Genomic DNA, 103706 nt, shown 5'->3' with positions numbered 1-103706 from the left:
AAGGAAGGCTCCTGGAGGAGGATGGCTTGACCGCACTGCTTAGCCCCTTCCTGCTGAGATGGGCAGAACTCAAGGCAAAGCTGCCCTTCGGGGAGTTTGAATCAGGGACAGGTGGGGCAGCAGGCTGCCTTCATGCAGCGGTCTGTGATGTGCATACGCATGCTGGCTCACACGCATGGAACTCTGAGAGGTCACTAGGATCATCCCCATTTTACAGATGAGGAAACCAAGGCTCAGGCCTCATCGTCCAAGCCAAGGAGCTGGGAAGGTGGAACTATGTGTCCAGCTGCTGATTTGCAGGAGCCTCCTGGGGTCCCCATCTCCAGCGGCTGCCCCCTGTCATCCTTCCCCACACACAGGTAGGCTCATCCCCGAGCCCTCTGTGCTCTGTAGGTAACAAAGTCAGTCCCTTTGAATAGCAGGATTCAGAGTCATTATGGACAAAATTACAGCCCAGGGCCCTGTGGGAGCTGGAGCCCCCAGTGTCTCCATCAGGGTCGGTCCCCGTGGAGTCCCTCCATCGCACGGTGATGCCCCCCTCATGGGCTGGCTGCGAGCAGTGAGCCCATCTACTTTCAGAAGAGGGCAGTTGGGGCTGTCTCAGCCTCTTGGACGGCCATGTACTCAGCAGGACAGTGGAGGGCGCATAGGGGTGATGGCCAGTAGGACGCCAGCATCTGTTCACATGCATGGGTCTCCAACTTCTTTCACAGCTGCCTGCAGTGGGGGGACCCCCTCCTTACACAGCTACAAGGAGACGCTAACTGCTGGAATCAGACTCGGGGTCACCCCCTAGCTGCCCCTTGTCCCAGAGCTCTGTCTCCACTCAGAGCCATCTCAGCTGTAATGTGGGGACAAGGAATTCATCGGCATCACGGCTTTGCCTGTCTCGCTTACTCTGGCATCGCTTATGTCTGGAATCGAGTAAGTGCTCAATAAACATCAGTTGAACGTATGACCCATGGAGCTGTTGGAAGGTTTAATTAAGACAAAACATGTAAAGGCCCTGTGGCACAATAGGTGCTTATTAAATGATTACTGCTTGGAACAGTCCAGAAAATGTTAATAATACAATTAATAGTAATATGGGGTATTATTATTAGTTATTTAGACTATGATTAAAGTTGTGCAGTCATAGTCATCAGTCTGGGTGTCTGTCATATGCCAGGTGTCATGCCAAGTACTTTATAAGCCTTATTCTCATTAATGCTTCCTCCGCAGCCTGGGAGAGGGACAAGAAATTTTATCACCTCCGTTTCACCAGAGGGCAAACTGAGGCTCAGAGATGCCATAGCTTGCCTCCAATTCCAAAGCCAGGAAAGAGAGAAACCGGGATCCGGGTTCTTCCGAACTGAGCTGCCCAGAGGAACACCCAGGGACTGTTTTCCCAGCCTTGGTCTTCCCTGGGTTATCTTGGTGAGGTCTTCCCCATTACCTGCCCAACGTCATTCTACAAACCAACTTCACGTTGAAGCACTTAAGAAAGATCTAGACTCAGCCTTAGCAACAATATTCATGATTTCCCAGATTAGAAGTGGTAATATTTTTAAAACGTATTAAAATGAATACTGGAGAATTACTAAAACACTTTTTTAATTTTGCCTCTGTGCCACCTACCACCATCTCTGGGCCACTGGGGTTTTTAAAACTCAGTTGACAGCTACCGATCCAGTCAACCATCTAATTTTAGGGAAGGGCACAGAGGAGTTTGGCGATTTGACGGAGGCCACACAGCAAGCACAGCTCAGGCATCCTGCCTCCCATGTCTGAGGTGCTCCCTCATCTTCAAACAACTGTGCTCAGGAGGACGGGTAAAGCTGCCCCAGGAGTGGGCTCTGCCTGACTCTGGAATAAGAGCAGGCCAGCCTTCACAGATGCCATCTCTGTGAATCCTCAGGCAAGCGTCTTTGTTTCCACTTTAAAGTTGAGTGAGCTGAGGCTCAGAGAGGTAAAGCAATTCTCCAGAGGACACCCAGCAAGTAAGAGGTGGAGCTGCGATTAGAATCCCAAAGGTGTCGTGCTGCAGAGAATATGGCCAAGGACATGTGGACCTAGTAGAAGGGAACCTACTGCCTGGGGTGATAACCATGTGGACTCGGGCCAGCTGGGGGCCTTCTGTTTTGGGGCTGACTAACCTCATTGGCTTCCCAGCCTGAAACATAGATGCTGTGAACCTCTCTGCTTTCTGGATTAGATTTAGGTTGCTGAGGCCTTTGACGGAGCCGAAGTGTTGCTTATCGTTAACTCAGAGAACAATGTCCTGGCCCTGGTGAGCCTCCCACCAGCCGTACCTCCTCGGGACCAGGAATGCAGCTTGCTTCCTGCCTTCAGTAGACTCTCATTTTCTCTGCAGCCCCAGCAGCCCCATCTTCTCAAGTCGAGATGGCAAAAGGTCTTGGGAATTTTTGTAAAACTCTTAAATCTGGCTGCAAGCCAAAGCGAAACAGCCCTGAAAGGGGCTGACGCTGTCTGGGAGATGATAGAAATATGGCATTCCTGCGGCAGGCAGCTCCTGAATTTACAGGGACAGCAGGCAGGCCCGTGAGCAGCCAGGATGGCCCAGATGGCCGGATCATCACACACTCAGGCAGAGTGGGCAGGAGAATAAGAGGAATACACGTGGCCAGTCACGCAGCTTTTGCTGCGGTTGCTGTGAATCAGTCTTCATGTGTTACCTTAGCAAAGCCTTGAAGGATGAAGTCTGTTGTTATTGTCAGCTGTGCCCATCACCTCAGATGAAGAAATGAGACTCAGAGAGGTGTAGCAGCTGGCCTAAGGTTACACAGAAGTGGTGCAGGTGGAATTTGAGCCCAGCCTTTATGCCTACATCACTATTATACACACTTAGACGCACACACACCCATGTGCATACACAGAGGCGCAGCACAGGAGCACACACAAGGCACAACAGACTCACAATGGTCTCACACACACACACATGCACACAGATGTTCATGCACATGTGCACACAGGCACTAACTCATACACACAGCCAAGGACCTGAAGCCTCAGAGCTCACCTGGATCCCTGGAGCAGGGCCAGGACTCTGTCCTTCAGACTCCGGGAGCATCAGCTTCCTTCCGCTCTTCCCTCCTTCCCTCCCCCAGATGTTTGCTGGGTCTCCTGCCCGCTGGCCAGATGTGCTCAGTGACCCAGGATGTCTCAGAGATCCAGAGACTGAGGTGGTTGCCAGACTGCCCTCAGATGTCTCCATGACACCACATCCACCCCAGGCTGGGGGCAGCCAGGCACTCGAAAGGGACCCAGTTGTCTCTCATCGTGCAGGGGCAGCCCTCCAGGAGGTGAGGTTTTGAGCTCCAAGTAGGAGCCCAGTGGCTGAGCCCAGCTTGAAGCCACTATGGGATGCGGGGCTGACCCTCTGCCTTCTCTGAGCCTCAGTTTCCACATCTGTGCAATGGGGACAGCATGGCCAGGAGTGTCTCACAGGCAACTGATGACACTTAGAATTGGAAGGAATCACAAAGGTCTCTTCGTTCCTGATTTGCAGATGGGAACACTGAGGCCCACAATCACCCTGTGAACCAGATGCCAATCTGGGCTCGGAAACCAGGTCCTACACTTCCTGACAGGATAACTTATTATGTTTGACCTGACCAGCTCCCTGGGCAGTGCCATGTGACGAAACACAGGAATGGAAGGATGGTTCTGTCATTCTGCTAGCAGGCCTGTTCTGATATTTCCTTTTTTTCCCAAGACACTTTTCTCAGGGATTGACGGGCAGTGAGATGAAATTTCTCTAAGAAACACCCAACTGGCCTCCAAACAGATGCCCTTGATGTGACAGTCACCTCTCCCCAGACCCTGGACTTGGTTCCCGTTCTCCCCAGTCTCCTGATCCAGTTTAGGGTATTTAGAGGCTTGGGATCAAGAGCGAGTACAGAAATGCCACAGCTTCTACGCCTCATCTTCCAGCTGATTACGCTGTGTGTGGGGTAGGCCCTTTCCTCTCAAGGAGGCAACGAGAAGGAGGAACATCACAGTATCAGGAGGAGGGGCTCCCAAGTGAGGCAGAGGTGAGTTCGAATCCCAGTTCCAGCCTCTCACCAGCTGAGTGACCTGAGGCATATGGCTGGATTTCTCTGAGCCTCAATTTTCTCATCTGTAAAATGGGTATCAGCACGTTTTGTGAGGTGGAAACAAAGAGCAGATGGGCAGTGCTCAATGGAGCTGGTGCGGGAAGCTCTTGGCTGGTGTTCCAGGTCTTGGGCATTAAGCCCGTGTTCTGGAGAGACAGAGGGACATACCTAAGGTAGCCCAGCTTCAGAAGGTGAGCAGCCAGGTCCGAGCTGAGGCCCGCCGCATGCTATGTTATGTCACTTTTCCAGGCTTGCCTTGGGGACAGACCTTGGGCTCCCTGCAGATGCTGTGCAGACAGAAATTCCCCATACTCTCTGTGCCGCTTGCTCAGGCTCAGATCTATGAACAGCCGGCCAGAGCTGTTATCTCCAGGGCTATCACTGTGTTTCTCTCTGAGGGTCTCTGCTGGAGCTGGCTTCTGGTTCCCCTGACTGGTGGCAGAGCTCCGAGCCAGCTTTCAAGGGCAAGGGACAGAGTGTGGCAGCCACTGCCTAGGATGGGGCTAACTTTACACTTTAAGGAGGCATGGCCTTCTGGCCACCACCCTTGGCCCTTCCTTTCCTCTTGGCCTTTTTCTTCAGCAGCCTGCACACCTACTGTGTGCTGCCTGGGCTTCTCCAGCAATCCTTTTACAGATGATGAAGCCACAGCTCAGAGAGTGACAGTGCTTTTCACAACAGCACACAGCACAAGATGCACTGTCTTCCCTGGTTCCCACCTCCGAACTCCCCGCACGGGTGCATTGCCTCTTCCCCCACCAGCCTCTTCCTTCTCTCCCTGCGTTCTCACTTTCCCGTTTCCTTCTCTCTTCCAGTTCTTTCTCCAGAAGTCTCTGACCCCACCTGCTTTTCCTGTGTTGATCATCATCCCAGCACTGAAAAAACGTCAGAAGAGAGTGATGACGTGTTTTCGAGCATTTCCTATTTCCCAAGCTGTGAGCTAAGTCCCTTCTGTGCATCGCATCCTCCACCGTCGCTAAGAGGTGGGCATGTTACTATCCCATTTCACAGGGGCGCCCAGGGGAGGAGGCCACCAGCCAGGCTCACCTGAAGCCGCGCTAGCTCTGGGGTCTGAGTTGAGGTCTAGTGGACACCAGAGACCCCACTTTCATCCTTGGTCGTGTTAGACGTGCACACACACACACACAAACACATTTTGGAAATGAAGGCTGGACTTACAAAAAATAAAGGACACAAAGTTTAAGTGTGTATTCCATGCATTTTTACACAGGTACACAGCCCATCACAAAACACAGCCCACTCCCAACACCTGGAAAGTTCCTTTGCGGCCCCTCCCAGTTGACACCTTAACCCCAAACTAGCTATACCTGGGATGGAATTCTTATTGTGTCACCTCCAAAACGTTGCTTTACCTCTCTGAGCCTCAGTTTCCCAATCTGTAAAACGGAGCTACTATCCCTTCCTCCCACAGGGCAGGAACAGAGAACCCCTACCCTAGGCTACACCCACCCACCGAAAAGTGGGGATTATTGTCAATATCATTATTATGCCAGTGCCTCCCCACCCCCACCTTCCAGCAGTCCTGGAGGTTGATGTCACCCACTGGGACCCCAGACCCAGTTTGAGCCCCAAGGTTCCAGCCAGGGAAGACCTCTGGAGCCAGGCCTCCTTCCCCAGGGATATGAGGCAGGGCAGCTTGTGACCGCGGCCGTTTGCCCGACATCCAGACCGCAGCCTGCAAAAGACTAACCCCCGCCCCACCGCCCTGCGGCCCCTCCTTGGTTGGCGAAGCTGCGCCCACCCGCTCCCATTCATGTATTTTGTATTATAAAATGACTGCCATCACCATGGCAACATAAAAGGAGCCGATCTCATTACTGGGGCCCGGACACATTATTTTCTCCAAGGAATTTCTTCTTTTCATTATTTCCCTCCAAAGGTCAGTTATCCTCTCAGGCGGGGCGGGGGGCGGCGGGGGGGGTCCTCGAAAGGTGAGCCGGATCCACGGCGGAATTCCCCAGGCGGAATTTACAATCATTTTGCCTTTTTCCCCTGCTCTAACACCGTCGGAGAGATTTTCCTGCAGCCAAGCAGTTCTCCTTAACCCCTGCAGTCCTGGCAGGCAGGTGGCACCCGCTGCGACAGGGCTGGCCCCTCTGCGCGCTCCCGAGAATTCCTGCCTGCCTCTGTGCTGCTCCGAATGGTCCCTTGCAGCCACCTGACGTTACGTCCTCAGAGCAGCAGGTCCGGGGCTTGTCGCGTTCACCGTGGAAGGCTGGGAACGCAAAGACAGCTTGTTTTTCTTCTCAGTCCTCCCACTGGCAAAAACATCCCTGCAAAAGTCAATACTAGTGATAATAGCGGTAATTCACATTTCTATCTGGAATGCAGTGTGCTGTAGTGATTGCGAATTTGGTTCTAGAGTTAGTGAGACCTGGATTCAAATCCTGCCTCTGCCACTTTCAGGCTATGTGACCTTGGACAAGTTGCTCCGTCTCTCAGAGCCTCGCCTGTAAAACATTCCTTGTGCTGGTAAGTACCTCACAGGTGCAGGGGGAGGATGGAGCGCCCTATGCATGTACATCACGTAGTACCTGCCACACAGGAAACAGTAAATATTGGTGACTATTTATCTTTAGGCATATATGTACATACATATATATGTATATGCTAGTTACTGTGTGTAACAGTTATCTATTGCTGTGTAGCAAATCGTCCCTACTTAGTAGCTTAAAACAATAGTCATCATTTATTATCTTTCACGTTTTCTGTGGATCAGGAATTTGGGAGCGGCTGATCTGGGCAGCGCTGGCTCAGGATTTCTCTTGCTGCTGCAGTCGATGTCTGGGGCTGTAGTCATCTGAGATCCTGACCAGGGCTGGGCAGTCTGATTCCAGGGTGGCTCACTCCTGGCTGGCATTGGTCAGGGGCCGCAGCTCCTCGGAGGCTCCACATGGGTCTATCCTCAGGGCTGCTTGAGCCTCCTCTTGACATGGTGGCGGCTTCTCCTAGAACGAATTATCCAAGAGAGCGTGGTAGGACTGTGATGGCTTTTAGGACCTGGCCTCGAAAGTCACACACCATCGTGTCCACCCCCTTCTTTTGGCCACCCAGGCTAGCTCTGCGTCAGCGTGGGAAGAGACTAGACAAAGGCAGGGAAGGCAGAAGCTAAGGATTCCTGGGACCCTCCTGGACATTGGCTACCACAAGGCACTACCTCCTTTATACATATGATCTCGTATGACCTCACAACAAAGGTTTGAGGCTGGCTCTCATTTTACAGAGGAGGAAATGGAGGCTCAGAGGAGGAAAATGACTTGCCCAAGGCTTAGAGACGATCCAGTCTGATTCTAGGTCCAGATTCCTTCTCCCCCATCTGCTTGTCATGGACTCGGTACCTCTACTGGCTGGATTCTGCTGGTGTGAAGGGGTGGAGGTCCTCCGGGAAGAGAAAACCTCAGGCATCTGGCAGCTGGTCGGGGCAGAAGCAGTGCACAGACACTCAATAAGTGAAGCCAGTCAAAACACTCCCCCCGACGAAGCCAGTAGAGTAAGTGTGTTTGTAAAACTGACGGCATTTTTGTTGACAGGCAAATGTCTGTATTACATGGCAACAAATGGCTGGAAGATGCAAAAACACAGTCAATCATCAGGAATTTTTTTTCCTCTTTAGAAAGGAAAAGCTCTTCACCACCAAACAGGATGAGCAATGTTTGTATCATGTTTGCAGATCTTTTCCCCGATCTAGCAAGTTCTCTGGGCACGGCACGGAGACCCAGGGCCAGCCCGAGTCCACTTGAACCAGACTGGGGAGCGGTGTCAGGGTCTTTTCGGGAAGCTGGGAAGTCACTGACCTGAGGGAGGAAGGGCTGTCCTGAGATGCAAGGACATCCCTGAGGGTGAGGGGCGCCAGAGCCCCAGACTGGTTGTCAAAGACTTGCTTCTTGTCTCGGTTTGGCTCCATTTTTCTGACTGACTTTGAGAAATGTAGCATTCCTCAAACTCTGATGTGCTCAGAACCTCCTGTAATCGCTAGTGGGAATGCAGATACCCAGGCCCCAGCCCTGGAGATTCGCCAGCAGGTTGGGGAGGGTGGCCCGGCTATCTCTATCTTTAATACCTGTTTACTACTTCCAGTGACATACTGAGGGTAGAGATGCTGATGCAACTGTGTCTGGGGCCACTCTGAAAAACATGTGGTGCAGAGCGAAGCCTCCAAGCGTGCCGCCTCCTTGGCCCAGCACTCGCTGAGTCATGCTTTGAGCCCAGCGGAGCTGTGCCTCCAGGAAGTCCTCTCTGACTCCCTCTCTCATAGGACAGTTCCCATGTGTAGCCATCCTGGGTCTACCCCTCCCATTTTCTCTGGCTCAGTCTCTCAGAGCCACACAAGGAATGTCTGAGTTTGATTCCTCTGCTTGATATCATGAACTTTCAAATTTGGAAGCCATTGGTTCACTCGTTCATTTGTTTGACATGTCTTACTGAGCACCTTTTACATGATGGGGTGGGGGATGGCAGTGACAGAGATGGGATCCCGGCCCCCATGGGACCCACAGTGCGGTGGGGGAGGTGGGGAAAACAATGGAGCAGCTACTTTATTTACACTCAGGGGCTAATCAGGTAAGACCTCTCTGAGGATAGGAGACTTGGTTTGAGATCCAAAGATGAGCGGAGGCTGATTACCTGAAAAGCAAAGGAATGCCATTCCAGGCAAAGAGAACAGCACGTACAAAGGTCCTGGAACAGGCAAGAGCTAAGAGTGTTTAAGGCATGGGCAGAAGGCTTGTGTGGCTGGAGGGGAGCGGGTAGAGGGCAGAGAGCATGTGATGGTCCTGGACCTGACCACATGCAGGCTACAGCAGAGTTTCGATTGTGTTCTGAGTCTGATAGAAGCTTTTGGAGGGTATTATAAGCTAGAGGTTGAAGAACTGTGAGGAGACCATTCTTTGGACCAGATCTCTGTGCTTGGACAGGTACAGTCTGATTATTTTACCCATTTCCTGGGAAACTTCCAGTAAATGTGGCCATTACTACTGATATGACTTAGATTTTAGATGCCACCTCCTCCAGGAAACCCTCCTTGCTTCTGCTCTGGCAGCTTCATATGTATGATGGTTACATGAATAGACCATAATATACCATCACCTTCTCAGAATTGTGCCCACTGCCCATTTTGCTGGAGGGCAGACTCCTAAGGGCGCTGCCTTGTCTTACATCTGCACCTCCTCAGCTCCTTAACCCCCAGTGCCTGAGATTCCCTTTTATGGGAAGTGAGCAAGTAAGTGGATGCTTACAAATCGCTCACCATAATGCTTGGTACCCACAGCGATGCTAATAGATGTTGGCTGGCTTCTTTTATACTCAGAGGATGTTTGTTGAATAAAGGTTTAGGAGCAGTCATCTCTTGCCCCCGCTGCCCCCCACCCTCCCTTGATGGAGCTTGGCTCACCAGACCCTTCAGCACTGGCTAGGGATGTGTTTAGGTTTGCCCTCTGGCTGGTCTTGCAATTATTTGGATTTAATGTTGGCAGGATACACACATACGTGCACTTACACACTTTGGAGAGCCACGTGGGGATTTATGGTGTCCCAGCTCCTTTATGGTAAAACAGCTGGACAGATCTGGGTCTGGGACTGGGAAGCAAGTGATTCGTCAGGCTTTATTTCCTGTTGAAAGTACAGAATGTTTCCCCTGGGAGGGAATGGGGGGGCTGCAGAACATTTAGCTCCCAATGGATGTGATGTCTGGAACTCTGGTCACCCAGCTGTCTGTTCATGAGACAAATATTCACTGAGCACTGATTTTGTCTGGCACTGGGGACCCCGCACTGAATAAGATAGATGCCATCCCTGAGCTCACAGGCTGACATTCCCTACAGGATAGGAAAGGAGACGGTGTTTCATGAGCAGCTACTATGGGCTGGGAATTTGTCCTACGTGATTTTTGTGCTAGCAACACCCCAAGGTTGGTTTTATTGTGCCACTTCCCACATACCAACATGTGAAGTTCAGACAGGTGAAGCCAACTGCCCAAGGTCATAGGCGTGAGGATTGTCGCACTGGAAGTTGGACCCAGCCTGTCTGATTCTCCTGCCCTCACCCCCCACCTTTCTGTAGAAGGGACAATCCTAGTTGGAGGTTACCTTTGTTCACCCTCCATGGTGGCATGATTTCTGAACTCATCTGGTTGAAGACAGGACCTGTCTTTATCCTGGTTTCCCACAGACCGACCTAAATTGCGATTGTGAATTATAGTGCCCCTTAATCCCTAACCCCTCCCTCCCCACCCACCCTCTGCAACCCCCTCCCCTTTGGTAACTGGTAGTCCCTTCTTGGAGTCTGTGAGTCTGCTGCTGTTTTGTTCCTTCAGTTTTGCTTTGGTTTTATACTTCACAAATGAGTAAAATCATTTGGTGTTTATCTTTCTCTGCCTGGCTTATTTCACTGAGAAATAAATACCTGCTAGCTCCACCCATATTGTTGCAAATGGTAGGATTTGTTTTCTTTTTATGGTTGAGTAATATTCCATTGTGTATATGTACCACATCTTTATCCATTCATCTACTGATGGACACTTAGGTTGCTTCCGTATCTTGGCTATTGTAAATCGTGCTGCGATAAACATAGGGGTGCATATGTCTTTTTCAAACTGGGCTGTTGCATTCTTAGGGAAAATCCCTAGGAGGGGAATTCCTGGGTCAAATGGTATTTCTATTTTTAGTTTTTTTGAGGAGCCTCCATGTTGCTTTCCACAGCAGCTGTACTCATTTACATTCCCACCAGCAGTGTAGGAGGGTTCCCCTTTCTCCGCATCCTTGCCAGCATTGTTGTTTCTTGTCTTTTGGATGGTGGCCATCCTAGCTGGTGTGAGGTGATATCTCACTGTGGTTTTAATTTGCATTTCCCCAATGATCAGTGATGTGGAGCATCTTTCCATGCGCCTGTTGGCCATCAGAATTTCTTCCTGGGAGAAATGTCTGTTCAGGTTCTTTGCCCAATTTTTAATCAGGTTATTCAATTTTTAGGTGTTGTAGCATGTGAGTTCTTTACATATTTGGGATGTTAACCCCTTATCAAATAAATCATTTATGAATATATTCTCCCACACTATAGGATGCCTTTTTGTTCTGCTGATGGTGTCCTTTGCTGTACAGAAGCTTTTTAGTTTGATGTAGTCCCACTTCCTCATTTTTTATTTTGTTTCCCTCACCCAAGCAGATGTGTGCAGGAAAATGTTGCTCATGTTTATATTCAAGAGACTCAAATTGACAAATATTAATCGAGAACTTAATGGGGGAAAATGTGCAGTGGTTAAGGGTATTCATTTCCTCTGGGTTAGGAGAGTCCGGGCTTGAACCCCAGCTCTGTCCTTAGGTGGGTGCCCCTGAAAAGTCCTTTTACTGCTCTGAGCTTCAGTTTCTTTATCACTTACATCAGAGGGTCATTCTGAGGATTCAGTGAGATAGAATTTAGAAATTTCTTGCGCTATAACTACTATGGGGTGAACCGTGAACCTGAGAGACTTTAGAATCCAAGGAGAAAACTTCTCTGTGGTAGAGGTCCTGATGACTTGCTAAGAGCCGATGAAGACCTCTCAACAGTGAGTGACCTCCTCGTATTTTATTTGGTCATCAGAGGGCCTTCTGATGAATGCCTACCACATATTTACCACTGAGAAGGGATCAGGGCACATGAGACAATTTCATGAGCTATGTGTCTGAGCCTTCTCTCCTGAGCTCAAGCTCCTTCCCCTGGAATTCATGACTCTCACCTCACATTCCTAAGAACTTTGTTGGGTGGATCTTGCTAACCTTTCTCAGTTCCCTAGTATTCCTGTGAAGCCTGTCTTTCTGAGAAGCCCCATTCATTAGGCAGATGTATCAATAATCCAGATACATCTTTTAGGTAATTTTCCCATTATTAATGGATGTTGAGCATTTGTTCTCATTCAGGCCCTGGAAACGTGAGCCTCGGTGCTGGAGAATCCAGCTTACGCAAAACACCGCGAGCGCTAAAATTTGCTTTTTTTTGATTTAGTCTCTTGCTAGCTTGAAGGACTGGATTTTATAACAGGTCAATTTCAGACCATTTGATATTGATATATGAAGATCCTTAGGGATTATTGAATGCATTTTTCATCCAGCTGAGATAGTATCATATAAGGAAAATGGGATTGACTGTTAAGTACAAATTGAAAAAGACATGGTCATTTAAGATAACTCCTTATCTGTATACAAGGAAATAGTATCAGGGAAATAGACCACCAGTTGACAGAAATGAATTTCACCTTGTGTTTCTCCTCCACAAGCCTCCTAGACTGCTGCTCACACTCATCTGGGATTATTCAATTATTCTGAGAGCCCTTTTCTGGGGCCCCTTTAGAGGATGCATCTGAGGGGGAAGAAGAAAATTCTCTGCTGCTTTCTTCTGGAAGGAAGGTTTGGATGGCAGGAGCTGGGGCCATTCATGGAGCCGCCTTTGGGGAATTTGGAATGGGGCAGCTTCAGCCTGGCAGAGGGCAGGTGTCCCTAACGGAGCTCCTTACAGCTTGCTAAGAGCAGGCGAAGAGCTGAGAACAATGATTCCATGCCTTTCTTTTCATCTACCCGGCCCAATCCCATGACCTCAGCTGTCACACTCTAACCGCTGGAGTGGTCTTGGCCAGGCAGGGCCCCGCTCCAGGTAATACCCAACCCTGGAGAACCATGTGGCTGCTGAGGGGCCTTTGGCCTAGGTGAAGGTTGAGAATTCCCATTCTTGGGCAGTAGACTGCTTTTCATGGCTCACATCTCTCGATACTGTTCAGTTTATAAGACCTATTGAAGTAGCATATTTGCCTAGTGAGATTGATGTCGCTTTCCGCCCTCTACCCATCTCCCATTCGAGGACACGTCCAGCCTAGGTCAAGCCGGTGTGGGTTCCGCTGGACTCCAAAGCCCGGCACATTTCCTGAGTTCTACACAAGCAGTGTGGGTTTGAGGGCCACTCGGAAAACTCCCCAGGTTCCCAAATCTCCCTTTCTCTGTCTGGCGGGGTAGCTGAGGACTTGGGTCCGGTCCCCTGGACAGGTACAGTGCAGGACCTGCCTCTGCTTTTGTGATCCCCCTTCTCCAATTCCTGGGCTGGAGGGTGGGGAAAAGGGCTGCTCCTTCCACTTGCCCCTCTGATCCCCCCTGGGGGGAGGTCGGCTGGGAGCTGTGCGCTGTGGATGCGTTGGGCCCGGGCACTCCTGAGAAGTCTCGGGGGCGGGTGTCTGCCTGGCCCTTGGATGAGCAGGGCTCATGCCCCAGCCAGGTTCCTCTCACCCCCTGGGGGGAGTCACAACAGAAACTCCCTTGGGTGCCACAGCAGAAAAGGCTTTCAGAGCCCCAGAGGGAGCCAGATGATTTGGGGACTAAAAGTGAGGCCCTCGGAGGCTTCCTGCGGCCCAGCACTGTGCTGCCTGAACCCCTGCCAAGGAGACCCTGAGAAGAGGGTGGTGACAATCAGGCCAGTTCTTCACAGGCACGATCTTGTTAGAACTGGACGCAAGGCAAGCATGATCATCCCCATTTTACAGCTGAGGAAACGGAGGCTCAGAGACAGGAAGTAACTCGAACAAATCACAGAGATGAGTTAGTGGAGGAATAAGAATTTGAATCTGGGTTTGTTCATCTCTAAAATAATTTATCCATCCATTCATCCATCCATTTTCACATCATCCATCCCTTCGTCCACTGGCCTGTTGATCCACCCATCTGCCCTTCCTTCCTTCCTTCATCTGTCTCCTCTTCTCTCCTTCCCTCCTGTCCATCCCTCCATCCTTCTATCCATCCAGTGTCTGCCAAGCATGTGCCAGACAACAGACATCCTTAATCAAGGGTCATGTTCTAGGGATCAGAGGGCACCCCCGGGCTGTTCCCAAGCCCCCCACATCAGTCATCACGACTGGATGCTTGGGTCAGGGTGGAGCCCTCTGTCTGAGCGCAGCAGGAGAAGGCAGGAGGCATGGGGGCTCCCACCCAGCATGGGGGCTGGGGCATCAGAGGCTCCATGTGGAGGAGGGTGTGGGTGGCAGGTGGGCTGGGGGTGTCAGTGTAAGGAGTTGGCCTCCTCCCAGGAAGCCACAGGCAAGCTCTCTTCCCCAGCCTATAATTCCAGCCTACCTGTCAGTCCACGAGGGGCACTGAGCCAGTTCTTCCCGAGGCCCACTGAATCACCGCTCTCAGTTCTCCGGTACTAATAAACTGCAGCGTCTTTCAGAGACTTGGCTAAATGAAGCGACAGTGCATAGAGATCCCCGGCCTCCCCCCACTGCTTTTTCCCTCCGGCAGGACCCTTGCTGCTGCCTGCAGGTGTGCCTTGTGCTCTGGGGACTGCGTTCCCCGTGGCGGGAGCTGCAACGGGCTCGGCGGACCTCGGGGTGGCCCGGGCTTTGCTTCGAGTCTGGTCGGCGGCACCTGGGCAAGGCTCTGCCAGTCTTTAGACCCGAAATAAGATTGCTCCCGATGCTTCTGAAGTCCCTTCCAGCCCGACCAGATGGGTCTGACTTCTAAAGCAGAATGGCGAGGGGGACCCCATTTGTCTTTAGACCCTCAAAGCATGGCCCTGGCATTCCAGACGCTCGCAGTCCAGCAGGAAGGACGGACCTTCAGGCAGTGGTAATTCATACTCATGGCGGTACAGGAGCATTAAGAGAAGCAATTCTGTATTAGGTTCCTGTGGCTGCTGCAACGAGTTACCATGAACTTGGTGGCTTAAAACAACAGAAATGCATTGTCTCATAGTCCTGGAGGCCAGAAGTCCAAAGCTGAGGCGGGGGTTGGAGCGCGCGCCCTCCGAAGGCTTGTGGGGCTGATCCTCCCTTGCCTCTTCCAGCTTCCGGGGGCTCCAGGCGCTTCCTGCCCTGGGCCGGGGATTAGGTCCTTCATGTTCATCATGAATCATCAAAGACACCCTTGGGCTAGTGCTGTGGTGCCCATTGCACAGAGGTGGAAAGTGAGGCCCAGCTCATGCTAGCATCTCGGCTGCAGCACGCCACAGCCCCGTGGCGGCCCACACACTCGGGCCGAGGACGAGAAGGAGTTCTGTGAGCACCGGGAAAGGCATTCAAGAGTAGGTGCCACTGAATCAGGTGTCTCCAAGGAGGAGTCCGAGATGAGCACTGGGTGGAGGCTGTGACCCGAGGGACCCCCTTAATTTTATAAATGGGGAAACTGAGGCCACAAGAGGGGAAGTGACACAGCCAGGACTCCCCAGTGTGGATGTGGTGGAGTCAGATTAGGACCCAGACCTCTGATTCTAGAACTTTCTTGGACTGGGATTCTGTCTGTAACTTGTGCTTACCAAGCGCACCGGTCTTGCATGATAATGAACAAGTGCTGACATTTATGGGTATTTGCTCTGAGCATTGAGCTGGAAGATACAGACGAGACATCAGCTGTGGCCCCTTGGACCGATCACAGGGTGAAAGCAGGGTGCGGGGGACTCGGGATGGCGCAGCAGCCAGGGTGAGGATTGGTGGAGAGGGACTGTGTGGAGGGGCCTCACTGCCCCTCGCCTGGATAATTGCAGCAGCCTCCTCGCAGGCCTCCAGACCTTCATCCTTGGCCCCCAATAGCTTATCCTCAGTTCTCGGAGCCAGCAGGATCCTCAAACATGCATCAGCTCATGGCACCATCTGCTGCACACACTCAAGATCTCCAGCTACCCAGAGTCGAGGCCGATGTACCCCTGTGGCCCTCCTCTCCCTGCTGCAGCTCAGTACCCTGGCCTCCTTGCTGGCGCCCACCCTTACCTACACCCTCGGCCTCAGGCCCTGCATTTGCTGTTCCCTGTTCCTTGTCTGGATATCTGTGTGGTCATCTTCCTTGTGCCCTTCCTGGCTTTGCACGACCTCCTGTGCACTGCCTTCCCCTGGCCACCTTCTTTAAATTGTGGCCCCTGGGTCCCAGTACTTCCCATCGTCCTTCCCTGCTTTATTTTGCTCAGTAGAACCTTTCACCTTCTGTCATATAACTTACTTACTTATCATCTGCCTCTCCCAAACTAGAATATAAATTTAGTACAAGCAGAAAATTTTATCTGCTATGGTCACTGCTTAATATCCAGTGCCAGCTTGGTGCCTGGTAGGACTTACATAAATCTTCCTTGAGTAAGCATATATGTGACAATAATAATTTTGGGTTTTGTTTACTATCAAGAGGCCATGTATGCAAGTGGTTGGGGGTACAGGCTGGTGGTCAAGTAGACATTAGATCAAATTCTGGCTGTGCCACATATCAGCTGTGTGACACTGGGCAAGTGATTCAGCTTCTCTGGGCCATGATGCTCTTATCTGTGCAGTGGGGATGCAAACTACACCTGCCTCATGAGAAGATGGTGAAGCAGCCAGAGAGGGGGAGAAGTATCTCAGCTCTTCCCCTCCTTCTGCCCTCCAGTGGCCCTCTGGCTTTTCCCATTGGCTGACCCTGTAATGAATTAGGGAGCTTGGGAACTGTTGTCCCAGGGGCCAATCTATATGGTGCAGTGCATGGAGGAGAAGGGCAGGGATCCCTTGGCAGGAGGTGGCACCTCTGGGAACTGGCGACATCCCAGAAGACTGTAAGGATCTGTCAATGTCCCCCTCTGTGAGCCCTCCTGGTGTGGGGGAGGGTTCTCAAATTCTGGCAGATGAGCTCTAATTCAACCCAGAGGCTGGCACACCTGGATCGTGACCTCTGGAGATGACCCATGGGGCTACTGTTATGACTATCCTCAGGACCCCTGGGAGGTCCTGGCCGTGGGCAGCAACAGGGCTGGACAAAGAGGCAGGTGAGTCGGAGCTGGTTAGAGGCTGGGGAGAGGTTGTTTGTGTTAATAATACCTCACATGCTCATGGGATCCATACAACCTCACCTGGGAGGCCCCAGGGACGTTTTCCCCCTCCTGTCTGTGCCTTCCTAGGGGTCTTCCCACTGCAGACAGTGATCTTTTAAAGCATTTGAGAGCTCAGCCCTGCAAAGCCTCCCAGACCATGTCCTGAGAAGGAAAACTGGACTCATCTCTACCTTTGGCCCCAGGGCCCTCAGGATCAATCAGTTCCTTTCTCCCAATCTGATTTCTGGTCCTGCAATGCTGCCTCAGCCTCTCCATCCCAGCAACACTTGCCTTGTCTCTGAGCCACAAACATGCTGAGCTTGTCCGGGTCACAGGGCCTTTGCACATGCTGTCCTCTCCCCTGAACGTCCTTCCCCAAGACCTTCATATGGCTGCCTCCTGCTCAAACCTCCCCTCAGAGAGGCCCTCCAGCCCTCCTGCTGCATCACCTTGTTTGTTGTGAAATACTCTCCTTTGCAGTGCTTACTGGCTTAACATCCAACGTCCCCGCTGGAGAGTGAGCCTGTCACGTTCACAGGCCCCTTAGAACCTGGCTCAGTGCCCCCCACAGGGGCAGTGCTCAGTAAATGCTGATGCCATGACTGAGGGCATTCTCAGTCACAGACCATGACACAGGCCAAAGAAGAGAGGGGATTCACTTACTCAGCTGCACAGTGGGCCTGCGGTGAAGCCCAGGGGAGGAGATGGGCACCTGACTCCTGGAGCCCATCTCCCGGTGGGCACTCCTCCTGCCCCTTGTTCTGGAAGTTCCCACACTCTGCCCATCTCCTTAAAGACTTCTGGGTCAGATGGGGTCCGACTAGGGTGGAAAGGTGACCCTATGGGCCTGAGGCATGGGAGGAGGGCAGGGCTGTGCTCACCCATGTGGATGGATAGAGCCGTTGGGTGCAGCAGGGGGCATGTCAGCCGTACGGCCCAGATATACAGGCAGAGACAGAGTCCCACGCTGCAGGACCATGCTGTGGCTCCCGCATGGGCCTGGCATGTCTTGTCCCCTCCCTTCTAGCCTGGAACCCTCCCAGGGCCCAGGTGGTGAGTGGTCATACCAGCCAGAGGGATAACAATGTTCTGACCCTCTGGAGTCCAGACAGGTGAGATACGGAAATCCAAGGCTGGCATATCCACCTGCCAGTGACACCTTGTAGGGCCTGTGGATTCCCAAGCTGGGGATACTCTAGGGGTCATACAACCCATGGCTTTCCAAACTGTGGGTACCCCTGGAAGACAGCCTGGACCCCAATTCAATGAGAGCGTCTCCATGTCTGTCCAGCACACCTCTTGGGTTGTACACCATTTTCTTTGTAAAATTTTGTTCTTCAATTGAGCTTTCTATTTGGAGATAATTACAGACCCACATGCAGGTGTACCTAAGAATACAGGGAGATATCCTCTACCCAGCGTGCCCAGTGGTGACATCTTGACAAACACTGACATCCACACAGTCAGGATACAGAGCATTTCCGTCCCAAGGGCCCCTCAGATTGTCCTTCATGACCCTGCCACTTCCCTCCCACCCGCCTCCTCCACAGCCCCCAGCAACCATTCATCTCTTCTGCATTTCTGTCATTTTATCATGTTAACAGTGGTGTATAAATGGACTCAAACAGTACGGACCTTTGTGCGATTTGCTTCTTTGACTCAGCATAATTCTTCAGTGGCTCGTCCAGCGTGAGCACGTCCATGGTTTGTTTCTTCCTGCTGCAGCATGGTACTCCACGGTAGGCACGGGCCCCAGGGCGCTGATCCACCCTCCTGCCGAAGGGCATCTGGGTTGTTTCCGCTCTTCAGCTGTAAGGAATAAAGCTGCTAGAGACATTCATATACAGGTTTTTGTGAGAACGTAAGCCTTCATGTTTCTGAGATAAATGCCCTGGAATGCAATGACTGGTTTTTATAGTAGGGTGCTTATCTTCTGGAGAAATTGCCGACCTGTTTTCCCCATTTTACATTCCCATCCACAGCATATAAGGGATCTACTTCCTCCTCATCCTTGTCAGCATTTGGTATTGTCACTATTTTTAATTTTAGCTACTCTGAGAGGTGAGCAGTGAAACCTCATTTGGTTTTAATTCGCATCTCCTTAATGGCCGATGCTCTCTTGTTCTGCAGTTTAATAAATGTTTTGAACCATGATTGTGTCCCATGGGCCCATTTCACAGAGGAGAGAAACTGAGGCCCAGGTTTGGAACAGACTTGCCCAGCTGCAGCTGCGTCCCTCCGCCGTCACCCTGACTGCTGCTCATGGGCTCTTCTCAGAAGTTCAGAAGGAGGCTCACGTTGGTGGTGTGGAAGGGACATTTTGACATTCTAACTCATGTGTGTGTGCTTTCTGGGATATGCCCTGTTATTCTCTTCTGGCCTCAGCGTGTTTATGGGGGGTGAGTTGTCACAGCAGAACTTTGCTGGATGGCCACCAGACCATGCGACACACTCCCTTTGCAGGCCTAGAGCCCTCACAAACTGCTCTGAATGCAATGGTGAGGTCTAAGCGGGCTGGGGTTGGGGGACAGCCCCTGAGGGGCAGAGGATATGCACTCCACCCCCCTGGCTAATGGAGAGACACTAATCCACCTTGAGAGAGAAACTCAGCCACCAGTGGGCTGCAAGACTAGGACCCACCGGCCCAGCCCCAGGTCGGCGTGTTACCCTGCTTCTCCCACCCGCTTCCCCTGCCTTGCAAGTATCCTCTCCTCACAAAATGTCATCTCCCCTCCTTGGCCTCCCAGATCTGTTGTGTCTTAGTTTATCTTATTTTGTTTTTAGAGAAAGCTACATCCTGGGAGGGGTGGGGGAGAACCCAGCATCTGTGAAGGAAGGGTGGCTGTAAAGAGACAGCACAAAAAATTTTTTTAAAGCGTGGTAATAAATGCTATTCAGACAAAAGAGAGAGAGAAAGAAAAGAAAAAAGGGAAAGAAAAACCCACCCCACAATCTCCGAAAAACACAGCCCATTGAAATGACAAGCCGAAAATCATTTGCTAAGCGCGCTGCAACCGTTCCCTTTGTCACCCAATCCTTCTGTGGGCAGTTACCTTTCAATCCTGCAATTGTGCAGAAAGGGCTGATTTTTATTCAATGTTCTATTCACCCCGTGTATTAATGAAAAGGGGGGAGGAAAGAAAAACTTGTAAGAATGGTGTTTAATAGGCTGATAGACAAGCCGTCTGGATTCCCCAGCCGAGCTCGTCTTATCAGCGGCTCACAGGGGGGCTGACGCGTCCTCCCCGTCCCAGCTCGACCGGGCGCATCCACCCCATCTCGTCCCCTGTATGGAAACCCCGGGACTGACTGATGGGTGATGATGATTATTTATTACAAAAAGGCTTGATGATCTCTTACTAGGAAAGAGGTGACAGACTTGGGTCATGACTTCACCCTGTGATTCATACATGCCTCCAAAGATTAATTGAGCATCTATGCCAGTTACACCAAGGTGCCATGCTGGGTGCTGGGGTCAGGCACGGACGAGGCAGACAACATCCTCACCCAGGGAACGTCCAGCTGGGATGGGGATCAGCCAACTAGGGATCTCACCTCTGTCGGGCCGGGTGTCAGAGAGGGTCAGCGTGGGTCCCACTGAGTACCGGGACACCGTGCGCCCAAATCATTTTCTCTACATGCCCCCAAAGCAGAGGGGCCGGAACACCCTCTGGTTCCATCTTCATGCCTGTGGGCTGTGTTTTGGCATCACGGCAAGGAGGCTGCCCTGGTGTCACACTCACCTCCAGCGTGCCCGCTGGGATGCAGGCCTCGGACAAGGGATCCTCCCCACTCAGTTCTGTTCGGAGGCTGTGTAGGATCACAAGGCTGTGCTAGAAGGAGGGCTCTGACCTGGGTTCGAATGTTGCCTTTGCCATTCATTTCCTGGGGGCTCTGGGCAAGTCTGTTCACCTCTCTGAGCCGCAGTCTCCTGGACTGTCACGTGGGCATGGCGGATTTGCTGGGAGGACGCTGCAGACTGAATATTTGTGTCCCCCAATTCGTATGTGGGGGCCCTAACCTCCAGTGCGATGGCATATGGGGCCTTGGGGAGGTGCCTGTCACTGGGGTGGGGCTGTGGTCCGATGGGATTAGTGCCCTTAAAGAAGGGGCCCCAGAAAGCATTCTTCTCTCGGCTGCCTCCTCCCCACGTGAGGACACAGTGAGAAGGCAGCGCCTGCAAAGCCAGCAAGACCCTGACCTCTCGCCAGAACCCACCTGTGCTGGCACCCTGACTTGGGGCTGCCAGGCTCCAGGACTGTGGGAAGACAAAATTCTGATTTTGAAACCACCCGGTCTGTGCTTTTGTGGCGACCAGGCGAGCAGACTTCCTCCTCTGTAGGAGACACGGAGGTTCTGCCAGCCAGAGAGCCCTGGGCCTGCTCCTTGTTTCCTTTCGTTTCTAGAATTCCAAGAGGGGTGCTGTGCTGTGCGGGGTGGAGCGAGGGCCCAGGAAAGCTCCCCAGCGGGGTGGTGAGCTCCCCGACACTGCAGGTCTGTAAGCACAATCGGGATGACAACCTGGAGTAGACGTTATGGGTCTGAGGGACCTGTATCTGCCTGCCCGCCTCCCTGCTTGGAGTGACAACTGGGTGTGTACTTGCCAGGCCTGTTTTGTCCCCCACGTGCCACACCCTGCTGGCTTCATTTAGCCTCCAGAGCTCACTCCCCACACCCAGGGGTCATCCTGGACTCCTGTCCTTCCGTCCTCCCCACACCCAGTCCGGCGAGTCCTGACAAGTCTGCCTGTAAAGCATGTGGAGCCCACCAGGGCTCTCTCCTTCTCTGCCCCTGCACCTCAGCCCCCTTTCACTGGCTCCCTGCTTCTCCACTGGTCCTTCAGTGCCCCCTCTACGCAGAGCAGAGGGAAGCCTCGAATCCCTGTGCTGGATACCCCCCAGTCTGCTTGAAACTTTGCAGGCTCCAGTCACAAACCCTCATAACCCGGCCCCCGTGGCAGCCTCTCCTGCCCGCCCCCACCCCCCCGTTTGCCCCATTCCAGTACCGCAGAACCTGCGGCCCTCAGACATATCCGGTGTGTTCCCGTGGGCTGGCGGCTCCCTCTGCCTGGACCCCCTTCCCGCAGGTCCTCACGGGCTGCCCTCCTCTCCACACAGGCGCCTGCTGGAGCACCACCTCCTCCAAGAAGGCTTCCCGCACACTGTCCCTTACTCTAGTACCACTTCAGCCTTCCCCAGCTTTATTTTCTTCTCAGCACCTGTCACTATTTTATGCTATACCATATAATTGTTCGGTTAATCACCATCTGCCTCCCATACTGGCCTGTGAGCCCCTGAGGACAGGGACTGCACGGGCCTGCTCTCAGTGTCCCCAGATGCATAAATGGGGGTGCACATGTCTGCAGGCCTGAAGCCGGATGGTCCCTGGGCCTCATCCCAGGACTTGTCCACTTACCTCCTGCTTCAGAATCACAGGGTATCACATTCTCCACCCTCTTTCCTGAAAACCAACATATGCTGGGCAGCAATGACAAGCAGCAGCTGCTTCTCATCCTGGTCACATATGCAATTGCTCAGCAAACATGTATTGTCATGTGCCAGACAAGGTACCAATGTTTGGGGCCCAGCTACAGGAATGGAGATGACTTTTTTAATGGGGAGATTGAGGTAAAAGAAAGTAATTAATAACAGTGATGATAGGACTATAACCAAACTATGGAGCAGGTGAGGGGTTGTGGGTGATACTGTTATTGAGGGGGCAGTCAGGGAGGACTTCCTGAAGGAGGCAATGGCAGGGAAGGCCTGAATGAAGTGTTGTGCCATCAGGGCACAGGCGGGGGCACTAGTGAGGCAAGAGAAGCAGATACCAGATGGTAAAGTCCGAGGCATTGCAGGGAGCATGATACATAAGGAAAGGATTTAACGCAGTGGTAAAGTGGTGCTCAGGGAGTGCTGAATGCATGAAAGAATGAATGAGTGGAGTGAGCTGCTGAGCAAGCACCCCCCTCACACAATGGGTGGCTTAGTGGCCCACTTGGGTTCATTGTCCTGCCCTCTTCTATCCACTATCCCAGGTGACCCTCTTCGAAAGATACCCCTCCACCATCACAGGCGTTCTGCGTTCTCCTGGGGCCGCAGCTCCATGGCCGGGATGGGCTCCTGGCCAGTGGTGTTTTCAGGGAGCTAAGCAAGAAACCCTGCCAGTGCACGGTGAGGTGCCCCCTCCGCAGCCTCCGTGGGAGGGAGCGGGGATGCAGGCAGTCGTGTGTGTTCTGGGCCCCACGTGGCCCCTTCCCCGCCGCTCTGCCATGTTCGCTGACGATGCAGATTTTAATATATTCACACTGGCAGAGCTATTTGCATTCACATGCAATTATGAGGCAAGGCACGGACTGTTCAGTGGCCCCCAGGAAGGAGGGGATGTGCTATACTCTCGGGGGGTGGGGGGTGAACCTGAGGCTCTGTGGAGAGGTCCAGGCTGGGCTGAGCCTGGTCCCTCTGCTCCCCAGGGGAGCTGTCTGGGCTTGTGCAGCACCCGCCCTCCCCCCTCCCATCCCAGCACTTGCGTGGTTCTGGCTTGTTCAGTTCATCCCAGGGTGGGGAGGGGTGTTGGGCTGGTAGAAATGGAGTCAGGGCAGTGTTTTCTCAGTCCCTACCATGTGTCAGGCACTGTGCTTGTCCCTGGCCTCGGCCTTCAGGAGCTGGCATTTTCATGGTGGACACGCACAAGAACGCATTAATGAGTAAATAAACAGGATAATAACACGCTAAGGGCAGCAAGGGAAATCAAATAGATGGAATGACCCTCTGGGGGTATTTCTCTAGCCTGAGTGATTGGGCAGGGTGAGGTAGGTTGATCGTAAACATGTGCCCAAGCTCCTCCCTCCTTCTGCTGCCACTGCCCCTTGCAACGTGCCTTTGCAGCTCACTCCATCAGGAGGTGGAGTTGGTCTCTCACACTTGGAATCGGTGGCTTGCTCTGGCCAGTAGGGTTTGGTGTAAGCGGCACAGGGCCAGCTCCAGCCCTAAGTCTCAAGAAGCCTTGCACATCTCTGCATGCTCTTGGGACCTCTGCCTCCACCTTGAGCATAAGCCGAGGCTTGCCTGCTGGAGAATGAGAGACACACGGAGCAGAGACGGGCCATCCCAGTCAAGGCCACCCTAGACCGGCCGGAACCCGGCTGATCTGCCGACTGACCTCACATGCAGAGTGATCAATTCATGAGCCCAGATCATCCGAACTGCCCACCCAACCCGTCAGCTGAATAAATGCCTCCCGTTGGAAGCTGTGAAGTTTTGAGATGTTTTGTTAGGCAGCAATAGTTAACGGATACAAAAGGTCAGTGTGAACAGGTGACATTTCATCCGAGACCCAAAGGGAGAGAAAGTAGTAGTGGTGAAAAAAAGCTGCTGGAAGAGAATTCTAGGGAGAGGGAACGGCAAGCACAACGGCCCTTAGGTGGGAAAAGTGGAGGCTTGTTGTGGGGTGTCCATCATGTGTGTGTGCAGGCAGAGAGGACACTCAGGACTAGTCCACCATGGAGGCTGGTGTTAAAGGGCCAGAGCCCACCCTGATTGGCTTGCTCACGACCCCCACCTCTGCTGTAGGGGATGGTTCACCTTTTAACTCATTGCCTTTCCACACTGGGAATACTTCTGTCTGGCGTTGATTGGAGCTTTTCCTTAGCTGGGGTGATTTCTCCCGGCTGTGCCCCGCCCTTCAGTTGAGTGCAGGGAACTTGGACAGCAGGGGTTGGGGGTGGCACGGGGTGTGAAAGGAAGGCTGTAGCAGGAGAAGGGAGTGCCCAGTGAGGCGGGTGCCTTCTGTGCCCTGTGTCACACACCTCTGGCCTCAGGAGAGCTGTGTGGATGGTTCCAGGTGTGATGTCAGTGCCTCACCGGAGCCCTGGCATCACTCCCTTGTCCTGGCATGAGGGATGCCATCAATAGGAACAGGAATTGTAAGTGTCCCAGCCTCCTGTTCTTTGCAGGGACAGTCCTGAACCACATTTACCTCAAAAGGTCCCCAGCGGGCTGGAGCCCAGGAGACCCCGTGATAACCCCATCAGCCCATTTCCTGGCCACCCCTCCATCTTTGGTCTCATTCTCTGCTCTCTCTCACTCTCTCCTGGGACCTTCTCCCGGGTCACCCCCTGCTGAGGTGCTGGCCTCAGACACTGCTGGGCCAGTGGGGCCTTGGCTGAGACACCCAGGGGATCACCAACCTGCAGCTGCAGTGGGGGTTCAGCCGATGGATGCAGGGTGGATGCAGCTCTCCCCCTGTGACCTGACTCCAGCCCCGAAACCACTGAAGGAAGGAGGGTGCGCTCAGAGGGGAGAGGCTGCCCATGCGACCCGGCACTTTACAGTTCATAAAGCCCTTTCCCCACCATTGGTCCTTTGCCAGTCACAATAACCCAGTGACATCAGCCAGGAATGCACAGTTCTCCCATGCCAGATGCAGGCAGGGGGCTCAGAGAGGGCCGGGGGTGCTCAAGGACCCGTGGGGAAATGCCCAGGGCCAAGGTCACTGCAGCCTTCCAGCAAAGTGTTTTCTTCTGGGGGATCCTGGGTGAGTGCCAGGCCAAGGGCTGTGCTCCCCAGCGGACTGGTGTCCACACCTGGCTCTGCCCCAGGAAGGCTGTGTGACTTCCGGCAACTTAGCTTCTCTGTTCCTCAATGTTTTCCTCTCTAAAATGGGAGTGTATGGTGAGGGTTTAAAGGCAATGGCCGTGTCCCTGCACTAGCCTCCATGCTGGCCTCCTTGCCTCCTCCTGCCCTCCCCTAATTCTTTCTCCAGAGTGACTTTTCCCGGTGGCAAAGCTGGCTGCCCCTGTTGTGTGTAAAGCCTTGCAGTGACCTCTGCTGTCTTCAGGGCAGGGATAGAGTCCTTAGCAGGGCTGAGGAGAGCTCCACCCAGTGAGCCTGGCCACCCGCCCCTGCCTCACCCCTGCTCTCCCCAGTCCCTCTCTGGCCCACACCACTTTCTCTGTCACCCCACAGAGTGGGCCCAGCCTCTTCACTTGCTGTTCTTTCTGCCTGGGACTCGTTATCTTCCCAAGATTCTGGTCAGGTTTTTTAAAAATTTTATTTTAAATTAAGTTTATGGATCAGTACTGTGTTTGGATAGATCAAAATTCAAGATGCAGAAAAACATGCACTACAAGCTCCTCTCCCTCTGCTCTCCTCTGAACCCCAACGACTCTCCTCTTAGGCAAACCCTGTGTTCAAATTTTGTGTGTCCTTGTAGAGACATTTTATGCAAACATACACAAAGATGTAAAAAGATTATCCACCTGCTGTCTTTTACACAAATTGTACCATACCCAACCCATCTTTTTCACTCTCCATAACTTGGAGATCTTTCACTTTAGCAGAGAAAGTCCTTCCCTGTTCATTTTGTATAGCTGCATAGTATTCCACTGTGTGGCTGCATCATTTATCTAGCTTCCCACTGATGGTTAGCTAGGTGGTTTCCAGTGTTTTGCCATTACTTAAAGACTTCATTTAATACTCTTATATGTTTATCTGCATCTATAGGAGAAATTCTAGATCATAAATTCCTAGACTTGAAAGTGCCAATTCATTATAACAATAGATTTTATCTAATTATCTCTCAGAGAGGATACCAAGAGACACTGTCCCCAGCAGAATACTAGAGTGGCCCGGCTGACCCTTCATTATTTTTAAGATTATTACCAGCTGTTACCTCCTCCAGGAAGCCTTCCCAGACCTTCCAGCTGGCTCCGAAGCCTCCGCTGGACCTCTACACCTGCATGTAGCACTCTGTATTGTGATGGTCTCTTTCCATTTCTGTCTCCACCATCAGACTGGGAGCTCCCTGAGACCTGAGACCACCCCTTGCATATCAGGGAGTCTGCAAACTTATTCCGGCCTCGGCACAGGGCTCAGGACCAAGCCACCAATTCCCTCTCTTCACTCCCCCAGGCCTAGAGTCTCCAGCCAGGGCGACCTGCCCCAGGGATAAGGCCACTCCACACGTGCTTGCACAGAGCCCCTTCTCCCAGCCCCTGGGACCTCCACCCTTTCCCTTGAACAAATAGTAATTGTTAGAAAAAGGCCTGTGGATAAATTATTATCGTGACCCTTATTCCAGTGCAAAAAACTTTTGCTAGCTGCCAAGTGAAAAGTCAAAATTTGCATTTAAATAGAAAACGTTAGGTGAGCTGAACAGGGAGGCCAGTGTCCCAGAAGCCCCCCGAGTGGGGGAGCAGCAGTTGCTGTACCCCTCCCCAGGAGCCCAGCTCGTGGCAGAGGATGCTTCAGAACCTGATTTAACTGATGTTTTCTGTGGTTCATGGCCCTGTGGGGCCTACAATTTCCAGTCCTTGCCACAGTTCTGCAAAGGCCCTGTGGTCCAGCCAGGTGAGTTGAATGCCCTCCATTCAATCTACTTTCATTTAAGTCTTCCTTCCCCCAGGCCCCCCCAGTGAGTAGATAATTACAAAGATTAAGGGTTGGGGGGTAGAGATAGGTCACATCAAGCAGGAAGTTTAGAGCATGATTTTAGACCTAGACAGACAGCACATGGGACTGGGCTACTTGCTAAGTCACTCAGCTTCTCTGAGCCTCAGTTTCCCTGTTTGTAAATGATAGATAATTATATCTTCTTGGCTGGGTGCTATTATATTATCAATATAATTTATTATAATTAATAAATGTAGTTGTTTCTGTTCAATTCATAATGCAGAAATTCCACTCTGGCATCCTTGACAAATGCTTGGATACCCACCGTGACAGGGTGCTCACTTCCACACAGAGCAGTCTGCTCCATTTGTCTTCACCTCTGTCACACACGCTGGCTTTCAGGAGAGTCCCTGTAATTGTAATTGTGGGAAGACTTAGGTGTTACCTTGTCATAATCCCTGACACCCTTTTCTGGAGGAACCCCAAACTTGTCTTCTCCCAAGGGTCTGTCCAAAGCCCCAGGAAGTTCATTCCTCTGGGCAGCCAGGAAGCTGATAGCCGCTTCCCAGTGTGGAAAGAAAAGAAGGAACAAAATCACAACTGATGTGCAGAGAGGAGCCCAGACTCAGAGGGGCTTGACTCTGTGTCTCATTTCTACCTGGGTCACCTTGGGTCTAGCTTCTCTGAGCCTCAGTTGCCTCCCTGAAAAAAAGGAGAGTTGGGCACCTACCTCATGGGGCTGCTCTGAGATCACTCCCACCCAGAGCCCAGCACGGCGGCACACACCAGCCGGTGTCAGTGAGAGCTCACGACCAGCTCGCAGGCCTTTGGGGTAGAGTTTGCACAAGGTAGAATAAGGACTTGCTATTCAATTCAGCCATCATATCTGTGTTCCTGCTCTGTGCCCGTGCCAGCTACAGCCTTCTTTCTAAGATGTGATAGAATGCATCTCTGAGATGGCAGGAACCCTGTCTGCATTGTGATCATTGCAACAATGCCTGGCACGCAGCAGGTGCTCTGTAAGTGTTTGTGTCTGAGAATGAATGCATGACTCCTTTGCCCTCTTCCCCCAGGATAGTGCCTGCGTGTCATAGTAGTTGCTCAATAAACACTTGGTGGCAGGAGTTGGGGATGCAGGCACAGAAGAATACAGTGCCCGGAGTTCTGATGTGCTCTGTCAGAAGGGGCACTGGCCCCATGAGGCTCCTGCATTGGGCTTTCCAGGATTGTTGACACATACTGGCTGCCACCCTGCTGGGTGTGTGCTCTTGTGGAGACCTGAATGGAAGGGAATAGCAGAGGCCTCTGTGCTTAAGGGCTCATGGTGCTCATGATGCTGAGAAAGAAACCAGATCTGGGTGGCAGAAGTCACATGGGGCAAGGCTGGGGGTGCCCTACTGGAGAGTCCTCAGATTGTGGAGGGGGGAGGGGGGCTGGAGACTGGGAAGGCCTGAGCATCTTCCTGCAGGACAGGTAGCCCCACGTGTGATGGAGAGTGGAGCTCTGAGGGGTGGGCCAGCGTTAGGCTCGTAGAGATACTGGGAGCCCATTTCTAGGCCATCGGTGCGGGCTATAAGGACGGAGAAGAGTTGGCGTGCAAGGAGCTGCCTGGACACCTGAGTGGCTGGGCAGAGGAAGGACTCATCTCAGGAGTGTGAGCGCAGGGTGGCTTGGGGGCCCCGGTCCTGGGGTACCCCACGCTGGCAGCTCTGGGGCCTGGAGCCCCTTTATGGGCAAGGGAAAGTACTCTCAGGATGGACAGGCCTTGTGAGAGACCCACAAACGAGCACCAAGTCCCACAGAAAGGTTAACGAGATCCCTGCTGTCCCTCACTAAAGTCACTTCACACATTTACAATGTACCAGTCAAACCAATTAGCTGTGAAAGTGTTGTAGGGACTGCTTTTTATTGGATTCTGGTCAACTTGGAATTGGTTAAATAATGTCTGCAAAGAAACGTGAAGGAGCCGGGTGGGGGTGGCTCTGGGCCGACCCCCGAGGCCGCAAGACAGGCAGGGAGACGGGACTGGTCTTGCGGGCTGCAGAAGGCTCGGCTGAGCTTCTGCAAGGAGGTCTCTGCACAGAAAGGGGGTGTCCTCATGATCTTTCAGCTCCACCCTACCCAGTCATTAGAGCCACCCAGAGAAGTTTAAAAAAAATGCAGCTGCAATGCCCAGGGCCCCCCCAGATCAGCTATGTCCCTTGGAGGAGGGAAGCGATGTGTCAGTCCTCTCCACAAGCCCTCCAGGTATTCTGATGGGCCACTAACGGGAAGACAGGCCCTGCTCTATCCCAGCATTCTCAGCCTGGGGGAAGGTGCTTCCCTGGGGACATTTGGCAAAGTCTGGAGACATTTTTGGTAATGACAACTGGAGGGGGCAGCCATTGGCATCTACCTGCACAGGACAGCCTCCCCAACCTTACCCCCAATGCCCTGCTACAAAGAATGAGCCAGCCCTATGTCCCCAGTGCCCAGGTCAAGAAATCCTGCTCTACAGTAATCCACCCATTTGACAGATAACAAAACACATCTAGCCTGGCTGATGGAGGACATCTGGGGTATACACAGGGAGTGTATGGAGGGATAGGCATGTAGGACTCCGGAACTTCTAGCCACGGACTGTGTGCCTGGCACTGTGCAATGCTCTGTGGGTCTAGAGGTCATTCTGTCAGATTCTGCAGGCCAAGCTGATCACACTGAATTTGGGGGACAGAGCCTGACCCAGACTGTACACCCTCTACAAATTGTTTATCTTTCCTGCGGAAACCCCAGGTAGACCCCATCTCTTTAGCAGGCTTGACTCCAAAAGATGACTCCAGAGAAAGAAAGAAGGCTACTTTGATGTCCCTGATGGGGTGGGTCTGAGGAGGTTTTGGGTCACTGAGGATCTGTCCTCTGGTTCCTCAGTCTGTCCTGTGGCGGTAATCTGAGCCGTGCGCAGGGCCGGGGCACCCGGCTAATTGCAGGGAATTAGCCAAACAGAGACTGGGAGAGGCCAAATGGAGATTGCCCCACAGTGAGGAGCAATGGCAGGCGGGCGTCTGAGGCCAGGATGGTACCTGATTAGTTAAATTGCCAGCACCTGCTTGCTTTTATTGCAAACATAAACACGGCTGTGCAGACGATCGCCAGCAAGCCTAATGCCTTCCGCATTTGCCGCATCTGTAAAGTCCAGGGTCGGGCAGTGGGGAGGCTCAGCCCTGGACAAAACAGAGAGGCAGAGGGGTTTGGGTGAAAGGCGTGGGATTAGGAATCTGGGGAGGAAATTTGCAGTCTGCAAGGCCTCCTTCTAGCAGGCTCTGCATGAGGCCTTTATATCCCCGTGCAAAGCCATCTGACTCTCAAAGCCTTCCTGTAAGATATTATTACATTTCTTATTGAGACTCAGAACAGTTAAGCAATGTCTTCTAAGTGATCCAGCCAGGGGGCAGCCAATATGGAATCTGGGATCTTTCTGTCTCCAAAGCTCCTAACTGGGCTTAGGGGGTGCTGGGGGTTCGGACTGACATTTATTGATCTTTGTATCTGCACTGCCAAGCAATTAGCCCATGATTGCCTGCGTGCTCAGGAAAGGAAAACACAGTTTCTGGCCTTCCAGACAATTTGCCGGGTGACCACAGTCTCCCTGTTTCCTCTTTCCTGTACCTCGGTTCCTGTATCAGTATCAATAAGGGGGTCATCTAGCCACCTGCTTTCTTCTCTTGAACCCCAGGGAAAAGATGTTGGAGTGAAGCTTGGCCCTTGAACATGTCTGAGGTCCAGTCCAGTGCCGGCTGAAATCACCCACCCGGGTCCCTCAGAACGTCATTAAACAACACTATGCTGCCTGTCACCTGGGCACGAGGCCACAGCCTGTAGGACCCCGCCAACCCCCACAAACCACACACAAGCACTATTTACTTCAGCCATCGCCCAGCAATTGGCCGACAAGACAAACGGCCTAGGAAACCATTTCAAATGAACTCCATCTCCATTACAGGCACTTTTATTAAGATAAACTATTTGGGGGATGTTTACGGGGGAGAGCCCTTTGACGCGGCAGAAGGTCAGAGGGAAAATCAGCAGGACTGCCCCATTGTCGTTTGAAAGCTTGCAGCCCTTCTTCCACATGCAAAGTGTTCGCATGTGGGTGTCTCCCCCTCAGTGACAGACGCCACAAGCCTGTGACATGCTTTGTCAGAATTTCATTTGTTCGAGCAGCTTCAGCCTTATTCTTGGCAGACGGGGCTGCTAGCGGAGAGCGTGCGTGCCAATGTCCTTCTGCGGCCCTTAGGAATGAAGTGGAGGTACTTCTCCAGCACTGCATTTGACCTCTAAGAGGAAAAATCCGAATGTGTTCTGGAGTCAGGGAGAGAGTGCAAATTCATATTCACGGGCTCACTCACTCATTCGTCCATTCCCCTGCTTGTTTTTTCAGTCATTGGTTTATTAAATAATTCACATTGTCTTTTATTCATTCTCCTAATCACTTAGGGTTTTTCATTGGAATTCTGACTTCTTGTGTGTCCTAATGTTCATCGGAGCCTCCGTTGCTGCATGTGGGAAATGGATGCTTGCAGCCCAGAACTGCACTAAGGCTAACTGGGTTACTTTGAATGAAGAGCTTGGTGTACGCCTCAGCCTGTGTGGCAAATGCCCTCAGGGTGGGGCTGGCACTGTGAGGGGCACTGGTGGAAACGTCCTCCATCCCACAGAGGTTGGGTGGCTTCTCATGGGCATGTGGCAAGTGTGTGAAGCAGGTGGAGTTGGGTCCAGAGATTCGGGTTCCAAAGCCTGTGTTCCTTCCCTCTGCCCAGACCTCCTGCTAAATCTCAGTGCACGGGTTGCTGGGGCCAGCGAACTCAGGCCCGGGCCACTGGCCCTGTGGTTGAGTGGAGTTTGCTGGGCACAGACCCAGACTCAGATTCTTAGGTCCTCATGGCCTTGTCCAGGATGGGCCGCCTTGTCTGGGACCCTGAGTACCCAGTGTCAGCCCTTGGAAGTGGGGGCCAACACCATCTTTTCCAACACACAGCATCAGGCAAGACCCCCCCTGGGCCTGAAGGACCACCTTGCACTTCAACCTTGGGCGAGCCCTTCTCTCCTCTCTGGGCCTCAGCCTTCTGCTCTGCACAGTGGGCACTTGGGTGGCCTCTGGGACCCCTTTGGACTCTGAATTATTTGAGGAGAGAGGATAGGTGTCACTGTGATTCCAGGACCCTCTTTCTGGAATGCTCTGGGGCCTTGGCCACACGCAATCAACATTAACCAGTGCTCAGAAACCCTCCACACCCATCTTTCTGTCTCCAAGGATCTTTCCCTCCATGGAGCCCTGGGTTCCTGGGGTCACCTACCCCCCACCTCAAGGAGCTCTTAGAACCTGGAGACCCCCTCCAGATGTCCCCATCTTCCACAAACAAATCACCAGTAAACACCAGAGCCACTTCCTCTGGGATTCTCGGAGGATGGCAAATACCTCCATTTTTCCTGCACCAAATTCCTCCTCTTGGCCCGGGGAACCCTATCAAGCTGGACTATTTTCCCTTTGCTGTGGGCAACACGTGTCAGTGCATGGTTTGGGCATGGATGGGTGAGGGGGTTTGAGGTATTAGTGCGCTGTGATGGGCTGCAGCACACGCTCAAAATACAGGGCAAGTCGGGAGAGTGGGGTGTGAGGGGCAGGCAGGAGGGAGAGATTTTCCTGGCTGAGGAGAGGGTGGGTTTCTCTTGGCTCTGTCAGAGCAGAGCTATCCACTGAGAGAGGGCCCGTAGAGGTGGAGAATTCATGGGGTAGTCTTGGCACTAACACGCTGAATGGTGAAGGAAAGGAAAGAACATTCCAGCAGATATATTTAGGAGGCTGCGAAAGGGAAGAGGGATCAAGCTAGATTCTGAGAGTTTGCATGCTGAGCAGGTCTCTGAGGCCCCCCGGGAAGGGTTGTGGGATCCAGATGTGGAAGGGGAAGGCGGAGGGGGGAGGGGAGGCAGGGCCGGGGCCGGGGGAGGCCTGTTCACAATTAGCCTTGATTTTGTGTGATGACGTTGAAATCGTGGGCAAACATGAAAGCGCGGGGTGGGGACGTGTCTGTCTGAGTGGGCCCGGGATTAATTCGACGTGAAGGACGCAGGCCGAGGGCTGGCACCACATGGAAGCATTTTGTGCGGGTTTTGATGTCCCGCCAGCTGAAGGGGGCTTCGCTGCTCAGGCTGAACGGGTCCTCCGCCCCCATCCCAGCCCCCTCGTGACTGGCTGGCTCTGGTCAAGAGGTTAAGCCACAAGCACCAGAAGGTTCTGCCTTCTGTAGGACTGCCTCTGGCCCACGCAGAATGGCAGCCAGCGTGGCAGCCCTGGGTGTCCGCAGGAGCCGGGTGTTGGGGGCACCTGGCCAGCCCCAAAGGCAGGGATTGACTGTGGGGGCTGCAGGCGGGGGAGACTGTGAGCCATTTTCAATATTTCTGATATGACGAGGATGGGCAAACCCATGTGCGGTTTTCTAACAGAGCTCTGTGGTGCTGGGACTGGTTGGGGATCCTGGAATTTTATGAGGACACTTGGGGCAGGAGGGTATGTGGGGGCCCCAGGGTCACCCACCAAGGGCTCCAGCTGAGAAGGAGCCTTCTGATTGAGCTCAATCCAGGAAGAAACAGAGTTTTGACATCTCCACACTGTGGTGAATTTTGGGATAAGGGAGAGAGGGATGGCCCCAGGGACAATGACAATTTCTACCCTTTGGGTGGAAAAAAGGTGTCCACGGACAAGGGAGCCCTCATCCTCTGAGCCTCAGTTCCCTCATCTGTAAAATGGGGGGAATAATCAGCCCTCCTTTGTAGGATAGTTGTGAGAATTAGCTACCCTAATGTTTATAAAACGTTAGCATCTAATAAACACTCCGTGAATGGCTGTCACGGTTTTCAGGTTCCTTGGTGATAGATAATAAATAGAGCTGGTATCACTAACAGCATTATTGCTGATACTCTGTTTGTTAATATTCTGAAACAGCTTTGATCATGATGCACAGTGCTACGGAACGTGCATGTCTGTTGCTGAAATTAGGGCAAAGATTCCTTTCCGTCAATTCAGGCAGTGGCTCTGCTTCAGCCCGCAGCCCTGCCGTTCGTGACCCGGGGCCCCATCACGTACTGGTGGGCCGACTGCCAGGCATCTAAAGCCGTCTGGAAGCCCGGAGCCCCAGCGATCCGCGTGTAGGAGCGTATTTCACGCAGTCCCTGTGACCCCTGGAGGTCCTTGGGGAGACAGGAAGGAAGGGGCTCTGTTTTGGTGGGGGAGGAGTCAGGAGAGGCTCTTTGGGGGAGGAGTCAGGAGAGGCTCTTTGGGGGAGAAAAGGAGTTGATGAAATTTCAGGATGTACGGAGGTCAGCTTCCAGCCGGCTTGTCTAGGTTAGAGAAAAGCGATCGCCACCCCAAACACGCTTCTTAATGAAGCACAGCCTGTGCTTACACGCCTTTCCCTTCCTGCCTTTTCCCTCCAGGAGGAAATCCTCAATCCTGAACACAAATGGCCGCAGAATTATATTTACATCTATTTATATTTGCTATTCACACATATTTAGAGAGCTGGAAGCTGGGACAAAAAAGACCTAGGTTTATTCTAAATGGAAATAATGTTTCATAACTGAGCCTCTGACCATATGGTAGGAGCAGGTGAAGAGAGGGGAACAGTGGTCCATCTTGCCTTATTTGGTGTTTGGGTTTCAAATCAACACAGATCCAAGCCTGCCCTCCTGAGCAGTAGAATTAAATAGTTCACAGCAGTAAATATAACAAGATTTTCAAAGGAGATATGGGTGGGAAGAGAGGGATGGGGAGGTGGGTGCCATGTGGCTGTTAGGGAAGTACGGTCCAGCTGGGATGAAGCGCGGGATCTAGGTGTGAGGCCGAAGGGGGGTCATTGCTTGAGCGAGTCTGATGCGGAAGCTTGCGTGGCTCTAGCACACTATAGAGGCGGAGGGTGGATGACAGAAAGCCAGCAAAGTCCGTACTCACATGCGTAAATCAGAGAAGAGAGAGGAAGTCAGGTAGCCTGACTCTTTCCATGCAGGATGAGGCCCTTCCAAGAGGAACAGAGAAGTCAGGGTGGTTTCCAGCTTGCAGCGCTCTTCTGCGATACAGTTCTGAGCATGCGTGTGTACTCCTAGGGCCCCAGCACCTGGGTCAGGAGTCTTCTTGGGAGTATTTCTAGCAGTGAGAGTGCTGGGTGAGAGGGTATGTGCATCTTCCACTCGATGCCATGTTGCCAAATTCTTTTCCAAATGGTTATAACAATTCACACTCTTGCCAGCTGTGTAACTAGTTCCCAAGAAGCCCCCAACTGGGCTCCAATAACAGAATCTGTACAGAGCTGCTTAGAAAACTCATTAACATTCCTTACCCTGGTTAACCCTTGCAGTGCCCTGTGACATAGGCATGAGTCATCACCCTATTTCTGTGCAGATAAAGAAGCCAGGGCTCAAGTGACCTGCCCAAGTCCACACAACAGGCCAAGTCTAGATCTCTGATCTTCCCAATTACGGTAAAACCCGTTGCTTGAAGGATCAGGCACTGTCCTAAGGGCTTCCTGTTAACCCAGGTTACCTTCATCATAATCCTGTAAGATTGCTATTCATTATTATTCTCACTTTAAAGATGAAGAAATAGAGGGATGAGTGGAGAGGTTCAGGGACTGGGCTAAGATCACCCAGCCAGGAAGGGCCAGTGCTGGAATTTGAACCCAGGTGACCTCCTTGGTATCTTCCCTGTCTGGTCTTCTACTCAAAGTGGGCACCCCTACCTTCCTGGTGCACGACTTACAAGGGACCCTGTGTTTTCACTTTGTACTGGGCCCCCCAAATTAGGTAGTCAGTCTTGGGTGTAGCAATTAAGAGAGAAGACTGTGGAGGCAAGAGGACTTGGTTCAAATCCTGACTCAGCCAACTTCCCAGTTGCAGGACACTGAAGAAACCGGAGCTCCTTCTCTGAGCCTTAATGGCCTCACATGCAGCCCCAGCAGGTACCTGGCAGCATCACGCAGGGCCAAGAGCACAGCTTGCCTGCACAAGGGGAGGTACCAGCCCTCAGTGGGTCTGGGCTAGGTGCCTGGCGGGCCCTGGGAGCTTGGAGCCTGGCCCCCTGCTCCGAGGAGTCCACAGGGACAGGGGGAGCACGCAGAAGTCTCAATCCTATTATGCTATTAGCTTGAGCGTTCTGGGGTTGTGCTCTGCGTCTGCTTGACAAAACACAGCCCCCCGAGCGGAGCCCTGATCTCTTTAACCAGGCGGAATTGAGCTTGCACTTCAAGTGGCTTCTCCGTTATTACTGGCTTAGAGCTGCTGAAGATCCAACAGCAATAAATACGCCACCAATTTGCTCTCTGAATGTTCTTATTTGCAGCCCGCCATGCAGAAAAAATATTAACAAAAAAACAAACTCCTTGCTCATAACAGGCTGACGAGGGCCTCTTTAGAGTGACAGTGTTTGCCTCCATCTCCTCTTCCCTTTTCTTTCTTTTAAAGAAGCGATCATTTGAGTTAAGCAGCTGCTGGGAACGCTCTCCGGGGGCACCAAGCTAAGAGAGGCGGATGGCTTGGGAGAGGAAGGGTCCACGGGGAAGACAATGGACTAGAGAATGCCCTTCGGAGCGCTGGATGCAGGAGGAATGGGGGAGTCCTGTCCGCTGCACGGGAAGAGAATTCTCTGGGACCCAGAAAATTGTCCTCCAGGATGAAGGGGGATCTCAGGGTCCTAGATAGCAGGAAGGCCATGATCACTCTCTCGGGTTCACTTTCCACATCTGTAAAATGGGTTGATTCCATGATTTTGTTCCAGCTCCAACACTGTATTTGACATCCTTATTTTTTTTTTTAAATTCTTTCTGGTCTTCTGGGTCCCAATCTAGCAAGGAGTTGAGGCCGTGGGTGCCGCTCTGTAATTCTGGGATCACCAAGATCCTTAAATTCTGTTTCCCATTGTTCTCTGATTTGAAGACACCAGACATCTATGAGTAGGAAGCTGTAATAAGAAATAGCAGCGAGCACACCTGTGTGCCAGTGCCAGCTTCAAGGGCACGTGACTCAGGCAGTCACACAGGGTCCTGGGCTCAGGTTATGTTGTGCTGTCATTGACTTGAAATTCACGATTCTAGAACAAGGGACCCTGCATTTTTATTTCGAGCTGGGCCCTGCAAACTATGTAACCTGTCCTGGGTGTAGCAGTTAAAACAGAAGACTCTGAGGGCAAGAGGTCTGGGTTCAAATCCCGGCTGTGAGACTCTGAGCAAGTCACAACCCCTCTCTGAGCCTTAATGGTCTCACCGGTGAAATGGAGCCCAAACCTCCTTGAGGTCACAGCTGTGGAGCCCCAGCCCTGCACAGATTCTCTAGAAAGACTTGAAATTTTATTCCTGGCTGTTGAGCACTCACTCTGACTGGGCCCCTAGGTGAACCTCTTTACCTGCATGTTACAGGTGAGGAAAGTGAGGCTTGCTTCTATAGCTGAAAGAAACAAGACCCAGAGAGTCTTAGAAGTGAGCCTGAGATGATTGAACTTGGACAACCCAGAGTTTACCCTGATACAGTGACCCTAAGCATGGAGCTACACCTTCTGATTTAACTTTTAACTACAGAAAACCTCAAACACATGGAAGTGAAAAGATCAGTATAAAGAACCCCCATGTACCCAGCCTCAGTGTCTGTCAACTCACTGTCAGTAGTGTTCATCTTGTCTCTACCATGCAAACTGGAGAATCCAGACATAAATCGGCTACGAGAGCATTGCAGTCCATGTTTCTCACCTGCCGTGGTCTGGCATTTCATGACTCCTAGGCTCAAGCGACTCCTGGGACATTCTGACATTCAAAGAATCCATATGGAAAGCTTGCAGCCAGAGTCGTCTTTTTCTCTGACTGAATCAGGCTCTCAAGTTCAGCACTGTGTCTTGTCTGAGCCACAGAAAACTGAGCACATCCCACCCCCCATGGGCCTGAGATCTTGGTGGGGGGAGATGAGAGCAGCCAGAATCACTTGCCCCAGCTGCCTGGGTTAGGTGAGATGACATCAGATGCAGATGCTTCCCTCTCACGGATTCTTGTGAGGTAGGTGCATTAGGTACCACTTCCTAACCAGTTCGGACGACTGCGTCCTCATATTCAACTTCATCTGAGGTCCCAGAGACAGTTTTAAGAGCTCCCCTTTCTCCTCTACTCTCAGCCCCAATTAATTTTCTTATTTTTTGTCGTAACATGCCTCTGTGAAGTTACGGAATGAGAATCAATTTGTCAGTGAGCCAAGTTGGGAACTGTGGACGTCGATGACTATGGTTGTATTAGTTAGGTACTGCTGAATAACAAACTACCATTCATGTAGTGGCTTAAAACAACATGCATTTATTATCTCACAGTGTCTGTGGATCAGGAGTGCAGATATGGCTTAGCTGGGTCCTGTACTTAGGGTCTCATAAGGCTGCCATCAAAGTGTCAGCTGGGGCTGCGGTCTCATCCGAGGCTTCCCTGGGGAGGGAGCTGCTTCAGTTCCTCATGGTAGGATGGGGGGCTTCAGGTTTTTTGTAGCAGTCAGTCAGAAGCCATCTACAGCAGCTCCCAACAAACACCTCTGGGTACTTCAAAGGGAAAAACACATGTGTGTATGTTCAGGGGAGGGATCCCCAGTGACTAGTGAGATTCAGACCCAGCCCTGTTGCCTCAGAAGGAGGCACATCCTTGCCCCATATCCCCAGGGAAGCTCCCCCAAGGCCCAGATACCAATCAGCAGTCACCTGGGGGCTGCTGGATTCCTGCTCAGTCACTGCTGGGGTGGCTGGGTCAAGTCCGAGGCCATGGCGGTGTTTAGAAAGACAATGAGCCCTGGTTTTGGAGTCAGGGAGACATGGATGTGAATTTTGGCTTTGCTCATTCTGGTCGCACAGCTGTCCTCATGGGCACAGTACCTGTGTAGTCACCTGGCGCCCCGTGCTCCCAAGGGCCCACCCCATGCTTGATTTAGTGCCCTACTGTTGCCATCTTGCAATTCTTGATAATTTTGCAGGCCCCCCTGCCTCACCTCAAATCATGCAACCAAACCTATGGCCGTGAGACCTCGGACAGGTGGTTAAATCAACTCTCTGGGACTTGACACCTGATTCGACAAGCAGATGGTCATCCGAAGCTCACCTCCTTGTTGCCACATGGACGATCTCAAGTACACAAGCGATTATTATATACACTTGTGCACACTGGGCACGTGCTCATTCCTGGCACTATGCTAGGTACTTGAAGCTCGAGTGACCTCACTCACTGTCCAAGACGTCCTGCAGGGAAGGGGCTATTGCCATGTTTATTTCATAGAGGGGGAAACTGAGGCTCAGAGTGGCAGAGCCACCTGCAGGTGAGTGGTGCAGCCCTGAATGTAACAAGAAGGGGTCCCCTCTGAAGCCCGGCTGGTGCACAGATCCCGGGGAGCCGGGCACGTGCACCTTTCTCCTTCCCCCAGCCACGGATGACCACAAGTAACTTTTCTGCCTCCAAGCCAAGCATCTCCCTCCTTTCCTTTCTGAGCTTGGAGCATAAAGCCTCCGATTTTCAATAGCTGTGGAGAGAACAAACTGTCTCCATGGAGGAAGGCTTTGTTTCTCCCCACCCCCTTCCTCTGCGCTGCCCCCACCCGCAGGCCTCCCCAAAGGCGCGCACAGCCCCCGAAGGATTTCAGCTGCCTTGGTGAGAGCCTGGGTGGCTTCCTGGGCTGATTCTGCGGTGGTGGGGGAGGGCTGGGGGGGCGGTGCATCCTCCCTGGAGACGCCCTGAGGAACACCTGGGGCAGGTGGCTGGGCCGGAGGAGGGGCCACTCCCTTCTGTTCCCTGAGATCGGGGTGCTGCAGGTTGCCCCGCCCACCTCGCCAGCTGGAAGGGACAACGGAGTGACGGAAACACAGTCCCAAGTCCTGCATCGGGAATAAGTTGCCAGGTGACATTGGGCAAGACCCCCTCTTTGGGTCTCAGTGGTCTCTTTATAAAACAGGGGCATAGCTTTCTACTCCCTCGTGTTGTTCGTGTGAACAGCCAAGAGAAAACGAAGAAACCACGTCATCAGTGGATCAATAACTTTCACTAGCTGCCTTCTGCCTGCTGGCCTCTGCAGCGGCCCACCCCTCAAGCTGGGGTTCCTGTGGATAAAGTGAAGGTCCCTATGGCCGGGATCCTCACTGGAACCTCAGCCACTTGGTGATGTAACTGGCTGGCTGCCTGGCTACTGCTTCCACGCCCTAGGCAATGAGCTATTAATGACTGAGTCGCTATATAAAGAGCTCGGCCCAGTGCTCTGGGCGGGGGCGGAGACTGAGGATTACAGACCTGCAGACCGTTGGATGCAGATGTACTTTAGTGCTCGACCTATGGCCGGGAAGACAAGTCGGGTAATAAACCCCTTCATCCCAAGGAAGTTCCATTGTTATTCCTGGGTCTCACCGAATCCACAGTGAACTTGCCCGGGGCTGAAACCCATTGGCAAGATAGTACCCCACCCCTCACCCCACAGGTAACCTCAAAAGGCTAAGAAAAAGGCTAGTTCCCCCACCTGCTTCCTGTTGTTTCTCAAATGTCACCTTCTCTTTGACACCTGCCTCTACCAGCCTATTTAAAATCGCAGCCTGCTCCACTTACCCAGGTGCTTGTCATCCCTTAGCTGTGCTCCCCTCCCTCCCTCCCTTCCATCCGTTCTTCCCTTCAGTCTTTGTCCTTCTGTCGTTCCTTTTGGAATTTATCACTTCCTAGCTTTGAATACATTAAAAAAAATTTATTGCAGTGTAATTGTAATGTGCATTAAAAAAAACTGCCTGCCCTTAAGCGTGGTTTGGTGCACTTTGGTAAAACAAACACATACCTGTAACCAGACCTAGATGAGGAAATGGAACTTCCCAGCCCCAGGTCCCCCTCCCTGCCAAACTGTTGTATTTACTTATTTGTCATTTGTGTCACTCCCCGCTGCCTGGCCCGCCGCTTGAGTGTCAGCTCCGAGAGGGCAGGGACCCAGTTTGTCTATTGTGTTCACTGTTGTATCTTCACCGCTGCTGGTCACACACTGTGGTAGATGCAGGTACTATTGTTGTTCCGTTTTATAGATGAGGAAAGCTGAGGCCAAGAGAGGTGAAGTAACGAGTGATTTTTCCAGCTGCGAGTTTCTGCGTCCATGTAAGGATGCAGTCAGAGATGTGCCCTCCCCCACCCCCCACAGATACATTCTGGAACAACTCAGGGAGTCTATTCCCGGGAAATGATGCAGTGGGCCCCCATTCAGGGTCGTCATGATCTGCAGAGGGGGGGACTGCCATTAGTTCTGCAGAGGCCAGATGGAGGTGCAGGGAGGGCCCCTAACGTGGGTGGTCACGTGGGAGCAGCATGGGACGTGGGGTGCCCCGGGTTGCTCCAACCTGGCTCTGCCCTGCAATTTCAGGAGAGTTTCTGGGGCCCTGCGTGTGCTCTCCAGGAGAGAAAGGGAAGTCCCCAGCATTCTGGGGCCGGAGCGGGGGTTGATCCCGAGTGTGGTGTAGATTTAGCTGGAGAGCCAATGATGTCAGATGTGTAGAAGCTAAGACCAGCCGTTCAAACCAGAAGAAGGTGATTGGAATGAGAGGTGAGGCTGACATGACACACATCATCCTTCAAGAGTGATTGTGGACTTTCCTGTCCCTGTAGTCATGTTAACAAGGAGGGGATTCATCTCTGTATGTGGGAAGAATGTTGGAAATGGGGACTTTGACAGGGGAGCAAAGGGTCTAGGAGTCCCCCAGAAGGGGCTCAGATAATCAGAGTGGACCATGCAGGCCCCGAAAGGCATAGGTGGAATATTTTTGATAGACGTACAGCCACTGCCCCAAGGGCCAGCTAGAAAGAAACTTGGTGAGTGTAAAGGTCAGCTTCTCGCTGCGTCAGCTATGAGACTGTCCTGTGTGGAGATGCCTCTCTGCTATTCTTCCTTCTGCCAGATCTACCTTCTGGAAACCCTTTTTATATCTTGCTGTTCCTGTAACCCATACCCTTAGTGGCTCCACATGATATGTACTAGTGTTTCCAAATTTTAGAGCAAAACATCACCTGGGGTGCTTGCTAAAATGCAGATGTCCAGGCTCCAAGTCTCAGGTGTTTGCTGTAACAGCTCTATTGAGACATAATTCATATGCTATGCAATTCATCCCTTTAAAGGGTGCTGTTCAATAGCATTTAATATATCCACATTACCGCAATTTTAGGACATCTTAAATATGACAAAAGAAACACAGCTCCCTTTAGCCGTCATCCCAAACCTACCCCTGACCCTGGCAATCACGAATGTACTCTCTCTATATATATTTGCCTATTTTGGACATTTCATAGACATGCAATCATGCAGCAAGTGGTCCTTTATGTCAGTCTTCTCTCACTGAGCATAATGTTTTTGAGGTTCGTCCATGTTTGTAGCGTGTGTCAGTGCTTCCTTCCTTTTCATGGCTGCATAATATTCCACTTCATCTGTTTATCAGTTGGTGGACATCGGGGCTCTTTCCACTTTTTGGCCATTATGTAAAGTGCTGCCAGGAACATTGGTGTGCAAGTATCTGTTTGAATCCTTGCTTTCATTTCTTGTGGGTATATAGTTAGGAGTGGACTTGCTCCATAATATGCTAACTCCACATCTTTCCTTTTGAGGAACTGTCAGATTGGTGCCAGGCATTTTGACTTGCTAGGTCTAGAGTAGGTGTGAGGAATCCAAAATTTCTACCATTCTCCCCTTGCACCAAAGAATAAAGAATAACCTTCTCCTATGGCTGTAAACTCCTTCTATAATACAACACCAAGCTTCTCTCCCAGTTTCTATCTGTTGTTGCTCCAACCAGGGAGGCCATTGGCCATTTCATTAACAGAATGTTCACAGTCTCACCTCTGCAAATTTGCTCATAACCGATGCTCCCACTAAGAATGCCTCTCCCCCATAGCACCTCCCTCCCTTCCCAGGCTCCACAGCACTGCCTGTGTGTGTAACCATCCATCTTTCATTGCCTTCAATTAGTAATTATTTATGTACATGCAGTATCTAACCAACTGTATTTTCTGGGATCCTGAGCTGTGCCTTCTTCATCTTTGTGTTTCTTAGTCTGGACACTGTGACTGGCATGCAGGAATGGCCCAGTATGGAGTGCCAAGGTGACTGAATTTGTAAGACTGAGCATGACTTTACTCTCCTGGACTATCCTGAGGGTAGGGACCATGCCTGCTCATTGCTGCTATGCTGGTTTCTAGCATGGAGCCTGGGGTATGGGGGGGTGCTCAATGGATCTTTGGGAAATGAATGAGTGATTCAAAGACCCTCTAGGTTAGACAATGGCTTTGGCCAAGATGATGGGGGTGTAGAGTGAAACATCTAGCCTGGGAGTCAAGGAACATGGGTTTGAATCCTGCCTCTGCCTCCAACTCTCACCCTTTGACCTTGGGCAAGTCCATTCCCCTCCCCCCCGGCCTCAGTTTCCCTGTCTGTAGAATGGGGGAATTGGAGTAGATGAAATGGAAGTGATTTCCAGTTCTGCCAAACCTGAGATTGCCTTTACCAGCCTGAGAAACTGGCTTTGAAAGGGGGCACTGGGCAGCCTGTTCTTGTCTGTCCCAGGAGAAGCAATCAAAGTGTTCTCAATTTTCATTTGTGAAATTGCCACCGACGTTGGGGCATGCAGAGAATACTCATTGTCCCTGGAGCCTGACCTCTGGCCTCTGATTGATCCAGGCATATTTTTAATGCGCATTTCACTGCGGAGTAGCTCAGAGCACACTCGCTCACCCCAGCCCCGCAGCTGCTCCACCCAGAGCTCTCTAAATGCACAGTCTCACGCCCTCTGACCCACGCCAGGTCTGGAGGGGACCAAACAGGTTGGTCCAGTTGGTCAAGAAGACCTCAAAGAGCCAGGTCCTGGGGGTTCTGGAAGGACAGGTCCCAGGGGTCTGGGCTCTGGCACGTGCAAACCCACCTTGACTTGCAGGCTCCCTAGCAATGGGCCTCAGCCCCAGTCCCACCGTGCACCACTCAATCCACTTCCTGATTCTGAGCCTGCTCCCTGGGAGGCAGTACTCTCCTGCACCCCGTGCCTCCTTCTAGACAAGGCCTGCCACTGTTATAATTGATAACAGCCAACATGGATAGGATTCCTGCTGTATGCTAAGTATTTTTGTACCCCCTAACTCAGAGGGTACGGGTTAAGCGTCTGGCACTTTGGTTTCAGAAAGGTCAACGTCCAGGGCTGTCATTAAGTCTTTGACCAAGCCCTTGCAGAGTACTTAGGGGCATAAGCCCTGGAATCAGCCTGCCACTCAGCAGCTTGCTTGACCACAAGCACAGGCCTTCACCTCTCTGAGCCTCAGCTTCCTCATCCGGGAAATGGTTATAAACACTTACAAGGATTCAGTGCACATCGAGTGCTCGACATGTTGTCTGGCTCACAGGGGATGGTCCAAATCTCTGCATCCATGAACTGCATCCATGTTCTCATTGCCACCTCCCTCCACCTGGTATAACCTCTGTCTTGACCTCTGATGTTCCCTGTTCCTGAGGTTCACCTGCGTAGAGTGGAGGAGCACGTGTTCTTTGTGTCTGGCTTCTTTTGCTCGCGCTTCACCATCTGCGAGATTCATCCACGTTGTTGTGGGTGTCAGGAGTTTGTCCTTTATCGGTGCTGGGGAACTTTCCATTCTGCGAATCTCCTGTAGTCTGCGCTTCCATCCATTCCCCTATTGATGAGCATCTGTGCAGTTTCTGTTTGGGGCTGTCATGAGGAGCCCGTTGCCAGCGTCCTCCTGCGGGGCTCTGGTGCCCACATGCAGCTTTCTGCTGGGTGTCTGCCTCAGCCAGAGCTGCTGCTCACGGGGACAGGTGCAGGTCCAGCGTCAGCAGGTAGTGCTGAGCAGGCTTCCAAAGGGGTGGGTGCACCGAGGATCCACATTCATGTTACATTTTTAAAACTGAAGTGAGAGTCACACAGCATGAAATCAACCATGTTGAATGGTCACTCAGTGGCATTGAGTACCTTCAGTGTTGTGCGACCACCCTGTCCATCTAGTTGTTCCAAAACATTTTTATCACCCCAAAAGTAAACCCTGTACCCGTGAAACAGTCTGAAATTTAAACTCCACATTCCTCCCTCCCCACCAGCCTCTGACAGCCACCATTCTGCTTCCCGTGTCTATAGATTCACCTATTCTGATTATTTCATATAAATGGAATCATATGATACGAGGCCTTTGGGTTTTGGCCTATTTCATCTGCTTAGTGGTTTAGAGGTTTATCCATGTTGTAGCATCAGTACCTCATTCCTTTCTATGGCTGAATAACATTCTGTTGTACAGATAGAACATATTTTGTTTCTCAGTTAATGGACAATATTTAAAAATTTTATTAATGTCCCAAAGTATGTATTTTTAGAAAAATTCATATAGTGGGGAGGGAGGATTTAGTATCAAAAACAAAGGTCATCCTCTCTCCCACCCCCTCCCCAGATAACCATGGTCAACGGACTGTTGTCATAAATGCACACCTCAGACACATGCACACATGGCCTGGTGACACAAAGAAGATCCTCCTAGGCATCCTGTCTTGCTTTCTTCCCCCATCTTCGAAGTCACAGATAAGAGGTTGGTAGCTCTATATGCTCTCCCCTGGCAATCTGCTGTTATGTGGTGCTTTCACTCATGGGCCCAGCACCAAAGCCTGTCACCTGAATCTGAGCCACAAAGGTCTCTCCTTTGGCGGGAGGAGGCCTGATGGCAGCTGGGGACCCGGCGGGGCCTGGAAGGCACTGGGACGCCTTGCTCCCTTCTGCCCTCCCCGTGGGGCTTGTCTTGACCGGTGCCAGCCTAGGCTATACAGGGCAAGGGGTTTTCAGTTTAAACATTATTCCCTCAATGCTTTCCACAAAATCTGCTCCATTCCTCAGCGTCTCCTCAGGACCCCGTCTCCTCGGTCTGCAGACTTTTACAGTAATGTTCTTCCCTTTCTGCCTAGCCGGCCCTTCCCCCTCACTCACAAAGCTTTCTAAAATGCTCAAGAATGGGCTGCAGACCCAGGGAGTGGGGGGAGGGGGAGAGGGGGGGGCGGGCCGGGGGCGGTGGGGCCAGTGGGAGCTGGGCCAGGGCAGGCCAAATTCTTCAGGGCTTGGATTTCCTCCGGGTCAGCTCCCCGCGGTGTCGCTCCAACTAAAGAAAACAAACTGAAATTCAGCGCAGGCAGCCGGCAGCCGCCTAGATCTTTTCACCTGGAGGACCGGCTGTTGCAGGCCGCTCCCCAGGAAGGCAGCTGCGTCTGGGGAGCTGGGGGGTCGTCCGCGCGGCCCCCCATTATGTATCCAGACTGTCGGCTGGGACGCAGCATAGAGCAGCCAGGAGAGCTGGGGACAGGGCCGGCTTCGGGGCCTGGGACCTCGGCAACCGCACACAGCTCCGTGTTCGGAGCCGCCCTGCACTTTGCTTCATGCTCCACTGTTGAAATTTTTAATACATTTTTAAACAAGGAACCTTGCATTTTCATTTTGCACTGGGCCTGGCAAATTATGTGGCTGGTCCTGCCTGAGGGGCCTAGGCATCACTTTGGCAATGTCAGTCTGGCCTCGGCACATTCCCTCTTCGGACCTCAGTTTTCCCAGCTGCAAAATGGGAGGACCCACTCAAAACTGGCCATGTGAAATGACTTCTGGGTACCATCATGTATTCCCCAAATATCTCCTTTCGGACCTCTCAAAATGCCTTCCCGTCCAGCATTGGGCGGGAGTGACACCCTCTGACAGGGGGGTACCTGGCCCAGCAGCGTCAGTGTGACCCGGGAACTCATGAGAAATGCAGATTCTCAAGTCCACCGGGACCTCCCGACTCACGAACGCTGAGGGTGGCCCCAGCAGTCTGTAACAAGTGCCCCCAGGAGATTCAGAGAGACCCCTAAGATTCACTGGTGTGGACACTGACAACCTCTGCCAAGCTGTGGGACTTGGGCTTGGGAGTCAGGGAACCGAGCACTCCTGGATCTGGCTAACTGCCTCGTGACCTCAGACAAGTCACGTCCCTGACCAAGTCTCAACTTTCTCACCTATAACATGGGCAGGTCGGCTCTACCTTGCAGGCAGCCATGACAGAAGCATGCTGCCTTGTGTGCACAGTCAATATAAAGTATCCCAAGTACAGGTCATTTTTAAAAACTTGAAGTATTATTGACATACAATATTATATTAGTTTCAGGTATACAACCTGGTGATGTGACAATGATATATATTACAAAAACACCGCTCATTTTAAAAACACTTTTAGGATAAGGAATGAATGACTCTGGCCGCCCAGATTACCTGGGTGGGCTGCCCGCACGGACTTAGACACCCTCAGCCCACTCCTTCTCTGGTCTATGGTGCCGACTAGAAGTTTCTCTGACCCTGGAGAAGGATTTTGTTTGCTTGTTTCTGGCAACTGATGAACAGTGAGCGTGCTGGAGAGAAAGCTGGGTTTCCCAGCCCTATTTCTTCTTTAAAGAGAAATACAGTTGGGCACATCTGTAAACTTCTCTGAGGCTTAGTTTGCTCATATGTAAAGTGGGGAGACCATTGCCCACCTGTCAGAGTCGTTGTATAGATGAAATGAAATAATTTGTAGAAAGGGCTCGGCCCAGGGACTTAGGTGCAAAAGGGGATCAATACACTATTCACATGTTATTATTACTAAAAGCTCAGTCATCAGTCCCAGCCTGTCCCCTTCCTCTTAGAAAAGGTCATCTGAAGGTAGAGCCTCCATGGTGCTGAGACCCCGGGGACCTCCCCTGTGGTTTGCAAAGGCCACTTCCAGCCCAGGTCTCCCTGCATGCTCCCAGTGGCCCTGAGGAAGGCCGGGAGGTGGCAAGTCCACTCTCCAGGGGGACCACAGCTCCCAAGAAGGGCTGCGGTCACCCACCCAGGAAGTGCAGACCTAGGTCCTGCTGCTGTCAGCCCAGCCCCTGCTGCAGATTCCCCCTGGGGGGAGAGTGGGGTGCATGGGTGCGTCCACATGTACACTGCAAGGGCATCTCCAACCTCAAGGTCAACGGAGGCTGCAAAGACATGAACAGAGACAGGGTGGCCTTACAACAGGGGAGTAAGAGGGGAATCCTCAGCCTCAGGTGGGGGCCGGGCCTGGGGAGGTGGACGGTGTCCGGGAGGCCTGGAGAGCCGGTCAGCCGGTGGCCTGGTGCCTCTACCCACAGCAGGAGCAGTTGGGGGTGACAAAGATGGAGGGAGGAAGAGGAGACAGAATCCCTGGGACTTGGTGGCCCCTGGGGGCAGGAGGGGAGCCTCACAAAGGCAGCCAGGTGGAGGAGGGAGGGAGGGGAGGAGGGGGGAGGAGGGGCATCCTCTCCCCTGGGTTTTGAGTTCAGGACGGGCTGCAGCTCTGGCTCTGTTTGGTTTGGAAGGGGCTCAACTTAACTCCTTCCTGCCTGGCAGGCTGCCCGAGGCTGGCTGGAGCTGGAGGGGCTCCGGGGCTGGGAGGCGGTGGCAGGCCCGGGAGGCTCTGGCTCACTACTACCCGGGGATCCAGAATCCAGGGGATGTTGGGGTGGTGGAAATAAGGGGCACTCCCACCGCCAACACACATCGCAGGGGCTAGATGCCTCCTCAGAGCCTGTGCCCTGGGCATCTCACCAGCCTTACCCTGGTCCGGCTGTGGGCTCACACCTGCTCGGCTGTTCACACCTATGCGGCCTCTGTTCGTGGTGGGCACACTCACACAGACACAGGTCCCTCCCACTCATTTTCTCTCTTAGCCTGCGCCACAACCAGACAGCCAGGTGCCGCCCTCCCCACGTGATGGGGAGACAGGCTCTGAGTGGGGCAGCAACTTGTCAATCACTTAGTAAGTGACTGAGTCAGAATTCAAACTCAGGTCTCTCCTCTCTGGGACGTGGCCCTGGGCTGGGCCCGTACCAGCTGGAGGCCCGGGGGTCCTTGCTTCTTTCTCCTGTCTTCCTTCTGCTGGGGTCAAGCCACCACTCCCAAATTTCTTCTGTCCACATCTGGCCAGAGGTCATCCTGTATAGTGAGTATTTTAAGCTAAAAGAAGTTGCAAAGCAGGCTATTAAGCCTGGTGGAGTGTGGGAAGGGTTGCCCTCAGCCCTGGATATTCTGAGAGAGAGGGGCACCCAAGGCCTCCTCTCAGATGCCATTCCTGGGGGACACATCAAAGGCTGTCTTTCTGTTTCTATTTACCTTTTTTAAATTAGTAGAATGAAAGGAAGTGACCAGCATCCCACAACTGTAACAGGAGCTAATATTTACTGAGTGCCTACTGTGCGCTAGGTCCTGTCAGCCCCATTTCACAAATGAGCAAACAGACGCTTGGAAAGGTGCAGCCATTCAGCCCAGCTGGCTTGTGGCCAAGCTCGTTTGGACCTAGAATCATCTTAATCATTAGGTGCTCCTACAGGGGCGCCGCCCATCCTGGACTCCTTCCAGCACCCCCAGGGCCTCTTCGCAGCTCTGCACATGGTTGAAGTGGAGTCCAGGTTTGCCGACAGATGCATCACACAGGAGGGCGTATATGTGATGGGTGACTCCAGACTTCTTTGTGGCTGCCTGTGGGAGAACCTTCCCCACCCACTACCTTGTTCAGGGTGGGGGCAAGTGTGTGTGTGGGGGGGGGCAGAGAGAGGAATGTGGCAAAAGGCAGGAAGGAAGAGTCTAAACCTGGTTCATTCATCTAGGAAACATGAGCCAAGCTGTAGCCTGGGTGCCGGGATACAGCAGTGAGAGACCCAGGAGCACCCTGCCTCAGGGTGCTGACATCCCTTATTCCCTCTCAGGTTCCTGGCCACTGTGCAACTCTGGACAAGTTGCTTTCCCTCGCTGTGCCTCCGTTTCCCTGGCTTTAAAATGAAGAGCCTGGACTCTAATTTCAGAGCTCCTCCCAGCTCTGAATTGTTTAGTTGTTACCTGCTCCCAGTGAGCAGAGTCTCTGTTCTTATTTAATCCTCACAGCAGCTCTCTTGGGCTGCCATCAGGGTTATAGGGCTGCCTGCATGGCTGTCTTCTGCCTTCTTGATGTCTGACTGGGATAGTGGTTAAGTATCTTGAATTTACCCTTGAGTATTTATATATATATGATAGAATTAACAGGATTGGGTGAGTACTGTATCAGTCACCTAGCTACACATAAAGCTGTGTAACCAACATCCTGAAATGCAGTGGTGTAAATCAATAGCATTCATTTCACTCATGCGGCTGCAGGTGGGTGGTTTGGACTGGCTTTGCTCGGAGAGTTCTTCCAACCTTGGCCGGGCTGGCACATCGGTCCGGGGCTTCACTGGCTGTGGGTTGATCTGGGATGGCTTTGGCTGTGGGCAGCTTGCTCTGCTTGTCACTCATCTTCCAGCAGGCTGCCCAGGGCACAATCTCTTGGCAATCACAGAGGAGCAGGGGCGCGTGAGTGAAACACACAAGCCTGTGTCGGGGCTCTGCTTGCATCATGCTTGCTAAAGTCTCATTAGCTAAAGCAAGTCACATGGCCAAGCCCAGCATCAGAGGTGGGAGGCACTGTAAGGTCAGATGGCCAAGGGCATGTGTCCTGGGTGGGTGAAAACCACAGGCATTAATGCAATCTATCACAAGGGAGGAGGAGAAAGAAGAAGGCAGAGCTGCCATTCCTTCCCCAGACACAATCACACCCACCACATTGTCCTGCAATAAAAATCGCTTTCCCACTTACAGCACGCCAGGGACTTCAGTCCCTATTAGTGCATCCTAGGCCAACCTCACTCTTTTCAATAACTGCCTAGTAACTTCAGTCTTTACAACCAGCTATTACCTCCATGGAAAGCATAAAGATTGGGGCTCAGAGAGGTGAAGTGACTTGCCCAAGGTCACACAGCTATAATTGGGAGGCAGACAATGGATCTGTTCTTGACCACCACTCTCACATATTTTTTACTTCTTCCCTGAGAACTATCCCAGAGGATAGTTTGAGCAATTCCAAAGGTTACCAGTTGTAGTTACTGAAGCACATGAAAAAGAGTCACGTTCTCCCTACCTCCTGAACTCAAAAATCATTGGAACAAAGTTTTTTCCTAGCCTCTAAACACAGCTCTGATGGCTTGGCTATTTGCAGAAATCTGAGAAGCACTTTCTCAATTCAGAAGAAATATGGTCTGGTAGAAGGAATCCTTTCTTGGGGGGTCTAGCACCCTGTGCACCCACTCTGTGCTCTTCGCCTGTGACTGAATGGCTTTGAGCAAGTCAACTGAGATCTTCGGACTTGGAGTTTTCCTGCTAGTAAACTGGGGGCTCTCATTCCGTGAAAACAGAAAACATCCTGAAGAGCCTGTTGAAATTTGGAAGAGAGTCCAGTTTGCTTGCTTAGGAACGTGTCCAGGAAGGTTGGGGCAGGGCTCCTCCCGGACCCTATTGTCTTACGCTTCCCCTCTTCAGTTTGGGGAAGAGGAGCCACCCCACTCAGGCTGGTGAGCCAGTGGCTGGAGGGTCCCTGGGGCAGACCTGACCCCCAGCAGGGGTCCTGGGACTCAGAGCCATCAGCTAAATGCTGTTTCTCTCCTGGCCAGCCAGCTGTGGGGGTTGGAAGCGCCTTAGAGAGTCTTGGTCTCTCTTCATGCTTGAGGAAACTGAGGCTCAGAGTGGAGGGAACTTTTCTAGGACCCCGAGGAATTAGTGACACTGCTAGGGCCAACAGACATCTCCTAAATCTCAGCCCCGAACTCTTACGATCCCACTAATCTGGGCTCCATCTGGTGATGATGAGAAAGGTGCTAAGTGGTGTTTACACAGTGGCACTGACATACTCGGCTCTCTCTTGTGGGATTTCATTCCATTCTGTCACTACGCATACAGGATGCTCTGCTAGTACTGCCCCTTTACAGGAGATGAAACTGAAGCTTAGAGACCCGAGGGGTGGGAAGTTGGGTTGTGGGGTGTGCAGTTCCTGTAGTAGGTTAGCTGCCACCCTCTGGCTTTCTCTCCCACTGGAGAAAACCCTTTGGAAAGCAAGTGATGAGGATGAGGTCATTAGAGTCCACACTCAATGAAATGAAAAAGCCACTAAGCCATTCTCGAGTGTCAGCCTTTGAACTGGTATCGGCCACAAATGGCTCCGGACATAGTTCATGGCCAAGGGTACCAGGGTGGGCCTCGGTCATCATCTGCTAAAAATAAAAAATTTTGTTGACCACTCCATGGCCTCAGAGCCACATGAAGGACCAAGGTCAGGTAAACATGCTAGGGGCCTTTGGGGGTATGTAGATGGCAATGCAGGTTCCGAGATAGGCCTGCTGTGTGACTTCAGGGGAGTCCCTCGACTTCCCCTGGTCTCAGTCTCCTCATTTGTGAAATGAAAGGGTTTTGAATCAAACAGTATCTAAGGTCCCTTCTGACTCCATTGCCCAGAAGAGGGCTCCTTGTAGGTTGTTTAAGAGGGTGGGCATTGGAATCTGGCAGATCTAGGTTTAAGTCCTGATGAGAAATTCAGCCTCTAAGAGGCTTAAGCAAAACAAAATAAAACAAAGAATTAAAGAGGTGGTGAGAGTGGGAATATATGGGCTGCAATAATCGGGATCACCTTCAGGAATGGGTTGATCTAGATGCTCAAATGAGGTCACCAGGGCTCCATTTCTCTGACTCTCCTGCCTCCTGCCATTTTGGCATTATTAATACACCTAAGTGATGTATATCATGGTGGCAAGATGGCTCTGTGGCTCAAAGATGTGACACTCAGCTTGTAACAAGACGTAAGTTCAGCTTGTAACACTCCACTCCAGGGAACAGGACGAGCCCCTGTGAATGTGTCCTGTTTCATTTGGCTCTGATTAGATTGCATGCTACTGTAGAACCCATCACTGGCTGAGAGGCTGGGAGAGGCTCTGAGCTAAGCTGATCAGGACTTACTCCACACAGCTGAGAAAAGGTCAGGCCTTTCCAAGAGGAAAATACTGGTAGTGTTGGCTGGAGAAGTGAATGGATGCTGGGGAGGTAAAGATATTCATTGCAGCGAAGTGACAACCTCTCTGGGACTTCACATTGTCTCACATATGGAGTGGCAATAATTCTTCCAATTGCCTTGTAAAAATAAGATGAGAATGTGTATAAATATCTAGGTCAGTGCCTGACTGGAGAAAACCCCTTGTCTGAAAAGGAGATGGTTACAAAACCTACAAAGGGTGCTGTCAGTCTGTGATTCTATAAGGGCAAGTCCCCCACCCCCACCCCGCCCCCCGCCCAATGCATGCCATGGTAAAAAGAACAAAGGTGCCACAGTCAAACTGAGAAACACTGGATTTTATAACGTTTAGTGAGTTTCTTCCCTGCAGGACTTGTCAGTGCCTTTAGCATATCAGTTGGCTTTTTTTAAATTAGTTTTATTTTGGTATCATTAATCTGCAATTACATGAAGGACATTATGTTTACTAGGCTCCCCCCTTCACCAAGTCCCCCCCACATACCCAATATATCAGTTGGCTTTTGGGGAGTGAAAGAGAAGGATGTGACAGGTAATGTTTGGCACATATAATTTATCCTAGACCTTTATGGTTTGCTTTTGTTGAAGAGTCTGTTGCAGGTGTTCTAGTTTTGTGAATCTGGTTTTGTGGGAAATGCTGAGTTCATGGGACATACCTGGACTTGGTCATCACTCCTACACACCTGCCCCTGGCCAGGTCTACCAGGGGACTTCAGATGGGTATTAAGTCCCCCTTATACAAGGCAGAAAACACCTGTTTTGCACCATTGGGAAAACAGAAGAAAAGAACAGGTGAGGTGGTTGATCTGCCAAAAAGAAGCAATCTCTCCATTTCTATTCTATTTTCTTTTTTAACAAACATACCTGTGTGCAAAAATATGATCAATATGAATGAATATGGAGTGAAACTGGGACCATCATGCCCCAGCACATTAATTCCAATGCTATTCCCCTCTTAAGAGATTAATTCATTCAGCACCTTGATACGCCCTTCCGGATCTTTTCTTAAGTATTTGCATGTATAACACACACTCCTCAACATGGTTTAACTTTTTCACATAAGTGAGATTGTATTTTGCATGTGACCCTTATTGGGCAGGGTCATCTACTGCTCATCTGAAATTTACATAGTCCCCCCAATTTCCTTGCAATTAGGTAGCTCGCCCAGGATTAGGACAGAAGAGTTACAGGGTGGACTCACACTGGATTGCTGAGTCACTGCATGGAGGACAGCTATCCTGGACAGTGACCAAACTCACAGCAGACATTCTGTGAACAAGAAATAAACCTTTCTGTATTAAGCCACTGAAGGTCTGGAACATTTTTTTTTTTGCAGCATAGCTTACCTATCCCTAATACGCCGTGTGGTTTTCTTTACTGCATGGACACCTTTCATTCCTTGACATGTGGCTCTAGCTTGCTCTTTTAAATATCTGCATAATATTCCATAGTATGGCTATACCTTGACTTACGTGACCTGCCCCCTTTAAATAATTCTTAGATTATTTCCAGTTTTTCGCTATTAAAACAATGGTGTATAAACAATGCTATTGTATCTTTGCACATCCTTGTATGTCTTTGTGCACACCGATTCCTAGCAGTGGCATTGCTGGGTCAGTGGGCACGTACATTTAACATTTCCATAGCTATTGCTAAATGATTCACCAAAAAAAAAAAAAAATACAGATTTTTACTCCCATTGACAGTTGTTGAGAGTGTCCATTTGCTCCACCATGTTAATGAAGAATATTATTGATCTTTTCGTTTTTTGTCAATGTGATGTCAGCGGTGTCTCTTTAATGTGTACTTCATAGCAAGTTTTATGTAAGGTTAGATTTTTCAGCTATCCTGATGGCTTCCCCCTACTTGTTTGGGAGAGAAAGAAATTCCAATCCCCACAGAGAGACACTGGAGACACACGCACACACGCACGCGCACACACACACGCACACACATACACAGAGGCATAAGGGAGTGAGACAGAGGTCCAGGGAACAACAGATGCAGAGACACAGGTATAAAAGCAGATGCAGAGACCCTTGCATGGAAGAACTAGAGAGACCTCAGCACACAGAACAGGGAGAGAAGCACCAATCTGCTGCTGCTTCTCAGAGTCATTAGCTTCCCCATTAGTTTTACTCGAGAAGCAGGGCTCAGATCTTGCATTGGACCCCCATCACCTCTGTGGCCATTAGCTGGCGTCCAGCCAGCACTTGGGTTGGGACTGGGGCTGGGGAGGGCTGTGGGCTGTGTTTCTGTTGGCCCACAGCCACAGCCTGGTTTGTTTGTATAGTTGTTCATGCTTCTTCCCTGTATCTTGGTGTTTTTGGCTCCACACTAGCCCCCTCCCAGCCCGGGAGGAGATAACTCCACTCGGTCCAGGTCTCTGGGGCACTGGGAAGGACGTCAGGAAATAGCCAGAGCATTACGCACCTCCCTGCCCTCTGCTGTCCCATCTCATTTTCATAAAGTGTGGAAAAGGAATGGGGCTGCTGAGGGAGGTTTGAACATTTGGAGTTGTTTCCTGTTTTCTGTCGAATCAATCCTTTTCCCTGAGACGCAGACTCGGGGCCTGTCGAACCCTGTCTGCTGGCGGGTGTGTGTCCTGCATGACTATACATGCCTACGCGGATGAGTGCGCACTGTGTGCTGTGTTCTCAGTGAGCCAGTTGACAGACAGACCCAGGAGAATCCTGGAGGTGGGCTCCTCTTCTCTAGACATGCCCCTTTACTCTTGCAACCTCCTAAGAAAGAAAGGAGTCAGCCTACATGCATCTTCTTCCAGGAAGCCTTCACCACAACCTGCTTTGTCTTCGTCACATCTGTACCTACCATGTTGAGCACAGGATCTAGTCCATGATGAATGAATGAACAGATCTGAGCTATGCTTTCATTACAGAACTGAGAGCAACTGTGATCCCGAGAGGACATGGGACTTGTCCAGAGTCATGTGGTGACTCAGTGGCTGAGTGAAAAAGCAGAACCCTGTGCTCTACATCCCTGGGCCAAAGTTTATTTTATGTCACCATGCAAGATGCTCAAAGAAACTGACAATGACCTTATATTTTCATTTCTTTGAAACAACCTTTGAAGAAGGTACCATTATTTCTCCTACATTACAGACAAGGAAACTGAGGCTCAAGAAAGTTTGAACTTTCTCAGGGTCATCCTGTGGAAGATCCAGTATTTCAGATTTAAGGGGGTTGCTACCAAAGCCTGCTTCTTCTGTTGAGTAGCACACAGACGGCTGGTGAGGGCAGAGCCTTATTTAGCCTTGACCAGAAGCTCAGATGTTTTAGATTATTTTAGAGGGAGATCAATGGCATTCAACTTAGTCAGACATAAAATCTATTCTTTTGGGAACTTTCTGCCAAACTGAGTCTGTTGCCCCCAAAGCTGCCACAGGGCCCTTATGCTGGCCCTGGGGAGAGCCACCAGGCGGTGGAGATCTGGGCCGTGAAAAAGGCCCCCTTTATCTTGGTGTCAACCATCATTTCCATGTGAGTCCTGGTGGAGTTGACACGGCCCCATTTGTGGCAAATCATGAGAAATGCGGAGAGGTTCCAGTGTGGAGGGGCGCCCATGGCAGCTGCATGGAGGGCCGCACCTGCCCCGAATTCCCAGTCATCACTGCCCTCCTCTGGGGCACCCACAACTCCCACACATACACACCCCTGATGTGCCTGCACACCCATGTGGATGGGTGCCCCTGTCCACATGCACACACTAGACTGGAAGACCGGGGCACCCTTGTTTTCATCTCTCTCTAGGTTGCTTGGTAACCTTTCTGATCCACAGTTACTTTCATCTATAAAAGTGGATGAGATTTCTGGAGATGAGTTGAGGATGCAGTGTGACATGCCCAACTGCTTTCTAACGTTGGCTGAAGTCATTCTGTGCCCTCGCTGCTTTCTGCTGCTGCCCCATGTCTCTCTTTCCTAGGTAAGATCTGTTCCATCCTTTCCTCCTAGGAAACGTGCTTCCTGCGTCTTCTCCTGGAAGATATCTGAGTGATCCAGGGCATCCTTCCCAGCCAGACCCTGTAGATTCTGGCCAACCAATGAGCAGCTCACCCTAGGGTAGATGCCCATCATTCTGCCCAGTTGGAGTGGCCAGGGGCAGGTCACATGACCCAAACCAAGCCTACCTAAGGAGGTAGGGTTAGTGGCTGGGGATCCTCACAGAAATGGGTGAGGATGGTCTTGCTCCCTGAATCAAATCAGGAGCAGCCAGTGAGGAGCGGAGGTTCCAACCCTGCTCTGCTTCCGGTCCACTTTGGACAGGTCCCTGGACCGAAGCTCTGTGTTCCATTTGCAAGGTGGCATGGTGATGAGCATACTGCTGTTGTCCCAGCACTGTGCATATCCAGCTGCATACATTAAACAAGGCTGTAGGCACAGGGACTGGAATCAAGCACGTTTTCAGTATCTATGGAGTCCCTTCAACTCCTGAGTTCAGACAATGAGGGGTTTGGACTTCCTCCTTTCAACCCTTTATTGAAGACAACTTGCCCCATGCTGACGACAGTTTGAACTGAGAGGGTTCATCTAATTTTAATTCCCAGTGTGCCACTGGTTTATTTTGGTCCATGAACTGTTGCTCAGCACCTGTTGGCATCTTGGAAATGTGAAGTCCTAATTTTAAGCACCAGCCGAGGCAGGTCTAATTTTAGATAGCATCTCTGCTGGGGGCTCCCAAGGGACGGTGGTTCTGTCATTTAGAGCGCCTGGGACAAGGTGGATACCGATGGGGATGGGAATGTATTCCAGAGGGATTCACACAACTGACACCTACACACTAACTACTATTTCTTCAAAACTTTTATTTCAGCAGGTTTTGTACCAAGCCAAGCACTTTTCATGACCATCAGATTTGCTTCTTACCTTGAAGTTTCAATCAGCCAGCACCTCCTGAGTGTTCACTGTGTGCTAGACACTGGGGATGTGGAAATGAATCTGACGCAGCCCTGCCTGCAGAGAACTCACAGTCTAGTGCTCACAGGCAAGTCAAGAATGGTTAGAGTGCAGCGTGATCAGAGACTCAGGCTGCCTGGCACCCATCTGCCATTGAAGAAACGTCTGGCAAATGAATGAAAGCAATGCTTATGAGAGAGACAAGATAGTGTTGCCATAAGAAGACACATTCCAAATCTCCTTGGGGGATTTGGAGCAGGCTTCACAGAGGAAGTTATACTCGGAGTTGGGTCTTGAAGAAGATAAACGGTTTCTCCACATCGAAAGGAAGGAAGGAGGGTGTGACATGCAGTTAGGGACCCACCCATACCCCTTGGCGCTAAAGCATTTCTGTGCACACCAGCCCCACCCCATGGCAGCACCAAAAGCTCTCTGAGAGTTTGTCTAGCTACTAGAGCAGGGTCAGCGGACAGGAAGAGGCTGGGAATTGATGCTCTACCACTAACAGGAAGCCCTCAACCACTAACAGACAGGAGCCGGTGTATCAATATCCCAGTTCCCTCCCTTTTCAGGTGGGATAGCTATGAGGAGTGTGTTCTGTAGAATTTCCCAATGTTCTCCAGTAGGACTGAGCCCCAGGTGCCCATGGTGGTAGCTGCCTTTGGTAATACAGCCTTTATTAGGCAACCTCATCCTTATGCTTTCACTCACTAATAAGGGCTTCCTGAGCATACCTTGTACACAGCTCATTTCAAGACCTGTTTCTGGGGCAATCCAAACTGAGAGAGTAGACTAGTTCGTTGAAATTATCTTTTAAAGAAGAGCAGAGAGAGGCATGGCTTGCTAACATGCTGCATTCCTGAAGTGCCATGTGTGACCCACATCGATGATGAGAGTTGGAATCAGTCATTGATGGCCACCCCCATTCTGGTTTGGTTTGGACCAGCCCAGTGGGGGGACATCGTAAGACAAATGCTCTGATGCTCAGAGCAGTAAAGTGATTTGCTCAGAAACAGGGCCAATGGGTGGTGGTGGATTGCAGATTGGAGGCCAGGAGGCCATGATTCCAGCCTGGCTTATGTCTACACCACTATTGCCGAATATCTTCCAAGGCTCAGTTTCTCTACATGTCACTGTGTGGTGCACGGTCTAAAATCTCTGTGTGCTGATGAGCCTCCTCTGTCCTTCATGCACAGACCACCTCCTTCCTTCCAGCAGCTCCTAGGCCCCATAGTCTCCTGGAGTGAGGTGGGGGACAGCCAGGAGGTTGTGGGGAGCACATGCCGGTGGTGGGTGCAACTGTGCAAACCCCCTGCTGGGTGGGGCCTGGGTGCTGGCTTCTCCAAGGAGATGGCAGTGAAGGTTGGTTGGGTGTACTCCAAATGTGTGGGTAAGCGTCTCTGCAGGATGACCATATATGAAGAGGCCAGCAGGAAGGAGAAGCCTTTCCATCAGCAATTGGTTGGGAGTTGGTCAAGTAGGGGTGCAAAGGGCATTTGTCCTTCCTCTCTTCCCCTCTTCCCCTCTTCCCAGGTCTGTTCTCAGCTGGGGTCAGTGACTTGAATTCCCCAGCATTTTCCACCTCTAGGCCACAGTGAATAGTTGAGACAGATCATGGAGAGCCCATCAAGAACCAATGAAATGATGTGAGGAGGCATTTCCTGGAGTTTCCGGAAAATAGACATTGCGTCTCTGTCCTACTTGAGAGTGAGATGTAAGGATGCAATTATCTGAGTTGGATGTGGCAAAATTGCTACTTGATTGAGAGACCCTGGAACTTGTGGGTGTGTTGGAGGGGGCACCTTGGAGCTGCTGGGGGCAGCTGAGGAAGGGAGGTGAGTGAGCAACAGGCACCACCGAAGGCAGAGTGGAGGGACGGGGAACCTGGGACCTTGAAGAGATTGATTGAGTTGCTGGATCAAGCTTTGCCTGAAAGCAGTTAACCCTGGATACTTAGCTACATAAGTCAATTTCTTCTGTCCTCTTTTTTAGGACAGGGGTTAGTTAGGCTTATTGAGATGTAATTTTGCTTACAGTAAAGTTCACATTCTTTAATGTATATAGTTCTATGCATTTTGACAATTATAGAGTCATGTAATCTATACCACAACTCTGACATGTAACAGTTCCGTCAACTCCCCAAAATTCCCTCACACGTTCCGAGGAGGGTAGACCTGGAAGAGGGCATTTCCTGGATCTACCATTTGGTGAAGATGAAATTCAGCCTTTACCTGAATCCCTCCTCCCACAGCACCTGATCCAGGGCCTGACTGTGCCAGGAACACCTTCCCCCCTCCTGGATGAGACGCGTTCTTCTCTAACTTCGACCCTTTGGTAGAAAGAGCCCTTCCAGGGAATCAGACAGACCTGAGTTCGAGTCCTGCCTTGGGTGCAGCTGGGCTGTGAGGGCCTACCCTTCACCTCAAGGCGGGGTTGAGGAAGCAAAATAACGGTGAATGTGAAGATCGGCTGGTGACGGTCCTGCTGCTGTGCGGCTAGGATGCTAGGGTTCTGGGCACTGTCCCTAGGGGGTGCCTGGGGAGGGCCCAGGCTTCCTGTTAGCTCTGACCTTTGTGCTTCTGAGAGTCCTCTCCTCTCAGTTGAAGTGCTCCTCATTGCACCCCCACAATTCCTGGATCCTAGGAATGAAGCTAGGGGAGGAATGGTGGGGAAGGGAGACTGAGTCCAGAATCATTCAGGTGCCCCATGGCACGGGTTTGCCCTGGGCTAGAGCTGGGTACCAGCTAGCATCATCTTCCTGCAGCAGTGGCCCCAGGAACTCTGGGGGAGCCCTTGCTGTGCAGATGGGGGTGTGTGGCCATGCTCCCAGAGAAGAGCCCAAGATACTGAGCATCTCTGGGTACCAGGGGTATTCCTCATTGAATCCTGACCACAATGTATAAGGTCAGCAGTCCTATGTCAGTCACACAGAAGATAAAACAGAAGCTTGCTAAGACTCGGCCATCAGCCCAAGGTTGCACACCGGGACCTGGGGAGTGTGGAAACCTGGGTTCAGTGTCCCCACTGTCCCTGCTTTCGGGGCTGCTGGGGCAAGCCAAGACCCTTTATCTAGAACCTTAATGGTCTAGAGGCACATGTAGAGGCTGGCAGTGAACTAGCCAGTGGTTCTCAAACTTGAGCCTGTATCAGAATCCCCTGAAGAAGGGGGATTGTGTGCTTGCTAAAGCACAGATTGCAGGGACCATCCCCCAGCATTAAAGTGCTGGCTCATTAGGTTATTGGGGGAGGTCCAAGCATGTGCATGGTCAGTGGGTTCCAGGGACTGTATTTGGAGAACCACTGGGCTAGAAAATCCAGGTCCTTTTGAGCAGCAGCCCTGCCTGGTTTCTGCAACGTGCTGCTGTGCCCACTTGCCACGCCCACAACCCACAGCCCACTGAGTGTGTGGAGGGGCTGACAGACCCAGGAGCGGGACCCTGAGCATCAAACCAAGAGCTCTGCTGCGGCAGAGCTGGCTTGCAGGGAATTCAAATGCAGCACAGATGAGAAGATGACACAGAGCTTTGGGGATCAATATTCTCATGAAGAATTGGAGACCACAGCTGAGGGGCAGCAGTGGGGGTGGAGGCGATCGCTGCCCCGAAGCCTCTGGCTGCCCCGTCAGGACGCAGGATTCGCACTGCATCTGCCAGGCTGCCCTGATCTATCGGCTCTCCCCTGGGAGCCTCCCAACTTGCCATTGGTAAACAAAGCCTTTATTTCCCAGGCTGGTGGGGAAAAATTTCAGGCCTTTATAATTAAGTGTCTTGGTGAAGGGCAGCTGCCGAATCCTGGCGCTGGGTGCCCGGCAGGCGGGTGATAGATGGGGAAACACATCATCCCAGCGGCAGCTATGGGGGTCATATATCACAGCAGGGCTGTCTGGTCTTCACTGTACACTGGTGCAGGAAGCTGGGGTGCTGGTGGGGTGGGGGGTGAGGAGGGGCCTGGGCTAGCCAGTGGTGGAGGTGGGAGCCCTGACCCTGACCTCTCATGGTGCAGCCAGGGAACAGGGGCAGGGCGGGCTGGTGTGAGACCCCCATGCCTAGTCTCTCCTGCCTCCCTCTAGTCGCTAGGGGAGAAATTCGGAAGCCTGACTTGATCCCGCCCTTTTCTTTACTCCTTACAGCCAATCCTTTGGCAACATTCCTATTGATCCTGCCCCTAATTGGTTCTGGAATTTATCTGCTTTTCTCCATCTCATGTCCCCATCTTCATCCAACCCACCAACCACCTCTCCCTCTCTCTTGCCCTGTTCTCCCACTGTTGCTGGTGGGAGGTCATTCCTGCCCTGAAGGTGGCCCTGGGACTTGCTGTGGTCAATAGAATGAAGCAGAAGTAGCCACATGATGATTCCAAGTGCAGGGCTTGAGAAGCCTTGCAGCTGCCACTCACTGTCTTGTGCTTCTATCTCCACTATGAGAAGGACATGCCTAGGCCAGCCCTCTGGTCCCAGGAGGAGGATGAAGGACATGTGGAGCAAAGCTGCTCCAGCCAAAGTGCCTCAGCCAAGTCCCACATAGAGCAAAGCACCGCCTTCCCCCGCTGACCCCCAGAAGGGTGAGCCATGATAACAGATGGCAGCTCTTACACATCGCCAGGTTTGGAGGGTGGTTGTTACGCAGCAATGGCTAACTGATAAAAACAGCCCACAGCCGCTGCCTGATTTAGACCCTTCTGACCTCTCCAATCTCATCTAATGCCATTCTTCTCTGTCATTACTGCTTTTTCCTGCCGCAGGGCCTTTGCCCATGCAGCGCTCTTCACCTGAAAAGCTTTTAGATGGTTATCTTCTTCCTGCCCTCAGGCTTCCGTATAAATGCCTCTTTCTTAGAGGGACTTAAGTTGATCACTCTATCAAAGTAGGTTTCCCAAATCAATACATATTCTATTTCAGTCTCTTGTTTATGTCCTGCATGAAACTTAAGAACATTAAAAAAAAATTATTTTACTTTCCTCATCCTCCCCATTCCCTCTCTGTTTTTTTCTGTTTCCTTTTCTCCACTGCAAGGGCCAGGTCTCAGGGTCTGTCTTATTCACAGCTGTGTCCCCAGCACTGAGGCCAGTGCCCCTATTTAGCAGGTGCTTAGTCAGTATATGTTGACTAAATGTTAGCTCATGTGTCACGGTGCATTCGTAACAGCAGTGGGCTAGAACCCAGCCCCTGCTTTCAGCCAACAAAGGCTTTATGTGTGCGTTCATGCTGACTGACGGGAAGGCTGGAGCTGCTGGTGGGAGCAAACCCGGACAAGGGGGACATCAGGTGAGGGCTCCCCCCGGCAGGGCAGGGACCCATGCCTGTCACGTCACCATGCGTCACTGGGGCTCACACCATGCCTGGCCCAGAGCAGTCTCCAACTGTTGTTGGGTCAGGAGATGAAAGAAGGTTCCTAACTCAGGGCTTAGGTGTACCTCAGGGGACTTGTAAACCGTTGAAATGGTGACCACACGGCAGAGGTCATGGCCCTATGAGGGCTTCGTCTCAAGACAGCTTCTGTGAACCACTAATGCTTCCTGGGCTTCACAAAGTTAACCAGGTCTCTTTCCTGCAGACCTTTTCAGAGTCTTTAGTCTACTAATGCACACCAGGAGGCCCACAGGGATTAAGAATGCCTTGTTGTCCAGCAGTACTAGCCCTGGCATTTCCTGGTCTGCAGGACCCACTAAGCCTGAAATAGAGTCACATACTATTGCCTTACTGTATAAATCCAGTCCTCAGATATTTCTCGTTTGGCCCTTGTAGGGTTTGGAAAGTCAGAAACTGTTAATTTTTTAAAAAGAAGAATCTAAATGTCTAGCTTCTCTCTAAGAATTAAGAAGAAGTGGGCATCGGGGTCCCAACCTACCACTGGGATGGCATTCCTGGATGGCAATAACCAGCTGGAGCTGAATAGTCTCCTCCAGGTGGGGCCTGTACTCTAAAGTTTGCCAAAGTCCCCACCACTCCCTTCTGTCTAGCATTCTATTCTCTTTACTCATTTCCCTTCCTTGTCTGGCCCTGAGCCTTTTGAGTTTGTTATCTGTGGCCCAAAATGTCCTGTGTAGTCTCAGCAAGCTGGCCTTTGCTCTGGAGGGGGTGTGAGTGTCTAAATCTCTTTACTGGTTGGCACATTTCCTAAGGAAAGAAGGGAGCCCAAGGGGTGGCTTCAGGGAAGGGTCTCTGAGCCTGACTGGGCATAGGAGATGGCTCCAATGACAGCCCCACCCTGGGCAGAACAAAGAGAAAAAGAGATAAAGGGGACAGCTCAGATTTCTTTTTAGAGATCTGTGGGCTGTGGCGGAGAGGGGTTAAGAGGAAGGGTAGAAGGGTGGGGGTCAGATGGGAGGGGATGGGGCCTGAGAGCAGCTCCCATTTCCCCAGCAGCTAATTGCTTTACCTCCTTCTTGCCTGAGAGGTCAGAGCTAGAGGTGCTAGTGGGCCGGCTGGGGGGAGTCTTGGGGAGGTCGGGGGCTGCGCCTGCTGACCCAGGGCTATAACCACCAGGCCAGGGGCCTGGGGCTGGCAAACTCTGAGCACAAGGGTTTGAATCAAATTCCAGGGTCTGCATGGCCAGAAGTTCTAACTGGAAGAGGATAGTTGTTACTATTATTATTTCTTAAACAGCACGGCCACAGCTATATTTTTGAGAGAAATGTACCATGTGCCCGGCATTCTGCTCTGCCTTTTGCGTACTCTTGACCAGTGGTTCTCAAAGGGTGGGCACCGGACCAGCAGTACCCACAGAACCTGGGTGCTTGTTGCAATTGCAAATCCTGAATGAGAGCTCTTGGGGTGGGGCCCCGTGGCCTGTGGGCCCCACAGGGGGTTCTGGCTACTTCCTTCAACACACTCCGTGGTTGGTGAGGCGGATGCTGCAATGGCCTTCATTTTACAGATGGGAAAACAGAGGCTCAGAGAGGCGAAGCGACTTGCCAGGCAGACTTGGACCCAGACTGGTCTCAATCCAGAGCCCCAGTTCAGGTCCCAGTAATAATAGAAACTGTGAAGTGACAAAACACCTTCCGGTCTGTGGTCCCAGCAAACCACCCTGAGCACAATGAGGGTGACAAGCAGTGAGGGGACAGTTCCATCTCAGAGATGGGAAGCCGAGGGCCAGAAAGACGGGGTGGGGTGGGGGGGCTCCAGGGAGTTCCTAATCCCCACTCAGTGCCTCTGGGAGGGGGACTCAGGGAGAGAGGGCCGTGCATTCCCAAGGGCCCGCTGTTGGCTGGGGACAGTCCTCGTCTGATTGTATTCATTTTACAGATGCAGAAACTGAGGCAAGGCAACCCGGCTTCCCTGAGGTGTCCCAGCTGGAGAGAGGTGAGGCAGAATTCCTCCCCCAAGGGGTCTCCTGCTCAGGCCACCGTGCCCACAGCCTGGCCTAAGGAGGAGGTTCTGCTGTCACTGCAGGAAAAACTAGCCTTCCCACCACACATGCACACCCCTCTCTCCCACTCGAGACCCCGTGGGCTGCCTTAGTCATACTCCGACCACCTAAAGGCCTCTCTCTGCCAAGCCTGTGTTTGTACAATTCCCTCCACCAGCAGTACTTTCCTCTTCTTTGCCTGATAAGTCAACTCTTCTCTGTCCTTCAAGAACCAGGCCAAGGGGCTCTGCTGCTCCACAGCCATCTGTGTTCTTTCCCAAGGCTGGATGACCACTTAGATGGGGTCAGCCTTGTGCTGTCCCCTAGGTCTTCTCCAAAGCCCTCTTTCTGGGGCGAGCAAGTCCAGCCCTTGCTCCTAATTCACTCTGTGCCTCATATCCCTCATTACAGCACAAGGCCTTCTGGGCTGTGAGCTACGTGGGACACGGGCCAGATTTGTCCTGGCCCCCTGCTGCCCCCACCGGGTAGCCTCCCTGCCTGGCACCCGTGGCCCCCAAGCGCATGGGTGAGAGAGAGGAGCCCCTGTGGCAGGCCCCACTCAGGGCTGCGTCTGGGCCAGGTGGGGGTGGCATCGTGAACGGCTGCCCTGTCTGAGCCGCCTGCTGCCCCTCACCCCCGGCCCATGCGGTCATGTCCTGTGTGGGGCTTAGGTAATGGGATGACGGGTGGTAGAGCTGGGACCCTAGCAAGGCTGGCCTGGCTGCGGGATGAGCTGACTTTTCCAGGCCCTGTTGAGCACCAGTTCCTCCCAGTGTCTGGCGCAGCTGCCAATGCAAACATGGGGTCTCTTCTCTTCAGGGCTCTGGCTGTTGAAATTGGGCTCAGGATGCAGGACACAGGGCTCTCTTTCCCTGGCCTGTGGGGAGTTAACACTTTGCACCCTGCCCTGGCTTTGGGACACCACAGACGGGCAGCTGAGGGTCATGACTTGGTCTCCCCAAGAGTTGCACAAAATGCCTGGGTCCCCAGGAAGGTCATAGTACAAGGGCTGGGCTTTGTGCTCTCAGCACATTGCTTATCCTGCATCCTCACCTGACACATGGGGAAATTGAGACCCGAAAAGGGGAAGGTGACCTTCTGAGGGATTCTGTGAGCCCCAGTTTCTACCCCCCTTCTGGCCTGTGCCTTGGGTATAGAGGCAGGAGCTGTGGACACACAGAGCTGTTAGTGCCCATCAGGGATCATGCTGCCAGTGAGGAAAGTGAGGCCCAAGAGGACACAGCGTTTACCTGAGGTCCCATTGCTGGTTGGCTGAAGGGCTGGAAAAATGTTGATAATGCTAATAATGGCCAACAGTTCTTGTGCTTGCAATGTGCCAGGGCCTGCTCCAAGTGCCCTGTGGTGTTCAACTCATTTACCCCTTACAATAGACTCAGGAGGTAGGAATTTATCCCCTTGACAGATAAGGACACTGAGGCACAGAGAGCTCAAGCTACTTGCTGAAGGTCACACAGGTAATCCATAGTGGATGTGAGATTTGCTCTCTAACAGCCTGGCTCCTGAATCAGAGCTTCAACCAGTCATCTCTGTTTCCTTCCCAGTACCCTTCCCAGCATAGTCCTGGTCCTCTCTGACCTCAGGATCTTCACTGTTGAGTGGGCATAAGAATCCCTGCCCTCCTGCCTTGCAAGGGAAGAACCAGGGAGCAGTCACAAGAGGAAAGCATTTTGCAAACTCGGCAGCGCTGTGGACCAGGCTACAGTGGGCTTCGCCTCTCGTTTGCACGTGCAGGTGAGGTTGTTTTCTGGGAGTCACCCTCACACAGTGGCGGGTGCTCTGCCACCATAAGAATCTTCTGGGAGGCCTTTAAGGCAGAGTTGGCTCAATTGGGAGCACAGGTTTGTTGTGGGGGTAGGAGAGACAGTGAGTTTAAAGTCCCTGGAGGGACGCTGTCAGTTCAGCCTTCCCCCCCAAGCCCTGGGGGCTTCCTATGTCTAGCATAGGTCCCTGGCCACTGTGCGGGGAGCAGGGTGAGGCACCTGCCATGCCACGCAGGGAGGAGCCACCAGCCGGGCTGACCTACTGTGGGCCTTCCCATCGCTGAGGGGAAGGTGGCTTGTTTGTCCTGTGGGGTTTCAGGCCCGGGGAGGAACTGCTGAACTGTTTTCCCCAAACACATGAACTTGGTAGCTGAGCATCTGTCAGAAGAGGTGTGTTGGAAACGTCTAATTGTCAGCGGAAGTCCTGGTCACCTGGTTTTACGGGAGGCAGGAAGCAGGGCAGCCCGGACACGGGGTTTCCCAACGCTGAGAAAGAACAGGAGGAAGATGGCTGTCATTGCTTTTGCTGCCCTGGGAGGTTGGCACTGTCAGAAGACCCATGGGACGGGCTGATGGGGAAACGGGCTCACCGAGGCCATGAGGGCGTCCAGCACAGTGAGCCAGAGAGCTGGGTCTGGAAGGCTCAGCTGGGCACACAGGTTTGTTGGGCATCCACAGCCCACCCAGAAGGTTGTCAGGCTGGCGACTTGCCCACAGCCTGGCACACAGGCATCTCGGTCCCTCCCGTGCCTCCTGGCTTTTCTCTGCACAGCCAGGAGGGGCATGTGGCGGTGCTGCCTCTGGGGCATGCGCAGCTGACGCTTCGTGGCTGCCCCAGCTCGCCTGTAGCCGCACCCCCATGAATTTATTTTGCATGATGGGTTATCACCTTCTGCGATATTTCCCACACATCCCGTCAGCCCCAACCGAGGCCAAAATGCACGGGCTGTGAGGTCTTATGATTTATGGGAAGAAAGACAAGCTTTCTTCCCCCATTTCTTAATTTTCTGGGGATACCAGCCCCTCCCTGACCTTTCCCATAGCAGAAGGATGGGCCTGGTGCACCCGTAAAGGTATGGACAAGCAAGGCATTTGGCCAAAGTGCCTCCAGGAGAAGGCGAGTTGAAGAAACTGCTAGCTGGGGCGGTAGGTGAGGCCAGGAGTTCATTCACAGACTTGCCACCTGTGCCCATGCCTCCGTCTCTCCTCTGGAAAGGAGATTTTGCTAAAATGCTCTCTGAGTTTCTTTCTGATAGAACCACTTCATGGCTCAAGGTTGCTTTCTCAGCCACCTCTCCTTCTAGGTCAGGGTCACCCCCACCCACCATGGGTGCCCCTAGCTCCTCAGCCCCTTGTTAGCCTCCCTAGTGGCTCCCCACCTACTTCTATCAGCCTGCTCTGTGCCAGTCACCACATGGGTTCTTGCTACCTTTCATCACCATTTTAGTGGACTGTCTAACCCCAGGGAGCAGGTCCCAGATGAAGCCCGAGAAACTGAGGCTCAGGGAGGTGAGGACAGCTGTCCAAGCCCCGGATGGCCAAGCCCAGACTCACACGTGGACCCTGTAATCTACTTGTGCTCCCCTCCTGCAAATAAATGGTCAAGAAAAATTCCCAGCTTTCACCCACTGTTCATTGCTTCCCCACCTACTTTGCAGTTTTGGGGCAAAATGCAACTAACCAAGTCAACCAAAAAGAAAAGAAAAAAATCTCTTGGTCAACCCCCCGCCCCCCCACCCCCACCCCCGGCTCTGTTCCCTCCAGAAGACCTAGGGATTCTTTTTTGGCATATCTGCAGGAGGTGGGGGCCCAGCAAGGGAGGAGGATTTGGCCTTCCACTCTTTGTGGCCAACTTGGGGGAGCGTTTCTGAGCCCCGCTGCTTTGGAGGCCCTGCATCCCCACTGCAGCCGCCTGCCCGCCCCGGGTCTCCTGGCAGGGCCGAGAGGGGGGGCCTGGGCGCTTGTCAATGCATCTTAGCAATCGGAATGTGCCCTCTGACCCTGCCTTTGCCTCCCCATGAGTTTCAGAGAAGGCTCTTTTTTCCAAACTGCTGCCCCTCGGCCTTCTGGAAACAAATGGAGTTTGATTCAGTCTGTGTGTGGTTTGAAAAGCTGCTGTTTGCGGGGTTACGAAAAAAAAAGTCTCCGGAACCCTGCAATGTTTGAAGGACTTTTATTTTCAGCTGGGAGGACCCGACTGGCGCGCTGCGAGAGGGAAAGCGTTCCGGCCCATCTGGGGAGAAAGGGGCCCTCCGTGGAGCTGCCCACCTGATAGCCCCGGATTGGGTTTCTCGCCGACTTTTCATTATATTGCGTGTCGTTGCAGGCAGGGTTCCCTTGGGGGCTGGAGGGCTCTGGTGACTTAGAAGGTCAGAGGCTACATTTTCTGGAACATGCCCAGCTCTTGGAAGGAGCTGTTGAGCTGGAGAGGAAGGAACAGGGTGAGAGAGATGCCTGGATGCTACTGGATCAATAAGTCAGAGTGGCAAGATCTCCAGGCCTTTCCCCTTCTTGACTACATGAGATGTTTCTTCAGAGGAGGGAGTCTTTCTCTGCTTACCTCACCTTCCCATCAAGGTGCACCCTTCCCTGGGTGCCACCTTGCAGCACGCTGCTCCATGAGGGCTCACTAGCTCGATGGGTAAGGGGCCAAGTCATGAGGCCTCTGTTCTCACCACCACTATGTGGCCTCAGCAGAGGGGGGCCCCTTCTTTGGACGTCATTCTCCCCATTTCTATGAGAAGCCGGCATCCTACTATCCTTACTCTAGATCAGAGCTGGGCAAACTTTTTCCCTAAAAAGCCAGATAGTAAGTATTTTAGGTTTTGCTGCCTCTGCCATCGGAATACCAAAGGAGTCACGGACAGTATGTAAAGAAATGCATGTGGCCTGTTTTCAAAAACAGGCAGTGGCTGGATTTGGCCCCTGGTGGGCTGTGGTTTGCCAACCCCTGGTATAGATTCTTGGGTAAAGGTCCTTGGGGTTGCCACCTTTGGAGTCCAAGATAGGAGCGTGAACATGGCAAAGATGTGGATGGTCAAGGGGAATGGTGGAAAGCTGGGAGTGGGGGTTGGGCAGGTCTGGGGTCTAGTCCTGTTTCTGAAGCATGACTGCTGTGTGACTTTGGTCTAGTTGCTTTCCCTTTCTGAGGCCCAGTTCCCTCCTTTGTAAAATGCAGATACTAATAGTACCTCCTCCATGGGGTTGGCTATTGGGATGGCACATAGCCATGCCTGGTGCATGGTGAGCCCTCAATGCCAGTCATTGTTTTTATCTGTAATAGGCAGCATATTTTTCCATCTTGTCCCTTGGGTCGATGATGAGCAAGAGGGAGAAGATAAATGCTTCCGGTTTCTCAACCAAAGTTTGAATCCCAACTCTGAGACTAAATTGCTGGGTGATTGTTGGCAAACCACTTCACCTCTCTGAGCCTCAGACTCTTTCATCTCTAGAATGGGGCTAATCACTCCTATCTCTCAGCATCACAGCACATAAAAGGAGATAAAAGAAAGAACTTCGTCCCCTTCCACGTGCAGCCCCATTCGTTCTGGTGGACACCCCGTCGGCCACCTGGCAGCTCAGAGTCTCTTGACTCTCTTCCCTGCGGTCAGCCTGCTTCTCTGTCTGTCTTCTTCATCTCAGTTAAGGACACCACAGCTGCCCAGTGGCTCAGCCGAAGCCCTAGGAGTCCTGCGTCCTCCTCCTGTCCATCCACGTCCCATTCGTGCTGTTGTCAGCAAACATGGCTGCCATGAAGCCCCCCCTGCCCACCCACGCATGCTTCTCCCCCTTTTGTAGGTAGGGTCTATTTCCCTGCCCTGGACACTGGGTTGAGAGGTGACAGTGACTCAGGAGGCTCTGGGATTAGGTCCCAAGAGGCCTAGCAGCTTCCTCTTCTACTCTTGTGCCGCCCTGAGCCACCATGGAAGGATGCCCAGGCTATCCTGCTGGAGAGACATGCCACCTAATGGGGCCCAGGATGCCCCAGCCAACAGCCAGCCCCAAAGCCTCAGGCATGTGCATGGAGCCTTCTGGGACTTTCTAGCCCAGCCTAGCTCCCGGCTGAATGCAGCCAGTCTGAATGAGTCCCTGTGACACTTGTGGAGCAGAGATGAGCAGTCCCCACTGAACCTGCCCAAACTTTGGACCCACGGAATCCTGAGCAGTGAAAGGATTGCCATTTTAGGCCCCTAAGGTTTGGGAGGTCTGCAACACACCGTAAATAAGTGGGACACTGCCCACCAGCACTTCCTGTCAAAGGGCCCTCCATCGTGTCTCCTCCCTAATGTCCACATACCTTAATTTGTCACCCACAGTATGGCATCTGCTGTCCCCTGGCCTCTCAGCTTCTGTCCTGGTACCTTCCAAACTATTCTCCTTAGGATAACATGCTTAAAACAGATCTCAGACCTGCCTAAGCCCCCCAGTATCTCCCACTGAACTTGGAACAGAATCTACCCTGTCTCAGCCGACAATCCTTCATGGCCCGGCCTCTGATGTCTCTGCCCTCAGCCCTCCCCAATACTGTCCCTGTCCACTGTGCTCAGCCACTGGCCTCCCTTCTAGTCCTTGCAAACCCCAGCATTTGTGGTTTCCAGAGGAACCCCCCAACTGCAGGAGGCCTGTCTAGCTCTCTCTGCCTATGAACAGACCCGCTCTGAACCCCAGTCCACTGCCGCTCTCAGATTCAGTGACTGCTCGCTGGCGGAGTGACCCGTGTCGGGGCCAGTGACCCCCGTCCAGCTGAGTGACGAGTCACAGGCCTTCCTCTCTCTAAGCCTCAGTCTCTCAACTGCAAAGTGGGGACACACGCAGAGCAGAGCCCCCCTACGGGGACACTGAGCAGATGGGATCCTAGGATGGCGCCTGGTGCCTCATCAGCACTCCATCAGTGGAGTTTATCGCTCATGGATCCAACTGCCATGCGTGGCTCTGACACGACTGTGTATCTCTCCTGAGTGTAAGGAACGAGTGTGATAAATCAGGAGGACTAGTGTGGTGAGTCTCATGGTACAGATGGAGAAACAAGTCCAGAGAAGGGAGGAGATGTGCCCAAGCCAGGAGCAACTGAGGAAGAAACTAAGATTTGAACCAGATCTCCGAGCCTCTCCTGTCTGATGCGCCAGGACCCTCTCCTGCTCTCTCCTCCCTTTAGTAGCAGACATTCAGCAAGCACCTACTACGTGCCTGGGCTGTGTCAGATGCTGGGACCATGGGCTTTGCTCGCAGAGCTGTGCGGTGACTTTCCTGGGCCCTGGATGGTGGCCTCCATGGGGCCCTTCCCCTGTAACAAGCACAAAAATTGTATTTTATGACTGCATTGTTTTCCAGGTTGGATTATATACACATTTTAAAAGAAAAGTGAATTTGTTTGTGGGCCTCTGAGTCTAGTCATGGCCCAGGCTCTGTACCCCCGACCCCCACCTCATGCAGACATGTGCTCTGCCTGCCCGACACGAATCTGAGAATCTGCAAGTGAGGCTTAAATTACAACTGTGATGAGCTCTACATGGGAGCAGTTCTGGGTGTTACAAGGATTTGTGGCCAGGGTTTGGCCTCATATGGGAGCTTGGAGGTGTTTGGGGAGGTTGCCTCTGAGCTGAGGGGAGATCAGGAAGCAATCACCGACAGATGGGGAGGAGCATCCCAGACTGAGGAAACAGCATGCGCAAAGGCCCTGCAGCAGGAGCAGGGGGCACAAACAGTGGAGGCCACGTCAGGGTGGGGAGGCCTCTGAGGTTGAAGCAAGAGGCTGTCATGGTCTCTCCCAGTCTCCAGCTTGATTGATGCCGTGGGTCTATAGTGGGTGCAAGAATTCCCCAAAAGTTATGTTCACATGCTGCCCCCAGAACCTTGCTTATGAACTTATTGGAAAAAGAGTGTTTGTGGATGCAGTTAAGTTAAAGATCTTGAAGTGAGATTGTCCCGGATTACCCAGGTGGGCCCTAAATCCAAGGACAAGTATCCTTCTAAGAGACATATAGAGAAGAGAGAGACAGAGACGAGAGGCCCTGAGGACACAGAGGCAGAGTTTGGAAGGATGCAGCCCCTGAGCTGAGGGCCGCCCGGAGCTGCCAGCAGCTGCAAGATGCAAAGAAGGCTCGCCCCAGCACCTGGCACGGCCACTGCCCTGCCCACACCCTGATGGCAGCCTTCTGGCCTCCAGAACTGTGAGAGAAGACATTTGTGTTATTGTCAGCCAACCAGTCTGGGGTAACGTGCTACAGCAGCCACACCTGCGGAGGGGGTCACCTGGGCCACACCTGTATCGATGGCTCAGGCCGTCTGGGGAGCTAGAAACAGCCACACCCAGAAGAGGTGTGAAATCGGAGTCGGAGGGTCCTCCGGAGCCTTCTAAGGCCAAAACCGAGACCCAGGAAGGGGTGTGCTCAGCCCAGGAGCCCAGCCCGTGAAGGCAGATGGGTGAATAGGACCTGGGGCCTCGGGCTCCCTGGCTGGTATGTACTCAGCAGCAGCGCACATGGCTACCGGCTTACCTCTTTAATGTAGGCACCTCCTTATTCTGGCCCTGGACCTCTGTCAGGATGGCTTCTGGGTGGGCTTGAAGTAGGACTGCTTACTGCCACAGCTACCCCTGCCCAGCTCCCCAGGACTCTGAAACAGGGTCCTTGGTCCCCTGTGTCCTGCTGCAGGTGGTCCCTTTGCATGGCCAGGACCCCTCTCAGAGTAGATGTGCCTGAGGGGCTGATGCCAGACGCTAGGTTTCCGTTTCAGCCTGGCCCACATGACTGTGCTTGAGCTTTGCAAGTGGGGATGCGACCTGAGGGCAGAGGCCTGTGGGAGGGGACACGCAGTAGACGCCCACATCAAAAGATGGAGCCAGAAGGTCTAGATGGAGCCTTTGCCATTTTCTGTCTATGTGAGCTGGGGATTGTGCCTCAGTTTCCCATCTAGGGGTGACCTTGGAGGGCCGTAGTTGAGGAGCAGGAGTCATATGTGTAAAGCTGTCTTCAAGATGCCTGGCCTGAGGTCAGTCCTCAATACATAGAGGCTTCCTTATTATTGCACCATTACCACTATTATGATTCTATCTTCCACTGTTAATACTCTCAGGCTTCCATCACTAGAAATCACGTATTTTTATTTTGCCTAAAACGCTTGTCCTGTTTTCCTGTAGAAGAGTAGAAAGAACCTGGGTATCAGGACACCTGGTATGAGCTCTAGCTTAGTTCTCAATTTGCTGTGTGGTCTCAGGCACATCAACGACCCTTTCTGAACTTTTCCTTGATGGTTTTATTTTGAAATTATAGACTCACAAGAAGTTGCCAAAATAAGACAAAGAGTCCTGTGTCCCCTTCCCCCAGCTTCTCCTCATGGTGACATCTTACCTAGCTATCACACAATCTCAAAATCAAAAAACTGACATTGGTACAATACCGTTGCCTAGAACACAGGACCTTACTGCGTCTTTGTTAGCTTGTACAGGACCTCGTTGTGTGTGTGTGGCTCTGTGCTACTTGATGTCACGTATACACACCCACAACCACCCCGAAATCCAGACCCAGGACTGCTCCATCACCATTGAGGAGCGCGTTCATGTGACCCCTCGAAAACTGGGCCCATCCCCGGCCTTGCCCCTGTCCCCAGACAACCCCTAATCTCTTCTCCAACTCTGGCTTTGTCACCCCATGAATGCTCTATCCATTGCCCTTTCTGAACTTCTGATTTCCATTTGAGAAAGTATTCTCAAATATTCCTTTTAAAAAATGCCATGATCCTCTTTGAGGCTGAAAGGTACCATTGGCTGCTCTTATCTCTGTCTATAGAACAGAAGTCCTACCAGGCAGATGGGGAAACTGAGGCCCATCAGGGGAACCTGACCTGCAAGTGGGGCCATTAGCCCAGCTTGTCCCCTCTCAGGCCGCAAGGATTCCATCAGCCCAGTGAAAATATAAACAGGCCCGTCAACCTCCTTGCCACCTAGTTCCTTGGGTGGCACAGGACTTCTGGGCCCTCCTAGGCGCGGGGTCTCGGTTCCTCCCTGCTTGTGACAGTTTTCCCAGAGGCTCAACCCCTGCCCCTACTCCCGGTCCCCACAAGTGTCACCGGTAAAGCTGAGGTCTCAGTGCCAGTTTGAACAAAGCCAGCAGGTAGGCCCGGCCCCCATCCAGGTGAACTGGGACCACCAGCCCTGCGCACAGACAGGCCCCTCAGACTCGGGGCGCTGGGTAAGGGAGCAGACGTGAATGTCAATAAACGCCGCTGCTGGCGAGCTGACCCACGCCCTGGCTGGAATTAAGAGCTTATTCATAAGGCTCTCTCACCACCAAGACACACTTCAGAGAGGGCTAAAGTAAACAGTACCATTTAACCCGACCTCTTTGGGGGCTCATGGCCCTGCCCAGGCCCTGCCACTCAGAGGAGATATTTGGCACCTTTCCCTCCAGACCACTTGGACCACCCCCAACGTCTCCCCATTAGAGAAAATAATCAGATCATCTCCAGGGCCCAGCGATGGGGGCACGGGCATGGGGGGCAGGTGGTGATGGATGGGGGCTGGAGGGGAGGGGACAGCCCACTACTGATTGAGGACACGTTGAGGAATCTGGACCCTATTCTAGGAGCAGTGGGAAGCCATGAAGAGGATTTTAAGTGGGGGGATGATGGGAAATGATTTATGTTTTTGAAAATATTACTCTGACCACCGTGTGGAGAATTAACTGTAGAGGGCAGGAGAGGAGGTTGGGAGGCTCCAGAAGATGCTCAGCTGGGAGGTTTCAGGGACCTGGGGAAGGGTAGCAGCTGAGAAGATGGAAGGAGACGGGCAGACCACGATGGAGTTGGACAGGGTTTCACATGGGAACATGAAGGGATGGGGGGTCCAGCTCTTGCAAGGGGCAGACGAGGGGTGGGCGCCTTTTGTGGGGGATTGTGGATCAAGACACAATTCTGTGTGGGCATGCTGAGTGTGAGATAGCCAGGAATCTTCCAGGTGGGGTTTAACAGGCCACTGGCCACGCACATGTGGAGCTTCAGGAGGCTCCAGCCTGGGGCAGAGACCACGCATCTCAGAGGGAAGATGGGATTTAGTCCCATGAGCAGAGGAGACACCCTAGGCAGTGAACTCAGAGAGAGCGACTCCAGCGTCCCCGTCAGGTAGGAGGGCCGCCTGGCATGGGAGACTCGGCACAAGGGGCCTGAATCCTGGGGAGAATGATGCAGCAGAATCCTGGGGAGAACGATGCAGCAGGGTAGGAGACGTCCACGGTACCCAACACCTCTGCAGCATCCAGGGGGTGAGGTCTGTAAAGATCCGCTGGAATTCAACAACATGACAGGCACCGGCGACCCCAAACTGGAGCACATTTAGAGGGATGGTAGGGGCAAGAGGACCACTGAACAACAACAATAACAAAAGACCTGGAAACAGACTTCTGTGCCTATGGACCCATCATACATGATGGCAGAGGCATTACCAGGTGGCAGAGAAGGGGTGGACCGTGTACAGGAGACTGCTGGTGCATATTCTCTAGCACTAAAAAGAAACGAGCTATCAAACCATGAAAAGACATGGAGGAAACTTAAATGCATATTACTAAGTGACAGAAGCCAATCTGAAAATCATACTGTATGACTCCAAGATACGACATTCTGGAAAAGGCAGAGCTCTAGAGACAGCAAAGTGATCAGTGGCTATTAGGAGCTGAGAGAGGGCAGGATGAACAGGAGAAGTGTGGAGGAGGCTTGGGGCAGCGAGAGTCCTCGAAGTGACATCATAACGATGGATGGATGCCATCGTACATTTGTCCAGGCAAATAGAATATACACCGCCAAGAGCAAACCCAGCATGAGCCATGGACTTTGCTGGATAAAGACGTGTTGATGTAGGTCCAGCAGTTGTAACAAATGTACCAGTCTGGGGGGCGGAGTAGATAGTGGGGGAGGCTCTGCATGCATGGAGCAGAGCTGTATGGGAAATCTCTATACTTGCCTCTAAGTTTTGCTGTGAACATGAACTACTCTAAAAATATAAAGAATACTGGAAAATGATCAATGTGGACAATATGACAGACATTCTTTGAAGTGGCCCTATGACCCCATTTCCTGATGTTCAGGCCGTTGTGTAGTCACTTCCTCTTGAGTGTGGGCAGGTCCAGTGACTTACTTCTAACCAACGGTATGCAGCAAAGTGATGGGATGTCACCCCCCTGATTACCTTACATTGTGCAAGACTCTGCCGTGCGGGCTGTCTTCCTCTCTCTCTCTTTTCCTTTCTCCCTTCCCCCACCTACCACTCCTTCTTTATCTCTTTGTCCCTAGTGCTGGCTCTGAAGAAACAAGCTGCATGAATCCTACAGCTGTAAAGAAATGACCAATAACCCAAGGAGCTTGAAAATAGATCCTTCCCCAGTCAAGCCCCTGATGAGCAGCCAGCCCCAGCCAGCAGCAATGGGACCAGCTAAGCAGAGGCTCTAGCTAAGCTGTGCCCAGACTCCTGGCCCACAGAAATGGTGAGATAATAAACATGTGTTGTTCTAAACAATCAACTTTGGCATGACTTTTTTATGCAGCCTAGACAACTAATATAAACATTATGTTAGATTCTGAACTCACAGCAGATACGCACACAAATAAATTCAAGATGCATTAATGATCCAAATACAAAAAGGAAACATTTAAAGTTCTAGGTGGAAATATAGAATGTCTTTATAATGCTGGGGTAAGGGAAGATTTCTTAATTAAATAGCTCAAAAAAATAAACCCTAGGGAAAAACACTATAAACTTGACTGCCTTAACATTAAAAACTTCTTTTCAACAGAAGTCGTCATAAAGAAGTTAAAAGAGAAGACAAAAACTAGAAAAAAGTATCTGATCATATAGAACTGAGAGAGGACTGAAGCCATAATATGTAAAGAGCTCTTTTAAATAAAGAAGAACGACATTAACCATACAGTAGAAAAATAGGCAATGGACACAACCAGACAGCTCTCAAAGGAGAAAACCCAAATGAAGAATAGTCATTAAAGATGTTTAACCTCACTACTAATTGGGAAATACAAATCAAAACAACCACAAGTCACCACCCGTATGCTTAACAAAACTAAAAACTTGAGAATACCAAGTGTCGATGAGCTGGTGGGGAGACAGCTCTCTTCAGCTGCTGGTGGAGTGTAAATTGGCATAACTGTGTTGCAGAGCCAACTGGGAGCGCCTAGGAAAGGTAAAGCTGTACAACCTGACCTACCTAGTGCTTCTGGACAGACATCTCCTAGAAATGTTAGCCTGTTGCCCAAAAGGATATATTCCAAGATGTTCACCACAGTATTGTTAGTAATAAATGTTCTTCAATGCACCCTGAGATATAAATGGAAGTATGCTCATAGAGTCAAATACTATGCATTGGGGAAAATGAACCAGTGTTATATGTCTACTGGAAAAACAAGACTGAGAAAAAAAAAAAGCAAATTGGAGAATAATTAGGTGAAGGTTAATTAAGTTGCAGTATAGGTTACTGTGCATGTAAAGCATTAAAGTGTGGGAAATATTGCTGTATATTGCCTGTGGATCCATCCATAGACAGTAAAAGCATAAAACCATGAATGGGAAAGGTAAATACCAAGACGTAAATGACAGGGACTCACTCAGGAAAAAGGGAAACAGACCCATAACATTTAATTACTTCACAAAGTCTGAAGCAGATAAGACAAAATGTGGACATTTGATAAAGTTGATGGGTGGTGGGTATGCAGGTGTTCATTGTATTGTTCTCTAGAGGTAGGTGGTTCCATGTGGTAGCCACTAGCCATTTGTGGTTACTTACATTTAAATGTAAATCAATTAAAAGTAAATAAAATTAAACATTTGGTTCATCAGTCACACTAGCCACACTTCAAGTCCTCAATAGCTACATGTCTCTCGTGGCTCCCATATTAGACAGTGTAGATAGAGAACATTTCCATTATCACAGAAAGTTCTTTTGAATGATGCTATTCTAGAAGGTTCCATGTGTTTTCAGTTCATAATGATTTTTGTAAAAGCAGGGACTGGCAGGTGAATAAAAGAAGGGAGGAGGGTGAAGGTTCTTTGGAAGGAAGGAGGAAGAGGGCAGAAGAGCTGGAGGAGAGGGCGCCTGGGTGTCTTCATTTGTTACGGTGAGCGCTGATGGCAGGGTCAGGAGAGAGGAAACTTGGAGGCGGAGGAGACAGGGAAGCTCAAGGCCCAAGCAGGGAAGGGAGGAGGACGCGGCCCACAGTGCCCCTGAGGCCCCTACCTGGAGCCCCCAGCCGAGTGACTCCCACCCCTCACCCTTTCAGGCTCCTGCCCGTGGAGAAAAGCAATGCCTGCCATGCCTGTCACAGATGTTTGAAAAACATATTAATCACTTTAACAAATATTAGCTCACAACGGCAATAAGCCGTCTCTAGGATCTCCTCTTTGCGGCTTTATTGCAATGAAAAATATGCTAATATGGGCGTCTAATTGATTGTGTTTGAATAACTTCCATTATGACAATAAGTGTTTGCGGTGGCATCACTCAGAGTCATAAGCGGTGTCGCCCAAACCCTGGTATGCCTCCTGTCTGTCCCTGCACAGCTACCCTGTGATGGGGGATTCTCTAAATCAACAAAGTCATAGGCCTTGTGGCTGGTGATGTAGAGAGACTTGTGGGGGGCTCTCGAGGAGGCCAACATTTGGGTCATGGCTCCTACAGGCGGGCACTTCACACACAAACTGTATAATCTGTATAGCACTTCTCTAAGGTCAGGGTTATGATCCCATTTTACAGAAGGGAAAAACAGAGGCTGAGCCCAGAATTTCTGAGCTGTGCAACAAGGATTCTCCTGCAGGCTTGAATTTGGAGGCTGTGTGCACCCCCTCCACTCTGAAGCCAGGAGAAACCTCTGAAAACACCCCATTGTCATTGCTCAACATTAATCCCGCACTGACAACTCACTGATCAATTTGAAGGACAATTGGGCAAGGTGATCCTCAAATTTTCTGAGCTGCCAATGCAAATAGCCACACCTCTGCTGTCAGGCAGGGTCATCTCTCCCCTCATTATCACCTCCTGCAGTCAACACTATTGCTTCCTCTCCCTGGCTCTTCCCTTGGTTAACTTTTGACTGAACCCTTGCCCCGTACACAGGATGACGTGATTCCTGGGGGTGGAGGCTAACAGGGCTTTCCCGTCGCGTTCCTGCAGTCTCCTCTCCTTCCCTCCTCCCGTATGTACATCGACCTGAACACTCACAGCTGGTGATGTGACCCTGAGACTCCTTCAAGTGCCTTCTCTCCCCTCCGTCTTTGCCACCTTGCCTGAGCAGCCTCTTCTACCAGGTTCCTGCTGCAGCCCCGTGCTGCCCACCATGTGCCCTGGAGGCAGATGATGTGCGACCCCAATCAGCTCCAATCCCTAAACAGGACAGTGTGGAGGTCCCTTCCTTACCTCCCGAGGGATGATGCTTTAGGTCATGGATTGGAAAACATCTTCTGCAAAGGGCCAGGCAGTAAAATAGTTTCAGCATTGTGGAACACAGTGTCTCTGTAGCAACTACTGAGAAAGCACTCAGAGACGATATGTACATGAATAGCATGCCTGTGTTCCAATAAAACTTTATTTATGGACACTGAAAATTGAATTTGATAAAATGTTTGCATGCCATGAATTATTCTTTTAGTGTTTTACAACCATTTAAAATGGTTAAAGATGGTTATAATTTTTAGCTTCTGAACTATACAAAAAATAAGTCTGAATTGGATTTGGCCCATGGGCATAGTTTACTGACCTTTGTTCTTGCAGATTTATTTTTCCTTTAAAAAAAAAGGCATTTCAGTTTTTAAATTTTCTGGCATATGCTTTGGGGGGCACTGGTGGAGCTGATGCAGACAGAGCAGGTTGGCAAGGAAAGTGGGATTTTAATGAACAAAAAGTGTTGACCAAGTATCAGGGTGATGTTAGGAGGGTGTGACTGGCAGGCTTCAGAGGCTGAGAATATTCTGGGCCTTAATCTGAGTGCTGGTTACACGGGGTACTGACTTCGTGAAAATCCACTGAGCCAGACTCTGATGATGGCTCTCTTGTATGTACATTTCATTTCAGTAAAGAAAAGTGAATGCACTGATGCGATCCCATGCTGGAGAAATTCTGGACACACAGGCACTCCCAAGCCACGCTGGGGAGCGTGCAATGAGGCCACGCCCACAAGGAAGCAAAACAAAGGCACATTTTCCATGAGCCAATGACACCATTGATAAGAATGTACCCATAGCATATTCTCATATCTGTGTGCTAAGACCTGTGTGCTAGACATTTATTGCAGCATTATCTGCCATAGCAGAAAGACTGCAACAACTTGCTTACGGACTAGCCGAATACACGATGCCACCTCTGTAGACAGTACACCACTTGGTCAGTGAGAAAGCAAATGGTGTCCTGGTGCTGATAGGCCATGATCTCCCCATGCATCATGCAGCAAAAAGAAAGAGTAGCTATTGAATACTGTCCTTTGTCTATGAAAAAGGAACACATATGTGCATGCATACACTTTTATGCATAAGCAAGGACAACTTTCTGGAAAGATACACAAGAGGCATGGAGATGGCTGCAGCTCAAGGCAGGAAGACAAATACACACATCCTAGGGGCTGTTTCATTTCCTCTTTTTCGCGCATGTTGGTGACTTTAAAATCAAGGACAAAAGACTCATGGAAAAAATCAAGGGGACGTCTTCCCATACACTGAGTATCTACTAAGCCCCCAATATTTCCTAACCCCTTAATGAATCCTCTGGCCTATCCCAGAGGCTCCCTGGAGAACCGGAGTCAGCCCAGCTGCTGTGCTGCCCCAGCATTCCCCTCTCAGGTCCGAGGGGCACAGCAAGGCTGGCTGCAGTCCGAACAATGGACAGGACAAAGGACCCTTTGTGCATTTCCTCCTGCCCCAGCAGAGCTTCAAGACTGGCCTCTCCAGTTACAGTCCCTGAGGGCTTTCCCCACTCAGCCGACAGAGCTCCAGGGTAAATGTTCTCCCAGGATCACCTGTCAGGCAAGGGGGCCTCTTGGTGCCCGAGAACCCACAGCAGTCATTTTTCATTTCAGCCTCCAAAATGTTGGATTGTAGTGGCATGCTATGGGGCCAGGCAGTGGGCCAGAATCTGGGGCCCTGGGCAAGTGGCTCCACGTCTCTGAGCCTTAGTCCGCTCATCTGGGAGATGGGGTGGTAGTCACGCCCACATGGTCGGTCATGGTGAGGATTCAACGAGATGATGTGTGTGAGCCCCCAGCTCATACACGAACCCGAATAAACCTGTACCCTTGAAAACTGGGGGAGAATGGGAATGAAAAAGGTGCAGCCACTTGGGGAAACAGCCCAGTGGGTCCTCAAACAATGAAGCCTACAATTATCATCTGACCCAGAAATTCCTTGCCAAGTGGTTCCCTAAGAGAAATGAAAACATGCTCACACAGAGACATGCACACAAACATTGAGAGCACCATTATTCACAAGAGCTAAAAGGTGGGAAAAAGCCACATGGCCATCAACGGAAGATGGCTAGGCCAAGCATGGTCTACCTGTGCAGTGGCACGTTAGGCATGAAGAGGAATGTAGTTCCAACACATGCAAAAATGCGTATGAACCTTGAAGTCATTGTGCGAATTGAAAGAAGCCGGACGGATCATTCTATTTGTATGAAATATCCAGAATAGGGAAATCAATAGGGACGAAAGTCGATTACAGGTTGTTAGGAGCTGGGGATGGCGGTAAAGAAAGGGGTGGGAGAGCAACCCTAATCCTAGCCCTGGCTCTTGGACCAGACCCCTACCATCACCATCGACGTCTCCCATGCCTCACTGTCACACTGTAGCTCAATCTTGCTGTCACCCTTACATCAGATCCTACATGTAACCATAACCCTATCCTGCCCATACACCTTACCGAACACCTAACCCTAATCCTAGCCCTGGCCCCTGGACCTGACCCCTCACGGTCTACATCGACATCACCACAGCTCACCGTAAACCTGTCACTCAATCTTGTCCTCACCCTTACATCAGAGCCAGATCCTCACTGTAACCATAACCCTATCCTGCCCTTACACATTACTGAACACGTAACTCTAAGATAGTCCTGGCCTCTGGGTCTGACCCCTCACCATCAGTTTCAATGTCACCCCTGCCAAAGCGTAAGCCTGAAACACAATCTCACACACCCTCACATCACAACCGGACCCTCACTTTAACTGGAGCCCTATCACCCCTGTACACCATCCCAAACACCTAGCCCTAACCCTAGCCCTGGCTCTTGGACCAGATTCTTACCATCACCATCAACGTCACTCATGCCTCACTGTAATACTGTAGCTCAATCTCGCTGTCGCCCTCACATCAGAGCCAGATCCTAAATGTAACCATAACCCTATTCTGCCCGTACACCACAGCGAACACCTAACCCTAACCCTAGTTCTCACCCTTGTCTTGTACCTGACCCTGTACGGTCATCATCGACATCACCCACAGCTCACTGTAAACCTGTAGCTCAATCTCACCCTCACCCTCACATCAGAGCCAGATTGTCACTGTAACCATAACCCTATCCTGTCCGTACACCTTACCGAACATGTAACCCTAACCCTAGCCCTGGCCACTCGACCCGACCCCTCATTGTCACCATTGACAACACGGACGCTGCACTGTGACCCTGAAGTTCATACCCGTACTCGCCCTCATATCAGAGCCGCACTCTTACTCTAACTGTCAGTCTATCCTCCCCAAACACCTTCTGGAACACCTAACCCTAACCCTAGCCCTGGCCCTTGGACCTGACTCCTCACAGTCAACTTTGACATCACCCACAACTCACCCTAAACCGGTAGCTCAATGTCGCCCTCACCCTCACATCAGAGCCAAAATTACACATTCATAGGACCCAGAATTTCCTTTCGGGGTGGTGAAATGTTTGGAAACTGGATGGTGATGGGGGCACATACCTGTGAATATATTAAAAACTATTTAATTGTGCTTTGTAAACCAGTACATTGGGTGGTATGGGATTCATAATTCAATAAAGCTTCTTGTTTTCCATTTAAATAGTTTTTAATTTTAGAATTACACGTTTACAGAAAAGTATTTGCAAAGATAGTGCAAAGAGGTCCTGTTCACCTTCTATCCGGTTTCCCTTATTATCAAATTCTTCATGTTAACGTGGTACATTTACGACACCTAGTGAACCAATATTGATACATTATTCTTAACCAAAATCCAAACTCTTCTTTTTTGGAATCTCATTAGATTTTTCCAATAGTCTTTTTCTTTTCCAGGATCCCATCCAAGACACCACCTTACATTTACCCATCGTGTCTTAGTCTCCTCTGCACTGTTACAGTTTCTCAGACTTTCGTTGGTTTTGATGACCTTGACAGTTTCAAAGAGCATTGATCAGGTGTTTTGTACAATTTCTTTCAATTTGGATTTGCCTATTTTTCTCTTGCGTAGGCTAGGGTTATGGTTTTTTAGGAGAAAGACTACGGAAGTGAAGTGTCATTCTCAAAACATAACATCTGGGATATGCCATCCGAATATATACAGCTAGTACGTCATCACCATGATTTATACTGATGAGGTTAACTTTGATCACCTGGCCAGAGTAACATCACCAGCTTTCTCGGCCATAGGCTGACTTCTCCCTCACCCTTTTTTAGACCGTAGCCTTTGACAGCAAGTCCCTCAGCAATAGCCCAAGTTGAAGAAATGAGAAGCTAGGCTCGGCCTCCTTGAGGGCAGAGTAGCTACATCATTATCTGAAATTCTTCTGTATGGGAGATGTGTCTCTTTGCTCCCATTTATTTATTTAATGCAATCATCAATAAAACTGGTTCTTAAAAAGCTTTTTAAAAAGCTGTCATTAAAGAAACAAAAAATACCTGGGAAGAGGATCCAGGCAGAGACAAGACCAGGAGTGTTAAGAGAAGGAGACCTGAGAGGGAGACAGGAGATAGGAAAAAGTCAAGGGTGGGGTGCAGGGCTGGGGGAGCCACGTCTCATTTCTCTGTGGGGCCCCAGCACCTGTGCCTGTGTCCCAGGGGGACCCCATTGCTGCTGGCTGATACGGAGGCTCAAAGTTCTGCAGGGAGAGGGGCCGGGGAGCTCTGTGAGGGCGGCCTGGTCACCTGCTTATGGGGGGAAGCCCTTAGGCAGTCCCCTTAAGATGATCAGCCTCCTTCCTGGCCTGGAAAGTGGGCCTCATGAACATGGCTTCACCGGATAGCAGTGAGGTTGGAAACAGGTCATGGACATCTGTGTGCCTGGCATGTAGTACTGCTTGCTAAATGGCAGAGAGAGCGGGTGGGGGCCGCCGGGGGTGGGGGGTGGATTTCATTGCCTATTTCAGCAACATAGATTTTCTGTTATTCCAGATTCCACCCAGTGTCTAAAAATAAATGGAAGGGGCAAAAGAAAACAGGTCACAGGGGTGCATCCAGGCAAACAGAGTTACACCAGGGTTGGGGAGTAGGAGGGGATGGGGCTTGTTCTTTTTTTCAGCAGCTCTGTTGAGATATTCCTCATTACAGTTCAGCTCACCTATGTAGAGCATATAATTCAATGGTTTTACATATACAGGCAGGGCTGTGTCACCAGGAGGGAGGGTCTTTGTGTCCTTTTGTATCTTTTGAATTAAGAACCATGATAATGTATCAACCCCTGCAATTTAAACAAATAGATACATCTTAAAAATGAGACACAACAAAAAAGAAGGAATGGGAGAGAAAAACTGGGAATCGAGTCACTTGAATTCCTGGCCATCTCCTAACCTCCTTGGGCCTCAGTTTACTTCTCTGCAGCTCTTTTTCTCTCCGCCTCCTCCTGCATTGCTCCAGGCACACGGGGATCATGCAGGCTCTCTGGATCCTGCCCACCTTCCTTGGTGCTGCCCCAGGCTGCTGGAGCCTTGTGACCGTGATACAGGGCCCTGGGCCCAGGCCCTCAGTGCCTTTGACTCCCCTGCACGTTCAGCTGGGGTGGTCCTATCCTGGGAAAATGCACCCACCCCTGGCAAAGTTCTGCAAGAGGAGAAATCCTCTCTGCCTTTGCTTCTGGACTCCTCGATAGAGCAGCAAAAAGGGGAAGCGAAACAACCCAACACGAGCTAGAAAAGAGCAGAGGTGCTTTGAATGCTCCCATTCAGTGGACAGTGTTGTCTGAAGCACCCTCTCAGAAGCGGCTTTCTTTACTACAGCCACTTCCAGCCTTGAGGACCACTCCACACATACTCTGTCCCCTCTTGGTCTGCGAAGAAGCCTTCAGCCTGGCTTGTAAGTTCAAAGCTCAACTGCGCTCACAGACAAGAGACGGCCCAGCCCGCAGGGGTTTTCCTCTGAGGATCAGATCGTGGATAAAGAGCGCCAGGCACCTGCCACAGAGCCTGAGGACTGGGTGGGTATGTCTCCAAAAAAAACCTGCTCCTTCCCACCAGCATTTTTCTGTATTTTTACCAGGAGGTGTGTGGGTCTGTTAACGATGTTGGCATCTGAGTTCCTCTCACTAGGAGCTGGTCTCAGTTCTCATCCTGGAGGGGACATATCTGGCTGTCTGCTGTTGGGAGAGATGCGTGCGGTCCAGGCGGGTCAGTGGTAATGGATAGGAGGGGGGCCAGCAGGCCAGGGGGCTGCAGTCACAGCCCCGAGGGGCAGGCAGGGCAAGGGAGCCCAGTGGCAGGAGGGGAGGAGCTTCGGGTACTGGGACAGCCCAGGCAGGGTCCGTGGTGGTTCTGGAACTGGCTGGATTCTGCCCAGATTCCCAAATGAGGCTGTTCTTGACTCCTCCTGGTGCCCTCACTGCCCCACCAAGAGCCCCCACATACACCCCTGCCCAGCCCCAGCACTCTTGCCCCTCTGGCCCCCTCGCTGCCCCTGACGCAGGCTGAGCTGCCATCTGCTAATAATCTCTGCTAAGAGGTGGCCCTCCCTGGCCAGTTCCCATCAGCACCCACGTGGCTGTGAGAGTGTTTCAAAAACCTGATCCTGCCACCTCTAGCTTTCAACCTTCTGCTCTGCTCCCATCCCAGCCTACTTCCAGATCCCGTCTCCTGGCTGCTGCAGACCCCATTCCTCCCTGGGAACTCCCACGGGGCAGCTCCTCTGAGCCTTCCCCAGCCTCCCACTTGGGTGCAGCCCTTTGCGTGTTCCTGAACTCTCTCTTTACCTGCCTGCCTCCCACTACGGCGGAGGCATGACCTGTCTTGCTCACATGCATCGTGAAAGTGGGAACAATGGATGTCAGGGGCCCTGTAAGGGTTTGCTGGACTAATGGTGGCAGTGTCCTGGCCCACAGTCCTGGGGTGACTTGGTGGCAGAACAAGGCCAGGAGGGGCCCAGAAAGAAATTAATCCCAAGTACATGCTGTGTGATGTGCCCCACCCTCAGCCCTTCTGCACACGTTAGCTCACTGGATCTTCACATCAGCTTTGCGAGGGCTGACGTTGTACCCACCTTGCAGATGGTGTAAGGAAAGTGAAGTCTGCAGCTCAGCATGGTGAAGCCAAGAAGCAGCTGACCAGAACTTGAACCCAGGGCCGGGCTAACTTGGGAGCCCATTCTCTTGGACATAGAGGCCAAATGCCTGTATCTGTGGCCCCCTTTGCCTATTATCAGTGAGGCATTTCTGGATCCAGGCCTCAACCCCCTCATGTGTCCTATGCCCAGTGACCCTTCCTAGTCCCCTAATTAGACAGAGGCTCCCCATGTGGGATCAGAACCTAGCTAATGCGGTTTCGGGCCTGCAAGTTCAGTTACAGGAAACTAACGCTCATGTCCTGCATACTTGAGTTCAGGCCAAGAGATTCTCGATAGTATTGCGAGAGAAGTCTGCTTTCCTGACTCACAAAGAACTGCTCCCACCTGTGCTCTCCGTCTTCTGCTCCCTGAGTTTCTCCCCATCTGGCCCTGAGTCACCTCACTCCCTCCTTCTGGCCTGGAGGCCCCAGGATATTTTCCAACAGAGCCTAGCCCATGTGGGGCAGGAGACACCTGAGCAACGCACCTGGCTTGAGGGTGGTGTCTTCTCCAGACAGGAAAAGGCGCCGTGTGTTGGGATTGGCCTGAGGGTGAAAAAGGGGGTGCTGGAGACAGGCTTGGGGTTTTGGGGAGGCACTCTTGGCTGGGTCCTCTTCAGCCACCTTCTGCTGAGTGGCCCTCGGGTATTCACCCCTGTCTCTGGGTTCTGTGCCTGCAGAGTGAAGGGTTTAAGGCTGGCCTCTGTCTCCCGTTCTGAAGGCTCTTTCAGTCTGGAGCAGCTGGACTTTCTGTGTGATGAGAGACTTGTGCTTTTTCTTTCTCTCCCCCTTCCTCCTGCCGTCCCTCCCTCTGTTCCTTCGTTCATTCCCTCCCTCTCCACGCCTAGTCTTGCACAGTGTACCGAGGATACAATGATGAACACCAGCCCTGCCTTAGGAGCCCAGTCTGGCAGCAGGCAGATGTTTAACAGCCAGGTACAAGAGAAGACGGGACTGGCCCACCTTATTAATGGCTGGCATCTCTTCCGGACCCATCCTGTGTGCCAGGCCCGCGGGCATGCCTGACTTCACTGAAATACCAGAACCTTCCCAGGGCCGGGCTCTTGGTTATCTCTATCTCCCAGGTTGAAGAAACTGAGGGGCAAGAGATGGGGGCCAGCCAGGCTAGGAAGGGGGACTGGGATTGGCTCAGAGTCACTCATTCTACTTCATTTTAAAACAGGAGCAAGCAGGGGGCATTTAAGGTGCCAGGAGAGAGGGTGTCTACCCTGGCCCTGCTGGGGAGGGGAGAGAGGGCAGGATGCTGGTGCCCTCTGCCCAAAGATCCCAACCTTTTTAGTTCCACTTCCTCTCGCCTCCCAGTGAGACTCAGCGGTGAGTCAACGTTTGTCCATAACATGACTATAGCACTAGTTCATTTTTGTCGATAATGACCCACCTTAGCTCTGATTGGTTCGCTTGAATCAATGAATTGATCCTGACCAATCGCCGCAACTGGATGAATGGACTCCGCTGATAGGCTAGTTATGAGAGACTCGCCCAAGTTCTCGAGCTGGTGGGTGAGGCCAGTGCCATCCAATCCACACTGAAATGCTGGAAGGGAGTTTGGAATCAAGGTGCTCCTAGTAAAGGAGGTAAGAATAGAGATGCCCCTCAACCCAGGGTCTTAGGTAGATCAGCTTGTTAATATCCCCAATGACCGTAAGGCACAGAAAGACTAACACACTCGCCCAAGGTCACATGGCTCCTACCATGCTGGAGTTTGAACCCTGAAAGCCTGATTCCAGAGACTGTTTTTAACTGCAGTGCTGGGTTGCCCATCAGACTACAGCTCAAGGCTTAAATCAATAGATCCTGCTTGGAAGTGGGGTCAGGGAGGAAGGCAGGAGGGAGAGGTGGTGATGATGGTTTAACCCCAGCAAACTCCTCCCACCCTTGGCCGTCCCTCAGCCCCAGCCCTGGTAGAGGGCAAGGAGGCCACCCTGGTGGACACCTGCCGTTCAACCCCCGGCCCTGGGGCTGCCGGTGGTGGAATCACCGTAGGACCTGGAGACACAGATCCGAACTACGTCACTTCCAGCCCCAGCTGCTGCTTGTCAGCTCTGCACAGGGACCCGTTTGGGGCAGCGTATACTGCAAATTCAAGTGCCTTCTTGGGGACATCTTACAGAGGCCCTAGGGTCAATAGCCCAGGCTTATTTTCTTGATTCTGAGTGTGTGGGCGTCAGCACTGGCGGGGTGCGGTTAAGAATCTACCGATCTACCACCATTAGCATTCTGTCCTCTTGAGAATATTTCTCTTCCTTTACTGTGTCTAATTTTATTGTTGCTTAAATTTCCAATGAGACTTCCAAAACTAAACTAGCACTTTTAAGCTCAAGAGTCCTTTGGTGGCCTTGGCTGAACACATTCTGGAAATAACTGGAGAACCAGCCTTCCTTGTCCATGTCCCTTCTCTCCTTTCTCTTCTTGCCCTCCTTCACCCATCTGGCCCTGAATAAGCCTGCAGGGTGTGTGTCAGGCCCCATGCTATCCTTCCTGGGAGAGGAAAGTGAACAGGACCTGCCCTTACCTCAGCGGAGCTTCCAGCCTTTTAGAGTTGGGGGCCTTTGAGGAAGGAGGAAGGGGGCTCACCCCTGGTGGGAGGGCTCTGCCATGCGGACAGCAGAAGTTCAGGGTCGGGAGGGGAAGGCCTCCCAGGCAGAGGGCAGAGATGCGGAGCAGTCTGAGTGCGTGACTGACGTGTGGTTTGGCTGTACGTATGGGCAGCGGCGGGGGTTCTGAGACGGGAGGCATGACCAGGGCTCACCGAGGCCGCTGAGGGTTTTGTTGTGGTGCGAGGACTACCTGTGACTGGCCTAGAGCCAAGAGAGCACTGGACGAGGAGCCCAGGCACTAGCAGTTTGAGGCTGACGTGGTGAGTCGTGCTTCCTCTTGGAGCCTTGGTCTGCTCGTTGTAAACACAGGTTTGTTCCATTGGCCTTGAAGGAGCTTTCTGTCTCAAACATCAGCTGTATTATTAGGGAAGGTCCTTCCCTCATCCCCCCTGGCATCCCTCCCCAGCCCCACCATTCTGTGAAGGTCTTGCCCCCCCAGACCCTAGCTGGCTCTGAGCCAGATTGGTCTTCCTGATCCTGGTGGGCCTGTTCATTACAGGTTTTGGGGGGTCACTCCTGGGGTGTCACTGCATACCACCTGATTGGTTTTCATTTTATTTTTATAGCCGTGGTATAATTACAAAAGCCTTCTGTAATTATCAAAACATAACTCCAAGCATTTCATTATTAAAATACCCCAATGGCCTATTATTAATTCATTAGACAAATTTGGATTATATCACTCAGTAATTAATGTGGAAGCATGGACCTGGGGAGCTCGGCCACAGAGTCATGTGGCAACTGCGGGACAAGGGGAGGCTGGGAGATGGAGGGGATTGGTGGCGGGAGGGGGGAGCCAATCAGAGAGCTGATGACAACATGCTCTGTGACATTCATTTAACCGTCAGTTCAAGAAACATTGCCAGCCTACTGTGCCCAGAACTTTGAGTCCCTTACCATCCAAAATTAACTGTAACAAAATGATTCGGTGGGTTTTCTTTCATCTATCTATATTTTTGACCACCCATCTACCCAATCATCCATCTATCCATTCATCCATCCATCCATCCACCCATCCATCATCCATCCATCCATCGTCTCATCCATCTCTCCACCTAACCCATCCATTCACTTATTATCCCCTAAATCTATCCATTCATCCATGCAACCACCTGCCAATCCATTCATTTTTTATTCACTCAGTCTTTCCATTCATCCATCCCTCCACCCATCCATCCATCCCTCTATCACGCGTTCACGAACCCATTACCCATATACCATCCATCTATCTATTTCTTGAATACCTTCTATATTCTAAGCATGGACAGAACATCAAGGAGCAAAGGCTTCTGCTCTTAGGAGGCTCACTTTCAATGTGGGGACACGGGAAAAACATGCAGACCAGTGCTTATAATAGTGTGACACATGCTTTGATGGGAAAGACGGGGGCTGTGGGAGCCCACGAGGAGCCTGCCGTTGCTTTGCAGGGGTGGGTAGTGGTCTTGGAGAACTTCCAGAAGAAGAGCTGTTTAGTGGAGGCAGAAGAGGGAGAGCAGAAGTTGGGGCGGCCAAACCAGAGACCAGAGGTGACTCAGTGTGCTGTCGGGTGGTTAGGGGTGTGGAGACACGGCCAGCGAGGTCAGTAGGGTCAGATACAGAGGCCTCCTGGCCTGGCTGGCTTGTTAGAGTTTGTTTTGAGAATGAAGGGTGTTAGGCAGAGAATGAAGTGGTTAGATTTGTGTTTTAAAATGTTTCTCCAGCTGGAGTTTGGTGAACTGATTGGCAGGGGCATGGCTGGAGGCAGAGATGGTAGGAAAAAGATGGAAGGGTCATCTGTGTAAGCAATACACTGGCACCGGCTAGAGTGCTGGCAGGGGACAGACAGAAGGAGCTGAATCAGAGGGACATTGAGGCAGCATCCTGGCCATGGGGATGAAGTAGACAGAGTGTCAAGAATGACACCCACTTGGCCTGGGCTGGACAGGTTAGTTCAGTCCAGCAAGGTTTTCTAGAGTGCCAGTGTGTGTCAGGCTCTGCATAGGGAACCAGTGGCCCCTCATTTGATAACTCAAGAAGCAGCCTGGTATACTGCAGGCAGTATAGAGGGCACGAACAAGTGCCATGTGACAAGGTGGGTGCTGAGGCTGTGGACGTCAGTAGAGGTCATATCAATGGAGGTCTCAATGGTCAGGGTAAGGAGGTTAGATGCTTCTTGAGAGAGCTGGTTGTCATGGGATGATTTGCAGCCAGCAACTGGCCTGGCTGGAGGTTAGGTTAAGGAAGATGGGTGGTTATGGTTACCATGCTGCTGATGGGCTGGAAGGGGTAAGCCTAGAGGCCAGGACCTGCTGAGGAGCTGCTGACGTATGCGGGAAGATCAAACAGGCCTCCAAGGAAAGCATGACTCCTCCACTTTTTTGCCATGTGACCTTGAGCAAGTTACCTAACCTCTCTGTGCCTCTGGAAAATGGGGATCATAGTAGTTCCCATCTCACAGTGCATGAGGATTAGATGAGGGAAAACAGCAAAGTGCTTAGCACAGGGCCTCATGCACAACGACTTGTGTTGGGACTGCGGGGATGGCAATGACCTTCGACCTCTTGGCACTCAGCTTCCTCACCTGTAAAACAGGGATCGCAGCTGTGCCTGCCTCAAAGGGTTGCCTGGGGTAAAATTATTTGCTACTCACAATGCGCTAGAATAGGGACTAGCCAGAATCACTTTGGAATTTGCAGGGCCAGTTGCAAAATGCAAATGCAGGGCCTCTTGTTCAAAAATGATTAAGAATTTCAAAATAGCAACCGTAGAGCTTTAGACCAAGTATGGGTCCCTTCCTGTCAACTTGACTGGTTGACAAAGGGGGGAAATTCCAGGCAAAGATAACAACTTGTGTGAAAGGTTACAAGGAGCCTGGCATAGAAAATCTCAAACAGGGATTGATTCTGAAAATTCCAACCTGCCAGACCCCAGGACATTTGCAGGACGCCTCAGACAGGATCCCAGCCTTGGAGATCCTCTACCCCCAGTTTTGGGTGGAGACCCAGCTGGATCCCATGTGATATTTTCCAGGCCAGAGACCTGCCGTGACTTTTCCACGGACCTGCAGGAGAAGAGGCAGGGTCTGCGCTGGGGCCCGCACCCAGGACGCTTCCCCGGGCCCCCTGCTGACTCCGGGGGCTCCACAGATGACCAGGACTGGAAACAACTCCAGGAGGTCTAAAAAAAACCCAAGCCAGCCAGCTGTTTCTGTCACTCTCAGACAGTATCTATGGGGGCGATTAGAGAGCAATGGGTCTATAAAATGTGGCGTTTCCCTGTTAGCTTTGGGAAGTTTTGCACAACATATTTTATGTGTGTTTATAGAAAAAAAAAATCCCAGACCCAAATTGATTGAAAAAATGTGTTGTTATTGAAAGGGCTGAGTTGAACTCTCCACAGAGTGCGGTGCTCAGCCAGACTTGGAAGGCGAAGATTTCACATAAATAGTTGTGCCGAGTTGTTATGGCAACAGAAATTGGTAAAGTAAATAGGTTTGGAGGAAATATTTTTCCGTGTCTCTGGAAGAGTTTTCTGTCGGGGATCATTTATAAAAGGAGGAGTTAATCCAGTGGCCAGTGGGCTGGGGGTGTGGTGTTGAGGGACAGAAATGAGGGGTTCCCCATGCAGGTCAATGGAGCAGGTTCTTTCCTTTCCCTGAATAGGGGTGGAGACAGGATGACATGGATTGGGTCTTGCGTGCTATGTGGCCTTGGGCCAGTGACCCACCCTTTCTGGGCCTCTGCTCTCCTGTCTGTAGAACAGTTGGGTTAAACTAATAATCATGCAGTTTAATATCGATTGTTTTGGGGATGGGCATCTATGTGTGGACTTGACCCTTTCAACAGCCTGCTGAGGTTGGCATGCTTATCTCCATTGGTGAGATGGGGAAACTGAGGCCCAGGAAAGCACAGGGGCTCACTGGTGATAGCACAGGAGTGGACGGCAACATAAGAAATCCACTTCAGTTCTTGGCCTGGAGTACTTTTTCTGCTGCGCTCCTGTGTGAGTCTGTCTCAGTGAGGTCCCAGTGACCACGCATCCCCACGATCCCTGAGAAGTGGAGGCCCTGGGGGCTACTGGCCATTCACCCATGAGAGGTGGAGACCCTCCTGGGCAGCAGTAGGGCAGCTGTCCCCCAGACCTTGCTCCAGCTTCTGCGCCCAGGCTACCGTGCTCTGCCTGCACGCGGAGCTGGAACCTCCACGGACCCCTGCTTCTCCCTCTCCACAGCAGGGACGTGTGCTCCAGGCGGGGAAGGTCTGCTGGCCTCGCAGGAGGCCGTGATGAAGAATGATTACTCTCAAGTGTCCCCCTGTTCAGGGGAGAGCTGTACATGCCAAATGGCACTCAACGCCTCATCGTGGCAGAGACCAGGCCGGCGGTGGGTGCTGTGACCCCATTCCTGGTTGTGTAAACTGAGGCATGGAGGGGATAGGGCTTCCTTCAAGTCACATGGTTGGTAAGAGAGGAGGATCCTTTGGATGTTGTGAACTGCCAGACACTGGGCTGGGGTCTCCCCATGTCTCTCCCAGGCACAGAGAAACAGAGATGCAGAGACAAGAAAGACGGAAAGCAAAGAACACATTCTCCAAGCTCAAGGCAAGCTGAATTTGAAAGTGGCCAGAGTTTGTGGAGTCCCGGGGTTCAGAACCCAGACCTGCCCCTGGCCAGCTGGGTGACGCTAGGGAGGCTCTCTTCTGACCCTGGACTCTCTCATCTCTTACAGGAATATACTGAGCTCCTTGCCCCTGGGGCCATTCAAACTGAAGGCTGGAGTTGGACGTTTCTGCAGGGTGGAGGCTGAGCTGGGTGACTCCATAATACCCTTAGAGACTCCTGCTAGGAGGTCTGGGAGTGGAGGCCAGATCCGGGGCTCGGGTCAGGGATTCAGGCCTTGGTTCCGGGCTCTTCGCTCTCCACTCTCCACTGAGCCTCCAGTGTGAGGCAGGCCACAGAAAGGAAACAGTCCCCTCTCGCTCACGGGGTCAGGTAGACTGTCCCCACTTGGAACCTAGAATTTGTGCACATGTGTGTGCATGTCCATGTGCATTAATGTGTGTGTGTCCATGCTGGGCCCGTGTGCAAATGCTAGTGCTTGGGCACATGTGTGTGCTTTTGTGTGTCCAAATGCACACCACTGTGTATGTGTCTGTGGGTGTACAAGTGTGAAAACTACCCTGCTTCTCCCATTTCCATCTGCACCACCTGGGCCTGTGCTGGGGCCTCAGGTGACTATGGATCTGAGGACCCAGAAGCTTGTGGGGATGGGGCTGGGAAAGGCCGTGAGGATACCGGGTAAGAGCCATAACTCTGGAGCCACCTGGTTCCAATCCCAGCTCTGCCCCTCTCTGCCATGGAGACAGGGGCTCAAACTGGGCAGCCCCTGCACCTCAGTTTCTCACTGGCGAGATGAGGTGCTACTGGTGGGCGATTGTGAAGGTTCAGCAATGTCTGTCTGCAGGGGCCACCCGCCCCTCTCCCCAGGCTGGCGTCCTAAGGGCATATGCCTCCACATGCCCTGATGGCTGCGGGGAGCGGGGAGGGCAGCATGGACCAGATGCTTGGGGCAGGTGTGGACACGCTTCTCAAATCCCAGAGACATCCGGCTCCCAGCTCCTCCCAGCAGAGCCCTGGCCCCGTGCCAAGCGGCCCGGCCCCCGTCTCTCTGTTTTAACTACATGACACCATGGCAGACGTTCTCCACTCATCGGGATCATCTTGTGTGGGAGGAGTGAACCTTGGTAAGGTGAATTGTATTTCAAGAGGGAGGGAGGAAAGAGGCAGAGAGACAGAAGTGCAAGACACACACACATAGATATATACGTGGAGAGAGACATATATATGGAGAGACAGGCAAACAGACAGGGAAACAGAGAAACAGAGGCAAGAAAAAAGGGGAAGAACATACTCTCAGAGCTCAAGGCAAGCTGAATTTGAAAGTGGCCCGAGTTGGGCATCCTGGAGCCCAGAACCCAGCCCCGTCCCTGGCCAGCTGGGTGAGCCTGGGGAACTGCTCTCTTCTGAACCTCTCATCTCCTAATGCACGGCCTGAGGATGGAGTAGTGGGGGTCACTGCACGGAGCAGAGCATCACCTGAATGTGTGCGTGCGTTCCTCCTGAGGGTCTGGGGCCCTCCAAAGATCACCCTCCAGTAGGTGTTTGCTCCCTCTTACTAAAGGAACTCCCAAATTTGCTCTGGATGTACAGCCTCCCCAAATAAAGATTCTATTTCTCAATCAACCTTATAGCTAGGTGTGGCCAGGCGACTAAAATTTGGTCAATGAGATGTAAGCAGACTAATGCAGAACAGCTTCAAGAAAACAGTTGGTAGACACCCCTTTATCTCTTTTTCTTCCTTCCTTGCTTCCTTTTGGCTAGAAGGTGAAGTGATGGCAGGTGCACAAGCAGCCATATGGGACCATGAGTTCTGTTTAGCGAGTGGAGCGCCTCCCTCTGTACATCTGTTACATCAGTGAAAAATAACCTTCTATCTCATTGAAGTCACTGTTATTTGACTTCTCTCTCAGTCGGTCTTATTCCTGACAGATACAATAGGGAAGAGGTAATTTCTCTTATCTGGTCTTCTCTTCAAGAATAAGGGAATCTGAGCTGCTCAGAGTTGGCAGAAATATGAGCAAGTCTATTTATCTTGAAGCAGTCTGGCAGAAAAATATCATGAACAGCAATGATAATCCTATAATAATAATGATGACAATATTAGTAGTATTGCTTATTAAGCACCTACTATGACCTAAACCTGTGTGTCTTACAAGAGGAAGGGCCCAGACCCAAGCCTACATGGTGCCAGGCCAGTGCCAAGACCTGCAGGTTTTTCTCCTTGGCATTCAAGGCCCTTCACATTCTGGCATCTTCCCAGCATATTCCTCTCCCTCCACTGCCTGTTGGAAAGTTGCCCAGTGCCATGGCCACCTCCTCCAGGATGCTCTGTCCCCAAGTGATACTGACTACAGCCCCCATTGCCTGGCTCACAGTGGGTCTAAGATGTTGGGTCACCCTCCCAGCCAGTCTAGGCCCACGGCCTTCTGGTTTACCACCAGCCCCTCTCTGCCCTACATTACAGATGCTTTGATGCACATCTGCCTCCCTGACCAGACTTTTGGCTCCTTGAAGGTGGACAAAAACTCTTGTTAGCGTCTGTTTCCAGCCCAGAGCCTGGCACATAATAGGTACCCAGGGAAGGCCCATAATGAATAGAGGGTCCCAAATACATCTGGAGGGGGGATAAGGCACGGTGCAGAGTGGGTCTCTTGTCAATGGTCTGACCCCATGTTCTCTATGCATGTGGGTCAGTGAGCATCTGCCCACTGTCAGAGGCATGGACAGCTGGAAAGCGGGGATGTGCAGGTGCTGGAGAGAGGACAGGACAGGTGTGCAGGCCACTGATGCCTGGCTGGAAAGTGTGGGGGCCACAAGCCCCGGGCATCCACTGTCCCTCCCTGGCTAACCCTGCCATCCAGTACACAGGACCAGTGGGCAACAGGCTGAGCTGCCTCACCAAGCAGAGAAGCCACTTGTGGATAGAAAGAAGGGCAAGCAGCGGTTCCCAGCACAGTCCCCCAGCAGATGGGAGGAACCACACCCTGGCAGGAGCTGGGGACACAGCAAGGCAGAAGGGCTCTCCCTGTGCTCAGAGAGAGGCCCCGGGCCAGGTGGGATGTCCGTGGATTTCTGAGAGACCTGTGTCCCTTCAATCCCTGTAGAACACGAGTGTCAGGAGCACGGGCCCTGAACTTGGGTGCAAATCCTGGCTGTGCTGTTCCTGGCCCATGACCTTGGGCAATTGACCTATTTTTGAGTCTCAGTTTCCTCATCTGACAGCTGACATGGTGCCCCCATGCAAAAGACAGTGAGTCATTCATTCACATAGACCAGCACTTCTCAGACTCCCCTGTGCACACCCAGCCCCGTGAAATCTGGTAAATGCAGAGCATCCGGAGTGGCACCTGGGTTCTGCATTTCTACCTGGGGAGGCTGCAGGTCCACGGACTTCACCTGGGGTAACAAGGCCTTAGCTAAAATCAGTGATTGACAAACTATAGCCCTTGGACCAAATCCCGCCTATCACCCCCTTTTGTAAATAAAGTTCTGTGGGGACACAGCCACGTGTGCTTTTGTGCTGCCTACCTATGGCTGCATGTGGCCGCAGCAACGAAGTCAAGCAGCAGCGACAGAGACTGTGTGGCCCACAGAGCTGAAAATATGTACTCTCCGGCCCTTTACAGCATGAGCTTGCAGACCCAGATGAGAGGTTGAAAGAAAGGAAAAAGGGCATGGACGGAGGCCTCCGAGCCCACAGGAGGTCCTGCACGCACAGCACAGAGTGTCCTGGCTGCCGAGCTGGGCTCAGTGGGCGTGACCCCGACCCAGGCAGGTCCCTGCTAAAACTGAGCAAGGGAGGTGGAGGCTCGGCCAGGCAGAAAGCCAGGGAAAGAGGAGGAAGCCAGAAGAGAAGGCCACTTTGGAGCATCTTTGCAGGACCAGCCCCCGAGCCCCGGCCGCCCTGCTGGCCCAGCACCCCCACTGCCGATGTGCAGGGCCCGCAGTCGCCCTGGCAGGCCCGGCTCCAGGAAGCTCATCAGAGGAGGACTGTCGCGTTGCATCCAATTTCCCCGGCCTCCTCATCGAAATGAGAAATCTGAGGCCCGGGCAGCCACGGAGAGCTGATAACACTCGCTCAGGTGAACCTTCTCACTTATCACCACCGGGGTCACTTCTGTCTCGAAAGACTTGTTTTGTTTAAAAAAAAAGAAAAAATTGCCTGGGACATGTGATGGGGTTGGCTGTGATAGAGGGAAGAAAAAGAGAGAGAAAAAGAGAACAAGGCAGGGGAACACTTGATTTCTCCTGTTTTGAGGCTGGGGGCCCTCTGTGCCCTGCTCCTGGCCTCGCGTCCCCCTCAGCTGATGAATGGCAGGCTTGGCCCACGTTCGCCCATGCTGCCAAGAGCGGGGACACGGAGGGGGGCTGGGAAACATGGAATTATTTAGATCGGGGTGTCTCTCTGCATGGCAACAGTTGCCGCATGAAAGAGACAGTGAAGCCCAGACTCCGCCCACATTTGTTTGGCCAACAAAGCCCACGTTTGTGCAGGAAGCAGTGGAGCAGAAGGGATGGGGTGGGGGGGTGTCCCGGGGGGTGTCCCCAAGCCCCGTCCCACTGGCTGTCCTCGGCCCCCTGGCTGTCCCTCTGGCTGTCCACCCCCATCAGGCCTGCCTCTGAGGCCCTAGTCTCTCTCCTGTCCCCTGGTTTCGGGGTCTCTGTTCCCCTGTTTCTCTGCCCCTATGTCTCCCTGTCTCCCTCTGCCATTTTCTCCCTGCCTCCCTCTCTCCCCCCTGCCTCCCTCTCTCCCGTTCTGTCCTTTGTCACTCGCGGTGTGTGTCCTTCTCCGTCACCCTCCCACCCTGTGCCCTCTTCCTCAGCACCTCTCTGGCATCTTCCTCTCCCTTCTACCTGCCCACTGCCAAGGGTCTGAGCCCTGCAGACCCCCAGGGGGACTCTGCACTTAGTGCTCTGGGTCCTGGCTTGTACCTGCTGGGTCTGAGCAGCACGTCCCAGGATCCCTCACCCCAGGACTCTGCCCGAGGCAGGGGCCAGGGTGACATACGAGACCAGAGTTACTAACAGTGCGGGCAGGCCTCGTGGGTGACGAGGGCATGACACTCGGGGTGGCAGGAGAGCTGGGAGGCTCAGAGTTAAGTTAGGCCAGCCTCATTCTCCAGGGACTCCCATGGGGCACATCCGTCCCTGAGCACCCACCACCCAGGCAAGGTGGCGAGGACTGGTTGCTTAGGGAGAACTGATTATAAGCCAGACTTGAGCAAGAGCACGGCTCAAATCCTGCCTGTGCTACTTACTAGTTGGGCAAGCCGTCTCTTCTCTGGGAGTCTCATTTCCTCATCTGCAAAATGGAGATCACGAAAATACCTGCCTCATGGGTCAACATGAGGATCAAATTATTTCAATTATGTAAAGCTCTTTGAACACTGCTGGAGCATAGAAGGCATTCAATAAATATTAGCTTTTCTTATTATTATGGGGGGATCACAAGACGTGAGAGCTACTATGTGTTATATGAGTTCAGAGGGGGAAAGTATATTTTAATTGGGGTCTTGAGGGTTGAGTAGGAGCTTGCTAAACTTACAGAGGACCCTCCAGGTTGATGGTGCAGCACGAGTCAATGCCATTTCATAGATGAAGAAATAGAAGCCCAGAGAGGGGAAGGGTAGGATTTTGTTATAATTACGAATCACAAAGAAAATCATGTGGTGAGTGTGGAGGCCGATACTGACATTCTCTCTGATCTTGCTCCTGAAACCTCAGAAACAGAAGCATGAACAGAATCCTCCATCCTTATATGAACACAACTTTGTGTGCTTTCTTGCCTCTATTCAATCTGCCCCCATTCCCTAAGCTGTGAACAAAAGCATGATTAGCCATCCCCCAGGCTGGGACAGGGAGAGACTGGGAGGGCCTGGAGTAGCCAGCCGTCAGCAGGTCAGCACAGCCCTTTCTCCAAATGGAACACTCTTGGCTGCCAACAGCTTGCAGATGCTGGAAGAAATGAGGAAAATGTTCCTCAGATCAGCTGATAGGTATTTAGATCTCTCTGGAACCCAAAGTCACAGACCCTGGCCAGATCAGGCCGCCGAAAAATAGCAGCTTGCTTGGTCCTGAGGGCTGCTTGGAGGAGCTGGTACCTTCCCATTTCCTTTTTCCCCCACTGTTCTCTTTACAGTGTTTCTATGCAGCAAGGAGAGCTCGAGTAACAAGGAAGGGCTTTTCCTTCTCTTCTTTGCCTGATGTTTCTCTTCAGCCTCAGAGGCCAGTTCACACACCCTTTCTCCAGAGAGACTGTGGCATTGAGAAAAATCATACTGCCTGGGTTTGAATCCGGGGATCACATCCTCACACCTGGGGGATTGAGGCAGGCAGCTTCTGGTGTGGCTCCCAAGGGTCCCCTCCTCCTGGGAGTCACAGCCTCCAACATCCTTCCCTCGACTCCGGCTGCATGCAGTGACTCACGTCTAAAGAGAATGCTACAGAGTTGAGTGATGCCGTGAATTCTAAAGTGATGAGGTATCACTTTAAAGATGAGGCTGGTGAAGGCTGTGGCTTCCTTGCTTGCTCTCTCTCTCGCCTTATCAGGTGAGCATTTTGCTGAAGCAAGCGGCCATGCTGGAGATGCCCACATGGGAAGGAACTGGGGATGACTTCAGACCAATGGCCAGTGAGGAAACAAGACCCTCTGTCCAGCGCTATTCAAGGAACTGAATTCTGCGAACAACCACACGAGGTTGCTTGAAAGCACATCCTGCCCCGATCAAGCCTTGAGATGAGACCCCTGCCCCAGCCAGATCTCGAGTGGAGCCTGTGAGAGGCCCTGAAGTAAAGGACTGGGTTAGCCTGGATTGCTGGCCTACAAGGTTGTTTTAAGCTACTCTGTTTTGGGGGTAATTTGTTATGTAGCATAATCACTGCAGTGTCCTTGGGCATGTGAATCCACGTCTTCCAAATCCCTGTATATCCATTTGTAAAGTGGATGCAATGATGCCTGAGAGTTCAGTGCAGGATCTGGAGCCTAGAAGGAGCTCAAAAATGAGCTCCTTCATGTGTTAGTCAGCAAATATTTCCTGGATCAACCTTGGGGCCAGTGGCAGGTGCTTGGGAACATAGCGGGTAGGGAGATGACAAACCAGTGGGGGCCCTGCTTTATGGGGCTCACAGTCCAGTGCAAAGCAAGCGATCACAAAAATAAGGGAAAGTTCCATGAGTCTCTGAGAGCAAATGCTAGGGAGACCTAGCCTAGGCAGGAGGGGCTTCTGGAGTAAAATTTTTACATGGAATCTGATAAGGAGGAACTTTCCTTAAATTGCTGGGTGGCAGCCATGGGCCAGTCCTGTACCCATGGGGTGCCTTGTCTGAGCATGACTCCCTGTAAAAGGTCCTTGACGTGAGAAATGAGGGCAAGTGGCAAGTGGTGGGCAGTTGTCCAGGAAGCCCTGGAAGTGGGTGGGGAAGAGAGGGAACAGGGGGAACCAGTAAAGGACGCATTCATGAGCAGGTCACCACTCTGAACAGTGGGACTCCGTCCCATACGAGGATCTCTGGGGACCAGTGTGAAACACACACCTCAAAGTCATCCACAGTGCAGGGAGGGTGAGGGGGCTGGGGTATGTGTGCTCCCAATCCTATCCATCCCTGGCAGATGGCTGCTCCTGGGGTGTAACTCCTGGTACTTCCCGCCTGGCCCAGGAGCATGTCCCCCGAGAGAAAGCCCCTGGTGGGGAGTTGCAAGCATGGGCTGCAGGATCGCATCAGCACGCATCTGGATGGTGAGTGGCGAGGTATATGCGGGGGTGCAGGGACTATCTGCGTCTGCACCTGTCAGTCCACGGCAGCAAGTGGTGAGCAGAACCTCTGCTTTGACAGTGACGTGCTATAGCAGGAGCCCCTGCAGACACAGCCCCTTCCCAGAGTCCCCACGCCACCTTTCCTCAGTCCTGACCACAGCCTGGCCTTGACTCCCACAACTCCCAGAGCCTGTCAGGTCTGACCTCAGGGCTCTTACTAACTTCTGGAACTTGTCCCTGTGTGCTAGTCTGCTCTCCTCCCAAGCTGCCGCTTAGAGTTTGCTCATCTGCTTGATGCCTGTCCCATTGGGCCCATGTGGTACCCCCGCTTGTCCCCACCAGGGTGCCATTTCTGTCTTCAGCCAGCTGCAGGATCCTAAGCTTTAAGGTGACACCTGGGTTCAAATGCAACTCCTGGACTTATCACCCAGGCACCCTGAGGACCAGTCACCTCTCAGCTTCACTGGTAAGTTTTACCCAGTACCAGCATGGAAAGAGCTCAGTGCCCCCTAGAAGCGATCTAACACCAAACTTCATGACCTGTGCTGGTGTGGCAGGTGTGACAGGGACCACAATAGAAATAGGCTTTGCCTCAAGGAGTGCATGTCCAGGAGGAAGATGGAGAATTAGTCCAGAGGCTGTGGGTGCTAGAGACAGAAGAAGCCCCCCTAGCCTGCCTGTGCACAGAGGGTACGTGTTGATGCCATTCACTAGGAAGGACCCTGCAGCCTTGTGGAAATTCTAGAAGAGCAGTGGGGCCAGGCTCAGCCACAGCTTCTGCCTCTCTGTCCTTCATCCCCACCAGCTCCACTTAGCATCAGTGTGCACAACAGCTCTCTGCAGGTGGCAGGGAGCATGGCTGCCCGAGTCCCTACATTATACCCTGTTCTGCTTTTCTGTTGCTGTGTAACAAACTGCGCCCAAATTGGGTGGCTTAAGCAACACCATTTTTTTTGT

At 51.9% G+C, this 103706-nt stretch overlaps 2 long non-coding RNA genes across 2 annotated transcripts; one reads left to right on the top strand and one right to left on the bottom strand.

The window, feature by feature from the left end:
- Positions 1-5368: 5368 nt before the first annotated feature.
- On the top strand, positions 5369-77738 carry LOC108386090 (uncharacterized). The gene is made up of 4 exons (XR_012125737.1): positions 5369-6590; positions 65389-65445; positions 67054-67243; positions 77554-77738. It is a non-coding gene; the product is annotated as an uncharacterized lncRNA (long non-coding RNA).
- On the bottom strand, positions 69463-89155 carry LOC140846541 (uncharacterized). The gene is made up of 5 exons (XR_012125738.1): positions 89074-89155; positions 88270-88455; positions 85813-85932; positions 85155-85207; positions 69463-69694 (listed from the first exon to the last, which is right to left on the bottom strand). It is a non-coding gene; the product is annotated as an uncharacterized lncRNA (long non-coding RNA).
- Between the last annotated feature and the right edge of the window lie 14551 nt (positions 89156-103706).

Source organism: Manis javanica, chromosome 15 (assembly GCF_040802235.1).
Source record: "Manis javanica isolate MJ-LG chromosome 15, MJ_LKY, whole genome shotgun sequence".
Taxonomy (NCBI): Eukaryota; Metazoa; Chordata; class Mammalia; order Pholidota; family Manidae; genus Manis; species Manis javanica.
The sequence above is the reverse complement of the archived record's forward strand: the minus strand, read 5'-3'. Positions and strand labels throughout refer to the sequence as shown.